Source organism: Pagrus major, chromosome 6 (assembly GCF_040436345.1).
Source record: "Pagrus major chromosome 6, Pma_NU_1.0".
Classification (NCBI taxonomy): domain Eukaryota; kingdom Metazoa; phylum Chordata; class Actinopteri; order Spariformes; family Sparidae; genus Pagrus; species Pagrus major.
Genome location: NC_133220.1, coordinates 3261125 through 3405303, shown reverse-complemented (window position 1 = coordinate 3405303; position 144179 = coordinate 3261125). Strand labels below are relative to the sequence as shown.

At 40.2% G+C, this 144179-nt stretch overlaps 3 protein-coding genes and 1 long non-coding RNA gene across 4 annotated transcripts in view; all 4 read left to right on the top strand.

Moving 5' to 3' along the window:
- LOC140997603 (recombining binding protein suppressor of hairless-like protein) overlaps positions 1-5479 on the top strand; it is an 8082-nt gene extending 2603 nt beyond the window's left edge. The window contains exon 5 of the mRNA XM_073467550.1: positions 2331-5479. Within this exon, the coding sequence (XP_073323651.1) occupies positions 2331-2631 (301 nt within the window). The 3' untranslated portion in view covers positions 2632-5479. The remainder of the gene's footprint in view (positions 1-2330) is intronic.
- A 27102-nt stretch (positions 5480-32581) lies between these two features.
- On the top strand, positions 32582-112156 carry LOC140997846 (hemicentin-1-like). Its single transcript, XM_073467900.1, has 15 exons — positions 32582-32663; positions 37325-37651; positions 58673-58948; positions 95411-95722; positions 96029-96067; positions 98142-98417; positions 99320-99337; positions 100986-101300; positions 104352-104627; positions 106841-107155; positions 107460-107483; positions 108861-109136; positions 110723-110740; positions 111092-111180; positions 111377-112156. The coding sequence occupies exons 1-14, from the start codon at positions 32594-32596 to the stop codon at positions 111145-111147; spliced, it is 2598 nt and encodes an 865-aa protein (XP_073324001.1). The 5' UTR covers positions 32582-32593; the 3' UTR covers positions 111148-111180; positions 111377-112156.
- A 7752-nt stretch (positions 112157-119908) lies between these two features.
- LOC140998679 (uncharacterized) lies at positions 119909-120627 on the top strand. The gene is made up of 2 exons (XR_012179452.1): positions 119909-120031; positions 120174-120627. It is a non-coding gene; the product is annotated as an uncharacterized lncRNA (long non-coding RNA).
- Positions 120628-122291: 1664 nt separating this feature from the next.
- Positions 122292-134490, top strand: LOC140997569 (V-set domain-containing T-cell activation inhibitor 1-like). Its single transcript, XM_073467514.1, has 7 exons — positions 122292-122324; positions 122455-122567; positions 125912-126183; positions 126487-126522; positions 129546-129821; positions 132076-132165; positions 132340-134490. Exons 1-7 carry the CDS (start codon positions 122292-122294, stop codon positions 132342-132344), a joined length of 825 nt encoding a protein of 274 aa, XP_073323615.1. The 3' UTR covers positions 132345-134490.
- Positions 134491-144179: the final 9689 nt, after the last annotated feature.

The window sequence follows — 144179 nt, the reverse complement described above, 5'->3', positions numbered from 1 at the left end:
ATCCTTTGTTTTGTTCACATTTCTGAAGAAACTGACCCAGAAACCTAAAAAGGAGGGAAGAAATATAAACATACAGTACAATATTACAGACACCAACAGTTGTCATTATACTTTTACTGGCCTGCTGCTCTGTTGTCTGGCTGCCTTTTAATAAGCTGGAAATACTTTCGTCATCCACATCTTCCTCCACATCTGACTCAAGGAGAGCTGCTTCATGATGAAAATATGTTTTTTAAATATTTTAATATGTTGATGAAGTGTTGAAACATTGCATGCAGTACACATTATTTCAGTTATTACAGTTGATCTCCTCTCACTTTATAGAGTCTGAACTTCAGTCCAGTGCTGTAGTTATGTGTCGCTTCTGTTTTTAGGTGGATTTTTGCTTTAACGATCAGTTCGGAGGCCCTATTTTTTATATTTATGACTGTTTCGTGCGGTTCGCTCTGATACTGCTTCACCACAGAGACACCAGGTGCAGACGAGCAGCAGGAAGAGAAAATTAAAGTTTTCGTCCTGTTTGAAATGAGACTGAGCCAGCTGCTCACAACAGTCTGTTTTATTGCACATTAAGTGGCACTTCCACACTAAATATTATGTAACCGAGCAGGTTTCACCCACATTATGATTCATTTGACCTAAAAAACTGAAAGCAGTTATTTTGCTGTTTGTTGAGGAATTTCAATAAAGCACAAGAGACTTTTAGAAAGTCTGTCCTGCTGAACGTTGTGGTAGGATTCAGGGAAAGAAGATTTTCAGTCGGCTTGGCTTGTCCAATAACTCTGATGCATAATGAACCTGCATGAAACAAAAAATACACAGAGCGAAAAAACACATCAACATACTAAATGTCGAGATATGTCGCAATACAGCGTGTTGACGTCTCAGTCTCACTCAAGCCAGCATAACAGCTTACATTACATATTTTATCACAAAATGAGTCACCTGATCCACTCACAAACCTACAAGGGTCTGGAAATTATTTTAATTTAAGTCTATAAAACAGTAAAAGAAAATGTCAGTTTCCAGAGTCCAGAGTGCCTGAAATGTTTTGTTCTGTCCGACCGACAGTTTAAACCCAGAGACAGATATTTAGTTTTCAATAATTTACACCAGAGAATGGCAAAGAATTCATCACGTTGAAGAAACTGTAAGAATTTTTTTTTTTTACATTAATTAATAATCAAAATAGCTTCTGATTAGTTTTCAGTAGACTGATTAACTGATTAATCGACTGATTGTTTCGGTGTTCGGTTTCGAAGAGTTTTGTTCGTTGAGGAGAAAGAATCTCTTCATTTTTCAGGACAAACTTCTGGACATCATTACAGAAATAAGACGAGCAGTTTTCCAACAAGTTTGACTTAAAATACTCTCGACAGTCGTGACATGAGATTAACTGAACCCTCCTTGTACCTGTATTCATCCGTTTTATGGGGTCGGAGCCAAGACTAGACCCGAGAAGCATAAAGGATCTCATATATTCAAGCATCACTCGGAGGAGCTCAGCTCGGCTTGCACTGAACCGTCGTCTCTCTAACTCTTGTGTGGGAGTCTATAAGTTACAGGAGGCCGCAGCAGAAACTTGACAGTCAGGCGTCTCCTCACAGAATCTCAGGTGACGCATCCCGAATCAAAACAACCTCTCTGACGTCAGAGTCCACCTCAGAGCCCACACCTAAAGTGCTGAGGCATCGTAAGTCAGGGTCTCTGAGCCGAGAGCGGCTCGCCACCGGCTTCTGCAAATATCCCTCCCATCAGCAGCAGCGTGGCAGCGCAGAGGAAAAGACATATTTATATAACAGTCACCCACAATGTGCTGTTTGTACGAGAAGCTGCAGCCAATTAGCAACATGACCCCTCACTGCCATGTGAGCCCGAGGTGTAGATCAGTTTAGATGAAATAACTTATAGAAGGGCATTCAGAGTCTCTGCTGCTCGCTGGTGTTTCATATCGACCGCAGAGTTATGTTTAGTCTGTGACATAATCATCTAATTATCTACTTCCATGGTTTATTTTTCAGCCTTCACGCTGTTGTTGCTTTTGTTGCTCATTAAGTTCAGAAGAGCCTCCTAGAAGAGCCTACTACTAAAAGTAGTTGCACCAGAGTTAGCTGGCAGCTAGTTTGTGTCTGTTGTCTCTGTACGCGAAGACAAAAACCACACAACAACAGATACGCAACATAAAAGAGCGTAAAGAAGAAGTAAGTCCAGTAACTCTATCCTCCCTAGCTCCTCCCTCTCATCCAAATATGGTCACTTCTGGTTCCGAAAAACCAAGATGGTGACGACTATAAAGCCAAATCATCGTTTGCTTGTTTTTTTCTCCTCAGGTCGCCCAAATCTCTGCTCTGTGTCGTTCCTGACGTCTCTGTCTTCACTGACAGTTGGCGCTGTCTGCGACGCATCATCACTGTCCCGCTGTCCCTCATCCGATTGGACGGCCTGATTTACCGGACGTCCTTCAGCTTCACGTTCACCCCCGAGCTCCAGCCTCCTCCGTCCGTCCGAGGAGCAGCAGGAGGAGGGAAGAGAGAAGGACGGATGGAGGGAGGACAGGAGGACGACTTCCTGTTAGAGACCATCCATCAGGAGTTCACCAGAGCCAACTTCCACCTCTTCATGCAGAGTTAGCTCACCTGCTCGACGGCGGTGGAGTCCTCAGGTGAATGTTTGGAGCAAAGACACACAGCAAGAAACTGAGCTTTGTTCTGGTTTCGTGTAAATGTTCTGACTCATTCTGGAACAAAATACTCTGCAACCTCTGTGTCCTCTTCATCTTTGAGATGTTTGTTGGAGCAGGTGTCCCACAGACACGATGGAAATCCTGTCAGCAAGATAATTAGATGTAATGTTAATAAAGTTATGAGAAAAATACAAAACACAAAATTCATTTCAGAACAGATCCTCCAAATTGTTCACATTGTTTAGGAAAAGCTGACATTCAGTATCCCTGAGTACTGAGTGCCTAAAGGTCCAACTTCAATCTCCTCCTGTTGATCTGAACGACACCTGCAGAGTTTCATGACTGCGTCTTACACAGTTGTGACGCAGAAATCTGTCCACAGACATCAAAACCTGGCAAAATACTCAAAGTGTCTTCTGTGGTAGTTCCTGCTACAATAGGTGTCACCAGAACACACACACACACACACACACACGCACACACACACACACACACACACACACACACACACACACACACACACACACACACGCACACACAGATGAAAACTAAACCAGCCAGCCTGTCGCGGCTGCTAACGAGCAAACACTCTGAGTGATGCTGTCCTGAGACGTTCATATGATGCGTTCAGTGTCACAGAGAGGTGATAAAACAGCCGGGAGTGGAAAATGAAAGAAGAAACAGAAAGTCACAGAGAGCTGTAGCGTGATCGACAGAGTGAAAGAAGTGAGGAGGAAGTTTTTTCAGGAGAACGGACACGCGAGCTGAGGGCAGAGTGTTGTGAGAGAAAGCAGCCGTGAAGCTTTCAGCTTCTCATCTGATCCTCTGAGACGACTTCAAACTCAATATTCTGTGTGTGTGTGTGTGTGTGTGTGTGTGTGTGTGTGTGTGTGTGTGTGTGAATGGCCCTTTGTTGCTCAACTGTAACTGTAATAATTCACGTGTGGGCGTCTCCGACAGGATCTGCGTAAACGTTTTCAGTTACTTTCCCATCAGAAGTTCGGTGAGTGATGTCAGAGACTCTGTTCAGTCTTAGATTGGTTCAGTTTTGGCAAAATGATAAAAAAAAACTTGTACAATATCAACAAAGAGTGATTATCGGCAGGTGAAGCCCGTGAGGCCTGATACACTTCAGGAGTTCAGGATGCCGAACAGATTTGTGTCACAGTCAAAGTTTCCAGTGTAAACTTTGTAACTAGCAGCTTTTTTTCAAAGAAGTTCATCTGACTCTTTTATTTCAGGAATAAGAGACTTCATTGTATTTTATTTTTTTCGTATTGTACCACACACTCGATAACAGACAGAAATCCTCTGGATCACGTCCGATAATCCACGCCGGCCTCACATTTTGTCCCTTTGTCCCTTAAATCTCTCATCCTTATTACGTTAATCCAATTAAAGTGTCTGGCCGGAGCCAAATTCAACAAACCAACAGAGGCGATATCAGCCGACTGTGTGCTGCACTTTGTTCCCACTGTATGTTTGATCTTTGGGAGTTAAGTTATGAGTAATTAAGTTTGTGCTGAAAAGAGCAACCAAGAAGCTCTTTTGTTCCAACCAAGTGAAGCAGGAGGAAATCACACCGGCGTGACGGGACCTCCCACGTGGCTCCATCGCTCCATAGTAAACCCAAATTTCATTCTCTTTTCATCCCGTGCATACTTCTCATTCTTAACACGGCTACTTCTGATCAGCTCCGACACAATGGGAGGAGGATCTTTCTTCATTTACAGAGAAGCTTCGATTCACAGAACAAACTCATCTCATCTGTTCGTGAGACACACAGACGAGATGATCGATATGACGCTGAGCGATCTGTCTGAGTGTTTACGTCAAGTTTTCTCTGTAACTTTGATCATATCGCACAGATGTTCCCTGAGCTCGCTGCACCTGCCGAGCAGCGGTCAGATATTAATTTAATGACCTGAGATGAACTCAACAACAATGTGTGTGAGTGTGTGTGAGAGAGAAGAACTGGACAGGATGAAGCGCCAATCTTTGAACACTGTATCCAGATCTGTTGATGAAGAATCAGATAAAGAAGAAATAACTAACTACAACAAACCCAGATTAATTTAAAAATGTGTAATTACATTATAGTTACATTGATTCCACTTTCACCAGGTGTGACAGCTGTGTGTGTGTTTGTGTCATGATGTGAATGTGTTCCTGGAGACTGAGACAGAAGCAGTTTTGAGTATTTTTACTTAACTTTTTTGTATTAAGTTTTTTTCAGCGCAGAAGCATCACAACTGTGCAAGATCCAGACATGACACTTTATAGGAATGTAGCTGAGATGGAGGATGGACGTGGACTGACCCATCAGTACTGAGTACTCACTTTCAGCAGTGACGGTAGACGAACAGCTACAGCGTACGTACTTTCCAACAGGTTGCTGCGGTGGAAAACAAATATCACTGAGCAACATTTGACTCGTACAACGGCTGCTTCTGTTACTGCTTTCTAACTCTTTGTGACGTATTCCTGAGAGTCAAGTTTTTCTTTTTTTTCTTCAACGCTGCAGCCGTCCCTTCAACCATCGCTGCTTAAAGTCTACTGAGTAGTCACGGATCAGACTGTGAACCGTGATCCCATCACAAGACAGTCTCTAGTTGATGTCTTTAAAATCTGGCAATTTTGATATTATGACACTATTTTCATGATAGCTGGAGCTCTGTTAGCTCACGAAAAGAGCAGAACTGTTTTGTTAAGAGTAATTTTGATTTTACCAACTGTAAATGTTGAATTTGTAAAATGCAGATTATTTGCATTGAAAATGCTTTGAGATGTTTAATGAAAAAAATATTTGAGCAACTAAATGACTGCATCCATTCTCTTTATTTGATTTGATGAAAAAGGTAATATTCAGATTAGATTACATGAAGTAATCTGACCCGCTCACGGACATCACAGTCATTTCAATGAAGACATTTTGAAAGTTTTTATTATTTTAAAGTTTTTAGTGTGTCTGAAAAAACTAATTAATGTGAATCACACACTGACAACAGTCTTCCCATGATTCATTGTGCAGGCTAACCTCACTGACGCTAAATCTCTGTGCGACACCTTTTCATAACCACAAACTAGTCGGCTAAATACGTATAATTAAAACATGTTGTCCAGCTTTCTGTATTATTATCTCAGGTGTACGGACATTCTTGTGAGTTGCGGTGGATTGTTTTGTGATTTATTGATCCAGAGACTCAGACGGACCCTCCACCTCAGAAACCAAAGCATAACTTGCAGAGGGAGAACATCACAGGCTGGAACGTCTTGCTTTTCATTTCAGCGTCCACGTTAACAGGTTAGAGCAGACACACTGACAAGACTTCTTCGTGCCAAGCGAGGCTGCAGCGGCACGTCATCTAGAGATTCAGAGTTTCGCCTATTTTTACCAAAGTAGACCTGTATGTCTGTATGTGTAGAATATATCACAGACATGAAGAGAATAATACACTCTCCCCCTTCTGCTTTCTCTCTTTCAACGATGGTAAAGGAAAATCACATTGATTATCATCAAACTCCATGAAATCAGTAACAGCAACGCAGCCGTCACGCACTTCACCAGGTCCAGTGTGGACAAAGCGCTGGCCGTGCTTCAACTGCTGCAGACTTGTTTATCCCTGCTCCATCTCTCCGTCAGTTAAAGGTGTCCTGAGATTCACCCTTTGAACTTCTGGCTCAGTGGTTTGAACAAACCTCAGTTGCCCAAAACTCTCAACGAATATGATCTTTAATTACTGTAGGATTATCTGCGAAGTCTCTCAAAACAAAAACCAGAACAAGGAGTACATTTCTGATGTCCAAGAGAAGAATTCCCATTTCCTTTGGACAGTTTTGAAGGTGCATGCAATTTTTAAATTCAGCCATGACGATTTTTCTGTGGTTTGGTTCTTGGCCCAACTGCTGTGAAACATACAGTAGCTTGACCCTCGTCCAGCCGACCCACCACCCACAGTTAGTGTAAGGAGGCCTTCAGCTTCCCTCCATACCTCCTCACGTGTCCGATATTCAGAGGGGAACTGAACGGCATGTGTCTCTCTTCCTGTACTCTCTCCTTCCTCTCCTCCTCCTCCTCCTCCTCTTCCTCATCATTAGCAAGACAAACATGTGTGAGAGAGGAGGAAGGAGACGGGCAGAAACACAAGACCGTGCGGCCTCTGGGCTCCTAATCTCTATCATGTGGGAGAAACTTCAAACTGAGAGATTCACGTGCCCAAAACACTGACGCCCGCCACGTTTTCCCTCCTGATGAATGAGAAGCTATATGAAAGGGTCCATTCTTCGGCTGTCATCTGTAGGAACACACCTTCATTCTTCATTCAGACCTCGTCCACCGTGGTACCTGAAGACCTGAGCTCACTGACTTTAAACCTTCTGGTGATTTTTGTTGTTTTGCTTCACACTGAATATATCTTCTGTTATCACAACGTTCACTCCCTCTTGTTTTATTGTTTTAAGTCAAATAATAAGCTGAGACTCTACGACATGATTTTTCTACTCTAAACTTTGGTGTGTTGCTGATGGAGATTAAAAATCTGTATATTTATGTTATTTAATGTGCTGCAGTTTATTATTTTTACTGCCAAAAAGAGAAAAAGTAAAAAGGAGCAGTTTAGTGAGCTTTTTAACGACTAATATGCAACTATTACTAATTTTAGTGACGTTATTGTGATGATGCAAAAACAAAGGAGGAAGGGTGAACGTTCAGGCCCAAACACTGAGCCGCCGTCTGTTTCCTGATGCTGTTGTTGCGACTTTAGTGGCTCATCAGAAACAATAAGCAGAAATCACGTTGAATCCCTTTGAGCTGAGGTGAACTGTCGAGGTGAAGGAGTTAAAGTCTGGATCAGGGTTCAGAATGAGATCAGAGTTAAGTGTTGCGTTCAAAGGTTAAACTGATTGATTGATTTTAGGATTCAGGATCGTAGAATTTGGATTAGAATAAAGTTTTGAATCTTCACAGAGAAAACACACGTGGACGTCTGTGTGCGTGTGTGTGTGTGTGTGTGTGTGTGTGTGTGTGTGTGTGTGTGTGTGTGTGTGTGTGTGTGTGTGTGCAGCAGTATTATACCGGGGCCTCGACCTTCCCCCTGCAGGACGACATTCAGCTCTCATATCCTTCACAGTGTGGTCGAGGGGCCCCCGTCTCTCTGGGTCCTCTTTGTGTATTACAGTGGGATAAAGGAACCTACTGTCCAGCTCTGCTCTGCTTTACCACAATCCTCTTCCTGTATATCATCACCTCAGCATCACTGTGATGGACAGGCAGCGGGGTGAAGAGAGAGAAAACATGAGAAAATGCAGAGAGGAAAAAAAAAGAGGAGAGGATAAGAAAAGAGAAGGAAAGAAAGGAGCGACTATAACAAGGACTGCAGTTCAGATGAAAAAGAGCCTCCACAAGAGCAGGAGAGATGAAAAAACATTTAATAGAAGATTTTGACAAGATGGCGGAAAAGACAAAGATACTGAATGTCAGAGAAAAGAGAAATAAAAGAGAGGTGGAGAACAGAAAGGCATGAAAATTAGTTGTTTAAGACAAAGAAAGGAGAACAAAAGTTACAACAAACAGAAAAGGAGCAGATAAAAGACGATCGGAGACATCAGAGGACAATAAGACGCTGTCAGCTCGTCCTCAGAGATGAGACAAGAGCTCGTCAGCTGTCTGGTCACCGGTGGTGATAGAAGCTGTCAGTGAGGAATCTTCCTGTCAGAGCAGCCGGAGAAATATGAGCAGAATGCTAATTGTCAGAAGCTAACAGAGCATGGGAAATATGGGAGGAATGCTAATGATGGTTAATGGAGATTATAGCCAGGTGGTAGTCGAAGAGACGTGCACTGGAAAACATGCAGGATTTCGAGGAAGACGATGGGAGAGGTGTGTTCACACTGAGAGGAAAACTACCTGCTTTCACCATGAAAAGACTCTGTGATTACCTGATTCAGTGAAAACTGTTTTAATATTAGTCGTGTTTCTTTTATCTTCTTTAAGCTCTGTTTTTGGTCTCCACCATCTCCTGAGCAGCATATTTAAGTCTAAGCCCCTGCTGCAGGAAACACACTGATGAGAGCGTTAAAAACAAACAGTCAGCTGAAAGATGCCACAATGCTCCGAGAGAGAGAGAGAGAGAGAGAGAGAGAGGGAGAGAGGGAGAGACCACTGCTCGAGACGACATTTCAACACTTGTAAGCGTGAAACCACTGAATATTTTTGAGGAGGCTTCAACACATTTTTTCACCATGTTAGTGGCAACAGCACCGGATATTTTTGATGAATATGCTCATATCCGAGATGATCTTACAAGCCAGAGACCACTGTTCAAGAGGGTGTTTCAAACCACCGGATAATTTTGAGACATCGGGACATCGAGATGTGAGAGACCACGGTTTGAGACAGCGTTTCAACAACTGTAAGCCTGACACTGCTGGATATTTTAAAGGAGACGTCATTTTTCAGGCATGTTAGTGGCAACGAACCGTATTTTCTTTCCCAGTATGTTCGAATCTGAGACAACTGAGACCTGCAGAACATTTAAAGTGTGCAGTGACAATTAAATGGCGGGTGAATCATTTTTACATACGATAATTTATATTTCTTTGGGGCCATAGCAACAGTAACCAGGAGGCCATGTTTACTTGTCTCCCATGAATTGAATCTCTCTTCCAGACAGTTTGTGTCCACCTGGGTCAGCCTGTACATCCCACATACAAACAAGCCTTCAGTCCGGTCCTGACAAGAACAAATACAGATGTACATTCCTCCTGTTCACTGCCACATGGGGAAATGTGTGTGTGTGTGGGTGTGTGTGTGAGAGAGAGAGAGAGAGCTGATGTTACCCCGGCGATTAAGGACATCGTTGTGTATGTGTGTGTTTGAGTGACTGCACATCAGAGGAAGTTACCCCAGATACCCACAAAGCTCAGGGTCATACATGGTGCGAGATGGTGAACAGGAAGAATTTACGAGCCTCTGCAGACATGAAGCGCCTCGTATCGTGGTGTGAAAAGTGTTTCACGAGCCAACAGCGAATATAATCCATCATCAAATAGTCGGACAAGTCTGAAAATCACCTGGCTGAGGAAATGCCGCCAAGGTGCGTTACCTAAGCGTACAACTTGGTCAACAGGTCGGATGGTGATGAGATGTGTTGTTGCCATCGTTGTGTAAGGTTTTTGAAGAAAAGCTTCAGGAGCTGCAGTTTCTTTTCAGCGCGCTGGATGACAGACGACATGATGCAGTTACTTTTATTAAACAGGATCTGTGAAGATTAAAGACTTTAACGACTGTTGAGTGTAAATCCGCTGCACACAGTCTTCTGGTTTTACTGCTCTCTTGTTGAAAAGTTCCAGTTCAGCTTTCCTCTCGGCAGGCAGAAGATGTCATCTGGCGAACAGATGTTTCAGAGGAGAAGGTTTCGTGACATTAATATGAAGCTTAGTGCGAGTTGACACCATTTGGTTGGTTGAATAAGTAAATCACTGGGATTTACCACATCGGCAGAGACAGCACCGTCTAAAGGGAGTTCAGTGTGAACGCTGGATGTTGAAAAGTTTCACTTCTAATGACTCCACCACCAGCTCCTCCACCACCAGCTCCTCCACCACCAGCTCCTCCACCACCAGCTCCTCCAACACCAGCTCCTCCACCACCAGCTCCTCCACCACCAGCTCCTCCAACACCAGCTCCTCCAACACCAGCTCCTCCAACACCAGCTCCTCCACCACCAGCTTCTCCTCCTCCTGTAACATGTGTGTTTTAATGACTGTTGACCTGCAGTGTCGCTTCCTGACCTTCACATCCTCCTGCCAACCTGTGAACTGAATGCCACAGCACCCCTGGGAGGACACACAAATCCACACACACACACACACACACACACACACACACACACACACATACACACACACATGCAAGCACGATCAAAGACACACATGCATCACCACATACGAACACAGACACCCACAAGTGGAGGAACAGCATGAACGTTAAAACAGATTTGTTTTACACCGAGACAGCAACTGTGAAAAAGGCTCAATCACAGACACACACACACACACGCACACACACACACACACACACACACACACACACACACACACAGAAGAACACAGTGTGTCCGGCTGGCCAGTTGGAAAATAACGATCCGGTGTCAGCTTGCAACAGTGGAAGTGAAACTATCCATCTCTCTCCTCAAACTGACCTGACTGATGGATCTGATGGAGGCGATGAAGGAAATGTGCTCAGATGACATTTTATTAGCTGCACTTCTCTAAAGCTGCCGTCACAGGAGGCCTTTGATAACGACCAAACAGCAAACCAAAGTTCGGTTCACACCACTGGATATCTTAAAGGACACCTGGAGACGTTTCCAGAGGTTTCTGTGGTCACCAAAATCGGCTGTTTTTCACAGGAAGTCAGACGTCTCCATCTGTGATCGTGGCAACCAAAACAGGCATTTTAATCCACACCATGATGTTTTTCCAAACCCTTACCAGGTGGTTTCTGTGCCGAAACCTAACCAGAGCGTGAACACAGCTCTGTGACGAGAGAGAAACAGAAAATTCAACCTCAACAAACGTTTAGTTTGAACTTGTCTGTCTGTGGTTTCTGTCAGAAACGTACTTTAACATTTATTCTGGAGGTTCAGTTTGTCCACACGGTGAATAAACTGACTTCAAAATGCAGGAAGTTCTTTAATCAGGATATCAGAGCGTTGAAGTCAAATGAACAGTGAGGATCAGCTGTTTATAACCTTCAGTGGCGGTGAGGAAATAATGAAGCGTGTGTGGTGTCTTGTTTTGTTTTTTTTACACTGAAAGCAAACCTGTTTCCTGGCAGGAAGCGTTTACCCACAGGAGTACAGCCCAGGACGGTTAGTCACACACACACACACACACACACACACACACACACACACACACACACACACACACACACACACACACACACACATCAGTGTCTGTCTCTTTTTCCCGTCTTTTATTGAGGCAGCACAGTTTCTCAGTTCCTCTCCTACTTGGCAGGCGGCTCGCAGCCACCTGCAGATGTGTGATCACAGTCGTGTTGTGTCAGTTCGCAGCACGGCTCTGCAGGTGTAACTCAGCCAGCGAGATGACCAGAGCAGAGAGGGCAGCCGCTCGGTTCATTAGCCTGCAGTACACCACGTTTCTGCACGATGTATGGCTGCTTTAACTGTTTATCTTAAACAGTTAAACGCTGAAGTTAGCATCGCCCTGGTTCCCTCCACAAGAAGCCTGTGAGATTTTTGAATTATCGCTGAAAATAATCTCTGTGACAAACACAAGTTTATGATACTTAAACATTTTGTTCATCAACATAATCTTCACAGATGAACTCCACTCATAAATTAAATCTCTAGCAGTAAAAAGCTAATGTTAGTGATGACATCACTCACACACGTCACCACCACTGAGCGTCTTACTACACAATTACTATCCAGGTTTTCTATAAACTGATCAATGTCCAAGTTGTAAAGTCAGAGTTAGAATAGTTTTTAACTAAAGTGGACCTGTAAAGACGGACTGGTGAGTAGATGAGTCTATTTAATGTCCCCGACAACCTCTGTAGTCTCATTTAGACGCTTGTTAGCAACCGCCGAGCTTTCTAATTAAACTGTGGGACATTTAATGATGTATTTTATATCAGAGAACAAAATGTGTAAATGTCTTCAGCCTGTGTTAACCACACACCTTAATTCAGACATTAAACCAAAAACCAATTAAAGAAACTCACAGACTTTGAGACGAGGGAAGCAGATGTGCAAAGATACTGATTTTTGAGTTTTTTCAAGTGTGTCACCTGGAATAGATGAAAAAAGAAAGATTAACGCTTTGTATTAAATTCTATTAACAAAGTGTTAATCTTCTTGTTTCATCTGCTCCAGGTGACACACCTGAATCCAGATTGTATAAAAGTGTTCAGCAGAAGTCAGAGGATCTGCTCTGTGGGGTTCATGTTGAAGGAGGAGAGGTTCACCAGTGACTGTGGGTTAGAGGTGAAGGAGGTGGAGGAGGTGGAGGAGGCTGACTGGTGCTGGACAGCAGGGAGGAGTTAAATTCAGGGTGGGCTGGTCTGAGCGGGAGAGGACGAGGTGGTGCTGAGGGGAGAGGGAGGGCTGAGGCCAGCAGAGGGCTCAGAGAGAGAGAGGCCTGCCAGGAGGTGCCTGTGTGGAGGGTACGACCTCGTACCACTTTACTGCTGTGGAGCCTCACTCAGTGTTCGCTCTCTGTGTGGGTGTATACATATATATATATATATATATATATATATATATATATACATACATATTTAATACTGCTGGACCGTGCTGTAGACGTCTACAAAGAAGAATCACCCTGCTGTTCCTCTCAGCTCGACTGTTTTAGCTTATTTTTAGCTTGTTTAATCAGTCTCAGGGGTCTGCGGCCGCTCAGGAGGACTTTTACTGCTCCATGTTCAGCCTTTGTGAAAAATAATGTGTTTATTTCATTATTTCGTAGCCGTATCACAAAAATAAAGTAGCTGTGACGTTCCTGGTGGACTACCTCTTCCAGGAGCGCTGGAATAGGCAGCCTTCCCTGAAGAGCAGTCACATCTCCAACACAACTGTGCACCCTGACCTCCTCCTTTTGTAGACTTTTTAATCACTACGGCCACTAGAGGTCACCGCCTGCTGTCACAGTCGACCTGCAGTATACGGTCATTTCCTGGCTGATTATTTGTCTTGAATATTGTATTATTATAAATTTGTTTGCTCCTGTACGAGCAGCTTCGATCCAGAGACGTCTCATCCTCTCACATCACGACGTCGTGTGAACGCTGGCTCTCTAACATCGCGGCTCATTTGTCGTAGGAGATCTCTGCTGTAGATTACACTGATGATTAACGCTCTGAGGCTGTTGAAGTACTGAGCAAATAAGACTGAGTGTGAGTCATTAAACTCAGACTTTTGAAAGAGGTCTTTGACGTCCTGGTCCTGGCTCTGATGGACAGTTTGAGGTGGTCTGTGGTGCGGCAGCGTCCAGGCAGAACCGGGCCGTGTTTGTGTTCGGCTGCAAATATTTAAACACTCTGAGGGAGGCTTGATTTATTAGAAAGCATCAGACATGTAGAAGTACTGAGAAGGAGTCACACCTCACTGCTGATTCATGATCTTGATCTAGAATAATGTAATTAGCTGACATGACAGAAGATAACGAGGTAAAACAATATAACATGTCTGTTCAGACAGTGTTCAGTTGTATTTTTCTGTTCAGTGAGGATAACAGGTGTCAAAATATTTCCTTTCTGGACATTTTGTGATTTATTTTGTTCATTTATTAAACTAAAAGCGAAGAGAGCTTGTTGACTTACTGGATTAAGCAGCGACTGCTCCTTTGCATACAGCCAGGGAGGCTATCAGACTATCTGGAGGGAAATTCCCTGATACCTTTACAGTAAACAAATCATTACCACTGCGGTTCAGACCCACTCCGTGTTTCCACTCGACGCTGCCAAAAGAGGTGTGAACGGTTGTGATCTGATGTGATTTTATGATGAGCATCACCTGCTTCACACGAACCTCCACCACCCACTCACATGAGGAGAGCACAAAGAAACCAACTGTGATTTTATCTGTCTGAGATGAGAAGTGATGCTGTGTGGTGAACCCTGACCCTGAACACACCTCGGACTCTGTCCTTTCCCACGACACACACACACACACAAGCTGGCTGTCTGTAGGAGATTTAGCTCACATGACCGCCCTGATGCTGCTCTATCTGACCGGATTGAAGGGCCAAATAAATGTATGTGACCGAGCTAAAGGGCCAACAGATCGGCCGTCTCATCGTGTGTCTGTGTGTGTGTGTGTGTGTGTGTGTCTGTGTGTGTGTGTCTGTGTGTGTGATCAGCTGCTGCTCGTCTTCACACATGTTGTGTTCTGCTGTAACACTTTCCATCTTTGACTCTTCTGCAGAATCGAACAGACGTCTGTGAAATCCGTGTTTGTTTCCTGTAACGGATCATTTCAACACGGAAACATCTGACTGACTTTGGTTCAAAGGATTTTAACTTTTCAGCTGAACACCAAATGTGCTTTTGCTACAATAAGTCTGGCTTGATATCAAATCAAGCATGATTCACCAGCTGCATCCCACTTTTTTCACCTCAAACACACCAAACAGCCACAACAGAGAGGTGAAGTGATTAACAGTGATCATCTCGTTACAGCGCAGTGGTCATCTGGGAAAATTCTGGTCCTGACAAAGACCTCAAGGCATCGACCAAATCAGAGTTCTGCTTCCTGCTGTGATATAATTTCTCCTCCACATTATCTCATTACACAATAACGTATGGTTCGGTGGTGCTCCACCTCCACCGCAGCCTCCAGCTGTGGTCAGGCCTGCGTGGCCTTTTTCCACAGCAGCAGTCAGAGAGTGGAGGAAGTGTTTCCACTCACGCAACAGCCAACGGCTCGATTAAAAGACGAGTTCAAAGACAGTACGAGCAGGTCAGCTTAGGATATGAGTACGTACAGGAGCAGCACTGTTTGTGCTGATTATCCCTGATGGCTCAAAGGTTAAAGGTTCAATTCCCAGAGCTTTCATCCCAATCTGTTTCTGACCTGAACACAGAATCAGCAAATCCTCAAAATATCAGCTTCAGGTGAGTCGAGTCGATATGTTAAACACCTCGAATGGAAAGAAATGATCCAGTGCGAGTGACTGCAGTGTGTACAGATGTGCATTTAATTAGAAATGTAACTCAACAATCAATCAAAAAAACAAATACATAAATAAACAGCTGGCTTGAACGGACGTCAACCAGTTTTACCAATAAAAACAATCCAACATGAAGAAATGTCAGATGTTTCATTATTTCCAACTGGGTGTGACTTGTTTTTGCAGACCCTCAAACTTGTGTGTGTGTATATATGTTGTGTATATGTTGCATTTAGGTGCTGGTGGAAAACTCAGACGTGGATTTTGTGGAGTTTTGGACGCTGTTTTGCTGTAAAGCTCCAGAAATGTTTTGTGGACGATGAAACACCTAACTTTCCATCAGGGAGGAGATATACTAGGTGAACTGATCCTTTAGGAATTAATTTGGATGAAAAATGTACATGTACATGTTTTTCAGTCCAACTCTTTATCCTATATCTGTAACGTTCTCCATAATCAGGGCGTCGGGAGTGAAACTTTAATCCGTGCTGACTCTGAGAACCTAAAGGAAATTAAATCCAAACGTTGGACGTCTGCAGACGGATGACATTTCGTCTAATGAGAGCACAGTGACAGACGTGAAGACAGACGGGCGGGGAGAGTTTTATCTGCTCTGTGATGCCTTTTAAAAATGACATTAAAGTCAGAAAACTGCAAGTATTTTTTGTTTAATCTGAAGCTGTTCTCAAAAATGACAATAAGCTTCAATCAGCACCTCTGAACAGTTTATTCTCTGTTTCTTTCCATATGAACAGAATCCATTATCATCCGTCACTGCAGGCACTCAACCCAGAGTTTAAACACATGTTTGGTGAAGCCGCTCTGCTCTGCTCTGCTGCCAGGTGAGTGAAAAGGTCAAACTCACCTGGTGAGAGATTTGAAAGATTAGAGAGCTGCAGGAGACGATGTCGAGGTGAGTGTGGAAGGAACAGGGGTCACCTTCTTGTTTCAGGCTGGTGTCCGTCAAAGCTGCACAGACAGATATTTTTAATTACAACGTATCAAATGAACACATGTTTGAAAGATGTATCACCTGATGCTAAGCTTCTCCTTCACGTCCATGTCCTCATCGTTTCTCTCTCATCAGTAATGTTTCCTGCAGCAGACAGAAAACACTGTGATGAATCCAGCGAACACGGCCTGCAGAGTAAGAGACAAGCTGTCGAACACAGTCGATTATAATGTCTTTCATCTCATTGTGATGCATTAAGTTTTGTTTTCAACTCATTTTGGATCTGCAGCCGTGAGGTGCATTAACACAGTGTTATTGTTGACTTCACCACCAGGGGGCACTGAAGTTAGACATTTTTAAATTCTACAGACGAGAAATAATTTCTAGAAGAAGTTACTCTCATTGTTTAAGACACTAATTTGTTTTAGACAATGAAAACACTTCATCACTTCATTTTAAAACTGTCACTGCAATATCAGATGATTTCAGTATATTAACCGATACTAAACGTACATTTCTGCAAACTACAGATAATCCACATTTCTATGGGTTCAGTTTCCTATTTTCTGTTGTGACAGTGCTGAAGTTGTGCTCTGGTTACGTTTAGACACTAAACTACATCGGAGAACATCACGTTTTGGCTTAAATGATCCAGTTCTGTCGCGTCTTGACGTCTGGTCAAAAACACCCAGTGGTCTTAAGCTTATAAATGTTGAACACAGTCTTGAACAGCGGTCTCTTACATGGTCGTCTACCAGCTCCTCTGAACGGGAAAGTCAGCTCACAAACATGTAATGTGAGCGTATTCGACTTGGTTTGCAGAAATATGAAACGCTGGTTGAAAAGGATCAGAATCGCCTTCGCTGGCCGGTTATGTTTGCAGTTTTAAGGAATTTGACTCCATATTTTCATCGCTCCTAAAAGCTCCAAGAATCAGCTGATGTTTGAGGTTTATTTGTAAATGTCAGGAATCCACTGCTGCTGATTTTCACACTCTTTTCCTTTTCTATAGAAACAAGTCATGTAGATCTCTGGTAGTAAAAAAAAAAAGGTTTATTACATCATGACTCTTGTAAATCTCCCACATAAAGACGTCAGGCTTTCTGAGCTACATATCAGGGTTAGTTATGAGCTGTGGAGCTGCTATAAACCATGTTCTCACCAGCAGCTGCCCCTCAACGAGCATAAATTACAGTTCACACATGATTTTGGAGTCATTTCTCTCAGTGTTTAAACAGCGAAGTCGACCAACACATCAAGATTTAGTGAATTCCTTTACGCGTGCAGCAGGAAGAGTGAAGCTTATAGAGCCGGAGGGTTAGCAGTGCTCGTGTCTCAGTAGCTGGAGTCAGGTCAACGTCTCTGGAGCTCCGGTTTGTTGTGTTTGGCTCTGCAGCGGCTCCCCCTGCAGATATGAGCAGAAACTGTGGGAGAGCGAGCTGCCGACAATGCTGCGAGTGTCCCCGACCGACCAACAGGGACCAGAGGAGGTTATGTAACACACTCAGGAGCTGCATACCGATACAATAACGCACAAAGCACAACATATACTGACTGAGCACGTTGGCCTTTAATTCAATCTGCTGCTGAGCTCGCCTGAAAGGCCAAAACCAACAGGTCGTATTTAATGTTCAGGGAGTCGTTTTATTATTCTAAAATCAGATTCAGGAATAAAACTGAAGTCAAGTGAAGAAGAAACATTTCACTTGTGTCAAAACTGAATATAAATGAAAATTCTGGCTGTTTTAGAGAGAAAGACTTAATCAAAAATATCAGTATATCAATACAGACTCTGAATATTTGAAACAGCTTCAACACTCATTTTTCACAGGAACAATACAGCGACTTTGTATTTCTTTATGTTAAATGTTGTCACATGTGGTCTGTGTTTCTGGTCTGGTCAGGCTCAGGAAAATAAAATGTTTTGCCTTAAAATACCCGGTTCTGTCGTTTCAAACGCAGTTTGAAATGTCCTGACGCCTCATTAAAAATGTCCGCCGGTTTCACGCTTACAAATACTGAAACACTGCCTCTTCCAGCGTCACTGGATCTGCAGTCATACAGCCGAGCCGTCAGATTTAGGCCTCGTCCACACGTACAAGCATTTATTTCCTCCTCCGGTTTCAAAGGAATTCCCTTCCACACCATTTAAAAAAATCTCTGTCCACATGAAAACACAAACGCAGGCTGTCCATCGCACGCCAAAGCAACAGGTGGCGATATAACCTCTGCTGTCATGAAGTCATGACCGGAAAAAGGCACAACAACAACAACAGCGCCTCGCAGAGGAGAATCATCTGTGTGGACTGACAGTGGAGTTACTGCTCAGTGTCACACTTGAATATAAAGTCAACAAAATCCAAGAAAATGTCGACTGGGAGTCTTTGTTAATCAAAGTACAGCGACATCCTGATCAGGATCAAGTTTCCTCATCACAAGGAGGATATAACAGGACCATCGTCACCACAAACACTCTGACGTCAAACAAAGGAAACAGATCTTCACCCTGGCTGGAGTTTTCCAAAAGCTCAGTTTTCAGTGACCTGAGACGCCGTTTACGAGTGTACAGAAGAGAAAAAGCTTTGTTTTAACAAACACCTGTGTACATGTGGACCAGTTATCAGCCTGGAAGTCACGGGCCTCCAGAGAACAACAGGCAGACAGTCAGTCCCTTGACGTCCTTCAGTCAACTGAGACAAAATGAAAAGTCACTATCACGATTTTGTTCGAGTGTCCGTCACACTGAAGATGCAGCTTGTGTCAGGAGTCTTGACTTCATGTCTCATAAACCAAAGAAACAAAGAATTACCACTGAGATTATTCAACATGTAGCAGAGAAACCTCTGTAAGGACCCTCGGGTGTCCCTGGACCTCAGCTTGGAAACTACACTTCCTGCCTCGCTGCGACCCAGAATGATTTTTTTTATTCATCAGCGTTGAATCAGATTAGGTTAGAAAATGTAAAAATCAAACTCAATCACATGTGAACGTTTCCTCCTCTGATCAAAGTCGGTGTCATTTGTAGAAGTGAGAGGTTTGTTTGAGGCTCTGTGCTCGATGACGTGGCGCCCCCTGCTGGCCCCAGACTGACACTGAAAGCTGAAATACTGATCACAGTTTGATGTTTCATATCTGGGTCTCCTGTGCACTCGGGAACATGGTGTCAGAGGTTTGTCATCACATGCATCATATTCAGAGGTGTTTTTAACAATCTGTCCAGTAAAACACGTCTTTGACTTCGACCTCACGTCAAAAACACACAACTGAATTTCCACATTTCTGATACTGTCAACAGAAACAATGTTATAAACTTCATGAAGTGGAAATAAGTTTGTCAGGCTTTTACTTAAGTGACCACATTTAAATAAAAACCAGAGAAAGTTAAGTTTCATTTCTTCTCACGTCTGCCAGCGAGACAAGAAAAGATAAAATAATTCAGCTTGATGAAGAAAATATTCTCATCCTAAATCATAATTATGAGATTAAAAAAATGAGTTTAAAATTGTTTTAATCCCATAATTATGATTTACCAGAGGAATATATATTAATCATCATCATGTTTTCCTTTTCCCCTTGTTTATTTGTACAATAATCCAATATCTGAAACAAATGAGCTGTTACTTCTGTTTCTGAGCTCTGTTCTCATGAAATGTGATTATTTCTACTTCAGCCACCTGATTTCACAACGTTAGCTGCTGATGTTCCTGATGAAGCTGTGACATGTCAGGACCTGCAACAAAGACGAGTCTCAGCTGGTGACAAAGTTTCGTTTCTGCTGAAAAGGTGAATGTTTGAGGAGCTGCAGTTTGTTTTTCTATATTTACTTTTATACTTTTTTTGATCAAAATTCACCTGCAGATATTTGTTATTAATGGAGTCAAATTCAAAAGTTGTCAGAATAATAAAAACCTCAGTGAAGTACAGTAACAAAGTATTTGTACTTCGTTACTTCCCTCCTCTCAGTGGCCAACACCCAGACAAAATGCGATGGCAGCTGCAGGCCTGGTGATGGCGCTTTTATTCTGAAGTATTAGTACCGGAAGTGCCGCAGCTTCAGGCTGAGGAGCAGAAACAGGTTGTGATGAACCAGTCAGGGTGTTGAGGAGTGTGTGAAGCTCCGTCATATAGAGACACCATCAGTGTGGTGAAGTCCTCAGAGGACATCACAACTATGGAGCTTCTTCCTCTCGTGTGTCTCTGTCTGCTGAGCTGCTCTGGAGAAACGTCTGCTGCTGGAGACGGTAAGAAAACTGATCATCACTCACTGACAGTTTTAACTTTATTTCATATATATTTACATTTACATTTAGGGCATTTGGCAGACGCTTTTGTCCAAAGTGACTTACAATAAGTACATTTGTCACAAGAAAGAAAACACAACATGTCACCGTTGATAAAGTAGAAAAGATAGAAACAATATTCAAGCCCTCTTCTGAGCAAAGTAGCTGCTATTTAACAAGGATACCTTTCATAAGTGCTACGATGTAAGTGCTAGAGTTAGGAACATACAAGTGCATATGATGATTTTTATTTATTTATTTATTTGTTTATTTGGGGGGGGGGGGGGGGGTGATGTCATGCTATGCGGGGTCGAGGTGAAGTCTGAACAAGTGAGTCTTGAGTCTTTTGCGAAAGCTTGAGAGTGACTCTGTCCTGACATTGACATCCTGACAATTTCATTTGAACAGCGGAACAATGTGGAAACATGCTGGATGTAATGTGTGTGTGTGTGTGTGTGTGTGTGTGTGTGTTCCTGTGAAATGAAACCTAATGGTAGCAGCCACACCTCTCTGACTCTGGGCTCTTATCTCTGACACACAGTCGGCTGAAGATAAAAATTGTGAATGTTTTAGTATTTGAGACAGTTTTTCATGATGATTAAAGGAGCGCTCCGTAGTTTTGATGAAGAAATGTTAATGAGAAGAGAAAGATCTTCATTTTTCTGTCTAAACAAACTAAATAAAGAAACTCTCTTTGTTTTCATGACTGAATAAACAAACTGACCTTAAAGGACAACACAGTTTATACTGTTTTACTTTGTTTATATGTGGCGGACCCTGCCACCTTTCTAGCTTCAAACAGTGTTCCCACTCCTGCCAGTTACTAAAAAAAAAAAAGATGATGAAAAATAAGTTTCATGTTAAGTTGGATGGTCGTCACCCCAAAGTGTCGTCGAGTTGGAAGATGTCACATAAACTTTTCTTACAAAAAGGATCTTTAGTATCTGTGCTGGAACACATCTGTCTTCCTGAGCATGTTAGCATTTAGCTCAAAGCAGTTAGCTTCTAAGTACAGCCTCTCAGAGCTGCTAGCGTGGCTGCAGAGTACAGCATTTAATTTATCACACCTTCTGCAGCTCTTCAACAGTGACTGGTTCAGACGTCCCTTCTCTGTTCAGACTGAACATTATTTTATCTCCGTTTCTCGGATGCTTATCGATGTTAATACTGCAGCTTACACTCAGGTAGTGGCTCTTTACTGACGTCATGTCCTGCTGAAAGGTGGTGAGGCCGGACTGATTAACTCTCGTGCTGATGACCACCTTCACTTAAAGGTGTAACACGTAAGATGTGGGCACCTGTCGAAGGCAGCTCCAATAGGAAATCACTAGAGTACTTGCTAACCGCTGCTCACTTTGGTCTTTGCTGTAGATATCTTCGGCTGTAGCGACTAGCTGCTGATAGCTTATTTGCCTAGTTAGCCATACAGCTTAGTGGCCCCATTAGCTGACAGTTTGCCTGGACCGCGGGCAGCTGGGCTCAGCAATCTCTGAGACCGACCGAGGCCAGTTTGAAGATCGGGGAGACGGTACAGAGGTGATTTACAGCGACTCTGACCAGGACTTTGACTCTAGAGACGAGTTTCACGACCAGTTAAAAGTTCCTCGTGGTGCTTTTAAAAAGCTCTTGTTAATATGTTCACAGGTGCACCTCCAAAACCAAACGTCAAAATACTTGATCAAAAAGAAGACAAGATGCTGCTGCAGTGTGAGGTTCAAGGTACTTTCCCAAAGCCTAAAGTAGTGTGGCAGACCCTGAGTGGAGACGTCCTCCCTGTTAAGACCACAGAGGTCACAGAAGGAGAAGGCAGCTACTCCATCGTCCTTGAAACTACTGTGAGCAAGAGCGGCCTCTACCACTGTGTAGCCAGACTGGAAGAAACTCGTCAACTGTCTGTTTCTGGGATCTTTGCATTTATAAGAAGTGAGTCTCTGTTTTTGTGATTTTCATGTGTGTTGTTTTCATATTAACTGTTCTCTGTGTTAACTCTGTGTTCAGTCTGCTGTACATGAGTGTTACATTCGCTTTTTCTGCATTTTGTTTCAGGTAACAAGCTGGAAACACTTGGAAAAGAAACTCGTTTTCAAGCCCTTGTAATTATACCTATAGTTGTTGGAGTAATTTTGGCAGTTACAGTGCTCATAGTGCTCCATTATATCTACATCAAAAGAAGAAACGAAGGTAAGTTTGAATATTTTTAATCAATATATCCATAATGTGCCGGCATCAATATAAAAGATACTGTGACTGTCATTTCCAGAGTCTACGACAGTGTTTGTCTTTGGTGTTTAGATTTATAGAAAATTCACTGACAATATATTTATATAAGAGGCTTCTGGGTCTAATAATGAATAAATAAAATGTAAATAAAGATGTGAATGTTAATTATGTTCCTGTAAAGAGAGCTCTGCAGTGGGCCTCAATTCCTCCTTTTCACTGAGTCGTTGATGAAAGTTTGTCGTTATCGCTGAATCTGTTTTTGTCAAACAAACAGGACGCACTCAGTCACAGATGTTAGGGACCAAAACCCTTCATGATGACTGATGACTCAACACGAAATCTTATTTGTAGTTCATTTGTGTGATAATAGATTCAAGATTGTCACTCTGGTTTTGCAAGAAGACTCGGCTCAAAGCGCATTAGGACCATTAATCCCATTAATCCCACCGCTCAGCAACTAAAGCACGAGTAACAGAAGTGGTGCATGCCCACAAAGCTGACGCTAGCGGTCACAGCATTTCGTGCTAACAATACAAACGATATGCCAGATAAAAGCTGAGACTGCAGATTTGAAAGTCGAACACTTCATCACATCTCCACTGAAATCTCTGTAACTTTGCCCTGCTGCACTTTATTAGCATCAGTCCTGTCAGAGGGATCGTTCAGATGTTGTGCTGTGGTTTTCTAAATGTTTTGAGCTGTGACTCTACAAATGCTGAAAGTTGTCAGGCAGAACTCAGATATTTTATTTATGCTGTGTTCCAGCTTCATTTTACTCCAACCCAGTGAGATCTGCACTGGTGCTTACAGCTCTGCACAAATCTCACAAGTGTTACCTTTATTTTGGTACCAAGACTTTTTCTTGAGACCTTGTACCTGCAGAAGCCCCGTTCACGCTGCTTTTCTAGGCAGGAATGAATGAATGAATGAATGAAAGTTACAGAGGTGTAGAGTGGGGACAGTTTCCTTCAGCCTCTGATTGGCCAGCGGAGGTGGTAACAGAGCCGCAACAGAGGCGAGAGGGCGTCTGTGTGAATGGAGAAGCCGGCAGAAGTGTGTCGGTATGATGCCGTTCAGTCTGACAACTAAACAGATCCTTCACTCATCAAATAAGAGAGAAATGACCCAGACTTCAACCCACAAAGCGACGTTACAAGACCAAACAATAGTAATGCAGTAGCAGGTCGTGTCTTCAGCATCTTATACGAGGAAAAAAATCAGTGTAAATGTTTAGATTGGAAACACGTTGAAAGAAAACACAGATTCTCATCATTATTTTGTGTTATTTGCTGCAGGTTCAACTCCGGAGCCAACAATGGCCCTGTGACAATAAGGAAACCAACAACAGCCCACGACGAAACAACGCCACATCTTCAACGCCACTCTGCAAAACTGAAATGAAGCTGATAGCGGGTCGTTGACCTGCATTAGAAGAGGAGAGGGGAGGTTAATCCTGTGCATCGCTGCAGAGATACTGTGACATTACTGTTTCCTTTATTGTGATGTTTTACACAAAGATCCTGTTTGAATAGCGGTTAAAGAATAAAATAATGGAAAGGTGATAAGTAGAAAAACAGACACCACGTGTCACAAAGTTAACATCTCTAATATACAAACTACTTTTCACCCTGTTTCACAATCGAATTTACTGTCAGGGAGGTTTTCACATACAAGAAACTTAGCTTTGTGTTTTGGTGCATAATGTTTCAGCGTAGTAAGAGAAAGTGCTGCAAGTTAAAAATCCTTAAATAGAAATTTACATTAAAAGATGTAAATTAAATCCTTTTGACCAAACAGCAGCTAAAGGTAACGAGATCGCACGTCACAGTCCGAACTAAACATTATTGCCTAAATCATTCCTTTGACAGATCACGTTTGTTTTAGGCTTTTTTGTTTTTAATAATAACAATAATAATAATAATAATAATAATAATAATAGCTTGAATTTATAATGCACCTTTCAGGAGACCCAAGGACGCTTCACACAGTAGGTATGTATGTATGTGAAGCTGTGACCCTGACGTGTTAACAGATCTTGTTTTTGTGTGTAATCTGAACTGTTGGTGCGACTCGTTGAACAGTGTTCCTGTTACAGACGTGTGTTTACAGCAGAGTGTGTCGGGACAATGTGATGTTATATTGTTATATTCAGACAAAACTACCAGACTTCATCTGAAGCGCGCCATGATGCTGTTACAAGTTTAAAAATAATTGATTAAGTTTTTTTACATTTTTATATTGTGTGCTATTAGAATTGTTTTCTCGTGAGACAATGTTTCTTATGTATTTTTAAAGAATAGTTTATGTTTTAGGAAATTTAGAAATGAGAAGATTGACATCACTGTCATGTCTGTGTGTTTAATATGAGACCAGGAGACAGTTAGCTTAGCTTAGCTTAGCATAAACACTGGAAAAACGTGGAAACGGCTCGCCTGGCTCCATCTGGAGGTCTGGTCATCGCTGCACGAGAGACTAAAAGGCGGCTGAGTTTTGCCAACGCTGATTTTTTTTTTTTAAACCTCTGGACAGAAGCAAGATAGTCCGTCACAGAGCACCCCATAATGTTGTCGTACACTTTGTGATTTTTACAGTGGACAGCGCCAGGCTAGCCGTTTCCCCCTGTTTCCAGTCTTTATGCTAAGCTAACCAGCTGAGGGCTGTAGCCTCATCTGTAAGGGCCAGATGTGAGCGTGGTATCAATCTGCTCATTTAACTCTCAACAGGAGACTTTTATAAAATGTCAAACTTTTCTTTCATGATGACCAGATAAAGTCTGAAGAGTTGTGAAATGGTTACACAAGTGTGACTTGTGTTCATGTTACACAACATTAACACTGTTTTTACTGTCTGCTCTGTGTTCTGCGTGTTCAGTTTGCATGAAGTGAATAAAAGTGATTTGACCCTGTTGGTCCGTTTCTAAGACGAGGCTCCTACGTGTCCTTGAAATGCTTTAAAGTTTGAGAATTTAAGGAAAATATCAAGGCATTGAAAGTTTTGAAAATAGACACAGGTTATTGAAAGTGCTGGAATTAATATATTTAATAGAAATTAAAGTTATTTTTATATTTTTGAAAGGTGCAATATGTGACAATTTTAGTTTTAATCATTCAAAAATCATCAAAATGTGGAGAAATAACAGGTTTGATTTTAAGAGTATATATATGTTTGAGTATACATTTTACAGGTGGCTGATTATTACACATTGAACATTTTACATACTTAAAGGGACAGTCCGCCCCAAAATTTAATATATACATATATATATATATGTGTATATATATATATATATATATATATATATATATATATATATATATATATATATATATATGTATGTATATATATATATATATATATGTATATATATATATATATGTATATATATATATATATATATGTATATATATATATATATATATATATATATATATATATATATATATATATATATATATATATATTGTCTTACTCTGATATTTATCCATCGAGATTTGTTTTGGTTTTGCAGAGATGTCTGCCTTCTCTCTAATATTATGAAACTAGATGACCAATCTGTACAGAAACACGACTCAGTAACTGAAGATGATCCACAGAGCTTGTTGTGAACAGTTTCATGTAGGAACTATTTTCTTTCTGTATCAATGTGCAGAAAGAAGTATGCATCTAAATCTAGGTAAGTATAGAAGATAATATTTAGCAATAAATGTACTTAAATATCAAAAGTACGAGTAAAAGTAAATCATGCATATTTTCACATTAAGTATAAGCTGTTCACTGTGGGTCGACCGATTATCAGCCGGGCCAATTATCTGAACTGATATTCAGCATTTCTCTGATTATTGGACTCATCATTTCTTTTTAAATGTACTTAGTTACCTTCCATCACTGCATTTCACAACAAAAGACAGTACATTATTTATCATCATGTCCGTGTTTCCAGGTGTTCCTCTGACTTTCTCTTCAGTCTTTGGACATCCTCCAGTTAACTAGATAACTAGGTTATTTGTAAATCCACCACTCATCATACATCATACATTGGACTGTATTCAGATCCAGACTCTGTTGGAGCCTCCTGAAGCATCGAGCCCAGCTGCTGTTCCTGCTCGGTCTGTCTGGGTTAGTTGGGATTCAAGTATTTAAACCACAAGTTAGAAACAAAAAGAGAAGTTTTTCCTCTTTACCTGAAATCTGAGGTGTTTATCTTAGCGTCCATTTTCAAGACTGTGGCGCCCTCTTCTGTCCTAAAACCAGCCTCGATGTGTGGCACAGAAAGGTCTGACGGTGCAGGTGTGTGTGTGTGTGTGTGTGTGTGTGTGTGTGTGTGTGTGTGTGTGCGTGCTGCACTCTACTACTAAACTTTGTTCTCCTGATATTTCCTGTTTGGCACAGATCTGTTTCTGTGTGTTTAAAATGATCAGATCTCACATGGAGCTTGTGTAAACGTGAATAAAACAGAATACAATCATTTGCATGTATTTTTTGTCCTGTATTTATTTAAATACTGTACAAAGACGAAATATTTCAGGTTCAAACTAATAAACTATGTTGATTTCTGTAAATATTTGCTTCCAGGTTTGGGATAGTGGCAACAAAAGACTCCGCAGGTGAACAGGTTCATTGGTAACAGGTGATAGTGTCACGTTGAAAGGCTCAGTCAGGTTGTTGTGAGGTTCAACTCTTCGTGAAACACGTGATTGTGTAAAGGATGTTTCTACATGGACTCAGGAACACTTCATAAAACTGTTGTCAGTAAACAGTTTGTTTGTAAATGACTGCACTCTGGTTTTATTCAGGTGTTACACACCTGACAACTCAGAGTTAGAGTCTTTGTAATTATATTGTTCCTGACAAAGTGGCTTTCAAGCTTCGTTTCATTCTCTGTTTGCTTCATTCTGGCAGCAAGACTGTGTGTGTGTGTGCGTGTGTGTGTGTGTGCGTGACAGGTGTGTGTGTGTGTGTGTGTGTGTGTGTGCGTGTGCGTGTGTGCGTGACAGGTGTGTGTGTGTGTGCGTGCGTGACAGGTGTGGTGAGTGTCACATCCTTTTAAGAAGGCTGCTATTTTCCGTTTCTTGTCAAACATCTTCTGTGGTTAACACATGGGCTTAAGAGATTTTTAAGTTTTGTTCCACGACATAAAATACATCAGTAAATAACATTTGGATTAAAAACCACTTATGTGTATTAAAAAGGAGCGAACACGAAACAGAGGTTGTCTGGGACATAAAACCAAATGTAGAAAGTTGACTGCAGTTTTCTCACTGATATATTTTCAATATTTAGCTGATTTTGTTCACGTTTGAGATATAAATTGTTAGAAATATGTTTATGTAAAAAAAAAAGTCACACGTTAAATCTCATGTTGCAGCTAAATGGGTGAACTTTAACATTGAGATTTAACACTTAACTTTTTTTGTTTACATATAAACATGTATTGCTCTATAGGTCAGGTGTGTGCGTCTCTGTCAACAGACAGTTACAACGTGAATAAAACAGAATACAATCATTTGCATGTATTTTTGTTCTATATTTAATTAAATACTGTACAAAGACGAGATATTTAAGTTTCAAACTAATAAACTATGTTGATTTCTGTAAATATTTGCTCCTTGTTAATCTGATGGCAGCAACACGCTTCAAACAAGTTTGGGATAGTGGCAACAAAAGACTCTGCAGGTGAACAGATTCATTGGTAACAGGTGATAGTGTCACGTTGAAAGGCTCAGTCAGGTTGTTGTGAGGTTCAACTCTTCGTGAAACACATGATTGTGTAAAGGATGTTTCTACATGGACTCAGGGGGTTGGGTGGGTGAGTTTAGGGGGGTCATATCCTCTTTTGAGAAGGCTGCTACTTTCTGAGAAACTCGTCTCCTGCAAACATTCTCTCATGGTTGCACTGTTAGAAGATATAGATGATAATGCGTGTGTGTGTGTGTGCGTGACAGGTGTGGTGAGTGTCACATCCTTTTAAGAAGGCTGCTATTCTCCAGTTCTTGTCAAACATCCTCTGTGGTTAACACATGGGCTTAAGAGATCTGTATGTTTTGTTCCACGACATAAAATACATCAGTAAATAACATTTGGATTAAAAAAACACTTATGTGTATTAAAAAGGAGCGAACACGAAACAGAGGTTGTCTGGGACATAAAACCAAATGTAGAAAGTTGACTGCAGTTTTCTCACTGATATATTTTCAATATTTAGCTCATTTTCTTCACATTTGAGATATAAATTGTTAGAAATATGTTTATGTAAAAAAAAAAGTCACACGTTAAATCTCATGTTGCAGCTAAATGGGTGAACTTTAACATTTAGATTTAACACTTAACTTTTAAATAAAAAACCTGATAAAACCTTTGTTTTCTTCTTAGTCTGACTTTTTAGTGGACTTTGTGTGGTGGTGGGTCGTTTGCTGGCTGTAGCAGAATCCATTACTACCCAAACACTAGTTTGGGTCCGCCGCGTTTGTTTACTTCCTGTATCCAAGTCGAAAGCCGGTCGAGGACGCGCATTCAGTGTCATCCGACGTCACGTCCGCAGGACTGCGCGGGAAATTTGCGCCCGAATTGCAGTACATTATGCAGCACACAGCCTGTTCAAGGCAATGGAGAGATACGTGGGTGGACTCATTCTTTTTGGTTTTGAACGCTTCATCACCCATTAGCATTAAAAATTTTAAAATGCATATTTATAATTTCACAGATCCTGCCACAAGTTCCTTTAACTTCGTCCAGACAATCAAGCAGAGGTTGCAATGCACCTTTGCTTTTGATTTTTAAGGGCATGTATATCTGAACATCATCAGCAAAGCAGTGGAACGAGACATTATGCTTTTCAAATATAGAACCTAGGGGCAACATATATAATGAAAATAGGGTGGGGCCCAGAACCGAACCCTGGGGGACGCCACATAGGAGCGGAGCATGTCCAGATGAATAATCTCCCAGGCAAACTGAAAAAGTCCTGTCCGTCAGGTAGGAGTTAAACCATTTTAGAGCAGTACCCCTGATCCCAACAGAGCTCTCCAAGCAGGACAGGAGGATATTGTGGTCGACTGTGTCGAAAGCAGCTGTTAAGTCGAGGAGAACAAGGACTGCCGAGTGACCGGAGTCGACTGCTAGGATCAAATCATTAAAAATCTTTAAAAGAGCTGTCTCAGTGCTATGAAGCTGTTTAAAACCAGATTGAAATTTTTCATGGATACCATGTTGATCTAAAAAATCTTGAAGCTGCGATGAAACAACTTTCTCCATGACTTTGGACAGAAAGGGCAATTTGGAAATGGGCCTAAAGTTGGAGAGTACAGTTGTCTGGGACATAAAACCAAATGTAAAAAGTTGACTGCAGTTTTCTCACTGATATATTTTAAATATCTAGCTCATTTTCTTCACATTTGAGATATACATTGTTAGAAATATGTTTATATGTAAAAAATAAAAATAAAAAGTCCGCTCTGACACGTTTGTCTGACGGTTGAACAACATCTGAACCCGACTAACTTCCTGAAACCAACAGACCAACGTTGACATCCACTTCAAGCAGTGACTGGCCAAAACAGGAAGTCTGCAGGGTTTGAAATTCTCTTTAATTCTTCACACAACTTCTTCTTTCACGTCTCGTGTACAACAGAGTACAACTGCCAGGAAAGATTGTATGAACGTAGTGGAAACACCTGACACATTTTCTTGGCATGACTGTCAGGAGAAATTTGTCGTATAGATAAGAAGAAAATGAAACAAAGGAAACAGACTTTGACTGGAGCTCTTTTAATTATAACGTTGTGTCTTCTGCTGCAGTTTGAAAGCATCTGACTGGAGAATTAACTGTTTATCTCCGTGAACCAACTCATTATATTCACATAATGTTGTCACTTTGCATTTTCTTTTGTTGTTTTTCCACAAATTCTGTTTAAACGTTAAAATCTTTTGTCTTCAGATTTGGTTCGACAAGACGTCGTACAAACTAGTTCGTCCAGAGCTGAGCTTAGTTTAGTCTCCTGATGTTAAATATGCATCAAACAAAGCTAAAACGTTTAACAGTAGTTCTGTAACACTAACAGCACATTCACCAGAGTTTATTTGATCTTTCCCACAAATCTGATCTAAAGGTTAACCATGCTGTACTTTCCTGGACAGATGTTGTTGCAATAATCATAAAATGTTCAAAACATCATAATTAAATATAATGTGTGATTTTGCAGAATGGTCTAATATAAATATAAATATTCAGTGTGGTTTTGAGGTCGTTGTGTGTCAGGAGTTGTTAAAGTAGTTTAATGTTATCAGACAGATTGGAGTTAACGAGGTGACAACAGAAGAGAGCAGGTGGCCTTTAATGCTGACAGAGCTGATTATTAATGAATCGTTCTGTTCAGTGAGAATTAAATGAAAAGTTTGTGTTGAATTCTGATATTTGGTGAGATTCAGTTCCACTCTTGTGAAGCTTTAAGAGAAAAAATGACCAAACAAACTTTGACTCTGTTATTAATGTTGTTGAGGACAAAGACGAGCTCTTTCACTCTGTTCTATGTTGCTTTTATTCTTTTATGTTTATATTCTGATTATCTGACGTGTCTCCAGCAGCTGGTCAGTTGTTATTGCAGTTTTCTCACTGATATATTTTCAATATTTAGCTCATTGTTAGATTTGTTAGTTAAATGTTACATCTAAATGGGTCACCTGTAATATTTAGATTCAACATGTTTGTATGTAAAAAACAAAACGTTAAATCTAAATCTGACATTTAGATTTGAAACTTAACTGTTTTTGTTTACATATAAACATTTTTATGAACAATTTGTCTCAGATGTGAAAACTGCAGTCAAAGGTTTTACATTGGACACTCGATATAAAACATCATCAAGCTGAACTCGGGGAGATAATGACTCCAGAAATTTGCTGACAAATCCTGAAAACAGACGCTTCTTACATGTGCAGAACTTGCCTCAGAAATTTCCTGTTTTTAAGTTTCCTTCAGTCTCAAAGTAATCCACTGATAGTTGTCTGTTCATCAACAGGTTCACTGCAAACAGGAACTACTAACAGCTAATTCGGCAAAGTTTTAATGGAGTTTTATTTCTGTTGCTTTTTCGTTTTAAACAAGTCTCCAGCTACTTCAGTTGTTGAGGAGAGTTTTACTGTGAAGCTCCAGAAATGTTTTGTGGACTATGAAACTTCACCTGACTTTACATCAGCATGAGGGAGGAGATGATGACTGAGTTTTTGTTTTGTTTGAGTGAACTGTTCCTTTAACTGTATTTCCAACAAACCACTGTGATGTTTGTGTTGCCTGAATATGAGGAGGGAAACTGGGAATTTCTTTAACATTAGTGTTTTGGTGTGAAATGTTTTGTGGACTGTGAAACTTGGGGCTGAGTTACACTCTTCATTACAGCCTGTTTCTTTCAACACGTCTGGAGCGGATCTTTTATTTGCTTGTGTTGGAGGAACTGCAGAGATGTTTCACTGCTGCTGATCAGGTCGCAACAAGTCAGGAAGAGAAGCAGCTTTGACACATTAACAGCTGAAGCTGAATTTGAGGCTATAAAGTTGGTTTTTTTATACACAGTTAGTGTGAAGACAAAGTGCAGTTCACGAGTCATAGTGAAATATGTGGTTTGTACCGGAAGTGTTGCAGCTGCAGGCTGAGGAGCAGAAACAGGTTGTGATGAACCAGTCAGGGTGTTGAGGAGTGTCTGAAGCTCCGTCATATAGAGACACCATCAGTGTGGTGAAGTCCTCAGAAGACAATCGACAACTATGGAGCTTCTTCCTCTCGTGTGTCTCTGTCTGCTGAGCTGCTCTGGAGAAACGTCTGCTGCTGGAGACGGTAAGAAAACTGATCATCACTCACTGACAGTTTTTAATTCTCACTTTATTTCATCTGAACAGCGGAACAATGTGGAAACATGCGGGATGTTACAGTTTTTTCCAATTGCTAAAACACAATTTTGCAAACTAGGCTGGTTTTATCAAAATACTTAACACAATTCACAGAACCACACACCCAAACTGCAAAATACCTCATACATCCTGCAAAATGAAGCACTGCAGCCAAACCTACATATAGCATCATCAAAATCAAACTTTTGCACCAAATGGCACACACTTCATTCATATTACCAGATTCTTGTCTAACCAACTACAGACTGTTGGGCATAATGAAACGCACTCTCATCTTTAGTATGCTTTGCCATAATACCAAAATAGTTCAAATTGTAGAGAATTCTTCAGATTGTTCACATGCACAGAAATATTTGCAGATGCACACACATGCTGTTGAAACATTTATTTTTCTATTTTTCACCAAACAAGTCATTGGAGTGAACAAAAATGTGCTCACAAAACAGTAAACTGAAAAAGAAAATTGCAGAAAAAAATGTGCGTATTTGTGTGTGTGTATTTTGTGTACGTGTAGTGTGTGCGTGTATTTTGTGTGTGTATTTTGTGTACGTGTAGTGTGTGTGTGTATTTTGTGTGTGTGCGTGTGTGTGTGTATTTTGTGTACATGTAGTGTGTGTGTGTGTGTGCATGTGTGTGTGTGTATTTTGTGTGTGTATTTTGTGTATGTGTAGTGTGTGTGTGTGTGTGTGCATGTGTGTGTTTGTTTGTGTATGTGTATTTTGTGTACGTGTAGTGTGTGTGTGTGTGTGTGTGTGCATGTGTGTGTGCGTTTGTGTGTGTATTTTGTGTACGTGTAGTGTGTGTGTATTTTGTGTGTGTATTTTGTGTACGTGTAGTGTGTGTGTGTGTATTTTGTGTACGTGTAGTGTGTTTGTGTATTTTGTGTGTGTATTTTGTGTACGTGTAGTGTGTGTGTGTGTATTTTGTGTGTGTGCGTGTGTGTGTGTATTTTGTGTACGTGTCGTGTGTGTGTGTATTTTGTGTGTGTATGTGTAGTGTGTATATTTTGTGTACGTGTAGTGTGTGCGTGTATGTGTAGTGTGTGTATTTTGTGTGTGCGTGTGTGTGTGTATTTTGTGTACGTGTAGTGTGTGTGTGTGTATTTTGTGTACGTGTAGTGTGTGTGGGTATTTAGTGTGTGTATGTGTAGTGTGTGTATTTTGTGTAAGTGTAGTGTGTGTGTGTGTGTGTGTGTGTACTTTGTGTGTGTGTGTGCGTCACCTCCTTCCTGCTGCAGACACTGGTGGTTTCTGATCATCTCTTGTTCTGAACTGAAACCTTCTGGATGTCTGTTGGAAAGAAACAGGAAATATTCACATTTCTGTCTGAACTCCAGTCGATTATAAAAATAATTGATGACTAATATAATAGTTATAGAAGTAATCGATGAAGGGTAGCAGCTCGAGTTTCTTCAGTTAGTGTGTGGTCGGGTGGATGTGGTGGATGTGGTGGGTGGAGCAGGGCTTTATGTCAGAGATATTGCAGTCGTAGACGGCAGCAGATTATCTGAGTGTGTCCTCTGCCCGAGTGTTTTTACAGCAGCAGCTCCGACATTTTGTGTCTGACGTCCTCGAGCGTCCTGTGAAATGAGCTCAGCTGCTCCTCCATCAACAGCAGCAGTCGAGTTCTGAATGTGTTCAACTGAACTCAGGTTCAACTGGATGTAATTTAACATTATTGATCATGTTTTGTGAAGATTAAATAAATAAATCTTCATGTGAGCCGAGACTCAGTGATCCTCAAACTGTTTGGACTTTTGTCACAAACCAACGATCACAGCAGGTGGAGGTCAGGTCTTATAATTGACTCAGGTCAGGTGTGAATTTGTCTCATTGTAGCTTCTAGTTTATTGATTATCAGCATCAGATTCATTTGTGATTGTGTGTTTATTTGGGGATGACAAGTTTAAAGTTGCCACATTTATATAAAAACCAGAGAAGTTTATTTGGTTGTAGTCCTCCTCTCTCTGACACTCACACTCATTTTTTTGACGATGTAGTAACACCTGTTTGTGTGGTTGTAGTCAGTACTGGTGAGGAGACATCGTCTGATAAATGATAAGAGCTGTCAAACCAACAGGTTCTTAAAATGTTTCCTGGTTTTTGTTTCCTTCATGATTACTGGAGAGCAGTGAACTCAGAGATCGAGCTGTCAGACTTCACACAAACAGAGAAGCAACTTTCAGCTCACGTTATTCACTTGAGTCTGATCGCAGGTTTATTCACCCAAACAGACAGAAAACTTAACTGTACATCAGCCTCAAGATTAACAACCTGCACCAAGTGTGTGTGTGTGTGTGTGTGTGTGTGTGTGTGTGTTCAGTTTAGCCTCTGACAAAAGTCAGCACTCACCAGATACTCTGGTTCTTTCTGTTTTCCTGCAGTATCGTCTCTTTTTTCCATCTCTATTCTACACGTTCATAAAGTAAAGAACATTTCCCTCATTCAGCAGCCAAAGAAGAGAGTTACAGTACAGAACAGTGGCAAGAGTGAAGATAAATCCACTTCTTTAATCTGAAAAGGTTATAAAACAAACTCTGTGCTGTCCTTGAGTCGGGGGGTTTATTCCTCCAGAGCTCCACAGCTCCAGCTGCTGTCTGCAGTCTGTCACTGATCTGAAACACCAGCATCTGTCCCTGCTCTCCTCTGGTCTGTTTGTGCAATTAACCGCTCAGCAAGCCAAATTATTTGTCTGATGTTTGCATTAAAAATGATCTGAACGACATCAACACCACAATCAGGCGGGAGGTGAAGATCAGTGACTGCAGTTAGCTGAGGTGCAGCTCGTGGGTACCTGTCACTCAAAGAGGCCACACCCCTGATTATGTGTAACTTTAAGCCTTAATATAATTTAAATGAGTGAGTTATATAAAGATTCTCCTCCACACAGTTGTCATGAAGGGATAAATTAAGTATAGAGACCAAAACTGTTTTTTTTACACGTTTATTTCTGCTGTAAAGTCGGACATTGTAACATGAGCTCTTATGGGGATTGACTCACTTTTGGAGCCTCGAGTGGTCATTTGAGGAACTGCAGCTTTGGTGCTTCACTTCTCAGCCCTGGAGGTTGGTGCTTGTTAGCAACATGTTAGCATGCTAACGCATGATTTGGCCATAAAATAATATTGCAGTATTTTCAGGATATATCTTGATATTTTTGACCGAATACCTCTATATAAATACTGTGACAATATTGTAGAGATGACTATTGATACTTTGACAATCAATCTTATCAATAATCATCAGTAAAGTGGATATAATGACTAAAGTATTAGAACAAACAGAAAAGTCTGGTAAGTTCAGAAAACTACATCACTGGACTGTAATACAGCCTTTAAAAGCTCTTATGACATATCATGATATAATGACATCATCATCTGATGATACAGTTTAGTCTCATATCACAATAACAATATAAAACTGAGATGTAGCCCGGCGCTAGTTAGCATGTTAGCCTCACAGAGCTGTTAGCTTAGCTGAAGACTTTCAGATTTCTCCAATAATAAATCAGAGAAACATCAGTGAACATAATTCTGTTTAAAAAACATAATTCCTCTGACATGTGAAGCTTTAATCTGATGTCCTTAGAAAGTACAGTGAAGATATTTGAATTAAAAAGTAAAAAACAACCTGTGTGTTGCAGCTGAGGAACAGGACATTTATTCCCTATTTTTCTCTTAAAGAAGTTTAATTTATTTCAGTATCTCACCGTTTGTTAGGCAACGTGGTCCTTTTTCCCTCAATAAGGATTCCAGTGATGACGGTCCGGGGCCTCAGCAGTCAGTCCTCTCGTCTCTTAAATTTTTTTTTTCGAGGTAGAGGCTGGAAGAAGTTTCCCCCAGGCTGGCCAGTCACCATCCGCTGCAGGCTCCAGATCCTGTCACACAAGGAATCCCACTTCTGACACCAAATTGTTGTGGAAATTTGTCTTATTTGTGAGATATCTGAAATAAGCTTCAGCAAATACCAATTGTCTTTTAAGGATTTTATTCTTTATAAAGAAGGTTCAACAATCAACAGAGTGGCATGCGGTCTGAAGAAAGAAGAACAAGATGAGACAGTTGAGAAACCTTTTTGTTAAAAGAAAGGAGTGCCCTGTGTCCTTCTCATGTCTGTGCCAGGTTCCGTTCCCATTACAAGAAGCACATATCTCTCTTTGTGCAGACAGTACAAATTCTAATTCAAGGAGAAGGGAAGAACATAGTGAGGACAATGTAAGACATAATAATGATATAAGAACAATATAGTAATACAATTTTCCATTACAGTGGTTAGTTGTGTCTTTGAATCCAGTCCAATAAATCCAGATCTGACATGAATAAAACTACAACTTCTCCTGGTGTTATAAAGCTGAAGAGTTTCCAGCTGAATACATTTTGTAACATTCAAACACAAGGCTCAATAACAAAAACCTAATAAACTATACTGTACAGCTTAAATATACTTAAAATATGTCACAACCAAAACTATTATGTTAGAGGAAACAGGTGTTGAGTTGTTGTTGTGGTGTGTAAAGTTGTTATCTGACTTTGTTTCCTGGTGACTCTGCATGTTAACATACTGAGTAATACATGTTTTTATCTTCCAGGTGTCAAAGTGGTCGTGGAAGAAGATGATGATGCTGTTTTACCCTGTTCGCTCAGCACCAAGGAGGACATCACAGGAAAGCTGTTTGACTGGAAGAAAGATGGTCAGAAGGAGGTGTTCATGTATGATTCAGGCCAACATCACAATAACGGCCTCTCAGGTCAAGATGAGCAGTTCACAGGTCGAGTCTCACATTTTCAAGATCAACTGAAGAACGGCAACGCCTCCATAAAGATCCATAAAACAAAGATGGCCGACAGTGGGACCTACAGCTGCGATTTTCCACGTCTTCAGCCGAGACAAACATTCAACATTGAGCTTGTTGTTGGTGAGTGCTTTCATTAAACAGTTAAAGATGTCGGCTCATTTACTGCTGCGACTGGTTCAAGAGTCCCAGATGGACTTTTGTTGTGGTCAGAATACACATCTGGCAGGGCCTCGAGCCCACAGAGCTGCAGCCACATCTGGAGAGATGACCTCTGTATCAAACATGCCTGATATCAGAGACACTGCAGATTATGTCTCTCTGTGCAATGAAATTTCAGCCGTCTATAGTAGATGAAATATGACTTTTACACAGTATTACCTGTCTGTTTCAAAACAATCTAACGTGTGTTTGTTTTTCCTTTCAGGTCAAGTCTTAACAGACAGAACAGGTGAAAACATCCCAGGTGAGTCCTGATTCTGATGACGTCACTCTCCACCTCTGCAGGTGTTTCTGTAAATGTCTTCTCAGGCCTGTCAGTCTAAACACTCACATCTGTGGGCCTGAACCTCTCTGTGTTGAACTGACTGGGATCACTCGTCACTTAAAGGTGGACACGTTTATTATATTATAGTTATACAACAACATCTTTTAATCCAAGAAGCCTGTGTGTTATTAAATCTAATACTTTTATTCAGATTGTCTAATTACATGAAGAAGTTATTGTGTTAGTTAAATAATTAATTACTGCATTTCCCAAAAAGCCTCCATATAAAGTCTTTTTACTGACGTGACAGAATAATGTAATCTACTTTATTAATGTAGTTTAGTCCCAGGTTCATTCTGGGTTCATGAATTTTAACTTCATGTTTAATGTTTATGTAACAATGTTTATATTTATTTATTGCATCACAGATATTTTAGTATCACAGGAAAGATGCAGGCTCATCTTGTGACAATTCAAAATAAATCAGAATCAATATGACTGTACATTATTGAGCTAAACAGCTTTTTCTGTCACTGGTGTGGAAACTCACATTTATCCCAATAATGGTAATTCACCATCATCAACTTATCAACTAGAGTTTTTATAGCAAACCACAATCAAAGTCTTCATCCTCCCGTCCCTTCACTGGACCAACCTTTAGGGAAGGAAAAGATCATTTAATTTAAAAACATTGAAGCGATGCACCAATCATACGTACGTAGAGTCAAATGTAAGTGCAGCTGGATTCTGTTAGAAACAGTTGTTTCTGTTGGAAAAGTTCACGTCACAGAGTCAAACAAACTTTGGAGCTTCAGTATCATCTGCTCATCTCTTGGTGCTTCTGAACTGTGTTGTTTGTGTAGATGCTGAGAAGAGTTTCTCATATTCAGTCTGTCCTCGTTGACATTAAACACTCTCATGTTTAAATAAATATAATTGTAAAAATAAATGAAACAACCCAGTTAAATCTTTCACAACCTTCTCTTGGCAGAAGTTCAACTAACTTTCTGGTTAATTTTTCTTTCAGGCAGCATAATTAAAGTAGTTCTCACTAACATGTGACACATCAGGTGTGTTTACCTTTGAACACTATGTTTTATATTTTATTACAATCTTTATAGTTCAGTTTAACAAGTTGACTGTATTTGTGTGTCTGCCTCAAACTGGAAACAGTTTAAAATGTTTGAAATATCGTCCCATAAAATGATGCTGGAGGCTTTTATTGTGTTTTTCTCTTCACACTGTAAACTGCATACAAGCAGAGTGTGGATGAACAAAATCCCAAAATTACGTTAATAATGCTGAAACTGTCTCTTTATAATCTATTGTTCATAATGTGTTCACAGGTGCAGCTCCAGAGCCAATTATCAGGAGACCTCATGATACACAGTACTGGTCTCTGCTGCAGTGTGAAGCTCGTGGTGTTCCACCTCTTACAGTAGAGTGGAAGGACAGTGCTAATAAAACTCTTCCTGCTGATGAGCCACAGATCTCAGAAAGAGGAGGTCGTTCATACATCACTGTCAACATCACTGTGGCCAAGTCCGACAAGTATCGCTGTGTAGCTACGCAGAAGAATATCAGCCATGAGATATTTGCTGAGACCTCTGTGTATATCCAAGGTGAGATTCTTCCTAGTTGTGATTTAATATGTAAATAATTTTGAATGTTTCAAACTGAGTGAAAAACGTCTTCATAGAAATGATGACGTTGGTTCATCAATCACCAGAGATTAAAGAGAGAATGAACGTTTATTAATTATTAACACTATATGTGCTGTATGTGATGCAGTTAGATTCCCAGTGTTACACTCACTCTCTTTACAGTAAATATGTTTCAGAGGAAACATCTGAGGACAGTTATGAAGCTCATTGAGAAGTTTTGTGCATCATGAATCTCATAGTATCAAACTGCAACACACACAAATCTTTATTTTACTTTATATTTCATCATAAAAGTGAAGTTTGAGTCAGGACAGTTGTGTTGGATTGCATCAGATCATTAATGTGGGCCTAATAAAGTGGCCACAGTGTGTTTGTTATTCTGTGTGTGATGATACATGACAACAATATGAGCACATACACTTGATTCATGTGTTCATTTAGTTAATTAATCAGAGAAACTGTTCACTGAGAGAGAAACTCTTAGTCCTGAAACACATTTGAGCTCTGTCTCCTCAAGTCACACTGGTGCTGCTTCTGGTTCTGATGCCACAGGATCTTCATCACTAAATCTTTGTCTCAGTGACATGAAAGAATGATGTTGGTACCAGCTCAGGTCCACTGAGGAGCTCAGACTGAAAGTGGTCATGATAAACAATATGTAACTCGATATTTTGAATTTTTCTCAAAAGCGCTTCATAAATGTGAGGACGGGGCCACAAAATCAAATATCTCAATATGTTTGACCGAACAGGTCCTACTGTGATAATATTGTAGGGATGACGATTGTTACTTTCACAAAACATTAACACGATGAGATTTCTGATCAATAATCATCATTAATGTGGATATAATGACTCAGTGGGTAAAGAAAGTATCAGAACAAGTCGAACAGTCTGGTGAGTTCAGAACATGACGTCACTTTACTGTAATGAGCCTTTAAAACCAGGAACAGACAACAGTTATGATATATCACCATGTGAGAATATCAAATATCTAAGACAATATATAGTCTCACATCATGACAACAGTATATATTGTATATGTTGCTCAGCCCTGCTTTAGATTGTACAGGTGTTCCTATTAAAGTGGCCACACCCGAGCCCTGTTAACAGAAGGGGACAAGCTTTTAATGACCCTGTGTTTCACATTTCATAACACATTTTCTTTATTACTTTAATGTAAATAGACAACAAAGTTCACATGACGTCCTTTAATGTTTTTTTAAGCACAACAAATGTGTAAAAGTTCAGGAGCTGCTGTAAAGTCTTCACTGTTGATGTGTTTCTGTCATGATGTGAGTCAGAAAAAGTGTTTTAGTTGATGAAAAAAGAGAAGTTAGAAAAGTTTTACTTGTCTTGTTCTATCTAACAATGTAACGAGGTGTAATTAAGGTTCCTGTTTCTCTGTTCTTCATGTTTCTCTCCTTCTTAAACACACTGTGATCCTCATGTACAAGCAGAGAAGTGATGAACAGGAAACATCACCACGTTTCATTTATAATCCTGTAATTGTTCTTTATAACTGATGTCTCACTACATGTCTTGTTATCTTCACAGGTGCAGCTCCAGATGTCACAGATCCAGCTCCAGAACCAGGTGAGATTCTGTTCTAGTCGTGTTGTTTCACAAACAGCTGGAGGAGTGAGTGCAGTCAGTAGTGTAGCAGTGGATGAGTGAAGATGTGCTGTGTGGATGTTGAGCTGTAAAAACAAACCAAAGGAAACCAAAAGCCCCGACACAAAGATGTGTGAGCAGATGTTCTGAAGGATTTCTATACATGGAGCACATCAGGCCCAGGTGTGTCCCCTGCTGCTGATGAAGCTCCCAACAGGTCTGCAGCCCTGGAGACAGAAAGCACAGCAACAGCAGAGTGAAGCCGTCAGAGAGGCGTCACTGTGAGCTCTGTTTAGATTAGAGAGAGACTTTATTAATCCCAATGGCAAACTGCAGCGTTACAGCAGCCGAGTTACACATGAATCACACAACAAACACCATGAAGACACTCAGACAGGAAGAGAAGAGTTTACTCACTGATGACTTTATTATTTTATTTCTCAACTACAAACTGAACTCAGACTGAAAACTAGGAGCAAACTTTAACTCTGAATATACACAATGATAGTTCCTGTAATAATATGAGATCATGGAGGCTTTGAACTGAGCTTTTACTGGACAGTTAACACTTGTCATTAGTACCATTGTATTCAGGCTGTAACTACAAGTCTCCAACATTAATTATCAGTTTATAATTGTAGTCATTGTGACTATTAAAGCAGCAGAAGCTGATCAGAGATCTCCTGAAGGGTTTGATGCTGAAGGATGAATTCAGATTCAGAAATCATGAGCAAACCTGATGTTTCACAGCAACATAAATGATCCAACTCTGCAACATGTTCCTGAAATAAAATATGGATCCTGCTGTGATCTTTAGTGAGCTTTTGTTGGCTGAGACAGAAGAATTGTTCTGATTATATTATTTAAGAATCTGTGTGGAGAGATGTGAAACTGTGTCTCAGTCTATATGTGTCTGTAAGAATCTCTAAATATTGATTCTGTTCTTTTATTAATGAGTTAAAGTATATTTATGTTTAATAGTCGGAGCTTCAACAGACTCACGCTTCATAAAACCTGTGACTGTGTTGATCTGCTCCCATCAGGCCCAATAACTGTGGAGCCGACCAGCACCAAGAAGCTCACAGTGATTTTAACCTTCATGTTTCTGGACAGTAGTCAGTGGTCCATTTATTTCTTCACTGCTGGGACCAGAACCAGAAGCAGCCTCTGAGCTGTGGAGCCCAGCAGGAGGAAACTGGACCTGAGATCAGAGCTCACATCACTGTTCCTGCTCACATTCATCCCAGTGGAGTTTTCATGTGAAACAAGTTCAGATTTCAGGAGCAGACTCACCTTTACCTGTTCTGTGTGAGCTGTGAGGTCCAGTCTGCTGTTTATCATCTGCACTGACGTTCTGACTGATGCACTCACTTTGTATCTGTTTCAGGGTCGTCTGCTGGATGGATTTTTGGTGGAGTTGTCTGCCTCGTTTTAGTTGTTGGTGGTGTTGGGCTTTGCATCAACAATCGTAAGAAAAGTAAGTTTAAATATTGTATCAACAGATTCATGATGAGCGACAACAGAATTCATTGTTTACATTTATCTCATGTTTAGAGTCTTGACAGTTGTTTTATTTTCTCAGACATTAATCATCTTGTTGGTATTTACATTTGTGATTTTCTTGAATAAAACTTTGTTTTCTTTCCTGCAGATTAGAAGATAAGACGACTGCAGTCTCAACCCAGTTCAGCAACACCACTGAATCCAACTGATCCAGAAAAGTAACCAGCTCTACATGTGCTGTGAAGTTTTCTGCTGTGTGTGTTTCCACCATGCTGGATGATGGTGAAGACATTTTGTTTGGTCTTCTCTTATTTCAGGCAGTTTGAGGATTAAAACTTGGTTTTAAAGTTAAAATTAATTTCAGGTTGAGGTTTAGGGTTCAGGTTGTGTTGAGGCAGATAGTTGAGATGGAAGCAAGATAAAAAAATGTTGGCATGTTTCTCATGAACACGACCTCAATCTGTCCCTGAACTAAACCAACTGTTTTTATACTCTGACCTCACAATCTGAACCTTATCAGAAGTATTGAGGAGAGTATTATAACAGCATGTCTGCTCGATGATCTACAGAGCAAACTCACAATTAATATACAAAATATACACATATACAGTCCTCGACTTTATCTCACAGCACTCAGTCACAAATAGTGTCCAGGTCAAGTGTAGGACCCAGAATCCTGTCATTAGGGACTTAATGAAACCAGAACAAGGCCGTCCAAGTTTTATATACGTGTTCAGAGCCGAGGGGCTCGGACCAAAAAAGTGCCGTCACACGTCGCTGGTTCGATCCCCGGCTCCTCCCGTCCACATGTCCAAGTGTCCTCGAGCAACAGGCTGAAGCCCAAACTGCTCCCGATGGTCAGACCAGCACCTTGCATGGTAGCTCACTGCCATCGGTGAGTGAGTGAGTGAGTGAGTGAGTGAGTGAGTGAGTGAGTGAGTGAGTGAGTGAGTGAGTGAGTGAATGGATGAATGAGGGCAGCAGTGCTGTATAAATGCCGTCTATTCACCAAATATTATCAGACTGCTTGATGTGCTTAAAGCTCCTGACTGAGCTCCACATGTGCTTCAAAACCAATAATATTTGTGTTGGTATTATTTGGGACTTATGGAAGCCCCCAAAATATTCCCATGTTAAATCATAATTATGAGATTAAAAAGTAAAGATTATTACATAAAACATCGAAATTATTGGATTAAAAAATGAAATTAGTCAATGAAAAGGTCAAAATTGTGAGAAAAAAGTCAAATATGAGATAAATTATAGATTAAAATCTGAATTATTAGGAAAAAGTCATAATTATTTGATAAAATCTTGAAATTATGAGGTTTAAAAGTCAATAGTAAACAAATTCATCATAGGAGATTCAAAAAATTGTGAGATTCAAAAAATCTAAATTATGAGTTAAAAAGTGAGAATTTTCAGATAAAAATTCATAAATATGAGAGAAAATTGAAAAAGGTCAAAATTACGCATTAAAAAATGTTAATTTTGAGATAAAAGAGTCGGACTGGTAAATAAAAATTCATAAATGATAGATAAAAATAAAGATAAATCCTAATTGTGAGATAAATTTGACTTTTTGTCTCATAGTAATCACTTAATCTCACAATTATGATTTCTCTCATAATTATGATTTACCATGGGAGTATTTTATTTTCTATGAAGGCTTATTTTATTTTCTATGAAGGCTTATTTTATTTTCTATGAAGACTTATTTTATTTTTTATGAAGGCTTATTTTATTTTTATATTTGTATGCTTCTTTGTATTTGTTAAGGTTCTGATCCAGAGTCTGTCAGGTCCAGTTACACACTGAACTCTACACTCAGTGTCCAGTTTATTAGGTACAGCGAGCTGAAGCTGATGCAGTCTGATACAACAGTCGTGCAGTAAATCCTCCTTCATGAAGGTTTAATGTTCAGTTTGTTGTTCAAAGATTTGACTTCATGATCAGTTTGCAGGCTGCAGTTTGTGCAGCTGTTGAACTGTTGTGTCTTATTCTGGCAGCTGTTTTTATTATTCTTATTTTAGTTTGAGCCGGGTGTCCCTAATAAACTGGACACTGAGTGTTTACTGTTGGTGTCTGATATCTGAATTGTGGCTCTCAGAGTTCATGTATGTTTCTGTTGTTCACTGATGATGCACTTGTAGTGTTTCATGTCACTTCAGGCAGCGCTTCATCATTTCTATACAAACGTTTGAATAAAACATGAAAAATTGTCAAAACTGTGTGTTGTGACTGTTTCTGATGTTTCTGTGTTCAAACTGTGATCAAAGAAATAAAAGTGATTTTAATTTATGGGTTTGATTCTGAGATGATCTGTGTTTTACAGCAGTTGTCAGGACACCAAAGAGACAACAGAGCAGATAAATCCTCTTTAAAACAAGGTTTCTAGAGACAGTTTATGATCAATAGAGAGCAGAAGCCACGTCCCTTCCGGTTTCCCTCATGGGACCTTATTTAATAAAACCTTTGTCTGTTAGTGATTGAAGAGAGACAAATAATTTATTGATCCTGTTTGAATTGTGTCATGAGTCACACACGATGTTTGTCAGTTTAAAAGATAATTTTCACTCAATAAAGTTTCAGTTTTTGAAAACTTCTGAATAAAAAGCATGAACGTTCACATTGAACTGATTTTGATGGCTCGTTTTTATATTCAGTGATTTATATTCGTTTGATCTGCTGTTCGCTGTCCAACAACACGGATCGGGATGGGAGTTGACTGCATAAGGAAGCGGCGGAGAGCAGAACCAGAACCGACACCGACCAGAACACGGAGCCAGAGACCCGAGGAGAACGGAACTGGGCAGTGTGGTCGGCTGGACGCGGTGCTGGAGCCAAGAGAAAGTTTCCTCTGGACCGAACCAGGAGAAGGAGGTAAAGCGCTGCCATAAAAAGTCCACGGCCATTAAAACTGTGTGCACAAAAGAACTAACGGGGAAATCCTGATGCACTGGTGTCTTAGTTCAAAGTAAGAGACAATTAACATGTAAAGGTTTACACAAGGAGAGTCAAGTTCATCAAACGGAGCAAATGGGAACTGATGCTGAGATTCAAGCTGCAGGTGCAGAAACAACAGTTTTACAAACATTTTCACATCAAGATGGAACAAAATCCTGTTTTGAGGAGCAAAGGCCAAAAGAATTAACTGTTGTCATCCCTGATACAAAGCTCGAAGAGTCCAGAACATCGAGGGGAAATAAAAACTGACCTGTCACAAAAGTAAAAAGGACTGAAAATGCTTCACCTGCAATTTATGATGTTTCTACACTACAAATTCTTCAAAGACAAAATGAAATACCTGAACTGCTGATACAACATCAAAGGGCAAGCCAACTTTTCACCAAGAGATACACCTGTTTTGGAAGGTGACCCTTTAAAAACTCAAAGTTTTCATGCAAGCCTGTAAACACTGTGGAGGAGAAAAGTGCAACTGAAGGGGACTGCATGTATTTTCTGGAAAGACACACCAGAGGGCGGCCACGAGACATGGTACAGAGTTGTTTACACATGAGTCCTGAGAGGCTTTGAAACAGCTGAAACCCTCCTACAAGAGCATTTTAGCAGTGAAACAAAGATCACAGCAGCTTACATGGAAAAGGTTCTCAGCTGGCCTGCTGTTAAGGCTGAAAATGTTTCTTGCTCCAGGATTACACTTTATTCCTGTGTGGATGGAACCGACTTTAACAACAACACTTGTGTCGTCTCAAGCCTTTAGAAGCCAAACAGCGGCAGGTAGTAATGGAAAACTCCCAGTTCTTCCAGTTCAGGTGAAAGCAAGAAAAGGCAACAAAGTGATTCACACTGATGCATTTTCAGACAATAGATCAACATCTACATTCTGCTCTGAAGGTCTGATGATATATGATATGTAACTCGGTATTTTGAAATTGTTACTTTCACAAAACATTAACACGATGAGATTTCTGATCAATAATCATCATTAATGTGGATATAATGACTCAGTGGGTAAAGAAAGTATCAGAACAGTCTGCTGTTAATCATCTGCACTGACATTCTGACTGATGCCTTCACTGTTCATCTGTTTCAGGGTGGTCTGCTGGATTGGTTACGTTGTGGTTCTTAGTGTTGCTGGTGCTGTTCTAGCTTTGCTGCTTTGGAAACTCAATTGTCGGACAGGTAAGTTTAAATTATGTATTTTATCAACATGTTCATAATTAACAGACACCACAACTCATTCTTTACATGGATCTCATGTTCAGAGTCTCGACACTGTTTTATTCTCTCTGACATTAATTATTCTGTGTATTGACACTGAGTAGGATCAGGTCAGGTGGGACTTTCTTCACTGTAAGTACGTTTTGTTTCCTGCAGACAAGAAGAAGAGCGGCGCCAGAACTGACCCAGATTCAACAACACCATTTACCAGAATTCATCTGATCCAGTAAAGTAATTTGCTCTACGTGTGCTGTGAAGTTTTCTACTGTGTGTGTTTCCACCATGCTGGATGATGGTGAGGACGTTTTGTCTGGTCTTCTCTTATTTCAGGCAGTTTGAGGATTAAAATTGGTTTTAAAGTTTAAATTAATTTCAGGTTTAGGGTTAAGGTTGTGTTGAGGCAAGTAATTGAGATGGAAGGCTGTTTGTCGATGTGCATGTTTCTCATTAACACGACCTCAATCTGTCCCTGAACTAAACCAACTGTTTTTATACTCTGACCTCATAATCTGAACCTTACCAGGATCATAGACAGTAAAATCACAGCATATCTGCTCCCTCAACTACAGAGCTAACTTACAATTAATATACAAAATATACACATATACAGTCCTCGCCTTTATCTTCCAGCACTCAATCACAAAAAGTGTCCAAGTCAAGTGTAGGACCCAGAATCCTGTCAAAGTAAAAAGGCATCAGTCCGACTCACTTCCTGAAACCGACAAACCAACTGTCACATCCACTTCAAGCAGTGATTGGCCAAAACAGGAAGTCTGCAGGGTTTGAACTTCTCTCTCAAGCTGTATTTTTAATCTTCTTTCACTTCTCGTGTACGACAGAGTGCAACTTCCAGGAAAGATTGTGTGAACGTGGTCGTTGATGAGGTCGTTGTGTGTCAGGAGTTGTTAAAGTAGTTTAATGTTATCAGACAGATTGGAGTTAACGAGGTGACAACAGAAGAGAGCAGGTGGCCTTTAATGCTGACAGAGCTGATTATTAATGAATCATTCTGTTCAGTGAGAATTAAATGAAAAGTTTGTGTTGAATTCTGATATTTGGTGAGATTCAGTTCCACTCTTGTGAAGCTTTAAGAGAAAAAATGACCAAACAAACTTTGACTCTGTTATTAATGTTGTTGAGGACAAAGACGAGCTCTTTCACTCTGTTCTATGTTGCTTTTATTCTTTTATTTTTATACTCTGATTATCTGATGCGTCTCATTTTTACTTGCTACATTTTAGTCATAATCAAACTGCCCATGGACTGTTGTTAAGGACCTGATACTGTAGCACCTGATGAATAAGATGGAGCCACGTAGTGTATCATGTCACTTCAGGCAGCACTTCATCATTTCTATACAAACGTTTGAATAAAACATGAAAAATGTCAAAACTGTGTGTTGTGACTGTTTCTGATGTTTCTGTGTTCAAACTGTGATCAAAGAAATAAAAGTGATTTTAATTTATGGGTGTGATTCTGAGATGATCTGTGTTTTACAGCAGCTGTCAGGACACCAAAGAGACAACAGAGCAGATAAATCCTCTTTAAAACAAGGTTTCTAGAGACAGTTTGCCTCACTGACAGCTTCATGAATGGAGATTACAGCTGAATGTAAAGAAATCCTCATGTCTGTGTAACGAGGCCTGAGTCTGTGAGGAGACAACATGATCCAGACCTGCTGACGGCTGTTTCTTCTCAGGACTTTGTCAGTAGGATTGAGAACAGGGACTTGATCTTCTGCTGCCGGAGGAAACAGCTGCTGATGAGGTCAAAGCATCTGAGAGAGAAACAGCTCCATGTTTTATTTACTATCATTTATTTATTCTCACAGCTGGAGCGTTAACTGTTCATGCACCTGCACCAGGTGTGTTGTTTCATCAAGCAGCCACAGGAAGTGAAATCTGTCAGAGACGTTAGCGCCACCTGCTGCTGTTTGACTGAAGTGTTTTGAGCTCCTTCTGTTTGTGTGTCAGGTTGAATGATGACATGAATCTCAGGAGGACAAACACACTCAGTGAGGCTGTTTTACACTTTTATGGAGAACTGGTTGTGATGTGTGTTGTTGTGGCATCATTGCTGCTGCAGATGTGTGTGTCTGAGTGTGTGTTTGGTGTTTGTGCCTCACACAGCTCTCTTCTGGAGAAGAAGGGTGATGTTAGCTGAAACACAGAACTGACTGAATAACTCTGGCTGATGAAATACTCTGACAAACAAAGGCTGCTTTCAGAAGACTTCAACAAATACATTTGACAAATAATTCATTGATCCTGTTTGAATTGTGTCATGAATCTCACATATGATGTTTTTCAGTTTAAAAGATAATTTTCCAAGTCAATAAAGTTTCAGTTTGTCATTAAACTAATTAAATATCAGACGTCATTATAAAGACTACACAGCCAACAGTGTCGTTAGTGGCGTCGTCTCGTAACTTAAACATGGTAGAGCTGCTCCTGTATATTAGCAGCTCACAGAACTGAACCAGAACCAACTCTCTCTTTCTTACGACCTTTTCTGGGCCCAGTTGGCTCCATGTTGGTGTTGGTGACGTGTGTTGAGTGAGACGATGTAGTTCACTGAGCGCTTCAACACAAAACTACAGAGATTTTACTTTATTAATAACAAACTGCGATTTTAATGACTTAAAATAACTATTTAATTGACAAATATCATATGTGTTGTTCATGACACAGTTCAAGATTAAAGGTGTATTTTACTCTTGCCATTGACCACAGAAGAAGAAGAAGAAGAAGGAGAAGAAGAAGAAGAAGGAAAATAATAAGAAGAGTAAAAACGGTACAAAAGGCCTCATATAAAACATTTAACTGAAACGTATCTTATATAATAGAATAATAATTACTTTTATGATAATTAATATAACGTCGTTGTCTAATATTCACAGGATAACGTCTTTATTAAGTCGTGTTGTGACACAGTCCGGTTTGTAGCCGCCAATACAACCAAAAGAGCAGAAGAAGAAAAATCAGCAGAAGAAGAAGAAGAAGAAGAAGAAGAAGAAGAAGAAGAAGAAGAAGAAGAAAGTAGCCTGAACAACAACAACACGATCATATTCACCTTCACCAGACTAAACACGTCTTCTGAGTGAGTTCATCAATAACAGAGAGAAGTTGAAAACTCCACATCTGCTGCGGACGCTCACACTGGAGGTCAGTGACGGAGCAGTTAGTGACGGAGCAGTTAGTGACGGAGCAGTTAGCTGCGTCACGTTAACGCTCCCGCCGCCATGTTGGACTGGACACAAACCAAAGTAAACGGGGGAGCTGCGTCTTTCTGGATAAAAAGTACTGTGACGTTTACATTCCTCAAACTACTCCAACGAGCTGGTTTCATACTGAAGGAGGTGAAATGTACGTGGAGTAGAGACAAGTGTCGTTTTACTATAATCTCGGTAGTAGACGAGAGGAGTGAACATGGTGGAAAGTCACTGTCAGAGGGAAATAGTGGAAACTGGTTTGTTTCTTCATGTCTTCTTCCTACTTGTTTTTAATTTATTTTACATGCAAATTTTAATGTCTTTCAATGTAATTTTATGCCCTTGTAAAGTCACAATTCTTTGTAATTAAAGTAAAATCTCATGTGGTTTTGTGTTAAAGTGCTCAGTGAACTACATCGTCTCATCAACACACGTCACCAACACCAACATGGAGCCAACTGGGCCCAGAAAAGGTCGTAAGAAAGATGAAAATCACAATAAATCTGCTCATATTGACTTATTCCAATATGGAACTTATTCATTCTCAAACATTATTAGTTATGTGATGATTGTTATAAAACTATTAAGTATTGTTTTAGGAAAGTTATGGGTGATTTGCATATTGTGTAAAACAAAAATATACTTTTCTTTAATACAAATTGCTCCTTTAATTCCAAGAACAATTCATATTAGTTCTTAAAAGGTCTTTCACATCCTTTGATTCTGGTGTAGTTTAGTTAAATTTAGCTTTCAGTCCATGTCATTTTTTATAATGCTTTAAATATTGTGATATTGAGTTTAGCAAACCTAAATTTTAAGTGTTCCAGATTATCAAACCAAATTCAGACACATTTTTTAGTTTTCTTTGCACAATGCTCACTGATAGATGAGGCAAATCTCCTCTGGGTATGATATCTACAATATTTCTTCTGGTGTGATCTTAAAACATGTTAAGGGTTTCAGAAATGTATCATGTGTGTTTAGTGTGTTAGATTGATATCACAAATGTTTCTACAGTCAAAAGTTCAAAAATAATGTCCCAGATTACCAAAATTCACCTGCAGATATTTGTTATTAATGGAGTAAAAGTCAAAAGTTGTCAGAAAAATAAAACGGACACCTGACAAATCTACTCAAGTACAGTAACAAAGTATTTGTACTTCGTTACTTCCCTCCTCTCAGTGGCCAACACCCAGACAAAATGCGATGGCAGCTGCAGGCCTGGTGATGGCGCTTTTATTCTGAAGTATTAGTACCGGAAGTGCCTTAGCTTCAGGCTGAGGAGCAGAAACAGGTTGTGATGAACCAGTCAGGGTGTTGAGGAGTGTGTGAAGCTCCGTCATATAGAGACACCATCAGTGTGGTGAAGTCCTCAGAGGACATCACAACTATGGAGCGTCTTCCTCTCGTTGATGCTCTATAATGATGTGGCCTCTTCACTATTGTGTCTATGTGTGTGTCTGTGTGTGTGTGTGTGCGTTGTCTCCTTCCTCCTTCAGAAGCTGGAATCAGAATTCTGACTTTCTGTCTGAACTCGAGTCGATTATAAAAATAATTGATGATTAATATAATAGTTATAGAAGTAATCGAATAATCGTAGCAGCTCTAGTTTCTTCAGTTGGGTTGTGGTGGGTGGAGCAGGGCTTCATGTTTGATGAGATATTACATACAGGGCTGAAGCTCCCATCGAGGTCACTGAGGTTGTGTCCTTTTCTGGGTCTTTGAAATCTTAATACATTTATTTATTTGGTAAAACTTTATCAAATCTATCACATCATTAAAATAAACAATTATATATAATTAAAAACGGCAAATACATAGTTAATTAAACTTTATTTAACAGTTATTTCACTGTTAACAAGCAATGAAATGCTTTATAAACGACTTATTGTAATTGATGTTAATAATAAATACTGTATGGTTCATTTATAAACATCATTTGGATGAATTGCAGCTGATGTTTCTAACCTTTACTTAATAAATGTTATATTACTACTACTGTTATATATTGCTAGTATTATAAATATGCAGCATGTAGCCTATTGTGGAAGTCAGTTGTCCATATTTAAAGTTAAATTAAATGAAACAAGCTGACAGTAGACAGTGACATGTAGTAACACTGGTCTGGTCCTTTAAACATTCAATTCAATTCAAAATACTTTATTTGTCCCTGGCGGGCAATTTAAGGCACGTGGAGTAGCTGTACACAGATACAAACCAGTCAGCACGGTAAGTACACAGCAGGTTAAGTACACAGCAGGTTAAGTACTCTGACAAGAAACAAGTAAGATAGAATAAGTAGACTAAACTAAAGGATATTTACAGTATTTACATGATGTGCAAGGCAGCATTGAGGTAGGTTGGGTTGTGCACGAGGAGGCAGCAGCAGTTAGTGCAAGTGTGAACAATGCAGCAGAGGGAGGGGAACTGGGAAATGCTGTGACCATCAACAGGTCACTTATTGTCTGTTTTGGTGTTGTCCAGTGTGTGTGTGTGTGTGTGTGTGGGGGGGGGGGGGGGGTGGGGGGGGCGGGGTGTATGGGAGTTTAGGAGCTGAACAGCCTCTGAACAAAGGTTGCTCTCCCCCTCTGTGTCCTGCAGGCCGGGCAGCGGAGCCGGCGTCCCGCGGGGAGCCACTCAAACACTGGTACCAGAGCCTGGGAGGGGTCCTGAAGGAGCCTGTCCTCAGTGTTTGCTGCTCACACACATGGAAACATGCTGACATTTATGTCTGTTACTGCACCAAGTGTGTGTATTTTTCATGTGGCAGCCTTTATGTACTGTGTATTTATACTGTGCACTGTGTATTTATACTGTGCACTGTGTATTTATACTGTGTACTGTGTATTTATACTGTGCACTGTGTATTTAATACTTTGTACTGTGTATTTATACTGTGCACTGTGTATTTATACTGTGCACTGTGTATTTATACTCTGTACTGTGTATTTATACTGTGCACTGTGTATTTATACTCTGTACTGTGTATTTATACTGTGCACTGTGTATTTATACTCTGTACTGTGTATTTATACTCTGTACTGTGTCCTGCTCAGAGGCACAGGATCCATTTCAATGCGCAGAATGAGTTTATATATTAATTCATTATTTCCTCTGTATCCACAAATAAGAGACATGGATGGACCCTATGTATCTGTGGCTATGCGGGTCTGTTGATGACGCCTTTATTCTGAAAGGTCTGTACCGGAAGCTTCGCTGCTTCGTCCTGTGAAACCGAAACTGTTTTGTGATGAACTACTAAGGGTGTTGTCCTTTGTGCGAAGTTCCGTTATTTTAGAGACACCATCAGTGTGGTGAAGTCCTCAGAGGACATCACAACTATGGAGCTTCTTCCTCTCGTGTGTCTCTGTCTGCTGAGCTGCTCTGGAGAAACGTCTGCTGCTGGAGACGGTAAGAAAACTGATCATCACTCACTGACAGTTTTTAATTCTCACTTTATTTCATCTGAACAGCGGAACAATGCGGAAACATGCTGGATGTTCATCAGCTGCTTCCAGCTTTAGTGCGTACAAGACACCTGCGCAGCGTGTGACGTCACACACGTACCCTGATAATCAGCACAGATCGATAGTATTGATTGGATCGATTACAGAATGCTTCGGATCAATTACAGCTGAATTATGCTGAGTTTTATCTCGAGAAAGTCTCTAACAATATGACGTCATCACTGCTGTGTGTGTGGGGGTGTGTGTGCGTGTGTGTGTGGGGGTGTGTGTGCGTGTGTGTGTGGGGGTGTGTGTGCGTGTCGTCTCCTTCCTGCTGCGACACTAAACGTTTCTCATAAACTCTTCTGATGAACTGAAATCTTCCGGATGTCGTGATATTGTTGGACTCTTTTCTCGGTGGTGAAATTAAACGTGTGTGTGTCAGAAGCCTCCTGAAGAAACTAAAGTGGTTCCAGTAACATTAAGTTTGTTGCTCCGGGGAGCGTTTTGAGTGTGACGCACATGTAACCGTGTAGTTAATAAAGTAACGAGTGTAACCATAGACATATATAAACATATATAGACACATATAGACACATATAGACATATATAGACACATATAGACACATATAGACATATATAGACACATATAGACACATATAGACATATATAGACACATATAGACATATATAGACACATATAGACACATATAGACATATATAGACATATATAGACACATATACACATAGAGGCCTCATTGAGCGGGTTGGCCCGCTGCTGCGATGCGTCGCCGCCATATTGGAGGAGGCAGCTCTGATACAAGTGAATGGAGTGAACTTTACAAAGCTCCTTCTGCAAAGTGCTGTAAGTTAATGTCTCTCATTTACACATTCACACACGAACGAATATATTCAGGAAACAGACAGGAACCAAAAACAACGTCTGTAACGTCCTCTGATGATTATAAACTTTAACTACTCCTCATATGTTCAGTTTACAGGTGGCACCAAACCACCAGATGTACTTTTATAATGTTTTTATGTGTTTACAGCTGCCAACGTCTGTAACGCTGCTACTGTGATGATACATGACGGTTAAATATTGAATCTGTGTCTATAATAACCAGATCCTGACATGTAAATGTGATGTCTGTTGGAATAAAAAGCACCTACGTCGTTTTTACACGGTGATTTCTGATCATCTAAGTAATAAAATTAACAATCATGGAGACAAATAATTAAAAAGTCCGCAAATCAAGATAAGAAACTGCGACTGGCAGTGAGCCTGCTTTCTTTTCTTTTAGCAGTGAAGTGATAAACTCCATGACAGAACACTATAAAATATGATATTGTATAAAATAACATTACATGGTTAAAAAAAAAGTAAAGTTGCAGTAGGCTACTTTTATAAATATGCACTATATATATAGTTTGTATTATTGTTATTATTTTCATTGTTATTGTTATTATTACTATTTTTCTGCATGTTCTTGACTTTGAATGGGAGCAGCTGTAACGCAAGCAATTTCCCGTCGGGGATTAATGAAGTATTTCTGATTCTGATTAATATATTATGCAGTCAGTTGTCCATATTTAAGTTGACAGTATGGTAGACAGATGTCACATTTACATGTCAGGATCTGGTTATTATAGACACAGATTCAATATTTAACCGTCATGTATCATCACAGTAGCAGCGTTACACACGTTGGCAGCTGTAAACACATAAAAACATTATAAAAGTACATCCGGTGGTTTGGTGCCACCTGTTTACTGAACATATGAGGAGTAGTTAACGTTTATAATCATCCGAGGACGTTACAGACGTTGTTTTTGGCTCCTGTCTGTTTCCTGAATATATTCGTTCGTGTGTGAATGTGTAAATGAGACATTAACTTACAGCACTTTGCAGAAGGAGCTTTGTAAAGTTCACTTGTGTTAGTTCACCGCGCAGATCTGCCTCCTCCAATATCAAGTACGTATATCCAAGTACGGTCCAGCGCTCAATGAGGCGTCTATGTCTATATGTCTATGCGTATATATATTATATGTCTATGCGTATATATATTATATGTCTATGAGTATATATATTATATGTCTATGAGTATATATATTATATATGTCTATGAGTATATATATTATATATGTCTATGAGTATATATATTATATATGTCTATGAGTATATATATTATATATGTCTATGAGTATATATATTATATATGTCTATGAGTATATATATTATATATGTCTATGAGTATATATATTATATATGTCTATGAGTATATATATTATATATGTCTATGAGTATATATATTATATATGTCTATGAGCTTTCACCGTCCGCTCTGTGGTTTAGTAACGGACACTGAACTGTCTTCTGTAGTTCTCTGTGTCATTCATGTTCCGGGGTGAAGAGCTGTGGACCCGGGAATCTGTATAGTGACGCTGAAGCTGCGTCTGATCCACAGCTTCTTATTGAAATATTCAGTAAGAAGCCTGCAGATGGCTCTGTTTAGTCATTTTCAAGCCAGTTCATTGACAAACGTGATAAATATGGAGGAAATGAAATGAGAATGAATTATACAATGACACGGTCTGTAATTGGTTCACAATCAAAGTTTTGATCATTTTCAACTCAAGCATTTTTTCCTAATTGTCCTTGCTCATGGTGAACTGATTTTCAGTCTTATTTCTATTCCTACCTATTTGCTGTGGTTCGACCTGCTCAGTATTAAAAAGCCAAAAAACAAACAAAACCAATACTCCAGTATGACAGGGGACATCACAGGGTTTGATTATCCTGACTTTGATTTATTTGTACTGTAGCATTTATCTCCTGTTCACCTAAAATATTCTATTTGTGGAAAAAAGGGCAATTTCACTGCTTTTTACACATCCAGACCACATTAGACCAGGTCCAGATCAAAAACCACTCTAGTTAAACTGGACTACAGTTTAATCCAATTACAGAACAGTGGCAAGAGTGAAGATAAATCCACTTCTTTAATCTGAAAAGTTTAAAAAACAAACTCAGTGCTGTCCTTGAGTCCGGGGGTTTATTCTTCCAGAAGCTCTGTGCTCTGCCCACAGCTGTCTCCTCCAGAGCTCCACAGCTCCAGCTGCTGTCTGCAGTCTGTCACTGATCTGAAACACCAGCATCTGTCCCTGCTCTCCTCTTGTCTGTTTGTGCAATTAACTGCACAGCAAGCCAAATTATTTGTCTGATGTTTGCATTAAAAATGATCTAAACGTCCCTTTGCCATCCATACTCCCTCTCTGCTCTCTTAGGGGCATCGATCCCGCTCCCAGTTTCAATCCCCAAACATAATGTAGTTGTGTGGCATTCTTTAAGAAGTCTGAAACAATTTAAACTTTCCTTTGGCCTGCAGAGCATCTCTCTCTTCTCCCCGCTCTCTTACAACCCCTTATTCCCCCCCTCTAGCATTCCTCTGTTTTTAAAACCTGGGATGCCAAGGGCATCCAAACACTGGAGCACTTGTACATTGATGGTGTCTTCGCCAATTTCACACAACTTAAAGAAAAAATTGATCTGCCACGGTCTCCTTTTTTTCAGTTCTTGCAGGTGAGGGATTTTATTAGGTTCCCAGATTTTTCCCTCTCTCCCACCTAAAACTCATCTTGATCATATTATTAACATGCTTTTACACTCTCAAAGGGGGAGGCTGGCCAAAGTTTATGAATACATCATTTCAATTAATATGCCCTCTTTAACTGTTATAAAACAGCACTGGGAAGAGGAGCTTGGCTTTGTCATCTTGGATGACATTTGGGATGCAGCCTTGGAATCGTGTACAGTCCTCATCCATATGTGCACATTACAGTCTTATCCAGTTCAAGGTTTTTCACCGTCACATTATTGTCAGACTGCCTTGACAGAAATGTACCCACACATTGACCCCCTCCGTGACAGATGCAAAATGCTTCCTGCGACTTTATATCATATGTTCTGGGGTTGCCAGTCTTTTTACTGACGTGACAGAATAATGTAATCTACTTTATTAATGTAGTTTAGTCCCAGGTTCATTCTGGGTTCATGAATTTTAACTTTATGTTTAATGTTTATGTAACAATGTTTATATTTATGTATTGCATCACAGATATTTTAGTATCACAGGAAAGATGCAGGCTCATCTTGTGACAATTCAAAATAAATCAGGAAATCAATATGACTGTTCGTTATTGAGCTAAACAGCTTTTTATGTCACTGGTGTGGAAACTCACATTTATCCCAATAATGGTAATTCACCATCATCAACTTATCAACTAGAGTTTTTATAGCAAACCACAATCAAAGTCTTCATCCTCCCGTCCCTTCACTGGACCAACCTTTAGGGAAGGAAAAGATCATTTAATTTAAAAACACTGAAGCGATGCACCAATCATACGTACGTAGAGTCAAATGTAAGTGCAGCTGGATTCTGTTAGAAACAGTTGTTTCTGTTGGAAAAGTTCACGTCACAGAGTCAAACAAGCTTTGGAGCTTCAGTATCATCTGCTCATCTCTTGGTGCTTCTGAACTGTGTTGTTTGTGTAGATGCTGAGAAGAGTTTCTCATATTCAGTCTGCCCTCGTTGACATTAAACACTCTTATGTTTAAATAAATATAATTGTAAAAATAAATGAAACAACCCAGTTAAATCTTTAACAACCTTCTCTTGGCAGAAGTTCAACTAACTTTATGGTTAATTTTTCTTTCAGGCAGCATAATTAAAGTAGTTCTCACTAACATGTGACACATCAGGTGTGTTTACCTTTGAACACCATGTTTTATATTTTATTACAATCTTTATAGTTCAGTTTAACAAGTTGACTGTATTTGTGTGTCTGCCTCAAACTGGAAACAGTTTAAAATGTTTGAAATATCGTCCCATAAAATGATGCTGGAGGCTTTTATTGTGTTTTTCTCTTCACACTAAACTGGATACAAGCAGAGTGTGGATGAACAAAATCCCAATATTACTTTAATAATGCTGAAACTGTCTCTTTATAATTTATTGTTTATAATGTGTTCACAGGTGCAGCTCCAAAGCCAAATATTGATATACTTCATGTCACAAAGGACGGGATCCTGCTGCAGTGTGAAGCTCACGGTGATCCACTTCCTACAGTAGAGTGGAAGGACAGTGCTGGTAAAACTCTTCCTGCTGATGAGCGACAGGTCTCAGAAAAAGGAGGTCATTCATACATCACTGTCAACATTACTGTGACCAAGACCGGCCGCTATCACTGTGTAGCTAAGCAGAAGGAAATCAACCATCAGATATCTGCTGAGACCTCTGTGTATATCCAAGGTGAGATTCTTCCTAGTTGTGATTTAATATGTAAATAATTTTGAATGTTTCAAACTGAATAAAAAATGTCTTCATAGAAATGATGACGTTGGTTCATCAGTCACCAGAGATTAGAGAGAGAATGAACGTTTATTAATTATTAACACTATATGTGCTGTATGTGATGCAGTTAGATCCCCAGTATTACACTCACTCTCTTTACAGTTAATATGTTTCAGAGGAAACATCTGAGGACAGTTATGAAGCTCATTGAGAAGTTTTGTGCATCATGAATCTCATAGTATCAAACTGCAACACACACAAATCTTTATTTTACTTCATATTTCATCATAAAAGTGAAGTTTGAGTCAGAACAGTTGTGTTGGATTGCATCAGATCATTAATGTGGGCCTAATAAAGTGGCCACAGTGTGTTTGTTATTCTGTGTGTGATGATACATGACTACAATATGAGCACATACACTTGATTCATGTGTTCATTTAGTTCATTAATCAGAGAAACTGTGTTTACTGAGAGAGAAACTCTTAGTCCTGAAACACATTTGAGCTCTGTCTCCTCAAGTCACACTGGTGCTGCTTCTGGTTCTGATGCCACAGGATCTTCATCACTAAATCTTTGTCTCAGTGACATGAAAGAATGATGTTGGTACCAGCTCAGGTCCACTGAGGAGCTCAGACTGAAAGTGGTCCTGAACTCTGAGCCTCCTTTTCTGTGAAGTTTGTGGCTCCTTTCCAGTTGAGAGACAGTTTCCACAAACCAGGCCTGTAGTGAAGCTGCACAGGCTGCCTCTTCTGCCTGCTGACTGTTTAAATCCTTTACACCGACTGTTTGTGAGTTCACACCTGGACAAGTTAAATGTACATACATGTGGTTATTGAACAAAGATTTCTGCATCGCCAGACTAAAATGAATCACAGCACACAAACTGAGTCTCACACACAGCTGAGCTTGTTGTTCACCACATAATAACTACGAGGTGTAACTGTTGAGTCACTGACTGAACCAGCTGACAGAACCGGTTCAGTACAGAACCACAGAATATGAGCTGCTGAGTGAGTAGAAGAGGAAACAGAAGATAATGTGACATGACACTGATCTGAAATGATGAGTTATGATGAGTGATAATAACAACATGACTCATTAAACATCATCACACATTTTAACTCACTCCGACTAAATATTCATGAAATGTTAAAGACAATAAATTACTTTTAATACTGTTGAGTTATGTTTTATAAGATTATATAATATACAGTTGTGTTGGATTGTTTTAGATTAGAGCTGCGAGGTACGGCCTTAAAATTATATCACAATATTTTTAGGCCTCATCCTGATATACGATATGTAACTCAATATTCAGAAATCTTCTCAAAAGTGCTTCATAAATGTTGGGACGGGGCCACAAAATCAAATATCTCAATATTTTTGACCAAATAGGCCCCACAGTGACATCAGTACTGTGATAATATTGTAGAGAGAACTATTGATACTTGGACAAAATATGAACATAATGAGATTTCTGATCAATAATCACCAGTAAAGTGGATATAATGACTAAAGTATTAGAACAAACAGAAAAGTCTGGTAAGTTCAGAAAACTACATCACTTTACTGTAATACAGCCTTTAAAAGCTCTTATGACATATCATGATATAATGACATCATCATTGATTTAGTCTCATATCACAATAACAATATAAAACTGAGATGTAGCCCGGTGCTAGTTAGCATGTTAGCCTCACAGAGCTGTTAGCTTAGCTGAAGACTTTCAGATTTCTCCAATAATAAATCAGAGAAACATCAGTGAACATAATTCTGTTTAAAAAACATAATTCCTCTGACATGTGAAGCTTTAATCTGATGTCCTTAGAAAGTACAGTGAACATATTTGAATTAAAAAGTAAAACAACCTGTGTGTTGCAGCTGAGGAACAGGATAGTTTGGTGGTTAGTTGTGTCGTTGAATCCAGTCCAATAAATCAAGATGAATGAATAAAACTACAACTTCTCCTGGTGTTATAAAGCTGAAGAGTTTCCAGCTGAATACATTTTGTAACATTCAAACACAAAGCTCAATAACAAAAACCTAATAAACTATACTGTAACAGGGCTCTACACTGACATTTTTCCCAACGAGCACATGTTCTCCTAAAGTAAAATATCTGGGAGCACAAAAAATATGTATTTATCGATGCTGAACAATTCACATTAAAATAGGCAGCACAAACAAAATTTTGATTTACAGTGTTTGATTTCATTTTTTTTTTTCATTTCAGGCAGCAAAACAATGGTTTTGGTAACTAAACAGGTCCATCACTCAACAAAATATAGAGAAATGTCCCACAAGCAACGTCACATGACCAAACAACTGTAACGTAGTAACTGGTCGTCTCTTTGGAAACTTATATGAGGAAAAGCCTCTGTCCTCCTGTCTGTCCGACGACTCTTCGTCACATTTCTGCCCGAAAAACAGCGTCTGTCCCCGTCAAAAAACTTTAACTCACGGTGAAAAAAATCACCACGACGGTCAGTCCTCCACCGAGACTTAGTGAACTTTCCCCCCAGAAAACAGCCTCCCTCCCCGCGAGTGAAAGAGTCAGACAGCGTCCTGTTGACTGATGGCGATTATGTCATTTAGAGAAAAACGTAACTTTGTCACTTTCCAGGATGTTTGGTGGGTCAGGATCTCAACCACAGCACATTATAACAGCATCCATATGATTATAAACAGTCAGCAGGTACATGTTTAGATTAACAGGAGGACACCGGGGAACACCTTGAAAAAAACACATACGTCATCACCATGACGTGTACCGTCACGCCTCTTCTGGACCCGCAGCACCGGCTTGCTGTGTGAATTACTCTGGTTCGTCTTTAAGCCGGAGCTGCTCAGCTCTGTGTGAACAACCAGCTCAACCAACTCTGTGTGAAAAGGGCTGGTAACTTGTGGTTGTGATGGTAACTTGTGGTTGTGCTGGTAACTTGTGGTTGTGATGGTAACTTGTGGTTGCGATGGTAACTTGTGACCTTCATTTTACCGGTTCGCACATACATTTTTTTAGGGGCAAATGCGAGTGAAGTGTAGCTTAAATATACTTAAAATATGTCAGAACAAGCACGACACAACCAAAACTATTATGTTAGAGGAAACAGGTGTTGAGTTATTGTTGTGGTGTGTAAAGTTGTTATCTGACTTTGTTTCCTGATGACTCTGCATGTTAACATACTGAGTAACACATGTTTTTATCTTCCAGGTGTCAGAGTGGACGTGAAAGAAGGCAGTGATGCTGTTTTACCCTGTTCCCCCAGCACCAAGGAGGACATCACAGGAAAGACCTTTGAATGGAGGAAAGATGGTCAGAAGGAGGTGTTCTATTATAATTCAGGCATCTTCACAAGTCAAGATCAGCAGTTCAGAGGTCGAGTCTCACATTTTCAAGATCAACTGAAGAACGGCAACGCCTCCATAAAGATCACAAAAACAAAGATGGCCGACAGTGGGACCTACAGCTGCGATTTTCCAAATCTTCAGCCGAGACAAACATTCATCATTGAGCTTGTTGTTGGTGAGTGCTTTCATTAAACAGTTAAAGATGTCCACTCATTTACTGCTGCGACTGGTTCAAGAGTCCCAGATGGACTTTTGTTGTGGTCAGAATACACATCTGGCAGGGCCTCGAGCCCACAGAGCTGCAGCCACATCTGGAGAGATGACCTCTGTATCAAACATGCCTGATATCAGAGACACGCTGCAGATTATGTCTCTGTTCAATGAAATTTCAGCCGTCTATAGTAGATGAAATATGACTTTTACACAGTATTACCTGTCTGTTTCAAAACAATCTAACGTGTGTTTGTTTTTCCTTTCAGGTCAAGTCTTAAGAGTCAGAAACATCCCAGGTGAGTCCTGATTCTGATGACGTCACTCTCCACCTCTGCAGGTGTTTCTGTAAATGTCTTCTCAGGCCTGTCAGTCTAAACACTAACATCTGTGGGCCTGAACCTCTCTGTGTTGAACTGACTGGGATCACTCGTCACTTAAAGGTGGACACGTTTATTATATTATAGTTATACAACAACATCTTTTAATCCAAGAAGCCTGTGTGTTATTAAATCTAATACTTTTATTCAGATTGTGTAATTACATGAAGAAGTTATTGTGTTAGTTAAATAATTAATTACTGCATTTCCCAAAAAGCCTCCATATAAAGTCTTTTTACTGGCGTGACAGAATAATGTAATCTACTTTATTAATGTAGTTTAGTCGCTGGTTCATTCTGGGTTCATGAATTTTAACTTTATGTTTAATATTTATGTCACAATCCTTCTGAGTCCCAACATCAGGCAGCATAATTAAAGTAGTTCTCACTAACATGTGACACATCAGGTGTGTTTACCTTTGAACACTATGTTTTATATTTTATTACAATCTTTATAGTTCAGTTTAACAAGTTCACTGTATTTGTGCTTCTGCCTCAAACTGGAAACAGTTTAAAATGTTTGAAATATCGTCCCATAAAATGATGCTGGAGGCTTTTATTGTGTTTTTCTCTTCACACTGTAAACTGGATACAAGCAGAGTGTGGATGAACAAAATCCCAATATTACATTGATAATGCTGAAACTGTCTCTTTATAATCTATTGTTTATAATGTGTTTACAGGTGCAGCTCGAAAGCCATATATCAAGACACTTAATCAAACAAAGGACTGGGCGCTGCTGCAGTGTGAAGCTCATGGTGATCCACCTCTTACAGTAGAGTGGAAGGACAGTGATAACAACACTCTTCATGCTGATTCGCCACAGGAATCAGAAAGAGGAGGTCGTTCAGACATCACTGTCAACATTCTTGTGACCAAGACCGACACCTACAGCTGTGTAGCTACGCAGAAGAATATCAGCCATGAGATATCTGCTGAGACCTATGTGTATATTCACGGTGAGATTCTTCCTAGTTGTGATTTAATATGTAAATAATTTTGAATGTTTCAAACTGAGTGAAAAATGTCTTCATAGAAATGATGACGTTGGTTCATCAGTCACCAGAGATTAGAGAGAGAATGAACGTTTATTAATTATTAACACTATATGTGCTGTATGTGATGCAGTTAGATTCCCAGTGTTACACTCACTCTCTTTACAGTAAATATGTTTCAGAGGAAACATCTGAGGACAGTTATGAAGCTCATTGAGAAGTTTTGTGCATCATGAATCTCATAGTATCAAACTGCAACATACACAAATCTTTATTTTACTTCATATTTTATCATAAAAGTGAAGTTTGAGTCAGGACAGTTGTGTTGGATTGCATCAGATCATTATTGTGGGCCTAATAAAGTGGCCACAGTGTGTTTGTTATTCTGTGTGTGATGATACATGACTACAATATGAGCACATACACTTGATTCATGTGTTCATTTAGTTCATTAATCAGAGAAACTGTGTTCACTGAGAGAGAAACTCTTAGTCCTGAAACACATCTGAGCTCTGTCTCCTCAAGTCACACTGGTGCTGCTTCTGGTTCTGATGCCACAGGATCTTCATCACTAAATCTTTGTCTCAGTGACATGAAAGAATGATGTTGGTACCAGCTCAGGTCCACTGAGGAGCTCAGACTGAAAGTGGTCGTGATATACAATATGTAACTCGATATTTTGAATTTTTCTCAAAAGTGCTTCATAAATGTTAGGACGGGGCCACAAAATCAAATATCTCAATATGTTTGACCAAACAGGCCCTACTGTGATAATATTGTAGGGATGACGATTGTTACTTTCACGAAACATTAACACGATGAGATTTCTGATAATAATCATCATTAATGTGGATATAATGACTCAGTGGGTAAAGAAAGTATCAGAACAAGTCGAACAGTCTGGTGAGTTCAGAACATGACGTCACTTTACTGTAATGAGCCTTTAAAACCAGGAACAGACAACAGTTATGATATATCACCATGTGAGAATATCAAATATCTAAGACAATATATAGTCTCACATCATGACAACAGTATATATTGTATATGTTGCTCAGCCCTGCTTTAGATTGTACAGGTGTTCCTATTAAAGTGGCCACACCCGAGCCCTGTTAACAGAAGGGGACAAGCTTTTAATGACCCTGTGTTTCACATTTCATAACACATTTTCTCTATTACTTTAATGTAAATGGACAACAAAGTTCACATGACGTCCTTTAATGTTTTTTTAAGCACAACAAATGTGTAAAAGTTCAGGAGCTGCTGTAAAGTCGTCACTGTTGATGTGTTTCTGTCATGATGTGAGTCAGAAAAAGTGTTTTAGTTGTAAATAGTTACGAACTCTTTGTAGAAGTGAAATGTGTCTGAAATATGATCCTCTGTTGAATAATGCTGGGAGCTGTAACTGAGCCTCATCATGGTCCTTTATAACTGATAAGTCACTCCTTGTTATCTTCACAGGTGCAGCTACACAGCCAGGTGAGATTCTTCCTCTTATATTGTTTTATTCAAGTTTTATTTGATTCCAAACAACATAATGTGTGTTCAGATCGAACATCGAGACATTTTATAACAATATCTTCATTAAACTTTTGGTGATTGAATAATATGCTGTGTAAAATTTCAACTGTTAATAAACCTTCAGCTCACTGGAACATCAGCGTCAGGTTACCATAGTGATGTATTGATGTTATATATTTCAGGAGCGGACTCACTTTTAGTTGTTCTGTGTGAGCTGTGACGTCCAGTCTGCTGTTTAACATCTGCACTGACATTCTGACTGATACCTTCACTGTTCATCTGTTTCAGGGTGGTCTGCTGGATTGGTTACGTTGTGGTTCTTGGTGTTGCTGTTGCTGTTCTAGCTTTACTGCTTTGGAAACTCAATTGTAGGACAAGTAAGTTTAAATTATGTATTTTATCAACATGTTCATAATTAACAGACAACACAACTCATTCTTTACATGGATCTCATGTGCAGAGTCTCGACAGTTGTTTTATTCTCTCTGACATTAATTATTCTGTGTATTGACACTGAGTAGGATCAGGTCAGGTGGGACTTTCTTCACTGTAAGTACGTTTTGTTTCCTGCAGACAAGAAGAAGAGCAGCGCCAGAACTGACCCAGATTCAACAACACCATTTACCAGAATTCATCTGATCATGAAAAGTAACTTAGCTCTACGTGTGCTGTGAAGTTTTCTACTGTGTGTGTTTCCACCATGTTGGATGATGGTGAGGACGTTTTGTCTGGTCTTCTCATATTTCAGGCAGTTTGAGGATTAAAACTTGGTTTTAAAGTTTAAATTAATTTCAGGTTTAGGGTTGAGGTTGTGTTGAGGCAAGTAGTTGAGATGGAAGGCTGTTTGTTGATGTGCATGTTTCTCATTAACACGACCTCAATCTGTCCCTGAACTAAACCAACTGTTTTTATAAGATGTCCTCATAATCTGAACCTTAACAGGATCATAGACAGTAAGATCACAGCATATCTGCTCCCTCAACTACAGAGCTAACTTACAATTAATACACTAAATATACACATATACAGTTATTAGAGCCATTATTGCCTATTTTCGTTTGATTAATGTTATCACTATTATTGATGAGCAAATGAATAGTTGTTTAGATGAAGATTATGTTTTTATTTAACTGTTTAAATTCATAACAGTGATAAGCCACCTCCCAGGAAATGAGGACAGATAATGGGAGGTGGGACAGGTGTCTCTGATGATGAGACAGGGGAGAGCCACAATGTTTTTAGACCGCTCTCTTTATTCGTTTGTATTTGGGCTTTTCTTTAAGTAGATATTCGTGACTTTTAAGTTGTGTGGACACTGCAAACCCGACAAATAAAACGCTGTTTAAGATTGAAGAGGCAGTGATTGTTTTTTATGGGAGTGCGTCACAACCACAGCGAACCCCTGAACAAAGGACGGCGGCTGGATGCCGGCTGCCGGTTAAAATGCCGCCACATTTTGTCTAAAAACACCGCAACCTGTGGATATGTGTGGATGATCCAACGCATCGGAACAGGCGCTGGACCTTTATGGACTTAGACACACATCGGCCTCAGCGGACTCGTGAGTAAAACTAAAGTTGCGCTGGAAGTTATGAAGGAATGAAATGTTACATTAATGGAAATCGCATCATCGGGCAATCAATTAAGTGTGCACACTGACAAACAAAACGAAATCCAATGATGTCTTGAAGCATAAAGTTTTGAATGGAAAATGAAAATAAATGTCTTGTGGAAAAGCTTCTCATGCTTTGGGGTTGAATGCTTGCGACTTGTGGTGAAATGAAATTGAATGAGTTCTACATTCTACATATTTCAAAATAAAAGCACGCATTTCAAAATAAATTCATTAGAACGGCTGCAATTACAGAATTGATTGGTATGAACCAAAAATGTCCACATTTGCGGATTTCCTTAAGGATGTGGAGAAGTGGAAAACTTCTCAAACAGATCCTCAGTCACTCATTGGACCCCAGGACAGCATTTCCAACGTTTCAAAGAGGTCACGAGTCTCAAAACGATCATCTGCTACTTCTTCTGTTGCCTCAGCTCTACTTAAAGTTGCCACAGAAAGAGCTGCTCTGTTAGCCCGGGCAGCAACTTTGGAAAAGAAACATGCCCTGGACATGGAGAAGGCTCAACTAAAAACCAAAATGGAACAAATGGAGCTGGAAATGAATCTGGCTGAATCTGAGGCAAAATTAAAAGTGCTGGAAAACTTTGAATCTCAAAATGAACAACACTTACCAACACAAGTACCACAAGCACGACAAGGGGATGGCATGAATGAATACTTGGAAACTTACCAAGAGAACACTGATGTAACAGTGAATCCAGAAACATCTCCAGTTGAATTTGCTGAACTTGGAGCAATTCCCAAAACACCCTTACAAAGGTATTTAAACCAACAAGCCAAATCAACAATAAGCTCTCCACCACAAACTAAGAGAATGACACGCATTACTCTACAACAGCATGGTCCTACTGTTCAGAGTTCTCCGCAAACAGCAACAGGTGCTGGGATTAACATGACAAACAATGAAGACAATTTCTTGACTGTAATGCAAAGACAAAATGATATTGCTGATTTATTGGTTTTACAGCATAAACAAGCATCACTTCCTGCACGAGAAATTCCAGTTTTTGATGGAAACCCTTCTGAATTCAAATCTTTATGAGGGCATTTCAGCATAACATTGAGGAGAAAAAAAATAACTGCCAAGACATGTTATATTACCTGGAGCAGTATACATCAGGACCCTGCCAGGAGTTGGTCCGTAGCTGTCTTCATATGGATTCTGTAGCAGGTTTTGTGGAGGCCAAGAGACTGTTAAAGGTGCATTTTGGAAATGAAATAAAGATTGCAAATGCTTATATGGCTAAAGCTCTGAACTGGAACAATATAAAGCCAGAGGATGGAAAGGCACTGCAAAGTTATGCACTTTTCTTAAGAGGCTGTTTTACTGCCATGAGAGGTTTGCAGGACATGGAGGAGCTTGACCTGCCGTCCAACTTAAAGCTCATCGTGTCGAAACTTCCTTATAAACTGAGGGAGAGGTGGAGAACTGAAGCTTGTGCCATTTTGGAACACAGTAACACACGTGCAAGATTGCAGGACCTTGTGGCATTCATTGAAAGGCAAGCTAAGATACTACAAGATCCTCTTTTTGGTGATATTCATGATCCTCTCACGCATATTAGGACTTTAAAGGCCAAAACTTTCACAGACACAAAACCAAACAGATTTAAAAGTAAAGGAAGCAGTTTTGCTACCACAGTGGTGATGGTACCTGACAGTAAAGAAGAGAAATGGACGCAAGAGAAATCACCCAGTAAAGTTAACTCGAACTCCAGCACTCATGACACCGCATGCTCCTTTTGTGCTGGTAAACACCTCTTGGCTGAATGTCGGAAAATAAATGTTCAGCCTCATGAAGCTAAAATTGAGTTTCTTAAAGATAATGGATTGTGCTTTGGATGTTTGAAAGTGGGGCATTTGAGTAAAAACTGCAAAAGAAGAATGAAATGTCAGAGTTGTCAAGCCAATCACCCCACTATTCTGCACATAAAGAGATCCCCCAAACCTGAGACATACACTCACAAGGCAGAGCTATATAGTATGGCAGCTAAACCTGAAGAAGCATCGATCAGCAGTGCTCTTGTGTCACTTGGAGAGGGTGAAGGTTCTGGGGCTGGTAGAGACTGGACCCCGGCAGCACTGACACATTTTGTACAGAGAACCTCATGAGGAAGCTTCAACGCTAGAGGCCGTAGAACTGAAGTTCTTCTGCAGACTATGGGAACAGAAAAGGCTGTTAAGAGCTATGAGCTAACTGGTCTAGAGGTCGGTCATATAGAAGATGGTACTTACCTGACACTGCCAAAGTTATATACTCAAGACAAAATTCCTGTGACAAAGAAAAACATTCTCACCCAGACGGATTTAAACAGGTGGCCTTACCTGCAGGAGATCAAGGTAAAGGAAATAGATGCTGATGTGGATCTTCTTATTGGACTGAATGCACCAAAGGCTATGGAACCATGGAGAATCATTAATAGCCAAAGAAACGGACCATATGCAGTTAGAACACTGTTAGGATGGATGGTTAATGGTCCACTCAATGTCTCTACTGCTATGGAAAAGGAACGCACCGTGGCATCCGTGAACCGAATCTCCATTATGCACATTGAAAGGCTCCTGGAAAGACAATATGCACACGACTTTCAGAGAAAGACTATGAGGAGAAAATGGAGATGTCAGCTGATGACCAACAGTTCATGCAGATTGCCTCAAGTTCTGTAATTCTCACAAATGGCCATTATTACTTACCTTTACCGCTTCGTGATAGGAGCATCTGTATGCCAAACAACTATCAGATGGCAGAACAACGAACATTACATCTCAAAAGGAAATTTCAAAAGGATCAAGTGTATGCGAGTGAGTACAGAGACTTCATGAATGACATCATCAGAAAAGGTTATGCTGAGAAGGTACCACTAGAGGATTTAAAACCGGAGAACGGCAGATTGTGGTACATACCTTACCATGGTGTGCATCATAAACGTAAAAAAACCCCTCTGTGTAGAGTCTTTGATTGTGCATCAACCTTCAAAGGAGCATCACTCAATAATGTACTCCTACAGGGCCCAGACTTAGCTAACTCTCTTATTGGTGTTTTACTCAGATTCCGGCACGAGCCAGTTGCAGTTATGGCAGATATTGAGAGCATGTTTCAGAGTGAGAGTTCATGAAGAGGACAGAAACTTGCTCAGATTCCTATGGTGGCCAGAGGGAGACACAAGCAAGGAATTGGAGGAATATAGGATGACGGTTCATCTATTCGGAGCTGTATCTTCTCCAACCTGTGCAAACTTTGCACTGCAAAAAACTGCAGAGGATAACAGTAACGCATTTGATGGAGAAGTGTCCGACACAGTCAAGTCTAATTTTTATGTTGATGATTGTCTCAGGTCAGTTCCAACAGAGAAGCAAGCAATATGCCTTGTTAGGAACCTCAGAGAAATGTGCTCCCTTGGAGGATTCAAACTAACCAAGTGGGTTAGTAATAGTCGTGCTGTGTTGGCATCCATCCCTGATGATGACAGAGCAAAACACATTAAGAACCTGGATCTGGACAGGGAGAAGCTGCCTAATGACAGAGCATTAGGACTGTACTGGGACATTGAAAATGATATATTCAGCTTTCGTGTCACTGTTAACAAGAAAAACCCCACCAGAAGAAACATACTTGCCATAGTGAGTTCTGTGTATGATCCTCTTGGTTTTCTTGCCCCTTTCATATTGAAAGCCAAGCAAATCCTTCAACAACTCTGTGAAGTGAAGTATGGATGGGATGAAGCGATTCCTGTGGAATTGTTAAAACCATGGCAACGGTGGCTTAAAGAGCTGGATGAGCTGGCCAGATTCCAAATTAACAGGTGTGTGAAACCGAAGAACTTTGGCCAAGTAAAAACTGCACAACCGCATAACTTTTGTGATGCAAGTGAACAAGGTTATGGAACTGCAAGTTATTTAAGGTTCACAAATGATTCTGAAGAGGTACATGTTGCATTTGTCATGGGAAAATCAAGAGTAACTCCACTCAATACAACAACTATCCCAAGACTGGAACTCACTGCTGCCACACTGGCTTCACGAATAGACAGAATGCTTCGCACAGAACTTAAAATTGAACTCCAAGAATCCACTTTCTGGACTGACAGCCAGTCTGTTCTGAAATATCTTCGAAATAAAACACGGAGATTTCGAACCTTTGTGGCTAATAGGATTGCAGTGATCCATAACTTGTCAAAGGTGAGTCAGTGGAGGTTTGTAGATTCCAAACACAACCCGGCTGATGATGCATCTCGAGGCCTGAGCATTGAATCCTTTCTCAGCTCCAAGAGATGGCTTCAAGGACCAGAGTTTCTGGCAAAATCAGAAACAGGATGGCCAGAAAATCCTGTAGAGCTCGGCTCCATCCTCCCAGATGATCCAGAGGTGAGGAAAGAGGCTATTGTACCACTGTCACCTCTACCTCAGAGAAAAATCCCGCAAGCAGGCTCATTGAGTATTATTCATCATGGGATGACTTAAAAGGAGCTGTAGCCTGGATAATGAAACTAAAGAATCTCCTTCTACAGATGAGCAGGAAAAGAAAAAAGGAAAGTACATTGATTGGTCAAGATAAAAGAAAACCACTAAAAGATCAGACGCTCTTTCTCAAGATGCCTGCTGTTACGACCATAAGCAAAGGGGGTATGAGGAAGTAACATAAGAACCAGATTTTAAGGTTTAACAACAAAGGATTTTTATTAAATGAAGCTTCAGGTCGTCTTAACTAAAGGAGGTGAGGTAAAAGGGAACAGAGGGCGCACGAGTGCTGTTCAAAATAACAAACAAATATAACAAAAGGAGAACTCTAAACAGAGCCTATAATCTTCTAACTGGAAAACCAAAACGGGAAAGAAAAACCTCACTAACTAATCTACTATAAACAACAAAATACACATCAAACAGCACCCCTAACTAGGGAATGTAACAAAGGAATATCTTCGTGATGAAAAAATCAGTGAACAGAATAAACAACTAAACCCTGCCCAGTCCCAATACATCCAGCTACCAACCTCCACCGTTTTCCACGATCTAATACACAAGAGTAGTTTTCACCGAGGCAAGCTCATCACCGATACACCACAACAAAAAAGCCGCCTCGATGCTCAGGCAGCTCCATTTAAATGCCCGAGCCACGGCAATTGTCTCCAGCTGATTGGTCGGCCCGAGCGAAGGTGCGGCACGGGTCGCACCAATCACTGTCCGGTTCCCAGGCTCCAGCGTCACCTGCAGCACGTCCCCAGCTGACAGCCACACCTAGTACAGGGGATAAACACAGACCCACCCGCGCCGGGACGTAACGGCGGGGGCCGTAACACCCCTCCCCTTAAGACAAAAAAAAAAATATACACCCTTTTTTTTTTTTTTAATCACAAAATTACCACTTTTTTCACAAAAACCCGCCAGTGTTCAAAATCTCGACAGTGTATCCGCTAACACGTTGTCCACCCCCTTTCGGTGTTGAATCTTAATATTGAAGTCCTGCATAATTAACGCCCACCTCATTAGCCGCTGATTGTGGTTGTACATGCTCGCCAGGAAGACAAGGGGGTTATGGTCAGTGAACACTAGCACTGGCAACGGGCTGGAGCCGACGTAGACCTCGAAATACTGGAGTGCCATTAACAACGCCAGGGTTTCCTTCTCAATGGTGGAATAACCGAGCTGATGCTTCAGGAACTTCCGAGAAAAATAGCACACCGGGTGATCCACCCCATCATTCCCTGTCTGTAGCAGAATCGCCCCCACACCCACCCCACTAGCATCTACCTCGAGCTTGAACGGTCGAGAGGAGTCGGGGGCAGCGAGCACCGGGGCATGACTCAGAAGAGCCTTCACACTCTCAAAGGCATGCTGACATTCAGGGGACCAGACAAAGTTCACCTTTGGGCTAATTAGCTTAGTTAAGGGATGAGCAACTGACGAGAAGTTCCTACAGAAGCTCCTGTAATATCCAGCCATGCCTAAAAATCTGCGAAGAGCTTTTCGCGAGGAAGGGGCTGGACAGTCCAGTATGGCTGAAACCTTGGCCTCTAGGGGCCTCACCTGTCCCTGACCCACTTCCCTTCCCAAGTAGGTGACGGAGGCTTTCCCAAATTCACACTTGGCTAAGTTTAAAGTAAGATTCGCTGAAGCCAGCCTGGTGAACACTTGTTCTAAAGTTTGTAAATGCTCTTCCCAGGTAACGGAGTACACGATTAGGTCATCTAGATATGCATTGCAATTTCCTACCCCAGCCAAAACGACATTTACTAACCTTTGAAAAGTGGCGGGGGCGTTGCACATGCCGAATGCCATCACTGTATACTGTAGAAAGCGATCGGGAGTTACAAAGGCAGAGATCTCCGACGCACGTTTGGTTAACGGCACCTGCCAATATCCCTTGAGCAGGTCTAACTTGCTCACAAATTTAGAGGGACCCAGATTGTCAATACAATCCTCCATCCGCGGGAGAGGATACGAGTCAGGGACAGTCACAGCATTGACTTTGCGGAAGTCTGTGATGAAACGTGGCGACCCATCAGATTTGGCCTCTAACAAACAGGGAGAGCTCCAAGGACTTACGCTAGGTTTGGCTAACCCGTGCTGCACTAAATACTCCGTCTCTTTCTTCATTAGCTCACGCTTAACCGGATTCGCACGATATGGATGTTGCTTTATCGGCCTGGCTTCTTTCACCTCTATATCGTGCTCTAACACAGTGGTTTGAGTGGGAACATCACCGAACAGACAAGAGAACCGGGTGATCAACTGAATTATGTCTCGCGGTTGTTCCCCTGACAAGTGAGCCAGATGCCCGGGCAGTGCTTTCAACATTTCGGAGTTGGCTAAACGGGCACTCTGGTGAGAAGGGGGACGCAGCTTTAACCCATCATCACCGTCCGAGTGGCCCGGAACTTCTCTCACAATCATAGCTGAACTGCCAGCCACAGTTTTGCAGGGACCCTCCGGAGTTGCAACCTCGGCTCTGCTAAAATATTGCTTCAGCATGTTCACATGGCACACGCGTGTTTTTCGCCGTCTCTCCGGAGTACTGACAACGTAATCCGTGTCGCTCAGTCGCTCCCGTATTTCATATGGCCCCGAAAATCTAGCGGACAAAGCAGAACCAGGAATGGGTAATGTAGGAGATACACTAATAATAAACACTCGTTAATGGGGCACCACCTCCGTTATTTTGTCTATTTGAATAATCCGGAGGTAATTAATCAAATTCGACTGGACAAGTTTAACTTGTATCAATTTTAATCAATTTCAGATCAATTTATTCATCTCATATATGAAGTAGTGAATTCTACACATATCCATCGGTTCTCCACATTAAAAACAAACCTGCACAGACAACGACATACGGTTAATATGTTTATTGACTAAATAATTCAGGTTAAATAAATGAAATGGCAATTTAAATGAATAACAACAGGTAACAGAAAATATGGAATAACTAAGTAATGGGTTATTAGTGGAATATGGGCTGATGGTGAGATTATGAGTTAGGTTGAAGCATTTAAAGATTACGAGAGTAATTTTTAATACTAACGAGACCCTAACCGAATTGCTTTTAAGCTAAAAGATCAGAATCAGAGCCATAGACACCATCTCATGTATCATGTGTGAATCCAGCTGTTGTGAGTGATGGAGAGCCTACTTTCACCGCAGAGGTGTTGAGTCCGCGGCGGCGGATTTCCTCAGGTGTTTTGCAGCTCTAGCAGTCAGTCAGTCCCGGTCCGATGGCCGGGGTCAGCTTGTCCGGTATCAGTCGGTTGGGCACCTCGGTCCGTTGTCTTAGGAAGAGGGCAGCTGGTCCCGTACCGATCCGGTGCGGATCTTGGCTCAATGCCCAGCGGGATGATACCGCTAGCGAGCGCTGGGGGCTTGTCACAGAGTCTGTCTTTCGTTGGAAACCGCTTGCACGGTCTCGGACACAGCAAGTTGCTGTGTCGTGATGATGATTGTGATAAAGATGTTCTTCTTCGTTTCTTCGAGTGGTTTTCAGGCTCTGACTTTGTAAACTAGATTTAACTTCTTGAATAAAATAACTGAGGAGGATACGTTGATCAGGCGTGTTTTCCGTTGTTAGTTAATGCAAGGTAATCTAAATTAAGTTTACTTCTTCAAAAGCGAGTTACGATACTTAACGGTATAAAACAAATTAAAACAGAACTTCGTTCTGGTACAAACTTAATAAAAGAAGCTAATCAATACTGCGAAAAATATAAAATGAGAAAAATCAACGCGTGAGCACTTCTGATGAGATCGCTGTCTTGGAGCGTGTTTCAAAGTAAAGTGAAGAGCTTCAAAATAAGTTACAAAAGAAAAACTTAAACAAAACTTTTAAAAACAAAACAAAAACTAAACTAAACCTAAACCTGTAAACAAAACTAAACAAAACTCTGACTCGAGAGACGTGATCTCTCCGTTTTATTACTTGCAAATCGAGGCGTGTCTAGGCGGGGCTTACCGGCTTTTATCTCCAAGATTTAGTGGAGGTGTGAAGATTCACAGAAACTCACTGAACTAAACCGTGCTTCACCTTCTCAGTTTCTCACCATGGCTCAATAGATGTACTTTGTCTATCATGACAAGGATTATGACGTGATTAAACATTAATTATACATATTCAGCTTAATACTTGTTAAAACAAAGACATATCAGAGTCATTTACTGGTTATAACCATGACCATATTAAACAGAATATTTCTCGTCCAACTGTATCAGGACTCACCATCAGGAGGTGCTGTGGTTCCACCGAACACAGTACAGATTAAACATTAAAATTTGATCTCAGTCAATCTTAATCGTAGAGAAACGGGAGAAAGACCAGTTTTATGAACTTCTCTTACTGTTTCTTAATGTGTTAGAAATAAGATTGTGAGATACTGACTTAATGGTTAATTAGAAATGGTCTGAAATCTGGAAGAATACAGAGACCATTTGGTTTGGAATGTGAGCAGATAAGGTACCAGGCATAAGTCGTAAATTAAAAAAGACAGAGTAACAGCATGGAAAAACACGTCAGAAGGTGTCCGATGTCCACTCTGTGGGTGTTTGTGGATCAGAAGTCGTAGAGACAGAGAGAGAAATAGGTAGAAAGTGATCAGGCGTGTTACTTAATCTGCAAATGTAAAGACATTGTATTAACACATTCTGAAGACATTCGTTCGTCCCTCCTGGTGAACTGTCACAGGTAACTTCATGACCTGTGTGAGGAGGTTCTGTTCAAAGGGGAAAGAGAGTTCAGAAATGGGAGTTTAGTTGTAAATTAATTAAAACTGTCCTCGTTTGAAGTCTTTATGGTCCAGAGAGGCACTGTCCTCTCTGCCAGGAGATAAGATGTGCCTGAAAGGCGCCTCCTTCATGTAAATCTTCTTCATCCAGATGAAAAGGGTTAACAAGAACAACAAAGCCTCAAGCTAATGCAGAGGCGATGGACAGAGGTTCCTACAGTAACAACGCCAAAACTTTATCGCCTACATGGAGCTGACGGGATACGGCGGACCGATCATACTGACGCTTCATCACAGACTGAGCAGCGGAGAGAGACTCCCTTGCAAGGGAATTAGCCCGGTGTAACCGGTCACGGAATTGGCTGACATAATCCAACACATTTTTTTCGCACGGGCCCTCGCGTGACATAAACTTTTCCTGCAACAATTTAAGCGGACCGCGGAGCGCGTGCCCAAAGACGAGCTCCGCCGGACTAAACCCCAAAGACTCCTGAGTGGCCTCCCTCGCAGCAAATAACACAAAAGGAATCCCCTCATCCCAATTGTTGTCAGTTTCAAGACAATATTTACGAAGCATGGATTTTAGTGTCTGGTGCCACCGCTCCAACGCGCCCTGACTCTCCGGGTGATACGCGCTAGAGACCGCATGTTTTACCTGCAGCGTCTGGAGCACCTGTCGGAACAGTTTGGACTGGAAATTCGTACCTTGATCGGACTGAATTACCCGTGGAAAACCAAACGTGGAAAAGAACTTTGTTAACGCCTTTACGACCGAAACTGCAGTTATTTTACGCAGGGGGATGGCCTCCGGAAAACGAGTGGCAGCGCACATTAGGGTAAGTAAATACTGATTTCCTCCTTTCGTTCTGGGTAAGGGACCGACGCAGTCTATTATTATTCGTTCAAAGGGGACACCTATGACAGGGATGGGATGTAGTGGCGCCGGAGGAATAGGCTGATTTGGCTTTCCCGTAACTTGGCATATGTGACAACTGCGGCAATATTTACTGACGTCAGTCTTCAAACCTGGCCAAAAGAAATATTTCAGAATGAGTGCATATGTTTTAGTGATCCCCAAATGTCCTGACCACCGACTCTCATGAGCTACCGACAATATGTGCGGGCGATAAGTAACAGGTACTACAATTTGAGACACACTATGCCACTCCGCATCGCTAGCGACAGGGGAGCACCATTTGCGCATGAGCACCCCGTTATCAATCACATAAGTCACATTGTCACTACTGGCCTCGGAGGCATTTACCACCTTTGAGAAACACGTCTTGAGCGTCAGATCAGCTCTCTGTGCAGCACTCAGACGCTCTCGCGTAAAGGGAAGCGGCTGGCTCTCCGGAGCCGGTTCGACCGGACCGGCAGAGCGCACCTGTTTAGTGCTACGTTCTGGGGGAGACGGAGCTGTTATCTCAGTCTCCCTTTTCCCACCATCTTCCTCCGAAAAGGCGGACATAAGAAAACTGTCTGATAATGTAACCTCCGGATTTTTACGCGCCTGCGCTCGCGTAACTACACAGACCGGGAACAAATCACAATCCGTGGATACTGATTGCACCTCACCTGCCGCAGGGCTATTAAGAGAATCCAGCACCTCCAACGCAGGCATTACTTTCCCCCCCGCTATGTCATTTCCCAGCAAAAACTCAACGCCTTCAATGGGTAATTCTGTACACACCGCTACAGGAAAAAAACCCGTGACCAACTCAGATTTCAGGTGCACTCGGTGCACCGGTCGGGGCGCGTAACCCATTTCAATTCCCCGCAGCACGATACCATATCCGCACGCCGATCTACTTGTAAACGGGAGAGCCGAGGCGAGGATTACTGACTGGGAACCACCTGTATCTCTCAGTATACGGACCGGGTGCTGATCCGCCGACTCGCCACTTAACGAAACCAAACCTTCAAATATAAATGGCTTGAAACAGCCATCATAGCTCTTTTCTCCGGACACTACACTTGTCCTCCCTTCCTGTTGAATTAAACCCACCCCTTTTGGCTGAGTGTTACTCTTAGGACCCTGCTGTTGTTCTTTTCTTTTCAACATTACACAATTCGCTATTATATGGCCCGGCTTATGGCAATAGAAACACTCTCTCTCTTCGTTTTTGGCACCTGGCCCATCAGATACACTATTCGGCCTGGGCCGGGTACCGCGCGACGCCTCCACGGGAGCCGCCGAGTATAAGGTTTTGTGAGTCAGCACAAACTCATCAGCTAATACAGCAGCGGAGGACAATGACACGACTTTTTGTTCATTCAAATAAGTAACGATACGCTCAGGCAGACACTTCTTGAACTCTTCTAAAAGCACCAACTCACGCAGAGAGACGAAAGCGTTAGCTTTGCATGCTGCAGTCCACTTATCAAATAGTGTGCTTTTCTCACGAGCAAACTCCACAAATGTGTGCTGACTAGATTTTTTATGGTTTCTAAACCGTTGGCGGTAGGCTTCAGGGACCAATTCATAGGCTCTTAATATGGCAGACTTTATAGATTCATAATTTAAACTCTCCTCTAAGGAGAGCGCAGATATAACCTCCTGCGCCTTGCCGTGAACTTTACACTGAAGCAGCAGTGGCCAAACCTCAACGGGCCACTGCAGCGCAGAGGCTATGCGCTCAAAAGCACCGAAATAGTTGTCCACTTCGGCCTCCCGAAAAAGAGGCACTAAAGCAATATGCTTACTGATGTCAAATTGCTTATCTGAACTGGTGGAGGGTGGGAACGTACCTGGACTAGCACCGGCAGAGTCACGCAGCGCGTGCGCCTCCAGCTCCAGCTGGCGCAGCCTCACGGCTTTGTCAGCCTCTATCTCCAGCTTTCGCACTTCAAGCTGGTATTGTAGCTGTGCCTTCCTCTCTTGGGCCTCTAATTGGAGACGAGCAATACGGACTTTCACCCTTGCCTCGTCTCTAGACCCCGAGCTAACTGAGGAGAGAGGATCATAGCGAGGCAGGGTGAACGGCGTCTTCAGCCGCTCACCTGCCCCCGTCTCTCCTCCTCCAGCAGCCACAGCACCCTGAGGCTCCACCTCAGGCTTCGGGTCACCCTCGCTTTCGCTCAGGGCACCTTCCTCAGACAAGGCCCGGCCAACTGAACCGGGTGCCACCAGGACACCAAACTCCACCAATTTCCCAACTAACAGAGCCTTCAGCTCCTTCTTAACTAAGTGCCTCGCAGACGAGATACCGAAGTGGAGCGCTATCTGTGTCAACTCATTCTTCTTACATTTATCAATCTGCTCGAGCGAGGGGTTGGTCAGAAAAGCCTCCACGTCAAACGCCGCCATCTTTTATTTATTTATTTTTTTTACCAACATGACAAACACAAAACGATCTGAAAGTTTAAATAATATTTTCCTTTGTTTTCTCGGGTAGTTAAATGGATCCCGGACGAGCCCCCATTTATGTTACGACCATAAGCAAAGGGGGTATGAGGAAGTAACATAAGAACCAGATTTTAAGGTTTAACAACAAAGGATTTTTATTAAATGAAGCTTCAGGTCGTCTTAACTAAAGGAGGTGAGGTAAAAGGGAACAGAGGGCGCACGAGTGCTGTTCAAAATAACAAACAAATATAACAAAAGGAGAACTCTAAACAGAGCCTATAATCTTCTAACTGGAAAACCAAAACGGGAAAGAAAAACCTCACTAACTAATCTACTATAAACAACAAAATACACATCAAACAGCACCCCTAACTAGTGAATGTAACAAAGGAATATCTTCGTGATGAAAAAATCAGTGAACAGAATAAACAACTAAACCCTGCCCAGTCCCAATACATCCAGCTACCAACCTCCACCGTTTTCCACGATCTAATACACAAGAGTAGTTTTCACCGAGGCAAGCTCATCACCGATACACCACAACAAAAAAGCCGCCTCGATGCTCAGGCAGCTCCATTTAAATGCCCGAGCCACGGCAATTGTCTCCAGCTGATTGGTCGGCCCGAGCGAAGGTGCGGCACGGGTCGCACCAATCACTGTCCGGTTCCCAGGCTCCAGCGTCACCTGCAGCACGTCCCCAGCTGACAGCCACACCTAGTACAGGGGATAAACACAGACTCACCCGCGCCGGGACGTAACGGCGGGGGCCGTAACACCTGCAGTCACAGGTCTTTCAGTGGAGGACATTGAAAATGCAGAAAATGCCATTATTTGCTATGAGCAAAGACAGTATTACAAGGAGGAAATCGCCACTCTGAAGCAAGGAAAACTCTGCAAAAGAGGAAGCTCCCTGTAGGCTATAAGTTGGACCCTGTCATTGATTCTGATATCCTGAGAGTGGGGGGAAGGACGAGGAAGATGGCTATGCCCACAGAGATCAAGCACCCCAAGATCCTACCTAAACATTCTCATGTGTCAAAGTTAATACTGAGTCACATTCACAGACAGGTTGGTCACTCTGGGCGAGGTCACATGCTCTCCAAACTTCACCAACGATATTGGCTGTCTGGTGCCAACTCTTCAGCAAGAAAAATGATCAAATGTTGTGTGTTTTGCAGACGGCAACAAGCTAAAGCAGGTGAGCAGAAGATGGCTGATCTCCCTCTAGACAGAGTTACGCCAGATCTTCCACCCTTCACTCATGTCGGTGTAGATTATTTTGGACCCATTGAGGTGAAACGTGGCCGTGCTCTGGTTAAGAGATGGGGAGTGATATTCACATGCCTTGTAAGCCGTGCTGTTCACTTGGAGGTTGCCAGTCAACTGGATACAGATGCATGCATAAATGCTATTAGTCGATTCATCTGCCGTCGAGGCTCGGTGAAAACCATCAGATCTGATCAAGGCACCAACTTCATAGGTGCACAAAGGGAATTGGGGGAATCTGTGAAACAGCTGGATGATGACAGAATCCAAAGATCACTTCTCAAAAGAGGAATTGACTGGACATTCAACCCCCCCTCTGGAGCACATCACGGTGGTGTCTGGGAAAGGCTAATTAGACTGGTCAAAAAGATCCTCTACTCTGTCTTAAAGCAACAAACTCTGGATGATGATGGTCTACATACAGCTCTGTGTGAAGTGGAAGCGATTATGAATGACAGACCAATTGCAACAGTAACCAGTGACTCAAATGACCTCGAACCACTAACTCCAAATCATCTGCTTCTCTTAAAAACAAATCCCATCATACCCCCCGGACTTTTCCAAAAAGGGGACATCTATTCAAGGAAAAGATGGCGACAGGTGCAGTATATTGCTGACTTGTTCTGGAAAAGATGGGCCAGAGAATACATCCCACTTGTGCAGGAGCGACACAAGTGGAATAATATTAAAAGGAATTTCACTCCCGGAGATCTCGTTGTCATTGTCGATGACAATGCCCCAAGAAACACCTGGCTCCTAGGACGAGTGGTCAAGGCTCTTCCAGGATCCAAGGGCCTTGTTCGGAGTGTTTTAGTAAAAACCAGAACTAATACAATTCAGAGACCGATCACCAAGCTCTGTCTGCTTCTGCAGGCAGCTGACTGAGTTTATTAGTCTCTTTCTCTTTCAGTGACTTTGAAGAGCAAAATGGACTGACATGGACTATTGATAAGAACTTTTTTCTTTGTTGAACTTTAACATGAACTAATGTCTTGCATTATTATAATGGCTCTATTAATGTATTATTTTGGTAATTGTTATGTAATAAGCAATTAGGGGCTGGTATATTAGAGCCATTATTGCCTATTTTCGTTTGATTAATGTTATCACTATTATTGATGAGCAAATGAATAGTTGTTTAGATGAAGATTATGTTTTTATTTAACTGTTTAAATTCATAGCAGTGATAAGCCACCTCCCAGGAAATGAGGACAGATAATGGGAGGTGGGACAGGTGTCTCTGATGATGAGACAGGGGAGAGCCACAATGTTTTTAGACCGCTCTCTTTATTCGTTTGTATTTGGGCTTTTCTTTAAGTAGATATTCGTGACTTTTAAGTTGTGTGGACACTGCAAACCCGACAAATAAAACGCTGTTTAAGATTGAAGAGGCAGTGATTGTTTTTTATGGGAGCGCGTCACAACCACAGCGAACCCCTGAACAAAGGACGGCGGCTGGAAGCCGGCTGCCGGTTAAAATGCCGCCACAACAGTCCTCGCCTTTATCTCACAGCACTCAATCACAAAAAGTGTCCAAGTCAAGTGTAGGACCCAGAATCCTGTCAAAGTAAAAAGGCATCAGCCCGACTCACTTCCTGAAACCAACAAACCAACATTCACATCCACTTCAAGCAGTGATTGGCCAAAACAGGAAGTCTGCAGGGTTTGAACTTCTCTCTCAAGCTGTATTTTAATACTTTCACTTCTCGTGTACGACAGAGTGCAACTTCCAGGAAAGATTGTATGAACGTAGTCGTTGACGAGGTTGTTGTGTGTCAGGAGTTGTTAAAGTAGTTCAATGTTATCAGACAGATTGGAGTTAACGGGGTGACAACAGGAGAGAGCAGGTGGCCTTTAATGCTGACAGAGCTGATTATTAATGAATCATTCTGTTCAGTGAGAATTAAATGAAAAGTTTGTGTTGAATTCTGATATTTGGTGAGATTCAGTTCCACTCTTGTGAAGCTTTAAGAGAAAAAATGACCAAACAAACTTTGACTCTGTTATTAATGTTGTTGAGGACAAAGACGAGCTCTTTCACTCTGTTCTATGTTGCTTTTATTCTTTTATTTTTATATTCTGATTATCTGATGCGTCTCATTTTTACTCTGTCGTCAGCGTAGATTCATTTAATTCCAGGTAGCATCATGTGGAGTCATAATCAAACTGCCCACTGGACTGTTGTTGAGGACCTGATACTGTAGCAGCTGATGAATAAGATGGAGCCACATAGAAACAGATAAATAATGAGACATCAACACAGGATCATAGAACAAGGGGTGGAAATACAATAATCAAAGTGACACACAGCAGAATTCAAATGGACCAAGTTAAAAAGGGACTTAATGAAACCAGAACAAGGCCGTCCAAGTTTTATATACGTGTTCAGAGCCGAGGAGCTCGGACCAAAAAAGTGCCTTAACACGTCGGTGGTTCGATCCCCGGCTCCTCCCGTCCACATGTCCAAGTGTCCTCCAGCAACAGGCTGAAGCCCAAACTGCTCCCGATGGTCAGACCAGCACCTTGTATGGTAGCTCACTGCCATCAGTGAGTGAGTGAGTGAGTGAGTGAGTGAATGAGGGCAGCAGTGCTGTATAAATGCCATCTATTGACCAAATATTATCAGACTGCTTGATGTGCTTAAAGCTCCTGACTGAGCTCCACATGTGCTTCAAAACCAATAAACCAATAATATTTGTGTTGTTGGTATTATTTAGGACTTATGGAAGCCACCAAAAATATTCCCATGTTAAATCACAATTATGAGATTAAAAAGTAAAGATTATTACATAAAACATCGAAATTATTGAATTGAATTAGGAGAAAAAAGTCAGAATTATTTGATAAAATCTTGAAATTATGAGGTTTAAAAGTCAATAGTAAACAAATTCATTATATGAGATTCAAAAAATTGTGAGATTCAAAAAATCTAAATTATGAGTTAAAAAGTGATAATTTTCAGATAAAAATTCATAAATATGAGAGAAAATTGAAAAAGGTCAAAATTACGCATTAAAAAATTATAATTTGAGATAAAAGAGTCGGACTGGTAAATAAAAATTCATAAATGATGGATAAAAATAAAGATAAATCCTAATTGTGAGATAAATTTGACTTTTTGTCTCATAGTAATGACTTAATCTCACAATTATGATTTATCTCATAATCATGATTTACCATGGGAATATTTATATCTTTGTATTTGCTAAGGTTCTGATCCAGAGTCTGTCAGGTCCAGTTACACACTGAACTCTACACTCAGTGTCCAGTTTATTAGGTACAGCGAGCTGAAGCTGATGCAGTCTGATACAACAGTCGTGCAGTAAATCCTCCTTCATGAAGGTTTAATGTTCAGTTTGTTGTTCAAAGATTCGACTTCATGATCAGTTTGCAGGCTGCAGTTTGTGCAGCTGTTGAACTGTTGTGTCTTATTCTGGAAGCTGTTTTTATTATTCTTATTTTAGTTTGAGCCGGGTGTCCCTAATAAACTGGACACTGAGTGTTTACTGTTGGTGTCTGATATCTGAATTGTGGCTCTCAGAGTTCATGTATGTTTCTGTTGTTCACTGATGATGCACTTGTAGTGTTTCATGTCACTTCAGGCAGCGCTTCATCATTTCTATACAAACGTTTGAATAAAACATGAAAAATGTCAAAACTGTGTGTTGTGACTGTTTCTGATGTTTCTGTGTTCAAACTGTGATCAAAGAAATAAAAGTGATTTTAATTTATGGGTCTGATTCTGAGATCATCTGTGTTTTACAGCAGCTGTCAGGACACCAAAGAGACAACAGAGCAGATAAATCCTCTTTAAAACAAGGTTTCTAGAGACAGTTTACCTCACTGACAGCTTCATGAATGGAGATTACAGCTGAATGTAAAGAAATCCTCATGTCTGTGTAACGAGGCCTGAGTCTGTGAGGAGACAACATGATCCAGACCTGCTGACGGCTGTTTCTTCTCAGGACTTTGTCAGCAGGATTGAGAACAGGGACTTGATCTTCTGCTGCCGGAGGAAACAGCTGCTGATGAGGTCAAAGCATCTGAGAGAGAAACAGCTCCATGTTTTATTTAATATCATTTATTTATTCTCACAGCTGGAGCGTTAACTGTTCATGCACCTGCACCAGGTGTGTTGTTTCATCGAGCAGCCACAGGAAGTGAAATCTGTCAGAGACGTTAGCGCCACCTGCTGCTGTTTGACTGAAATGTTTTGAGCTCCTTCTGTTTGTGTGTCAGGTTGAATGATGACATGAATCTCAGGAGGACAAACACACTCAGTGAGGCTGTTTTACACTTTTATGGAGAACTGGTTGTGATGTGTGTTGTTGTGGCATCATTGCTGCTGCAGATGTGTGTGTCTGAGTGTGTGTTTGGTGTTTGTGCCTCACACAGCTCTCTTCTGGAGAAGAAGGGTGATGTTAGCTGAAACACAGAACTGACTGAATAACTCTGGCTGATGAAATACTCTGACAAACAAAGGCTGCTTTCAGAAGACTTCAACAGATAAATTTGACAAATAATTCATTGATCCTGTTTGAATTGTGTCATGAATCTCACATATGATGTTTTTCAGTTTAAAAGATAATTTTCCAAGTCAATAAAGTTTCAGTTTGTCATTAAACTAATTAAATATCAGACGTCATTATAAAGACTACACAGCCAACAGTGTCGTTAGTGGCATCGTCTCGTAACTTAAACATGGTAGAGCTGCTCCTGTATATTAGCAGCTCACAGAACTGAACCAGAACCAACTCTCTCTTTCTTACGACCTTTTCTGGGCCCAGTTGGCTCCATGTTGGTGTTGGTGACGTGTGTTGAGTGAGACGATGTAGTTCACTGAGCGCTTTAACACAAAACTACATGAGATTTTACTTTATTAATAACAAACTGCGATTTTAATGACTATATATATATAAAATATCTTTTTAATTGACAAATATCATCTGTGTGGTTCATGACACAGTTCAAGATTAAAGGTGTATTTTACTCTTGCTATTGACCACAGAAGAAGAAGAAGAAGAAGAAGAGTAAAAACGGTACAAACGGCCTCATATAAAACATTTAACTGAAACGTATCTAATATAATATAATATAATATAATAATAATTACTTTTATGATAATTAATATAACGTCGCTGTCTAATATTCACAGGATAACGTCTTTATTAAGTCGTGTTGTGACACACTCCGGTTTGTAGCCGCCAATACAACCAAAAGAGCAGAAGAAGAAGAATCACCAGAAGAAGAAGAAGAAGAAGAAGAAGAATCAGCAGAAGAAGAAGAAGAAAGTAGCCTGAACAACAACAACACGATCATATTCACCTTCACCAGACTAAACACGTCTTCTGAGTGAGTTCATCAATAACAGAGAGAAGTTGAAAACTCCACATCTGCTGCGGACGCTCACACTGGAGGTCAGTGACGGAGCAGTTAGTGACGGAGCAGTTAGTGACGGAGCAGTTAGCTGCGTCACGGTAACGCTCCCGCCGCCATGTTGGACTGGACACAAATCAAAGTAAACGGGGGAGCTGCGTCTTTCTGGATAAAAAGTACTGTGACGTTTACATTCCTCAAACTACTCCAACGAGCTGGTTTCATACTGAAGGAGGTGAAATGTACGTGGAGTAGAGACAAGTGTTGTTTTACTATAATCTCGGTAGTAGACGAGAGGAGTGAACATGGTGGAAAGTCACTGTCAGAGGGAAATAGTGGAAACTGTTGTGTTTCTTCATGTCTTCTTCCTACTTGTTTTTAATGTCTTTAAAATGCAAATTTTAATGTATTTTAGTGTAATGTTATGCCCCTGTAAAGCACTTTGCCTTGTGTCTCTCTTGTGAAGTCATGAAAGTCACAATTCTTTGTAATTAAAGTAAAATCTCACGTGGTTTTGTGGTGAAGCGCTCAGTGAACTACATCGTCTCATCAACACACGTCACCAACACCAACATGGAGCCAACTGGGCCCAGAAAAGGTCGTAAAAAAGATGAAAATCACAATAAATCTGCTCATATTGACTTATTCCAATATGGAACTTATTCATTCTCAAACATTATTAGTTATGTGATGATTGTTATAAAACTATTAAGTATTGTTTTAGGAAAGTTACGGGTGATTTGCATATTGTGTAAAACAAAAATATACTTTTCTTTAATACAAATTGCTCCTTTAATTCCAAGAACAATTCACATTAGTTCTTAAAAGGTCTTTAACATCCTTTGATTCTGGTGTAGTTTAGTTAAATTTAGCTTTCAGTCCATGTCATTTTTTATAATGCTTTAAATATTGTGATATTGAGTTTAGCAAACCTAAATTTTAAGTGTTCCAGATTATCAAACCAAATTCAGACACATTTTTTAGTTTTCTTTGCACAATGCTCACTGATAGATGAGGCAAATCTCCTCTGGGTTTGATATCTACATTATTTCTTCTGGTGTGATCTTAAAACATGTTAAGGGTTTCAGAAAGGTATCGTGTGTGTTTAGTGTGTTAGATTGATATCACAATATGTCCCTAGAGTCAGAAGTTCAAAAATAATGTCCCAGATTACCAAAATTCATCTGCAGATATTTGTTATTAATGGAGTAAAAGTCAAAAGTTGTCAGAAAAATAAAACGGACACCTGAAAATATACTCAAGTACAGTAACAAAGTACTTGTACTTCGTTACTTCCCTCCTCTCAGTGGCCAACACCCAGACAAAATACGATGGCAGCTGCAGGCCTGGTGATGATGCTTTTATTCTGAAATGTTAGTACCGGAAGTGCCGCAGCTTCAGGCTGAGGAGCAGAAACAGGTTGTGATGAACCAGTCAGGGTGTTGAGGAGTGTGTGAAGCTCCGTCATATAGAGACACCATCAGTGCGGTGAAGTCCTCAGAGGACATCACAACTATGGAGCTTCTTCCTCTCGTTGATGCTCTATAATGATGTGGCCTCTTCACTATTGTGTCTGTGTGCGTGCGTGTGTCTGTGTGTGTGTGTTGTCTCCTTCCTCCTTCAGAAGCTGGAATCAGAATTCTGACTTTCTGTCTGAACTCGAGTCGATTATAAAAATAATTGATGATTAATATAATAGTTATAGAAGTAATCGAATAATCGTAGCAGCTCTAGTTTCTTCAGTTGTGTTGTGGTGGGTGGAGCAGGGCTTCATGTTTGATGAGATATTACATACAGGGCTGAAGCTCCCATCGAGGTCACTGAGGTCGTGTCCTTTTCTGGGTCTTTGAAATCTTAATACATTTATTTATTTGGTAAAACTTTATAAAATCTATCACATCATTAAAATAAACAATTATATATAATTAAAAACGGCAAATACATAGTTAATTAAACTTTATTTAACTGTTATTTCACTGTTAACGAGCAATGAAATGCTTTATAAACGACTTATTGTAATTGATGTTAATAATAAATACTGTATGGTTCATTTATAAACATCATTTGGATGAATTGCAGCTGATGTTTCTAACCTTTACTTAATAAATGTTATATTACTACTACTGTTATATATTGCTAGTATTATAAATATGCAGCATGTAGCCTATTGTGGAAGTCAGTTGTCCATATTTAAAGTTAAATTAAATGAAACAAGCTGACAGTAGACAGTGACATGTAGTAACACTGGTCTGGTCCTTTAAACATTCAATTCAATTCAAAATACTTTATTTGTCCCTGGCGGGCAATTCAAGGCACCTGGAGTAGCTGTACACAGATACAAACCAGTCAGCACGGTAAGTACACAGCAGGTTAAGTACACAGCAGGTTAAGTACTCTGACAAGAAACAAGTAAGATAGAATAAGTAGACTAAACTAAAGGATATTTACAGTATTTACATGATGTGCAAGGCAGCATTGAGGTAGGTTGGGTTGTGCACGAGGAGGCAGCAGCAGTTAGTGCAAGTGTGAACAATGCAGCAGAGGGAGGGGAACTGGGAAATGCTGTGACCATCAACAAGTCACTTATTGTCTGTTTTGGTGTGTCCAGTGTGTGTGTGGGGGGGGGGGGGGGGGGGGGGTGTATGGGAGTTTAGGAGCTGAACAGCCTCTGAACAAAGGTTGCTCTCCCCCTCTGTGTCCTGCAGGCCGGGCAGCGGAGCCGGCGTCCCGCGGGGAGCCACTCAAACACTGGTACCAGAGCCTGGGAGGGGTCCTGAAGGAGCCTGTCCTCAGTGTTTGCTGCTCACACACATGGAAACATGCTGACATTTATGTCTGTTACTGCACCAAGTGTGTGTATTTTTCATGTGGCAGCCTTTATGTACTGTGTATTTAATACTTTGTACTGTGTATTTATACTCTGTACTGTGTATATATATTCTGTACTGTGTCCTGCTCAGAGGCACAGGATCCATTTCAATGCGCAGAATGAGTTTATATATTAATTCATTATTTCCTCTGTATCCACAAATAAGAGACATGGATGGACCCTATGTATCTGTGGCTATACGGGTCCGTTGATGACGCCTTTATTCTGAAAGGTCTGTACCGGAAGCTTCGCTGCTTCGTCCTGTGAAACCGAAACTGTTTTGTGATGAACCACTAAGGGTGTTGTCCTTTGTGTGAAGTTCCGTTATTTAGAGACACCATCAGTGTGGTGAAGTCCTCAGACGACATCACAACTATGGAGCTTCTTCCTCTCGTGTGTCTCTGTCTGCTGAGCTGCTCTGGAGAAACGTCTGCTGCTGGAGACGGTAAGAAAACTGATCATCACTCACTGACAGTTTTTAATTCTCACTTTATTTCATCTGAGCAGCGGAACAATGTGGAAACATGCGGGATGTTCATCAGCTGCTTCCAGCTTTAGTGCGTACAAGACACCTGCGCAGCGTGTGACGTCACACATGTACCCTGATAATCAGCACAGATCGATAGTATTGATTGGATCGATTACAGAATGCTTCGGATCAATTACAGCTGAATTATGCTGAGTTTTATCTCGAGAAAGTCTCTAACAATATGACGTCATCACTGCTGTGTGTGTGGGTGTGTGTGCGCGTGTGCGTGTGGGGGTGTGTGTGTCTCGTCTCCTTCCTGCTGCGACACTAAACGTTTCTCATAAACTCTTCTGATGAACTGAAAACTTCCGGATGTCGTGATATTGTTGGACTCTTTTCTCGGTGGTGAAACTAAAGTGGTTCCTGTAACATTAAGATTGTTGCTCCGGGGAGCGTTTTGAGTGCGACGCACATGTAACCGTGTAGTTAATAAAGTAACGAGTGTAACCATAGACATATATAGACACATATAGACACATATAGACACATATAGACATATATAGACACATATAGACATATATAGACACATATAGACACATATAGACATATATAGACACATATAGACATATATAGACACATATAGACACATACAGACATATATAGACACATATAGACACATATAGACATATATAGACACATATAGACATATATAGACACATATAGACACATATAGACATATATAGACACATATAGACATATATAGACACATATAGACACATACAGACATATATAGACACATATAGACACATATAGACATATATAGACACATATAGACACATATACACATAGAGGCCTCATTGAGCGGGTTGGCCCGCTGCTGCGATGCGTCGCCGCCATATTGGAGGAGGCAGCTCTGCCCTGTGAACTGATACAAGTGAATGGAGTGAACTTTACAAAGCTCCTTCTGCAAAGTGCTGTAAGTTAATGTCTCATTTACACATTCACACACGAACGAGTATATTCAGGAAACAGACAGGAACCAAAAACAACGTCTGTAACGTCCTCTGATGATTATAAACGTTAACTACTCCTCATATGTTCAGTTTACAGGTGGCACCAAACCACCAGATGTACTTTTATAATGTTTTTATGTGTTTACAGCTGCCAACGTATGTAACGCTGCTACTGTGATGATACATGACGGTTAAATATTGAATCTGTGTCTATAATAACCAGATCCTGACATGTAAATGTGATGTCTGTTGGAATAAAAAGCACCAACGTCGTTTTTACACGGTGATTTCTGATCATCTAAGTAATAAAATTAACAATCATGGAGACAAATAATTAAAAAGTCCGCAAATCAAGATAAGAAACTGCAACTGGCAGTGAGCCTGCTTTCTTTTCTTTTAGCAGTGAAGTGATAAACTCCATGACAGAACATTATGAAATATGATATTGTATAAAATAACATTACATGGTAAAAAAAAAAAAGTAAAGTTGCAGTGGGCTACTTTTATAAATATGCACTATATATATAGTTTGTATTATTATTATTATCATCATTATTATTATTATTGTTATTACTATTTTTCTGCATATTCTTGACTTTGAATGGGAGCAGCTGTAACGCAAGCAATTTCCCGTCGGGGATTAATGAAGTGTTTCTGATTCTGATTAATATATTATGCAGTCAGTTGTCCATATTTAAGTTGACAGTATGGTAGACAGATGTCACATTTACATGTCAGGATCTGGTTATTATAGACACAGATTCAATATTTAACCGTCATGTATCATCACAGTAGCAGCGTTACATACGTTGGCAGCTGTAAACACATAAAAACATTATAAAAGTATCCGGTGGTTTGGTGCCCACCTGTTTACTGAACATATGAGGAGTAGTTAACGTTTATAATCATCAGAGGACGTTACAGACGTTGTTTCTGGCTCCTGTCTGTTTCCTGAATATATTCGTTCGTGTGTGAATGTGTAAATGAGAGACATTAACTTACAGCACTTTGCAGAAGGAGCTTTGTAAAGTTCACTTGTATTAGTTCACGGGGCAGATCTGCCTCCTCCAATATCAAGTACGTATATCCAAGTACGGTCCAGCGCTCAATGAGGCGTCTATGTATATATGTCTATGAGTTTATATATTATATATGTCTATGTGTATATATATATATTATATATGTTTATGTGTATATATATATTATATATGTCTATGTGTATATATATATATTATATATGTTTATGTGTATATATATATTATATATGTCTATGAGTATATATATTATATATGTCTATGAGTATATGTATTATATATGTCTATGAGTATATGTATTATATATGTCTATGAGTATATGTATTATATATGTCTATGAGTATATATATTATATGTCTGTGTGTATATATATATATATTATATATGCCTATGAGTATATATATATTATATGTCTGTGTGTATATATATATATATTATATATGCCTATGAGTATATATATATTATATATGTCTATGCGTATATATATTATATATGTCTATGTATATATATATTATATATGCCTATGAGTATATATATATTATATATGTCTATGTATATATATATTATATATGTCTATGAGTATATATATATTATATATGTCTATGCGTATATATATTATATATGTCTATGTATATATATATTATATATGCCTATGAGTATATATATATTATATATGTCTATGTATATATATTATATATGTCTATGTATATATATATTATATATGTCTATGAGTATATATATTATATGTCTATGTGTATATATATATATTATATATGTCTATGAGTATATATATATTATATATGTCTATGCATATATATATTATATATGCCTATGAGTATATATATTATATATGTCTATGAGTATATATATTATATGTCTGTGTGTATATATATATATTATATATGTCTATGAGTATATATATTATATGTCTGTGTGTATATATATATATTATATATGTCTATGAGTATATATATTATATATGTCTATGAGCATATATATATTATGCCTATGAGCTTTCACCGTCCGCTCTGTGGTTTAGTAACAGACACTGGACTGTCTTCTGTAGTTCTGTGTCATTCATGTTCCGGGGTGAAGAGCTGTGGACCCGGGAATCTGTATAGTGACGCTGAAGCTGCGTCTGATCCACAGCTTCTTATTGAAATATTCAGTAAGAAGCCTGCAGATGGCTCTGTTTAGTCATTTTCAAGCCAGTTCATGGACAAACGTGATAAATATGGAGGAGATGAAGTGATAATGAATTATACAATGACACGGTCTGTAATTGGTTCACAATCAAAGTTTTGATCATCTTCAACTCTAGCATTGTTTCCTAATTGTCCTTGCTCATGGTGAACTGATTTTCAGTCTTATTTCTATTCCTACTTATTTGCTGTGGTTCGACCTGCTCAGTATTAAAAAGCCAAAAAAAACAAAACAATACTTCAATATGACAGGGGACATCACAGGGTTTGATTATCCTGACTTTTATTTATTTGTACTGTAGCATTTATCTCCTCTTCAACTAAAAATATTCTATTTGTGGAAAAAAATGGCAATTTCACTGCTTTTTACACATCCAGACCACATTAGACCAGGTCCAGATCAAAACCCACTCAGTTAGACTCATCAGATCTGGACTACAGTTTAATCCTGCAGTATCGTCTCTTTTTTCCATCTCTATTCTACATAGTCATAAAGTAAAGTACATTTCCTTCATTCAGCAGTCAAAGAAGAGAGTTACAGTACAGAACAGTGGCAAGAGTGAAGATAAATCCACTTCTTTAATCTGAAAAGGTTATAAAACAAACTCTGTGCTCTCCTTGAGTCCGGGGGTTTATTCTTCCAGAAGCTCTGTGCTCTGCCCACAGCTGTCTCCTCCAGAGCTCCACAGCTCCAGCTGCTGTCTGCAGTCTGTCACTGATCTGAAACACCAGCATCTGTCCCTGCTCTCCTCTGGTCTGTTTGTGCAGTTAACTGCACAGCAAGCCAAATTATTTGTCTGATGTTTGCATTAAAAATGATCTAAACGTCCCTTTGCCATCCATACTCCCTCTCTGCTCTCTTAGGGGCATCGCTCCCACTCCCAGTTTCAATCCCCAAACATAATGTAGTTGTGTGGCATTCATTAAGAAGTCTGAAACAATTTAAACTTTCCTTTGGCCTGCAGAGCATCTCTCTCTTCTCCCCGCTCTCTTACAACTCCTTATTCCCCCCTCTAGCCATTCCTCTGTTTTTAAAACCTGGGATGCCAAGGGCATCCAAACACTGGAGCACTTGTACATAGATGGTGTCTTCGCCAATTTCACACAACTTAAAGAAAAACTTGATCTGCCACGGTCTCCTTTTTTTCAGTTCTTGCAGGTGAGGGATTTTATTAGGAAGAAGTTCCCAGATTTTTCCCTCTCTCCCACCTAAAACTCATCTTGATCATATTATTAACATGCTTTTACACTCTCAAAGGGGGAGGCTGGCCAAAGTGTATGAATACATCATTTCAATTAATATGCCTTCTGTAACTGTTATAAAACAGCACTGGGAAGAGGAGCTTGGCTTTGTCATCTTGGATGACATTTGGGATGCAGCCTTGGATCGTGTACAGTCCTCATCCATATGTGCACATCACAGTCTTGTCCAGTTCAAGGTTTTGCACCGTCACATTATTGTCAGACTGCCTTGACAAAAATGTACCCACACATTGACCCCCTCCGTGACAGATGCAAAATGCTTCCTGCGACTTTATATCATATGTTCTGGGGTTGCCCTGAATTAGATCGATTCTGGTCCTCTTTCTTTGATTTATTCTCTAAAAAGCAAGCATGCTAACATACTGAATTGATACAAATGACAAGGTGAAAACTTATGACAATATTGTAGAGATGACTATTGATCACGACGGTCAGTCCTCCACCGAGGCTTAGTGAACTTTCCCCCAGAAAACAGCCTCCCTCCCCGCGAGTGAAGAGTCAGACAGCGTCCTGTTGACTGATGGCGATTATGTAATTTAGAGAAAAACGTAACTTTGTCACTTTCCAGGATGTTTGGTGGGTCAGGATCTCAACCACAGCACATTATAACAGCATCCATATGATTATAAACAGTCAGCAGGTACATGTTTAGATTAACAGGAGGACACCGGGGAACACCTTGAAAAAAACACATACGTCATCACCATGACTGTACCGTCACGCCTCTTTTGGACCCGCAGCGCCGGCTTGCTGTGTGAATTACTCTGGTTCGTCTTTAAGCCGGAGCTGCTCGGCTCTGTGTGAACAACCAACGGAGGAGAACTGGCGAACCGCTGCTGCGGCGATAATGCGGCAACTCTGTGTGAAAAGGGCTGGTGACTTGTGGTTGTGATGGTAACTTGTGGTTGTGATGGTGACTTGTGGTTGTGATGGTAACTTGTGCTTGTGATGGTAACTTGTGCTTGTGATGGTAACTTGTGCTTGTGATGGTAACTTGTGCTTGTGATGGTAACTTGTGCTTGTGATGGTAACTTGTGACCTTTGCTCGCACACTGTGCGCCAAAATCATTTTACCGGGTCGCACATACATTTTTTTAGGGGCAAATGCGAGTGAAGTGTAGCTTAAATATACTTAAAATATGTCAGTACAAGCACGACACAACCAAAACTATTATGTTAGAGGAAACAGGTGTTGAGTTATTGTTGTGGTGTGTAAAGTTGTTATCTGACTTTGTTTCCTGGTGACTCTGCATGTTAACATACTGAGTAACACATGTTTTTATCTTCCAGGTGTCAGAGTGGTCGTGGAAGAAGACAGTGATGCTGTTTTACCCTGTTCCCTCAGCACCAAGGAGGACATCACAGCAAAGACCTTTGAATGGAGGAAAGATGGTCAGAAGGAGGTGTTCTTTTATATTTCAGGCATCTTCACAAGTCAAGATGAGCAGTTCACGGGTCGAGTCTCACATTTTCAAGATCAACTGAAGAACAGCAACGCCTCCATAAAAATCACAAAAACAAAGAAGGAAGACAGCGGGAACTACAGCTGCATTTTTCCAAATCTTCAGCCGAGACAAACATTCTACATTGAGCTTGTTGTTGGTGAGTGCTTTCATTAAACAGTTAAAGATGTCCGCTCATTTACTGCTGCGACTGGTTCAAGAATCCCAGATGGACTTTTGTTGTGGTCAGAATACACATCTGGCAGGGCCTCGAGCCCACAGAGCTGCAGCCACATCTGGAGAGATGACCTCTGTATCAAACATGCCTGATATCAGAGACACGCTGCAGATTAAGTCTCTCTGTACAATGAAATTTCTGCCGTCTATAGTAGATGAAACATGACTTTTACACAGTATTACCTGTCTGTTTCAAAACAATCTAACCTGTGTTTGTTTTTCCTTTCAGGTCAAGTCTTAAGAGACAGAACAGGTGAATACATCCCAGGTGAGTCCTGATTCTGATGACGTCACTCTCCACCTCTGCAGGTGTTTCTGTAAATGTCTTCTCAGGCCTGTCAGTCTAAACACTAACATCTGTGGGCCTGAACCTCTCTGTGTTGAACTGACTGGGATCACTCGTCACTTAAAGGTGGACACGTTTATTATATTATAGTTATACAACAACATCTTTTAATCCAAGAAGCCTGCGTGTTATTAAATCTAATACTTTCATTCAGATTGTCTAATTACATGAAGAAGTTATTGTGCAATAAACTACAGTCAAATAATTAATTACTGCATTTCCCAAAAAGTCTCCATATAAAGTCTTTTTACTGACGTGACAGAATAATGTAATCTACTTTATTAATGTAGTTTAGTCCCAGGTTCATTCTGGGTTCATGAATTTTAACTTTATGTTTAATGTTTATGTAACAATGTTTATATTTATGTATTGCATCACAGATATTTTAGTGTTACGGCCCCGCCGTTACGTCCCGGCGCGGGTGGGTCTGTGTTTATCCCCTGTACCTCTAGGTGTGGCTGCCAGCTGGGGACGTGCGGCCGGTGACGCTGGAGCCTGGGAACCGGACTGTGATTGGTGCGACCCGTGCCGCACCCTCGCTCGGGCTGACCAATCAGCGGGAGACAATTGCCGTGGCTCGGGCATTTAAATGACAGCTGCCTGAGCATCGAGGCGGCTTTTGTTGTGGTATCTCGGTGATGAGCTTGCCTCGGTTAAAACTATACTCGTGTGTTAGATCGTGGAAAACGGTGGAGGTTGGTAGTTTGATGTATTGGGACTGGGCAGGGTTTAGTTGTTTATTCTGTTCACTGATTTTCATCACGAAGATATTCCTTTGTTACATTCACTAGTTAGGGGTGCTGTTTGATGTGTATTTTGTTGTTTAATAGTAGATTAGTTAGTGAGGTTTTTCTTTCCCGTTTTGGTTTTCCAGTTAGAAGATTATAGGCTCTGTTTAGAGTTCTCTTTTTGTTATATTTGTTTGTTATTTTGAACAGCACTCGTGCGCCCTCAGTTCCCTTTTACCTCACCTCCTTTAGTTAAGACGATCTGAAGCTTCATTTAATAAAAAATCCTTTGTTGTTAAACCTTGAAATCTGGTTCTTATGTTACTTCCTCATACCCCTTTGCTTATGGTCGTAACATTTAGTATCACAGGAAAGATGCAGGCTCATCTTGTGACAATTCAAAATAAATCAGAATCAATATGACTGTACGTTATTGAGCTAGACAGCTTTTTATGTCACTGGTGTGGAAACTCACATTTATCCCAATAATGGTAATTCACCATCATCAACTTATCAACAAGTGTTTTTATAGCAAACCACAATCAAAGTCTTCATCCTCCCGTCCCTTCACTGGACCAACCTTTAGGGAAGGAAAAGATCATTTAATTTAAAAACACTGAAGCGATGCACCAATCATACGTACGTAGAGTCAAATGTAAGTGCAGCTGGATTCTGTTAGAAACAGTTGTTTCTGTTGGAAAAGTTCACGTCACAGAGTCAAACAAGCTTTGGAGCTTCAGTATCATCTGCTCATCTCTTGGTGCTTCTGAACTGTGTTGTTTGTGTAGATGCTGAGAAGAGTTTCTAATATTCAGTCTGCCCTCATTGACATTAAACACTCATGTTTAAAATATATAATTGTAAAAATAAATGAAACAACCCAGTTAAATCTTTCACAACCTTCTCTTGGCAGAATTTCAACTAACTTTATGGTTAATTTTTCTTTCAGGCAGCATAATTAAAGTAGTTCTCACTAACATGTGACACATCAGGTGTGTTTACCTTTGAACACTATGTTTTATATTTTATTACAATCTTTATAGTTCAGTTTAACAAGTTGACTGTATTTGTGTGTCTGCCTCAAACTGGAAACAGTTTAAAATGTTTGAAATATCGTCCCATAAAATGATGCTGGAGGCTTTTATTGTGTTTTTCTCTTCACACTGTAAACTGGATACAAGCAGAGTGTGGATGAATAAAATCCCAATATTACATTAATAATGCTGAAACTGTCTCTTTATAATCTGTTGTTCATAATGTGTTCACAGGTGCAGCTCCAAAGCCAATTATCAATATACTTGATGATACAAAGGACGGGATCCTGCTGCAGTGTGAAGCTCACGGTGATCCACCTCTTACAGTAGAGTGGAAGGACAGAGCTGATAACACTCTTCCTGCTGATGAGCGACAGGTCTCAGAAAGAGGAGGTCATTCATACATCACTGTCAACATTACTGTGACCAAGACCGGCCGCTATCGCTGTGTAGCTACGCAGAAGAATATCAGCCATGAGATATCTGCTGAGACCTTTGTGTATTTCCAAGGTGAGATTCTTCCTAGTTGTGATTTTATATGTAAATAATTTTAAATGTTTTAAACTGAGTGAAAAATGTCTTCATGGAAATGATGACGTTGGTTCATCAGTCACCAGAGATTGAAGAGAGAATTAACTTTTATTAATTATTAACACTATATGTGCTGTATGTGATGCAGTTAGATTCCCAGTGTTACACTCACTCTCTTTACAGTAAATATGTTTCAGAGGAAACATCTGAGGACAGTTATGAAGCTCATTGAGAAGTTTTGTGCACCATGAATCTCATAGTATCAAACTGCAACACACACAAATCTTTATTTTACCATAAAGAACAAATTGTGAAAGGTCAGCACTTATCCAAGTCCTTTTTTATACTCAGCCTAGTTATATGTATGTACAGGATGTAGTCTCACACACAGTTGAGCTTGTTGTTCACCACATAATACATGTGTTTGTATCGACACAATTGAACTCTGATAACACAAGAGGTGCACATGTTCATTATTTTATAACACGTTTTTATGTTAGTTCAGTGTAACAGAAAATATTGTTTAGTCATCAGACACCAAATTTCATGTGACGTCATTTCAAGATCATTTTTTCAGCGTAAACATTGGAGGGTTGTCCAGACGATCATATGTGCTGCTGGCATGATTGTGTTTGCAGGTGTAAATGTTACCAAACTTTTGGAAGATTTTAAAAATGTTTGATGTGTCATGTTTTATCTAACGAGGTGTAATTTAGGCTTCTGTTTCTCTGTTCTTCATGTTTCTGTCCTTCTTAAACACACTGTAATCCTCATGTACAAGCAGAGAAGTGATGAACAGGAAACATCACCACGTTTCATTTATAATCCTGTAATTGTTCTTTATAACTGATGTCTCACTACATGTCTTGTTATCTTCACAGATCCACCTCCAGAACCAGGTGAGATTCTGTTCTAGTCGTGTTGTTTCACAAACAGCTGGAGGAGTGAGTGCAGTCAGTAGTGTAGCAGTGGATGAGTGAAGATGTGCTGTGTGGATGTTGATTTTAAAAATGTTTGATGTGTCATGTTTTATCTAACGAGGTGTAATTAAGGCTTCTGTTTCTCTGTTCTTCATGTTTCTCTCCTTCTTACAAAGAAAGAATGAACAAAGAAAATGGCCAATCTTGCTCCTACACAAAGTAAAAAACAACCTGTGTGTTGCAGCTGAGGAACAGGATAGTTTGGTGGTTGTGTCTTTGAATCCAGTCCAATAAATCAAGATCTGACATGAATAAAACTACAACTTCTCCTGGTGTTATAAAGCTGAAGAGTTTCCAGCTGAGTATATTTTTGTAACATTCAAACACAAGGCTCAATAACAAAAACCTAATAAACTATACTGTAACAGGGCTCTACGCTGACATTTTTCCCAACGAGCACATGTGCTCCTAAAGTAAAATATCTGGGAGCACAAAAAATATGTATTTATCGATGCTGAACAATTCATATTTAAATAGGCAGCACAAACAAAATTTTGATTTACAGTGTTTGATTTCATTTTTTTTTTCATTTCAGGCAGAAAAACAGTGGTTTTGGTGTTCACTGTCTGATAACTAAACAGGTCCATCACTCAACAAAATATAGAGAAATGTCCCACAAGCAACGTCACATGACCAAACAACTGTAACGTAGTAACTGGTCGTCTCTTTGGAAACTTATATGAGGAAAAGCCTCTGTCCTCCTGTCTGTCCGACGACTCTTCGTCACATTTCTGCCCGAAAAACAGCGTCTGTCCCCGTCAAAAAACTTTAACTCACGGTGAAAAAAATCACCACGACGGTCAGTCCTCCACCGAGACTTAGTGAACTTTCCCCCCAGAAAACAGCCTCCCTCCCCGCGAGTGAAAGAGTCAGACAGTCTCCTGTTGACTGATGGCGATTATGTAATTTAGAGAAAAACGTAACTTTGTCACTTTCCAGGATGTTTGGTGGGTCAGGATCTGAACCACAGCACATTATAACAGCATCCATATGATTATAAACAGTCAGCAGGTACATGTTTAGATTAACAGGAGGACACCGGGGAACACCTTGAAAAAAACACATACGTCATCACCATGACGTGTACCGTCACGCCTCTTCTGGACCCGCAGCGCCGGCTTGCTGTGTGAATTACTCTGGTTCGTCTTTAAGCCGGAGCTGCTCGGCTCTGTGTGAACAACCAGCGGCGGAGAATTGGCGAACTGCTGCTGCGGCAATAATGCGGCAACTCTGTGTGAAAAGGGCTGGTAACTTGTGGTTGTGATGGTAACTTGTGCTTGTGATGGTAACTTGTGCTTGTGATGGTAACTTGTGACCTTTGCTCGCACACTGTGCGCCGAAATCATTTTACCGGTTCGCACATACATTTTTTTAGGGGCAAATGCGAGTGAAGTGTAGCTTAAATATACTTAAAATATGTCAGTACAAGCACGACACAACCAAAACTATTATGTTAGAGGAAACAGGTGTTGAGTTATTGTTGTGGTGTGTAAAGTTGTTATCTGACTTTGTTTCCTGATGACTCTGCATGTTAACATACTGAGTAACACATGTTTTTATCTTCCAGGTGTCAGAGTGAAAGTGGAAGAAGACGATGATGCTGTTTTACCCTGTTCCCTCAGCACCAAGGAGGACATCACAGCAAAGACCTTTGAATGGAAGAAAGATGAAAGACGGCATAAGGTGTTCTTTTATAATTCAGGAATCTTCACAAGTCAAGATCAGCAGTTCACAGGTCGAGTCTCACATTTTCAAGATCAACTGAAGAACGGCAACGCCTCCATAAAGATCACAAAAACAACGAAGGCAGACAGCGGGACCTACAGCTGCATTTTTCCAAATCTTCAGCCGAGACAAACATTCATCATTGAGCTTGTTGTTGGTGAGTGCTTTCATTAAACAGTTAAAGATGTCCGCTCATTTACTGCTGCGACTGGTTCAAGAGTCCCAGATGGACTTTTGTTGTGGTCAGAACACATCTGGCAGGGCCTCGAGCCCACAGAGCTGCAGCCACATCTGGAGAGATGACCTCTGTATCAAACATGCCTGATATCAGAGACACGCTGCAGATTATGTCTCTGTGCAATGAAATTTCAGCCGTCTATAGTAGATGAAATATGACTTTTACACAGTATTACCTGTCTGTTTCAAAACAATCTAACATGTTTGTTTTGCCTTTCAGGTCCAGACTTAACCTCTTGGGGTTCATTTTGATTTTGTGCGTCTCTGCCTCTTAATATTTACTCATTTTAAACAGTATAATACAAAGACCATGAGGAGCTGATACATGTCCACTACATCACTGTAAAGCAAACACTCTGAGGTTTATCAGCTGTGTTGATCTTATTTAAAGCTCAGAGACAGTTGAACTGGTAAATGATTAAACAGAGAAAAAGTAAAAGTTTTATTTTGTTTGTTTGTTTCATTTGATTTTTTAAATTAAATGAATAAGCTATAATCTGGGCCATCAGGCTGAAATTCACAGGATCTCTCCCTCAACTTGTCTAAAATGTCTGAACCAAATTTTAGGCTGACAGACAGAAGAGGCTCTGAGATATTTTAGAAAGTGCAGTACAGATTATCTCCAGCAGATGTCCACAGAGCTCTCTAAAACTTCTCCAAAGTTACCAAATGATGATAATAAATCCCTTTAAGATGCTGAAAAATGTCCCTCAGTGTTAAAGTTGACGATAAAAAGATGTTGTGAGTGTTTAAATAAAGATTTACATATTTATTATCATTGAATCATGTCTCCTTAAACAGATCAATAAAGTTTCTCTGTTATGTGGGTGTCCCGCGACCACAGGAAGTCCGACAACAGTCACTTCCATATATGGTCACACAGGTAATTTAATTGGCTGCTGACTCAGAGTGTTTTCACGGTGCTGACTTACCATTGGATGAGAGCAGCTGTCAATAACACACATGTGGCGCTCACGTACAGATGCTGTCCTGTGATTGGCTGATGCAGTTAAAAGCCCGTTAGGTTCGTCCCTTTAGGTCGTAGAAAGATGCTGATTGGTTGGTTTTGTTCCGGGGCGTTTACTGATTTCAGAGATACTGAACATCATTGGTCAAATCTTTTGTCGATACTTTAAATTGATTAAAATGAAGTTGTTTGGAAAGTTTGACGAGCGCCGCTAAAAATAAACGAGGCACACAATCGACTTTTATTGTGGTGGTTTTAACTTCCGCTTCCGTTTAAACGCGCTGGATTTAACGGGTGGACTTTTGTCTTTAAAACGAGCCGCTGTTCGTCTATAAATGTCTGTTTTTACACCTATAAACACATTTTAACTGCGGCTACACAGGCTAGCTAGTAAGCAGCTAACTGTTTACTGCCGTAAAGTGAGACGCTGCTGTTGTGATGTCGTAAATCTTTATTTTAGGTTCCTAAATGTGTTGATAAAGACGAACATGTCAGCTTTCAGATGAGGTGTAATATGTGTGTGTTGACTTCTGTCGTCAACATGAAAATATGTTTTATGTTTATTTAGTAATTTTACACGTAAATATCGGGTCGCATGCATCCTCCGCACCTTATAACATTAAGAGACATCCCAGGTGAGTCCTGATTCTGATGACGTCACTCTCCACCTCTGCAGGTGTTTCTGTAAATGTCTTCTCAGGCCTGTCAGTCTAAACACTAACATCTGTGGGCCTGAACCTCTCTGTGTTGAACTGACTGGGATCACTCGTCACTTAAAGGTGGACACGTTTATTATATTATAGTTATACAACAACATCTTTTAATCCAAGAAGCCTGTTTGTTATTAAATCTAATACTTTTATTCAGATTGTCTAATTACATGAAGAAGTTATTGTGCAATATGCTGCAGTAAAATAATTAATTGCTGCATTTCCCAAAAAGTCTCCATATAAAGTCTTTTTACTGACGTGACAGAATAATGTAATCTACTTTATTAATGTAGTTTAGTCCCAGGTTCATTCTGGGTTCATGAATTTTAACTTTATGTTTAAGTAACAATGTTTATATTTATGTATTGCATCACAGATATTTTAGTATCACAGGAAAGATGCAGGCTCATCTTGTGACAATTCAAAATAAATCAGAATCAATATGACTGTACGTTATTGAGCTAGACAGCTTTTAATGTCACTGGTGTGGAAACTCACATTTATCCCAATAATGGTAATTCACCATCATCAACTTATCAACTAGTGTTTTTATAGCAAACCACAATCAAAGTCTTCATCCTCCCGTCCCTTCACTGGACCAACCTTTAGGGAAGGAAAAGATCATTTAATTTAAAAACATTGAAGCGATGCACCAATCATACGTACGTAGAGTCAAATGTAAGTGCAGCTGGATTCTGTTAGAAACAGTTGTTTCTGTTGGAAAAGTTCACGTCACAGAGTCAAACAAGCTTTGGAGCTTCAGTATCATCTGCTCATCTCTTGGTGCTTCTGAACTGTGTTGTTTGTGTAGATGCTGAGAAGAGTTTCTAATATTCAGTCTGCCCTCGCTGACATTAAACACTCTCATGTTTAAAAATATATAATTGTAAAAATAAATGAAACAACCCAGTTAAATCTTTCACAACCTTCTCTTGGCAGAATTTCAACTAACTTCATGGTTAATTTTTCCTTCAGGCAGCATAATTAAAGTAGTTCTCACTAACATGTGACACATCAGGTGTGTTTACCTTTGAACACTATGTTTTATATTTTATTACAATCTTTATAGTTCAGTTTAACAAGTTGACTGTATTTGTGTGTCTGCCTCAAACTGGAAACAGTTTAAAATGTTTGAAATATCGTCCCATAAAATGATGCTGGAGGCTTTTATTGTGTTTTTCTCTTCACACTGTAAACTGGATACAAGCAGAGTGTGGATGAACAAAATCCCAATGTTACATTAATAATGCTGAATCTGTCTCTTTATAATCTATTGTTTATAATGTGTTTACAGGTGCAGCTCCAAAGCCAATTATCAATATACTTGATGATACAAAGGACGGGATCCTGCTGCAGTGTGAAGCTCGTGGTGTTCCACCTCTTACAGTAGAGTGGAAGGACAGAGCTGGTAAAACTCTTCATGCTGATGAGCGACAGGAATCAGAAAGAGGAGGTCGTTCATACATCACTGTCAACATCACTGTGACCAAGACCGACACCTACCGCTGTGTAGCTACGCAGAAGAATATCAGCCATGAGATATCTGCTGAGACCTATGTGTATATCCAAGGTGAGATTCTTCCTAGTTGTGATTTTATATGTAAATAATTTTAAATGTTTTAAACTGAGTGAAAAATTCCTTTATAGAAATGATGACGTTGGTTCATCAGTCACCAGAGATTGAAGAGAGAATTAACTTTCATTAATTATTAACACTATATGTGCTGAATGTGATGCAGTTAGATTCCCAGTGTTACACTCACTCTCTTTACAGTAAATATGTTTCAGAGGAAACATCTGAGGACAGTTATGAAGCTCATTGAGAAGTTTTGTGCACCATGAATCTCATAGTATCAAACTGCAACACACACAAATCTTTATTTTACCATAAAGAACAAATTGTGAAAGGTCAGCACTTATCCAAGTCCTTTTTTATACTCAGCCTAGTTATATGTATGTACAGGATGTAGTCTCACACACAGTTGAGCTTGTTGTTCACCACATAATACATGTGTTTGTATCGACACAATTGAACTCTGATAACACAAGAGGTGCACATGTTCATTATTTTATAACACGTTTTTATGTTAGTTCAGTGTAACAGAAAATATTGTTTAGTCATCAGACACCAAATTTCATGTGACGTCATTTCAAGATCATTTTTTCAGCGTAAACATTGGAGGGTTGTCCAGACGATCATATGTGCTGCTGGCATGATTGTGTTTGCAGGTGTAAATGTTACCAAACTTTTGGAAGATTTTAAAAATGTTTGATGTGTCATGTTTTATCTAACGAGGTGTAATTTAGGCTTCTGTTTCTCTGTTCTTCATGTTTCTCTCCTTCTTACAAAGAAAGAATGAACAAAGAAAATGACCAATCTTGCTCCTACACAAAGTAAAAAACAACCTGTGTGTTGCAGCTGAGGAACAGGATAGTTTGGTGGTTGTGTCTTTGAATCCAGTCCAATAAATCAAGATCTGACATGAATAAAACTACAACTTCTCCTGGTGTTATAAAGCTGAAGAGTTTCCAGCTGAGTATATTTTTGTAACATTCAAACACAAAGCTCAATAACAAAAACCTAATAAACTATACTGTAACAGGGCTCTACGCTGACATTTTTCCCAACGAGCACATGTGCTCCTAAAGTAAAATATCTGGGAGCACAAAAAATATGTATTTATCGATGCTGAACAATTCATATTTAAATAGGCAGCACAAACAAAATTTTGATTTACAGTGTTTGATTTCATTTTTTTTTTCATTTCAGGCAGAAAAACAGTGGTTTTGGTGTTCACTGTCTGATAACTAAACAGGTCCATCACTCAACAAAATATAGAGAAATGTCCCACAAGCAACGTCACATGACCAAACAACTGTAACGTAGTAACTGGTCGTCTCTTTGGAAACTTATATGAGGAAAAGCCTCTGTCCTCCTGTCTGTCCGACGACTCTTCGTCACATTTCTGCCCGAAAAACAGCGTCTGTCCCCGTCAAAAAACTTTAACTCACGGTGAAAAAAATCACCACGACGGTCAGTCCTCCACCGAGACTTAGTGAACTTTCCCCCCAGAAAACAGCCTCCCTCCCCGCGAGTGAAAGAGTCAGACAGAGTCCTGTTGACTGATGGCGATTATGTAATTTAGAGAAAAACGTAACTTTGTCACTTTCCAGGATGTTTGGTGGGTCAGGATCTGAACCACAGCACATTATAACAGCATCCATATGATTATAAACAGTCAGCAGGTACATGTTTAGATTAACAGGAGGACACCGGGGAACACCTTGAAAAAAACACATACGTCATCACCATGACGTGTACCGTCACGCCTCTTCTGGACCCGCAGCGCCGGCTTGCTGTGTGAATTACTCTGGTTCGTCTTTAAGCCGGAGCTGCTCGGCTCTGTGTGAACAACCAGCGGCGGAGAATTGGCGAACTGCTGCTGCGGCAATAATGCGGCAACTCTGTGTGAAAAGGGCTGGTAACTTGTGCTTGTGATGGTAACTTGTGCTTGTGATGGTAACTTGTGACCTTTGCTCGCACACTGTGCGCCGAAATCATTTTACCGGTTCGCACATACATTTTTTTAGGGGCAAATGCGAGTGAAGTGTAGCTTAAATATACTTAAAATATGTCAGTACAAGCACGACACAACCAAAACTATTATGTTAGAGGAAACAGGTGTTGAGTTATTGTTGTGGTGTGTAAAGTTGTTATCTGACTTTGTTTCCTGATGACTCTGCATGTTAACATACTGAGTAACACATGTTTTTATCTTCCAGGTGTCAGAGTGAAAGTGGAAGAAGACGATGATGCTGTTTTACCCTGTTCCCTCAGCACCAAGGAGGACATCACAGCAAAGACCTTTGAATGGAAGAAAGATGAAAGACGGCATAAGGTGTTCTTTTATAATTCAGGAATCTTCACAAGTCAAGATCAGCAGTTCAAAGGTCGAGTCTCACATTTTCAAGATCAACTGAAGAACGGCAACGCCTCCATAAAGATCACAAAAACAGAGATGGCCGACAGTGGGACCTACAGCTGCATTTTTCCAAATCTTCAGCTGAGACAAACATTCATCATTGAGCTTGTTGTTGGTGAGTGCTTTCATTAAACAGTTAAAGATGTCCGCTCATTTACTGCTGCGACTGGTTCAAGAGTCCCAGATGGACTTTTGTTGTGGTCAGAATACACATCTGGCAGGGCCTCGAGCCCACAGAGCTGCAGCCACATCTGGAGAGATGACCTCTGTATCAAACATGCCTGATATCAGAGACACGCTGCAGATTATGTCTCTCTGTGCAATGAAATTTCAGCCGTCTATAGTAGATGAAACATGACTTTTACACAGTATTACCTGTCTGTTTCAAAACAATCTAACATGTTTGTTTTGCCTTTCAGGTCAAGTCTTAAGAGACATCCCAGGTGAGTCCTGATTCTGATGACGTCACTCTCCACCTCTGCAGGTGTTTCTGTAAATGTCTTCTCAGGCCTGTCAGTCTAAACACTAACATCTGTGGGCCTGAACCTCTCTGTGTTGAACTGACTGGGATCACTCGTCACTTAAAGGTGGACACGTTTATTATATTATAGTTATACAACAACATCTTTTAATCCAAGAAGCCTGTGTGTTATTAAATCTAATACTTTTATTCAGATTGTCTAATTACATGAAGAAGTTATTGTGCAATATGCTGCAGTAAAATAATTAATTACTGCATTTCCCAAAAAAGTCTCCATATAAAGTCTTTTTACTGACGTGACAGAATAATGTAATCTACTTTATTAATGTAGTTTAGTCCCAGGTTCATTCTGGGTTCATGAATTTTAACTTTATGTTTAATGTTTATGTAAGAATGTTTATATTTATGTATTGCATCACAGATATTTTAGTATCACAGGAAAGATGCAGGCTCATCTTGTGACAATTCAAAATAAATCAGGAAATCAATATGACTGTACGTTATTGAGCTAGACAGCTTTTTATGTCACTGGTGTGGAAACTCACATTTGTCCCAATAATGGTAATTCACCATCATCAACTTATCAACTAGTGTTTTTATAGTAAACCACAACCAAAGTCTTCATCCTCCCGTCCCTTCACTGGACCAACCTTTAGGGAAGGAAAAGATCATTTAATTTAAAAACATTAAAGCGATGCACCAATCATACGTACGTAGAGTCAAATGTAAGTGCAGCTGGATTCTGTTAGAAACAGTTGTTTCTGTTGGAAAAGTTCACGTCACAGAGTCAAACAAGCTTTGGAGCTTCAGCATCATCTGCTCATCTCTTGGTGCTTCTGAACTGTGTTGTTTGTGTAGATGCTGAGAAGAGTTTCTAATATTCAGTCTGCCCTCGCTGACATTAAACACTCTTATGTTTAAATAAATATAATTGTAAAAATAAATGAAACAACCCAGTTAAATCTTTCACAACCTTCTCTTGGCAGAATTTCAACTAACTTTCTGGTTAATTTTTCTTTCAGGCAGCATAATTAAAGTAGTTCTCACTAACATGTGACACATCAGGTGTGTTTACCTTTGAACACTGTTTTATATTTTATTACAATCTTTATAGTTCAGTTTAACAAGTTCCCTGTATTTGTGCTTCTGCCTCAAACTGGAAACAGTTTAAAATGTTTGAAATATCGTCCCATAAAATGATGCTGGAGGCTTTTATTGTGTTTTTCTCTTCACACTGTAAACTGGATACAAGCAGAGTGTGGATGAACAAAATCCAAATATTACATTAATAATGCTGAAACTGTCTCTTTATAATCTATTGTTTATAATGTGTTCACAGGTTTAGCTCCAAGGCCATATATCGATATACTTGATGATACAAAGGACGGGATCCTGCTGCAGTGTGAAGCTCGTGGTGTTCCACCTCTTACAGTAGAGTGGAAGGACAGAGCTGGTAACACTCTTCATGCTGATGAGCGACGGGAATCAGAAAGAGGAGGTCATTCTTACATCGCTGTCAACATTACTGTGACCAAGACCGGCCGCTATCGCTGTGTAGCTGTGCAGAAGGAAATCAGCCATGAGATATCTGCTGAGACCTTTGTGTATATCCAAGGTGAGATTCTTCCTAGTTGTGATTTAATATGTAAATAATTTTAAATGTTTTACATCACACACACACACACACACGTGCTGATGGTTGGTTCACTGGGTGTTTGTGTTGAATAAACACGTTTTCAGGATTAAAAAGAGACAGAAAATAACTTTGTGTTCAGTCTGAATTCACCTTTTAGGAGCATGAACATCATTAATTATTGTCTTTGTGACGATGTACAACGTTTATTAATTATTAACACTATATGTGCTGTATGTGATGCAGTTAGATTCCCAGTATTACACTCACTCTCTTTACAGTAAATATGTTTCAGAGGAAACATCTGAGGACAGTTATGAAGCTCATTGAGAAGTTTTGTGCATCATGAATCTCATAGTATCAAACTGCAACACACACAAATCTTTATTTTACTTCATATTTCATCATAAAAGTGAAGTTTGAGTCAGAACAGTTGTGTTGGATTGCATCAGATCATTAATGTGGGTCTAATAAAGTGGCCACAGTGTGTTTGTTATTCTGTGTGTGATGATACATGACTACAATATGAGCACATACACTTGATTCATGTGTTTATTTAGTTAATTAATCAGAGAAACTGTGTGAGAGAAACTCTTAGTCCTGAAACACATTTGAGCTCTGTCTCCTCAAGTCACACTGGTGCTGCTTCTGGTTCTGATGCCACAGGATCTTCATCACTAAATCTTTGTCTCAGTGACATGAAAGAATGATGTTGGTACCAGCTCAGGTCCACTGAGGAGCTCAGACTGAAAGTGGTCCTGATATACAATATGTAACTCAATATTTTGAATTTTTCTCAAAAGCACTTCATAAATGTTAGGACGGGGCCACAAAATCAAATATCTCAATATGTTTGACCAAACAGGCCCTACTGTGATAATATTGTAGGGATGACGATTGTTACTTTCGCGAAACATTAACACGATGAGATTTCTGATCAATAATCATCATTAATGTGGATATAATGACTCAGTGGGTAAAGAAAGTATCAGAACAAGTCGAACAGTCTGGTGAGTTCAGAACATGACGTCACTTTACTGTAATGAGCCTTTAAAACCAGGAACAGACAACAGTTATGATATATCACCATGTGAGAATATCAAATATCTAAGACAATATATAGTCTCACATCATGACAACAGTATATATTGTATATGTTGCTCAGCCCTGCTTTAGATTGTACAGGTGTTCCTATTAAAGTGGCCACACCCGAGCCCTGTTAACAGAAGGGGACAAGCTCTTAATGACCCTGTGTTTCACATTTCATAACACATTTTCTTTATTACTTTAATGTAAACAGACAACAAAGTTCACATGACGTCCTTTAATGTTTTTTTAAGCACAACAAATGTGTAAAAGTTCAGGAGCTGCTGTAAAGTCTTCACTGTTGATGTGTTTCTGTCATGATGTGAGTCAGAAAAAGTGTTTTAGTTGTAAATAGTTACAAACTCTTTGTAGAAGTGAAATGTGTCTGAAATATGATCCTCTGTTGAATAATGCTGGGAGCTGTAACTGAGCCTCATGATGGTCCTTTATAACTGATAAGTCACTCCTTGTTATCTTCACAGGTGCAGCTACACAGCCAGGTGAGATTCTTCCTCTTATATTGTTTTATTCAAGTTTTATTTGATTCCAAACAACATAATGTGTGTTCAGATCGAACATCGAGACATTTTATAACAATATCTTCATCGTTCTTTTAGTGTTTGAATAATATGCTGTGTAAAATTTCAACTGTTAATAAACCTTCAGCTCACAGGAAAAATGTTTGGCTTTTTTTCAGCATCAGGTTACCATAGTGACCTATTCATATATATGTTATATGTTTCAGGAGCAGACTCACTTTTAGTTGTTCTGTGTGAGCTGTGACGTCCAGTCTGCTGTTTATCATCTGCACTGACGCTCTGACTGATGCCTTCACTGTTCATCTGTTTCAGGGTCGTCTGCTGGATGGGTTACGTTGTGGTTCTTAGTGTTTCTGTTGCTGTTCTAGCTTTGCTGCTTTGGAAACTCAATTGTAGGACAGGTAAGTTTAAATTATGTATTTTATCAACATGTTCATAATTAACAGACAACACAACTCATTCTTTACATGGATCTCATGTGCAGAGTCTCGACAGTTGTTTTATTCTCTCTGACATTAATTATTCTGTGTATTGACACTGAGTAGGATCAGGTCAGGTGGGATTTTCTTCACTGTAAGTACGTTTTGTTTCCTGCAGACAAGAAGAAGAGCGGCACCAGAACTGACCCAGATTCAACAACACCATTTACCAGAATTCATCTGATCATGAAAAGTAACTTAGCTCTACATGTGCTGTGAAGTTTTCTGCTGTGTGTGTTTCCACCATGCTGGATGATGGTGAGGACGTTTTGTCTGGTCTTCTCTTATTTCAGGCAGTTTGAGGATTAAAACTTGGTTTTAAAGTTTAAATTAATTTCAGGTTTAGGGTTAAGGTTGTGTTGAGGCAAGTAGTTGAGATGGAAGGCTGTTTGTTGATGTGCATGTTTCTCATTAACACGACCTCAATCTGTCCCTGAACTAAACCAACTGTTTTTATAAGATGTCCTCATAATCTGAACCTTACCAGGATCATAGACAGTAAGATCACAGCATATCTGCTCCCTCAACTACAGAGCTAACTTACCATTAATACACTAAATATACACATACACAGTTATTAGAGCCATTATTGCCTATTTTCGTTTGATTAATGTTATCACTATTATTGATGAGCAAATGAATAGTTGTTTAGATGAAGATTATGTTTTTATTTAACTGTTTAAATTCATAACAGTGATAAGCCACCTCCCAGGAAATGAGGACAGATAATGGGAGGTGGGACAGGTGTCTCTGATGATGAGACAGGGGAGAGCCACAATGTTTTTAGACCGCTCTCTTTATTCGTTTGTATTTGGGCTTTTCTTTAAGTAGATATTCGTGACTTTTAAGTTGTGTGGACACTGCAAACCCGACAAATAAAACGCTGTTTAAGATTGAAGAGGCAGTGATTGTTTTTTATGGGAGCGCGTCACAACCACAGCGAACCCCTGAACAAAGGACGGCGGCTGGATGCCGGCTGCCGGTTAAAATGCCGCCACATTTTGTCTAAAAACACCGCAACCTGTGGATATGTGTGGATGATCCAACGCATCGGAACAGGCGCTGGACCTTTATGGACTTAGACACACATCGGCCTCAGCGGACTCGTGAGTAAAACTAAAGTTGCGCTGGAAGTTATGAAGGAATGAAATGTTACATTAATGGAAATCGCATCATCGGGCAATCAATTAAGTGTGCACACTGACAAACAAAACGAAATCCAATGATGTCTTGAAGCATAAAGTTTTGAATGGAAAATGAAAATAAATGTCTTGTGGAAAAGCTTCTCATGCTTTGGGGTTGAATGCTTGCGACTTGTGGTGAAATGAAATTGAATGAGTTCTACATTCTACATATTTCAAAATAAAAGCACGCATTTCAAAATAAATTCATAGAACGGCTGCAATTACAGAATTGATTGGTATGAACCAAAAATGTCCACATTTGCGGATTTCCTTAAGGATGTGGAGAAGTGGAAAACTTCTCAAACAGATCCTCAGTCACTCATTGGACCCCAGGACAGCATTTCCAACGTTTCAAAGAGGTCACGAGTCTCAAAACGATCATCTGCTACTTCTTCTGTTGCCTCAGCACTACTTAAAGTTGCCACAGAAAGAGCTGCTCTGTTAGCCCGGGCAGCAACTTTGGAAAAGAAACATGCCCTGGACATGGAGAAGGCTCAACTAAAAACCAAAATGGAACAAATGGAGCTGGAAATGAATCTGGCTGAATCTGAGGCAAAATTAAAAGTGCTGGAAAACTTTGAATCTCAAAATGAACAACACTTACCAACACAAGTACCACAAGCACGACAAGGGGATGGCATGAATGAATACTTGGAAACTTACCAAGAGAACACTGATGTAACAGTGAATCCAGAAACATCCAGTTGAATTTGCTGAACTTGGAGCAATTCCCAAAACACCCTTACAAAGGTATTTAAACCAACAAGCCAAATCAACAATAAGCTCTCCACCACAAAATAAGAGAATGACACGCATTACTCTACAACAGCATGGTCCTACTGTTCAGAGTTCTCCGCAAACAGCAACAGGTGCTGGGATTAACATGACAAACAATGAAGACAATTTATTGACTGTAATGCAAAGACAAAATGATATTGCTGATTTATTGGTTTTACAGCATAAACAAGCATCACTTCCTGCACGAGAAATTCCAGTTTTTGATGGAAACCCTTCTGAATTCAAATCTTTATGAGGGCATTTCAGCATAACATTGAGGAGAAAACAAATAACTGCCAAGACATGTTATATTACCTGGAGCAGTATACATCAGGACCCTGCCAGGAGTTGGTCCGTAGCTGTCTTCATATGGATTCTGTAGCAGGTTTTGTGGAGGCCAAGAGACTGTTAAAGGTGCATTTTGGAAATGAAATAAAGATTGCAAATGCTTATATGGCTAAAGCTCTGAACTGGAACAATATAAAGCCAGAGGATGGAAAGGCACTGCAAAGTTATGCACTTTTCTTAAGAGGCTGTTTTACTGCCATGAGAGGTTTGCAGGACATGGAGGAGCTTGACCTGCCGTCCAACTTAAAGCTCATCGTGTCGAAACTTCCTTATAAACTGAGGGAGAGGTGGAGAACTGAAGCTTGTGCCATTTTGGAACACAGTAACACACGTGCAAGATTGCAGGACCTTGTGGCATTCATTGAAAGGCAAGCTAAGATACTACAAGATCCTCTTTTTGGTGATATTCATGATCCTCTCACGCATATTAGGACTTTAAAGGCCAAAACTTTCACAGACACAAAACCAAACAGATTTAAAAGTAAAGGAAGCAGTTTTGCTACCACAGTGGTGATGGTGCCTGACAGTAAAGAAGAGAAATGGACGCAAGAGAAATCACCCATTAAAGTTAACTCGAACTCCAGCACTCATGACACCACATGCTCCTTTTGTGCTGGTAAACACCTCGTGGCTGAATGTCAGAAAATAAATGTTCAGCCTCATGAAGCTAAAATTGAGTTTCTTAAAGAAAATGGATTGTGCTTTGGATGTTTGAAAGTGGGGCATTTGAGTAAAAACTGCAAAAGAAGAATGAAATGTCAGAGTTGTCAAGCGAATCATCCCACTATTCTGCACATAAAGAGATCCCCCAAACCTGAGACATACACTCACAAGGCAGAGCTATATAGTATGGCAGCTAAACCTGAAGAAGCATCGATCAGCAGTGCTCTTGTGTCACTTGGAGAGGGTGAAGGAACTGGGGCTGGTAGAGACTGGACCCCGGCAGCACTGACACATTTTGTACAGAGAACCTCATGAGGAAGCTCAACGCTAGAGGCCGTAGAACTGAAGTTCTTCTGCAGACTATGGGAACAGAAAAGGCTGTTAAGAGCTATGAGCTAACTGGTCTAGAGGTCGGTCATATAGAAGATGGTACTTACCTGACACTGCCAAAGTTATATACTCAAGACAAAATTCCTGTGACAAAGAAAAACATTCTCACCCAGACGGATTTAAACAGGTGGCCTTACCTGCAGGAGATCAAGGTAAAGGAAATAGATGCTGATGTGGATCTTCTTATTGGACTGAATGCACCAAAGGCTATGGAACCATGGAGAATCATTAATAGCCAAAGAAACGGACCATATGCAGTTAGAACACTGTTAGGATGGATGGTTAATGGTCCACTCAATGTCTCTACTGCTATGGAAAAGGAACGCACCGTGGCATCCGTGAACCGAATCTCCATTATGCACATTGAAAGGCTCCTGGAAAGACAATATGCACACGACTTTCAGAGAAAGACTATGAGGAGAAAATGGAGATGTCAGCTGATGACCAACAGTTCATGCAGATTGCCTCAAGTTCTGTAATTCTCACAAATGGCCATTATTACTTACCTTTACCGCTTCGTGATAGGAGCATCTGTATGCCAAACAACTATCAGATGGCAGAACAACGAACATTACATCTCAAAAGGAAATTTCAAAAGGATCAAGTGTATGCGAGTGAGTACAGAGACTTCATGAATGACATCATCAGAAAAGGTTATGCTGAGAAGGTACCACTAGAGGATTTAAAACCGGAGAACGGCAGATTGTGGTACATACCTTACCATGGTGTGCATCATAAACGTAAAAAAACCCCTCCGTGTAGTCTTTGATTGTGCATCAACCTTCAAAGGAGCATCACTCAATAATGTACTCCTACAGGGCCCAGACTTAGCTAACTCTCTTATTGGTGTTTTACTCAGATTCCGGCACGAGCCAGTTGCAGTTATGGCAGATATTGAGAGCATGTTTCAGAGTGAGAGTTCATGAAGAGGACAGAAACTTGCTCAGATTCCTATGGTGGCCAGAGGGAGACACAAGCAAGGAATTGGAGGAATATAGGATGACGGTTCATCTATTCGGAGCTGTATCTTCTCCAACCTGTGCAAACTTTGCACTGCAAAAAACTGCAGAGGATAACAGTAACGCATTTGATGGAGAAGTGTCCGACACAGTCAAGTCTAATTTTTATGTTGATGATTGTCTCAGGTCAGTTCCAACAGAGAAGCAAGCAATATGCCTTGTTAGGAACCTCAGAGAAATGTGCTCCCTTGGAGGATTCAAACTAACCAAGTGGGTTAGTAATAGTCGTGCTGTGTTGGCATCCATCCCTGATGATGACAGAGCAAAACACATTAAGAACCTGGATCTGGACAGGGAGAAGCTGCCTAATGACAGAGCATTAGGACTGTACTGGGACATTGAAAATGATATATTCAGCTTTCGTGTCACTGTTAACAAGAAAAACCCCACCAGAAGAAACATACTTGCCATAGTGAGTTCTGTGTATGATCCTCTTGGGTTTCTTGCCCCTTTCATATTGAAAGCCAAGCAAATCCTTCAACAACTCTGTGAAGCGAAGTATGGATGGGATGAAGCGATTCCTGTGGAATTGTTAAAACCATGGCAACGGTGGCTTAAAGAGCTGGATGAGCTGGCCAGATTCCAAATTAACAGGTGTGTGAAACCGAAGAACTTTGGCCAAGTAAAAACTGCACAACCGCATAACTTTTGTGATGCAAGTGAACAAGGTTATGGAACTGCAAGTTATTTAAGGTTCACAAATGATTCTGAAGAGGTACATGTTGCATTTGTCATGGGAAAATCAAGAGTAACTCCACTCAATACAACAACTATCCCAAGACTGGAACTCACTGCTGCCACACTGGCTTCACGAATAGACAGAATGCTTCGCACAGAACTTAAAATTGAACTCCAAGAATCCACTTTCTGGACTGACAGCCAGTCTGTTCTGAAATATCTTCGAAATAAAACACGGAGATTTCGAACCTTTGTGGCTAATAGGATTGCAGTGATCCATAACTTGTCAAAGGTGAGTCAGTGGAGGTTTGTAGATTCCAAACACAACCCGGCTGATGATGCATCTCGAGGCCTGAGCATTGAATCCTTTCTCAGCTCCAAGAGATGGCTTCAAGGACCAGAGTTTCTGGCAAAATCAGAAACAGGATGGCCAGAAAATCCTGTAGAGCTCGGCTCCATCCTCCCAGATGATCCAGAGGTGAGGAAAGAGGCTATTGTAAGTACCACTGTCACCTCTACCTCAGAGAAAAATCCCGCAAGCAGGCTCATTGAGTATTATTCATCATGGGATGACTTAAAAGGAGCTGTAGCCTGGATAATGAAACTAAAGAATCTCCTTCTACAGATGAGCAGGAAAAGAAAAAAGGAAAGTACATTGATTGGTCAAGATAAAAGAAAACCACTAAAAGATCAGACGCTCTTTCTCAAGATGCCTGCAGTCACAGGTCTTTCAGTGGAGGACATTGAAAATGCAGAAAATGCCATTATTTGCTATGAGCAAAGACAGTATTACAAGGAGGAAATCGCCACTCTGAAGCAAGGAAAACTCTGCAAAAGAGGAAGCTCCCTGTATAAGTTGGACCCTGTCATTGATTCTGATATCCTGAGAGTGGGGGGAAGGACGAGGAAGATGGCTATGCCCACAGAGATCAAGCACCCCAAGATCCTACCTAAACATTCTCATGTGTCAAAGTTAATACTGAGTCACATTCACAGACAGGTTGGTCACTCTGGGCGAGGTCACATGCTCTCCAAACTTCACCAACGATATTGGCTGTCTGGTGCCAACTCTTCAGCAAGAAAAATGATCAAATGTTGTGTGTTTTGCAGACGGCAACAAGCTAAAGCAGGTGAGCAGAAGATGGCTGATCTCCCTCTAGACAGAGTTACGCCAGATCTTCCACCCTTCACTCATGTCGGTGTAGATTATTTTGGACCCATTGAGGTGAAACGTGGCCGTGCTCTGGTTAAGAGATGGGGAGTGATATTCACATGCCTTGTAAGCCGTGCTGTTCACTTGGAGGTTGCCAGTCAACTGGATACAGATGCATGCATAAATGCTATTAGTCGATTCATCTGCCGTCGAGGCTCGGTGAAAACCATCAGATCTGATCAAGGCACCAACTTCATAGGTGCACAAAGGGAATTGGGGGAATCTGTGAAACAGCTGGATGATGACAGAATCCAAAGATCACTTCTCAAAAGAGGAATTGACTGGACATTCAACCCCCCCTCTGGAGCACATCACGGTGGTGTCTGGGAAAGGCTAATTAGACTGGTCAAAAAGATCCTCTACTCTGTCTTAAAGGAACAGACTCTGGATGATGATGGTCTACATACAGCTCTGTGTGAAGTGGAAGTGATTATGAATGACAGACCAATTGCAACAGTAACCAGTGACTCAAATGACCTCGAACCACTAACTCCAAATCATCTGCTTCTCTTAAAAACAAATCCCATCATACCCCCCAGACTTTTCCAAAAAGGGGACATCTATTCAAGGAAAAGATGGCGACAGGTGCAGTATATTGCTGACTTGTTCTGGAAAAGATGGGCCAGAGAATACATCCCACTTGTGCAGGAGCGACACAAGTGGAATAACATTAAAAGGAATTTCACTCCCGGAGATCTCGTTGTCATTGTCGATGACAATGCCCCAAGAAACACCTGGCTCCTAGGACGAGTGGTCAAGGCTCAACAGTCCTCGCCTTTATCTCACAGCACTCAATCACAAAAAGTGTCCAAGTCAAGTGTAGGACCCAGAATCCTGTCAAAGTAAAAAGGCATCAGCCCGACTCACTTCCTGAAACCGACAAACCAACTGTCACATCCACTTCAAGCAGTGATTGGCCAAAACAGGAAGTCTGCAGGGTTTGAACTTCTCTCTCAAACTGTATTTTAATTCTTTCACTTCTCGTGTACGACAGAGTGCAACTTCCAGGAAAGATTGTGTGAACGTGGTCGTTGATGAGGTTGTTGTATGTCAGGAGTTGTTAAAGTAGTTTAATGTTATCAGACAGATTGGAGTTAACGAGGTGACAACAGAAGAGAGCAGGTGGCCTTTAATGCTGACAGAGCTGATTATTAATGAATCGTTCTGTTCAGTGAGAATTAAATGAAAAGTTTGTGTTGAATTCTGATATTTGGTGAGATTCAGTTCCACTCTTGTGAAGCTTTAAGAGAAAAAATGACCAAACAAACTTTGACTCTGTTATTAATGTTGTTGAGGACAAAGACGAGCTCTTTCACTCTGTTCTATGTTGCTTTTATTCTTTTATTTTTATATTCTGATTATCTGATGCGTCTCATTTTTACTCTGTCGTCAGCGTAGATTCATTTAATTCCAGGTAGCATCATGTGGAGTCATAATCAAACTGCCCACTGGACTGTTGTTGAGGACCTGATACTGTAGCAGCTGATGAATAAGATGGAGCCACATAGAAACAGATAAATAATGAGACATCAACACAGGATCATAGAACAAGGGGTGGAAATACAATAATCAAAGTGACACACAGCAGAATTCAAATGGACCAAGTTAAAAAGGGACCTAATGAAACCAGAACAAGACCGTCCAAGTTTTATATACGTGTTCAGAGCCGAGGGGCTCGGACCAAAAAAGTGCCGTCACACGTCGGTGGTTCGATCCCCGGCTCCTCCCGTCCACATGTCCAAGTGTCCTTGAGCAACAGGCTGAAGCCCAAACTGCTCCCGATGGTCAGACCAGCACCTTGTATGGTAGCTCACTGCCATCGGTGAGTGAGTGAGTGAGTGAGTGAGTGAGTGAGTGAGTGAGTGAATGGATGAATGAGGGCAGCAGTGCTGTATAAATGCCGTCTATTGACCAAATATTATCAGACTGCTTGATGTGCTTAAAGCTCCTGACTGAGCTCCACATGTGCTTCAAAACCAATAAACCAATAATATTTGTGTTGGTATTATTTGGGACTTATGGAAGCCACCAAAAATATTCCCATGTTAAATCACAATTATGAGATTAAAAAGTAAAGATTATTACATAAAACATCGAAATTATTGAATTGAATTAGGAGAAAAAAGTCAGAATTATTTGATAAAATCTTGAAATTATGAGGTTTAAAAGTCAATAGTAAACAAATTCATTATATGAGATTCCAAAAATTGTGAGATTCAAAAAATCTAAATTATGAGTTAAAAAGTGAGAATTTTCAGATAAAAATTCATAAATATGAGAGAAAATTGAAAAAGGTCAAAATTACGCATTAAAAAATTATAATTTGAGATTAAAAGAGTCGGACTGGTAAATAAAAATTCATAAATGATAGATAAAAATAAAGATTAATCCTAATTGTGAGATAAATTTGACTTTTTGTCTCATAGTAATGACTTAATCTCACAATTATGATTTATCTCATAATTATGATTTACCATGGGAATATTTATATCTTTGTATTTGTTAATAATAATAATAATAAATACATTTTATTTGTACAGCGCTTTTAAAAACTCTCAAAGACACTTTACAAGAATGGAATACATACAAGAATACATAAAATCAAGTGCATGGTGCATAAACTCAAGTGCATAGTGCGATAAGGTTAAGGTTCTGATCCAGAGTCTGTCAGGTCCAGTTACACACTGAACTCTACACTCAGTGTCCAGTTTATTAGGTACAGCGAGCTGAAGCTGATGCAGTCTGATACAACAGTCGTGCAGTAAATCCTCCTTCATGAAGGTTTAATGTTCAGTTTGTTGTTCAAAGACTCGACTTCATGATCAGTTTGCAGGCTGCAGTTTGTGCAGCTGTTGAACTGTTGTGTCTTATTCTGGCAGCTGTTTTTATTATTCTTATTTTAGTTTGAGCCGGGTGTCCCTAATAAACTGGACACTGAGTGTTTACTGTTGGTGTCTGATATCTGAATTGTGGCTCTCAGAGTTCATGTATGTTTCTGTTGTTCACTGATGATGCACTTGTAGTGTTTCATGTCACTTCAGGCAGCGCTTCATCATTTCTATACAAACGTTTGAATAAAACATGAAAAATGTCAAAACTGTGTGTTGTGACTGTTTCTGATGTTTCTGTCTTCAAACTGTGATCAAAGAAATAAAAGTGATTTTAATTTATGGGTGTGATTCTGCAAACCAACCATAACTGTTCATGCACCTGCACCAGGTGTGTTGTTTCATCGAGCAGCCACAGGAAGTGAAATCTGTCAGAGACGTTAGCGCCACCTGCTGCTGTTTGACTGAAGTGTTTTGAGCTCCTTCTGTTTGTGTGTCAGGTTGAATGATGACATGAATCTCAGGAGGACAAACACTCAGTGAGGCTGTTTTACACTTTTATGGAGAACTGGCTGTGATGTGTGTTGTCGTGGCATCATTGCTGCTGCAGATGTGTGTGTCTGAGTGTGTGTTTGGTGTTTGTGCCTCACACAGCTCTCTCCTGGAGAAGAAGGGTGATGTTAGCTGAAACACAGAACTGACTGAATAACTCTGGCTGATGAAATACTCTGACAAACAAAGGCTGCTTTCAGAAGACTTCAACAGATAAATTTGACAAATAATTCACTGATCCTGTTTGAATTGTGTCATGAATGTCACATATGTTTTTCAGTTTAAAAGATAATTTTCCAAGTCAATAAAGTTTCAGTTTGTCATTAAACTAATTAAATATCAGACGTCATTATAAAGACTACACAGCCAACAGTGTCGTTAGTGGCGTCGTCTCGTAACTTAAACATCGTAGAGCTGCTCCTGTATATTAGCAGCTCACAGAACTGAACCAGAACCAACTCTCTCTTTCTTACGACCTTTTCTGAGCCCAGTTGGCTCCATGTTGGTGTTGGTGACGTGTGTTGAGTGAGACGATGTAGTTCACTGAGCGCTTTAACACAAAACCACATGAGATTTTACTTTATTAATAACAAAACTGCGATTTTAATGACTTGAAATATATTTTTAATTGACAAATATATGTGTTGTTCATGACACAGTTCAAGATTAAAGGTGTATTTTACTCTTGCCATTGACCGAAGAAGAAGAAGAAGAAGAAGAAGAAGAAGAAGAAGAAGAAGAAGAAGAAGAAGAAGAAGAAAGTAGCCTGAACAACAACAACACGATCATATTCACCTTCACCAGACTAAACACGTCTTCTGAGTGAGTTCATCAATAACAGAGAGAAGCTGAAAACTCCACATCTGCTGCGGACGCTCACACTGGAGGTCAGTGACGGAGCAGTTAGTGACGGAGCAGTTAGTGGCGGAGCAGTTAGCTGCGTCACGTTAACGCTCCCGCCGCCATGTTGGACTGGACACAAATCAAAGTAAACGGGGGAGCTGCGTCTTTCTGGATAAAAAGTACTGTGTATTTATACTGTGCACTGTGTATTTATACTGTGTACTGTGTATTTATACTGTGCACTGTGTATTTAATACTGTGCACTGTGTATTTATACTGTGCACTGTGTATTTATACTGTGTACTGTGTATTTATACTGTGTACTGTGTATTTATACTGTGTACTGTGTATTTATACTGTGTACTGTGTATTTATACTGTGCACTGTGTATTTAATACTGTGTACTGTGTATTTATACTGTGTACTGTGTATTTATACTCTGTACTGTGCCCTGCTCAGAGGCACAGGATCCATTTCAATGCGCAGAATGAGTTTATATATTAATTCATTATTTCCTCTGTATCCACAAATAAGAGACATGGATGGACCCTATGTATCTGTGGCTATGCGGGTCTGTTGATGACGCCTTTATTCTGAAAGGTCTGTACCGGAAGTGTCGCTGCTTCATCCTGTGAAACCGAAACTGTTTTGTGATGAACTACTAAGGGTGTTGTCCTTTGTGTGAAGTTCCGTTATTTTAGAGACACCATCAGTGTGGTGAAGTCCTCAGAGGACATCACAACTATGGAGCTTCTTCCTCTCGTGTGTCTCTGTCTGCTGAGCTGCTCTGGAGAAACGTCTGCTGCTGGAGACGGTAAGAAAACTGATCATCACTCACTGACAGTCTTTAATTCTCACTTTATTTCATCTGAACAGCGGAAACAATGCGGAAACATGCGGGATGTTCATCAGCTGCTTCCTGCTTTAGTGCGTACAAGACACCTGCTCAGCGCGCTGTGACGTCACACACGTACCCTGATCATCAGCACACATCGATAGTATTGATTGGATCGATTACAGCTGAATTATGCTGAGTTTTATCTCGAGAAAGTCTCTAACAATATGACGTCATCACTGCTGTGTGTGTGTGTGCGTGCGTGTGTGTGTGCGTGTGTGTGTGCGTGTGTGTCTCGTCTCCTTCCTGCTGCGACACTAAACGTTTCTCATAAACTCTTCTGATGAACTGAAATCTTCCGGATGTCGTGATATTGTTGGACTCTTTTCTCGGTGGTGAAATTAAACGTGTGTGTGTCTGAAGCCTCCTGAAGAAACTAAAGTAGTTCCTGTAACATTAAGTTTGTTGCTCCGGGGAGCGTTTTGAGTGTGACGCACATGTAACCGTGTAGTTAATAAAGTAACGAGTGTAACCAGAGACACATATAGACATATATAGACATATATAGACACATATAGACATATATAGACACATATAGACATATACAGACATATATAGACATATATAGACACAGATGCCTCACTGCGTCGGTCCGCTGCTGCGATGCGTCGCCGCCATATTGGAGGAGGCAGCTCTGCCCCGTGAACTGACATGATCCAGATCCTGACATGTAAATGTGATGTCTGTTGGAATAAAAAGCACCAACGTAGTTTTTACACAGTGATTTCTGATCATCTAAGTAATAAAATTAACAATCATGGAGACAAATAATTAAAAAAGTAAAGTTGCAGTAGGCTACTTTTATAAATATGCACTATATATATAGTTTGTATTATTATTATTATTATTATTATTATTGTTATTGTTGTTATTACTATTTTTCTGCATATTCTTGACTTTGAATGGGAGCAGCTGTAACGCAAGCAATTTTCCGTCGGGGATTATATATTATATATGTCTATGAGTACATATATATTATATATGTCTGAGTATATATATTATATATGTCTATGTGTATGTATATATATATATATATTATATATGCCTATGTGTATATATATATATATTATATATGTCTATGAGTACATATATATTATATATGTCTATGAGTATATATATTATATATGTCTATGAGCTTTCACCGTCCGCTCTGTGGTTTAGTAACGGACACTGAACTGTCTTCTGTAGTTCTCTGTGTCATTCATGTCAAATATTCAGTAAGAAGCCTGCAGATGGCGCCGTTCAGTCATTTTCAAGCCAGTTCATTGACAAACGTGATAAATATGGAGGAGATGAAGTGAGAATGAATTATACAATGACACGGTCTGTAATTGGTTCACAATCAAAGTTTTGATCATTTTCAACTCTAGCATTTTTTCCTAATTGTCCTTGCTCATGGTGAACTGATTTTCAGTCTTATTTCTATTCCCACCTATTTGCTGTGGTTCGACCTGCTTAGTATTAAAATCAATTAGCTCGATTCTGGTCCTCTTTCTTTGATTTATTCTCTAAAACATTTTAAAAACCTGTTACACCCTGACCCCTTATGGCCATTGTTGGTGTAACCTAAGAAAACATATCTATGACCTCCTGTCAGCGCAAGGCTTCGGCATTCTCCTCCTTACTAGTGCGGCGGTTGACACACACATCTCATCAAGAGTATCATGTGTAATCTCAAATTAGAAAAGATCAGGTATCCTGTTAACGGTGCCCTTCAGAACTTTCATAAGACATGGGATTATTTTATTGAATTTGTAAAGCAATTAGATGGGCTTCAATTAGAGTGATAAACTTCTGGCTGACCCACTATAACTGTACCCTGGCTGAGGACGATTAATGAAATGCACAACTGGACTTTCAGATTTCTCCAATAATAAATCAGAGAAACATCAGTGAACATAATTCTGTTTAAAAAACATAATTCCTCTGACATGTGAAGCTTTAATTTGATGTCCTTAGAAAGTACAGTGAACATATTTGAATTACAAAGTATAGTGGCCATTTGTCACTGTCTGCGCATGCTGGTGGTTTAAAGGGCTTGTACGCATGCCAGTGTAGGTGTAGGCGCATTCCGGTGTAAGTGCATAACACAGCAAATGTCCAAGCATTACTTCTCTTTTGTTGCAGATTTATTAGGCTACACACAGCCGGCTCAAGAAATATAATACTCACTGTCACAATAACACACAATATTCTGACCTGCGGCGTTACATGCCATGGCACGGTCAAAAACCGCATGGATTCCCCAGCGTGTGCACCTGCGCTGATTAACCCACCTGCCTATAAAGAAACAAAAGCAATGGCCTAAAGAGATACTGCCACCTACTGGCACAAATGTGTACATCACTCATGAACAAAGAAATGACCAATCTGCCTCCTACACAAAGTAAAAAACAACCTGTGTGTTGCAGCTGAGGAACAGGATATACTGATCTGATGATATACAGTTTAGTCTCATATCACAATAACAATATAAAACTGAGATGAAAAAAATCACCACGACGGTCAGTCTCCACCGAGACTTACTGAACTTTCCCCCCAGAAAACAGCCTCCCTCCCCGCGAGTGAAAGAGTCAGACAGCGTCCTGTTGACTGATGGCGATTCTGTAATTTAGAGAAAAACGTAACTTTGTCACTTTCCAGGATGTTTGGTGGGTCAGGATCTCAACCACAACACATTATAACAGCATCTATATGATTATAAACAGTCAGCAGGTACATGTTTAGATTAACAGGAGGACACCGGGGAACACCTTGAAAAAACACACATGTCATCATCATGACGTGTACCGTCACGCCTCTTCTGGACCCGCAGCGCCGGCTTGCTGTGTGAATTACTCTGGTTCGTCTTTAAGCCGGAGCTGCTCGGCTCTGTGTGAACAACCAACGGCGGAGAACTGGCGAACCGCTGCTGCGGCGATAATGCGGCAACTCTGTGTGAAAAGGGCTGGTGACTTGTGGTTGTGATGGTAACTTGTGACCTTCATTTTACCGGTTCGCACATACATTTTTTTAGGGGCAAATGCGAGTGAAGTGTAGCTTAAATATACTTAAAATATGTCAGTACAAGCACGACACAACCAAAACTATTATGTTAGAGGAAACAGGTGTTGAGTTATTGTTGTGGTGTGTAAAGTTGTTATCTGACTTTGTTTCCTGATGACTCTGCATGTTAACATACTGAGTAACACATGTTTTTATCTTCCAGGTGTCAGAGTGGACGTGAAAGAAGATGATGATGCTGTTTTATCCTGTTCCCCCAGCACCAAGGAGGACATCACAGGAAAGACCTTTGACTGGAAGAAAGATGAAAGACGGCATGTGTTCATGTATAATTCAGGCATTCATTCTATTAACAGCAACACAGGTCAAGATCAACAGTTCATAGATCGAGTCTCACATTTTCAAGATCAACTGAAGAACGGCAACGCCTCCATAAAGATCACAAAAACAGAGATGGCCGACAGTGGGACCTACAGCTGCGATTTTCCACGTCTTCAGCCGAGACAAACATTCAACATTGAGCTTGTTGTTGGTGAGTGCTTTCATTAAACAGTTAAAGATGTCCGCTCATTTACTGCTGCGACTGGTTCAAGAGTCCCAGATGGACTTTTGTTGTGGTCAGAATACACATCTGGCAGGGCCTCGAGCCCACAGAGCTGCAGCCACATCTGGAGAGATGACCTCTGTATCAAACATGCAGATATCAGAGACACGCTGCAGATTATGTCTCTGTGCAATGAAATTTCAGCCGTCTATAGTAGATGAAATATGACTTTTACACAGTATTACCTGTCTGTTTCAAAACAATCTAACATGTGTTTGTTTTGCCTTTCAGATCAAGTCTTAAGAGACAGAACAGGTGAAAAATCAGGTGAGTCGTGATTCTGATGACGTCACTCTCCACCTCTGCAGGTGTTTCTGTAAATGTCTTCTCAGGCCTGTCAGTCTAAACACTAACATCTGTGGGCCTGAACCTCTCTGTGTTGAACTGACTGGGATCACTCGTCACTTAAAGGTGGACACGTTTATTATATTATAGTTATACAACAACATCTTTTAATCCAAGAAGCCTGCGTGTTATTAAATCTAATACTTTTATTCAGATTGTCTAATTACATGAAGAAGTAAAATAATTAATTACTGCATTTCCCAAAAAGTCTCCATATAAAGTCTTTTTACTGACGTGACAGAATAATGTAATCTACTTTATTAATGTAGTTTAGTCCCAGGTTCATTCTGGGTTCATGAATTTTAACTTCATGTTTAATATTTATGTCACAATCCTTCTGAGTCCCAACATCACAATATTCCTTTTATTCTTTTTTATCTCAGTAATGATCAAATAGTTTCGCTGTAGCTGAAAGAAGCTCTTTCTGAAGCAGCAGTGACATTTGAAGCCTCTGACATCATCAATATACTCGTCATCATCAAACTTCACCTGATATTCTTCACCTGACACAAGCTCTGACACAGCGGCAGCCATCATATGGTCTTTTTGAGGTTCCTAACTCAGGACAACAACTCCTGCACACTGTTGACCTCAATCAGGAATTTATTTAATAATGTTTTGGTACAAAGACCTTCATCAGGTTCCATCAGGAAAATGCTGAATGCTTCAATGTTGCTTTTTGTTTCCTCCTTTAGTGTAAAGATACACTGAACTAGGTTTGTCAGTATTATCCAGAAAATAATTGAAATCCATAATATTATTCTGATAATCATTAAAATATGCTGAAAACTCTTAAAATGTCTCTAAAACAGACTGGAATAATTTTTCATATTTTTGTTAAAAAAATATTTTTATTGCATCACAGATATTTTAGTATCACAAGAAAGATGCAGGCTCATCTTGTGACAATTCAGAATGAAGCAGGAAATCAATATGACTGTACGTTATTGAGCTAGACATCTTCAAATAAATACATTTTATTCATATAACCCAAAATCACAGTCACATCGCCTCAGTGGGCTTTACAATCTGTACAGTGAACAACATCCTCTGTCCTCAGACCCTCGATTCAAGTGAGGAAAAACTTCACATATTGAGAAAAAAAACCCTTTAAACAAGATGTTAGAAACCTCAGGAGGAGCCACAGAGGAGGATCCTCTCTCAGGACAGACAGACATGTAATAGATGTTGCATGTACGGAAACAACAACAAAATCACAGTTTACAAGTTGCACTGACAGAATATCTGATACAAATTATACATGTAAAGTGTGTGGATCCAGGAGACGACTGAGCAGGACGAAGCATCGAGCCACACGACCTCCTCTCCACCGTGGTGACCTGGAAGAGGACACACAAGATAATTAGCAGTAAAACAGAGAAGATCAGAGTGAAGAGGCATCCAATTTTACAGAAATACAGATAAAAGGAGAAGAGAGCAATGATCCAGCAGAGCCCAGGGTGTGACGATCCAGATCCATCAATATGTGAGGCAGCAGGAGCCAGGAGAGGTAGATGGTCCCAGGGGCCCGAGGTCCATCAGAAGGGAGCCTGAGTGAAAAGAGAGGAGGAGGAAGAGGAGGAGGAAGCTACAGAGAGTGAGAGAGCAACACAGCTTGCAGCTTGTGGGAACAGAAAACAAAAACAAAAGTTAGAGAAATGCGATGTTAATCGAGATAAACAGATTGTTTCTCATCGGCAGGACAATGTGAATTCTAATACTAAAGGTGACTCATGGAGACTGAGACCGACCCACCGAAGAAGCGAGCAATGGAAGTCAATGACTAATTAAAGGTTAAGTCAAAGAAGTGAGTTTGAGTTTAGATTTAAAGGCGTCAATGGAGCCAGATTGTCTGATGTCAGCTGGGAGGTTATTCCAGAGGAAGGGGGCACGATAGGAAAAAGCCCTGCAGCCAGCTGACTTCTTAACCCTGGGAACCACCAGGAGCCCTGAGCACCTGTTCAGACTCTAACTGCAGCACTCTGAACCATCCGAAGACTTTCAGTGCTCTCACACTGCAGACCCTAAAATAAGGCATTGTAATTATCCAGCCTAGATGAAACAAAGGCATGAATCAGGATCTCTGCGTCAGCTGTGGACAAGAAAGACCTAATTTTACTCCTAAAATAAAAAAAAAAAAAATGTATATTCACATTTATCCCAATAATGGTAATTCACCATCATCAACTTATCAACTAGAGTTTTTATAGCAAACCACAATCAAAGTCTTCATCCTCCCGTCCCTTCACTGGACCAACCTTTAGGGAAGGAAAAGATCATTTAATTTAAAAACATTGAAGCGATGCACCAATCATACGTACGTAGAGTCAAATGTAAGTGCAGCTGGATTCTGTTAGAAACAGTTGTTTCTGTTGGAAAAGTTCACGTTACAGAGTCAAACAAGCTTTGGAGCTTCAGCATCATCTGCTCATCTCTTGGTGCTTCTGAACTGTGTTGTTTGTGTAGATGCTGAGAAGAGTTTCTAATATTCAGTCTGCCCTCGTTGACATTAAACACTCATGTTTAAAAATATATAATTGTAAAAATAAATAAAACAACCCAGTTAAATCTTTCACAACCTTCTCTTGGCAGAAGTTCAACTAACTTTATGGTTAATTTTTCTTTCAGGCAGCATGAGTAAAGTAGTTCTCACTAACATGTGACACATCAGGTGTGTTTACCTTTGAACACTATGTTTTATATTTTATTACAATCTTTATAGTTCAGTTTAACAAGTTGACTGTATTTGTGCTTCTGCCTCAAACTGGAAACAGTTTAAAATGTTTGAAATATCGTCCCATAAAATGATGCTGGAGGCTTTTTTTGTTTTTCTCTTCACACTGTAAACTGGATACAAGCAGAGTGTGGATGAACAAAATCCCAATGTTACTTTAATAATGCTGAAACTGTCTCTTTATAATCTGTTGTTTATAATGTGTTCACAGGTGCAGCTCCAAAGCCATATATCGATATACTTTATGTTACAAAGGACAGGGCGCTGCTGCAGTGTGAAGCTCGTGGTGTTCCACTTCCTACAGTAGAGTGGAAGGACAGTGATAATAAAACTCTTCATGCTGAGAAGCCACAGATCTCAGAAAGAGGAGGTCGTTCATACATCACTGTCAAGATTACTGTGACCAAGAACGACACCTACCGCTGTGTAGCTACGCAGAAGGAAATCAGCCATCAGATATCTGCTGTGATCCCTGTGCATATCCCAGGTGAGATTCTTCCTAGTTGTGATTTAATATGTAAATAATTCCTTTATAGAAATGATGACGTTGGTTCATCAGTCACCAGAGATTAGAGAGAGAAAGTGAACGTTTATTAATTATTAACACTATATGTGCTGTATGTGATGCAGTTAGATCCCCAGTATTACACTCACTCTCTTTACAGTAAATATATTTCAGAGGAAACATCTGAGGACAGTTATGAAGCTCATTGAGAAGTTTTGTGCATCATGAATCTCATAGTATCAAACTGCAACACACACAAATCTTTATTTTACCGTAAAGAACAAATTCTGAAAGGTCAGCACTTATCCAAGTCCTTTTTTATACTCAGCCTAGTTATATGTATGTACAGGATGTAGTCTCACACACAGCTGAGCTTGTTGAGCACATAATACATGTGTTTGTATCGACACAATTGAACTCTGATAACACAAGAGGAGCACATGTTCATTATTTTATAACACGTTTTTATGTTAGTTCAGTGTAACAGAAAATATTGTTTAGTCATCAGACACCAAATTTCATGTGACGTCATTTCAAGATCATTTTTTCAGCGTAAACATTGGAGGGTTGTCCAGACGATCATATGTGCTGCTGGCATGATTGTGTTTGCAGGTGTAAATGTTACCAAACTTTTGGAAGATTTTAAAAATGTTTGATGTGTCATGTTTTATCTAACGAGGTGTAATTAAGTTCTTCATGTTTCTCTCCTTCTTAAACACACTGTAATCCTCATGTACAAGCAGAGAAGTGATGAACAGGAAACATCATGTTTCATTTATAATCCTGTAATTGTTCTTTATAACTGATGTGTCAGAACCAGGTGAGATTCTGTTCTAGTCGTGTTGTTTCACAAACAGCTGGAGGAGTGAGTGCAGTCAGTAGTGTAGCAGTGGATGAGTGAAGATGTGCTGTGTGGATGTTGAGCTGTAAAAACAAACCAAAGGAAACCAAAAGCCCCGACACAAAGATGTGTGAGCAGATGTTCTGAAGGATTTCTGTACATGGAGCACATCAGGCCCAGGTGTGTCCCCTGCTGCTGATGAAGCTCCCAACAGGTCTGCAGCCCTGGAGACAGAAAGCACAGCAACAGCAGAGTGAAGCCGTCAGAGAGGCGTCACTGTGAGCTCTGTTTAGATTAGAGAGATTAGAGAGAGACTTTATTAATCCCAATGACAAACTGCAGCGTCACAGCAGCCGAGTTACACATGAATCACACAACAAACACCATGAAGACACTCAGACAGGAAGAGAAGAGTTTACTCACTGATGACTTTATTATTTTATTTCTCAACTACAAACTGAACTCAGACTGAAAACTAGGAGCAAACTTTAACTCTGAATATACACAATGATAGTTCCTGTAATAATATGAGATCATGGAGGCTTTGAACTGAGTTTTTACTGGACAGTTAACACTTGTCATTAGTACCATTGTATTCAGGCTGTAACTACAAGTCTCCAACATTAATTATCAGTTTATAATTGTAGTCATTGTGACTATTAAAGCAGCAGAAGCTGATCAGAGATCTCCTGAAGGATTTGATGCTGAAGGATGAATTCAGATTCAGAAATCACGAGCAAACCTGAAGTTTCACAGCAACATAAATGATCCAACTCTGCAACATGTTCCTGAAATAAAATATGGATCCTGCTGTGATCTTTAGTGAGCTTTTGTTAACTGAGACAGAAGAATTGTTCTGATTATATTATTTAAGAATCTGTGTGGAGAGATGTGAAACTGAGTCTCAGTCTATATGTGTCTGTAAGAATCTCTAAATATTGATTCTGTTCTTTTATTAATGAGTTAAAGTATATTTATGTTTAATAGTCGGAGCTTCAACAGACTCACGCTTCATAAAACCTGTGACTGTGTGTTGATCTGCTCCCATCAGGCCCAATAACTGTGGAGCCGACCAGCACCAACAAGCTCACAGTGATTTTAACCTTCATGTTTCTGGACAGTAGTCAGTGGTCCATTTATTTCTTCACTGCTGGGACCAGAACCAGAAGCAGCCTCTGAGCTGTGGAGCCCAGCAGGAGGAAACTGGACCTGAGATCAGAGCTCACATCACTGTTCCTGCTCACATTCATCCCAGTGGAGTTTTCATGTGAAACAAGTTCAGATTTCAGGAGCAGACTCACCTTTACCTGTTCTGTGTGAGCTGTGAGGTCCAGTCTGCTGTTTATCATCTGCACTGACGTTCTGACTGATGCACTCACTTTGTATCTGTTTCAGGGTCGTCTGCTGGATGGATTTTTGGTGGAGTTGTCTGCCTCGTTTTAGTTGTTGGTGGTGTTGGGCTTTGCATCAACAATCGTAAGAAAAGTAAGTTTAAATATTGTATCAACAGATTCATGATGAGCAACAACACACCTCATTATTTACATTAATCTCATGTTTAGAGTGTTGACAGTTTTCTTATTTTCTCAGACATTAATCATCTTGTTGGTATTTACATTTGTGATTTTCTTGAATAAAACTTTGTTTTCTTTCCTGCAGATTAGAAGATAAGACGACTGCAGTCTCAACCCAGTTCAGCAACACCACTGAATCCAACTGATCCAGAAAAGTAACCAGCTCTACATGTGCTGTGAAGTTTTCTGCTGTGTGTGTTTCCACCATGCTGGATGATGGTGAAGACATTTTGTTTGGTCTTCTCTTATTTCAGGCAGTTTGAGGATTAAAACTTGGTTTTAAAGTTAAAATTAATTTCAGGTTGAGGTTTAGGGTTCAGGTTGTGTTGAGGCAGATAGTTGAGATGGAAGCAAGATAAAAAAATGTTGGCATGTTTCTCATGAACACGACCTCAATCTGTCCCTGAACTAAACCAACTGTTTTTATACTCTGACCTCACAATCTGAACCTTATCAGAAGTATTGAGGAGAGTATTATAACAGCATGTCTGCTCGATGATCTACAGAGCAAACTCACAATTAATATACAAAATATACACATATACAGTCCTCGACTTTATCTCACAGCACTCAGTCACAAATAGTGTCCAGGTCAAGTGTAGGACCCAGAATCCTGTCATTAGGGACTTAATGAAACCAGAACAAGGCTGTCCAAGTTTTATATACGTGTTCAGAGCCGAGGGGCTCGGACCAAAAAAGTGCCGTCACGCGTCGGTGGTTCGATCCCCGGCTCCTCCCGTCCACATGTCCAAGTGTCCTCGAGCAACAGGCTGAAGCCCAAACTGCTCCCGATGGTCAGACCAGCACCTTGCATGGTAGCTCACTGCCATCGGTGAGTGAGTGAGTGAGTGAGTGAGTGAGTGAGTGAGTGAGTGAGTGAGTGAGTGAGTGAATGGATGAATGAGGGCAGCAGTGCTGTATAAATGCCGTCTATTGAGCAAATATTATCAGACTGCTTGATGTGCTTAAAGCTCCTGACTGAGCTCCACATGTGCTTCAAAACCAATAATATTTGTGTTGGTATTATTTGGGACTTACGGAAGCCCCCCAAAATATTCCCATGTTAAATCATAATTATGAGATTAAAAAGTAAAGATTATTACATAAAACATCGAAATTATTGGATTAAAAAATGAAATTAGTCAATGAAAAGGTCAAAATTGTGAGAAAAAAGTCAAATATGAGATAAAAATTATCGAAATTATAGATTAAAATCTGAATTATGAGGAAAAAGTCAGAATTATTTGATAAAATCTTGAAATTATGAGGTTTAAAAGTCAATAGTAAACAAATTCATTATATGAGATTCAAAAAATTGTGAGATTCAAAAAATCTAAATTATGAGTTAAAAAGTGATAATTTTCAGATAAAAATTCATAAATATGAGAGAAAATTGAAAAAGGTCAAAATTACGCATTAAAAATGATAATTTTGAGATAAAAGAGTCGGACTGGTAAATAAAAATTCATAAATGATAGATAAAAATAAAGATAAATCCTAATTGTGAGATAAATTTGACTTTTTGTCTCATAGTAATCACTTAATCTCACAATTATGATTTATCTCATAATTATGATTTACCATGGGAGTATTTTATTTTTTATGAAGGCTTATTTTATTTTCTATGAAGGCTTATTTTATTTTCTATGAAGGCTTATTTTATTTTTTATGAAGGCTTATTTTATTTTTATATTTGTATGCTTCTTTGTATTTGTTGCGGTTCTGATCCAGAGTCTGTCAGGTCCAGTTACACACTGAACTCTACACTCAGTGTCCAGTTTATTAGGTACAGCGAGCTGAAGCTGATGCAGTCTGATACAACAGTCGTGCAGTAAATCCTCCTTCATGAAGGTTTAATGTTCAGTTTGTTGTTCAAAGATTCGACTTCATGATCAGTTTGCAGGCTGCAGTTTGTGCAGCTGTTGAACTGTTGTGTCTTATTCTGGCGGCTGTTTTTATTATTCTTATTTTTGAGCCGGGTGTCCCTAATAAACTGGACACTGAGTGTTTACTGTTGGTGTCTGATATCTGAATTGTGGCTCTCAGAGTTCATGTATGTTTCTGTTGTTGACTGATGATGCACTTGTAGTGTTTCATGTCACTTCAGGCAGCGCTTCATCATTTCTATACAAACGTTTAAATAAAACATGAAAAATGTCAAAACTGTGTGTTGTGACTGTTTCTGATGTTTCTGTGTTCAAACTGTGATCAAAGAAATAAAAGTGATTTTAAATTATGGGTGTGATTCTGAGATGATCTGTGTTTTACAGCAGCTGTCAGGATACCAAAGAGACAACAGAGCAGATAAATCCTCTTTAAAACAAGGTTTCTAGAGACAGTTTATGATCAATAGAGAGCAGAAGCCACGCCCCTTCCGGTTTCCCTCATGGGACCTTATTTAATAAAACCTTTGTCTGTTAGTGATTGAAGAGAGACAGATAATTTATTGATCCTGTTTGAATTGTGTCATGAGTCACACACGATGTTTGTCAGTTTAAAAGATAATTTTCACTCAATAAAGTTTCAGTTTTTGAAAACTTCTGAATAAAAAGCATGAACGTTCACATTGAACTGATTTTGATGGCTCGTTTTTATATTCAGTGATTTATATTCGTTTGATCTGCTGTTCGCTGTCCAACAACACGGATCGGGATGGGAGTTGACTGCATAAGGAAGCGGCGGAGAGCAGAACCAGAACCGACACCGACCAGAACACGGAGCCAGAGACCCGAGGAGAACGGAACTGGGCAGTGTGGTCGGCTGGACGCGGTGCTGGAGCCAAGAGAAAGTTTCCTCTGGACCGAACCAGGAGAAGGAGGTAAAGCGCTGCCATAAAAAGTCCACGGCCATTAAAACTGTGTGCACAAAAGAACTAACGGGGAAATCCTGATGCACTGGTGTCTTAGTTCAAAGTAAGAGATAATAACATGTAAAGGTTTACACAAGGAGAGTCAAGTTCATCAAACGGAGCAAATGGGAACTGATGCTGAAATTGAAGCTGCAGGTGCAGAAACAACAGTTTTACAAACATTTTCACATCAAGATGGAACAAAATCCTGTTTTGAGGAGCAAAGGCCAAAAGAAATAACTGTTGTCATCCCTGATGCAAAGCTCGAAGAGTCCAGAACATCGAGGGGAAATAAAAACTGACCTGTCACAAAAGTAAAAAGGACTGAAAATGCTTCACCTGCAATTTATGATGTTTCTACACTAAAAATTCTTCAAAGACAAAATGAAATACCTGAACTGCTGATACAACAACAAAGGACAAGCCAACTTTTCACCAAGAGATACACCTGTTTTGGAAGGTGACCCTTTAAAAACTCAAAGTTTTCATGCAAGCCTGTAAACACTGTGGAGGAGAAAAGTGCAACTGAAGGGGACTGCATGTATTTTCTGGAAAGACACACCAGAGGGCGGCCACGAGACATGGTACAGAGTTGTTTACACATGAGTCCTGAGAGGCTTTGAAACAGCTGAAACCCTCCTACAAGAGCATTTTAGCAGTGAAACAAAGATCACAGCAGCTTACATGGAAAAGGTTCTCAGCTGGCCTGCTGTTAAGGCTGAAAATGTTTCTTGCTCCAGGATTACACTTTATTCCTGTGTGGATGGAACCGACTTTAACAACAACACTTGTGTCGTCTCAAGCCTTTAGAAGCCAAACAGCGGCAGGTAGTAATGGAAAACTCCCAGTTCTTCCAGTTCAGGTGAAAGCAAGAAAAGGCAACAAAGTGATTCACACTGATGCATTTTCAGACAGTAGATCAACATCTACATTCTGCTCTGAAGGTCTGATGATATATGATATGTAACTCGGTATTTCGAAATTGTTACTTTCACAAAACATTAACACGATGAGATTTCTGATCAATAATCATCATTAATGTGGATATAATGACTCAGTGGGTAAAGAAAGTATCAGAACAGTCTGCTGTTAATCATCTGCACTGACATTCTGACTGATGCCTTCACTGTTCATCTGTTTCAGGGTCGTCTGCTGGATTGGTTACGTTGTGGTTCTTAGTGTTTCTGTTGCTGTTCTAGCTTTGCTGCTTTGGAAACTCAATTGTAGGACAGGTAAGTTTAAATTATGTATTTTATCAACATGTTCATAATTAACAGACACCACAACTCATTCTTTACATGGATCTCATGTTCAGAGTCTCGACACTGTTTTATTCTCTCTGACATTAATTATTCTGTGTATTGACACTGAGTAGGATCAGGTCAGGTGGGACTTTCTTCACTGTAAGTACGTTTTGTTTCCTGCAGACAAGAAGAACAGCGGCGCCAGAACTGACCCAGATTCAACAACACCATTTACCAGAGTTCACCTGATCCAGAAAAGTAATTTGCTCTACGTGTGCTGTGAAGTTTTCTACTGTGTGTGTTTCCACCATGCTGGATGATGGTGAGGACATTTTGTCTGGTCTTCTCTTATTTCAGGCAGTTTGAGGATTAAAATTGGTTTTAAAGTTTAAATTAATTTCAGGTTTAGGGTTAAGGTTGTGTTGAGGCAAGTAATTGAGATGGAAGGCTGTTTGTCGATGTGCATGTTTCTCATTAACACGACCTCAATCTGTCCCTGAACTAAACCAACTGTTTTTATAAGATGTCCTCATAATCTGAACCTTAACAGGATCATAGACAGTAAGATCACAGCATATCTGCTCCCTCAACTACAGAGCTAACTTACAATTAATATACAAAATATACACATATACAGTCCTCGCCTTTATCTTCCAGCACTCAATCACAAAAAGTGTCCAAGTCAAGTGTAGGACCCAGAATCCTGTCAAAGTAAAAAGGCATCAGTCCGACTCACTTCCTGAAACCGACAAACCAACTGTCACATCCACTTCAAGCAGTGATTGGCCAAAACAGGAAGTCTGCAGGGTTTGAACTTCTCTCTCAAGCTGTATTTTTAATCTTCTTTCACTTCTCGTGTACGACAGAGTGCAACTTCCAGGAAAGATTGTGTGAACGTGGTCGTTGATGAGGTCGTTGTGTGTCAGGAGTTGTTAAAGTAGTTTAATGTTATCAGACAGATTGGAGTTAACGAGGTGACAACAGAAGAGAGCAGGTGGCCTTTAATGCTGACAGAGCTGATTATTAATGAATCATTCTGTTCAGTGAGAATTAAATGAAAAGTTTGTGTTGAATTCTGATATTTGGTGAGATTCAGTTCCACTCTTGTGAAGCTTTAAGAGAAAAAATGACCAAACAAACTTTGACTCTGTTATTAATGTTGAGGACAAAGACGAGCTCTTTCACTCTGTTCTATGTTGCTTTTATTCTTTTATTTTTATACTCTGATTATCTGATGCGTCTCATTTTTACTTGCTACATTTTAGTCATAATCAAACTGCCCACTGGACTGTTGTTAAGGACCTGATACTGTAGCACCTGATGAATAAGATGGAGCCACATAGAAACAGATGCTTGTAGCGCTTAAAGCTCCTGACTGACCTCTACATGTGCTTTAAAACCATCAGACTTCACTGAACTAAAGCTGCTGTTAACACTGTCAGTCAGTGTGAACACTTTGTAGCTACAAGTAAATATAATGTGACTTTTATATTTGTTGGCATTATTTGGGACGAGCCTGTATTGGTTCTTTATTATGTTTCCAGGTGCTCAGGCAGTCTGTCAGGTCCAGTTACACACTGATGTTTCTGTTGTTGACTGATGATGCACTTGTAGTGTTTCATGTCACTTCAGGCAGCGCTTCATCATTTCTATACAAACGTTTGAATAAAACATGAAAAATGTCAAAACTGTGTGTTGTGACTGTTTCTGATGTTTCTGTGTTCAAACTGTGATCAAAGAAATGAAAGTGATTTTAATTTATGGGTGTTGTGCTCACATCACACGAGGCACCATAATGTAGTGCTTCATGCAACAGTAATAGGGAGTTTTGGGTTAAATTTGGCTATCAATAATAATTAATGATTATCAGGGATAATTATTAATTATGATTAATAATAAGATCCAATTTACATTAGATCACCTCGGGGCACCACCCTTGAAGAAGGGAAAAGAGCCAATTCACCAAATCAGTCTCAGAAAAGGTACCAAACTGTTTGTAACTCTGATTAATAATTAACTTAATAACTACAACCAATATCACCACAACAGCTGTAATGGTCGAAGGATTTTGGAGTTCTTGACATAGCCGAGGTCGGCATTCACTCTTGTACAATATTAAATAGGCAGCTTGAAGGTTCAAAGTCTTTTATTTACACAAAGATGAAAACACACTAACTAACATGTACTATATACAGGTGTGTGTGTGTGTGTCTGTAAATGTCTGATTAATTGCATTGCAATATTCTCCTACACAGTATTGTTTTTGTGTGTTAACAAGTCATTGTAGTCCTACAGTGTCACCTTGTGGTCTGTTCCGCTTTTATTTTGAAGGGCACCGTTTTCTTCTTCTTCTGTTTTTGCGATGCTAAACTTCCTGCTAGTCTCTCGTCACAATGTTGTGCTTCCACATCGTCAGAGGAACGGTAAAAACTTGTAAACGTACTAGTTATGTATCATTTTCATCTGTTTGATCCTGTAAGGAAAAAGTTTACATTGTGATTTACCACATTATTTTTGTATTGTTCGTACCTGTTATTTCTAAGAGCTCCGAACTGTGAGGTGTGTGTCGAGCTAGCTGAAACTGGCAGAAACTCTTAAATTAGCGCCCTTGGAGAGCGGAATGAGGTATGAAAAGATGTGGAATATTATATTATATAATATTATTATCAGATGGTGTTTTGTTTAAGAAAAGAGAGAATGTCATTACTTCATTTGTTTATGAGTTAATTGCACATGTCAGCAGGATAAAAGCAATATATTCTTTCTGTGAACAATTACTCCTTAATTTCCCAGCTTGGGATCAATAAAGTATATCTATTCTATTCTATTCAATATATTGTATTTCATTTAAGAGAAGCATGTGATACACTTGTCGTAATAGCTTAAAAACATATTTCATATTTCATCGCTATGAGTTGGTTAAAATGATTTGTTTCGGGTGTAAACATGATTTACATGTGAATTATTTGTGAAACTACAAAGAAGCATTTTGTATTTCTTCTGTTTTATTCTGTAGTTTTCACGGTGCTTATGGTGCATCGTGCTCGTTGAGAGAAAGAAATAAATCGACACCCGTTTGAAACTCTCTGCGTCTTGATCAATAAATCCAAGGGGCCGCTACACTGGCAGAACAAAGAAACAATGGTGGTCACTGATATCACATGTGGGTGTGATATGCTCAGGGGTGGACTGGGACAAAGATTCAGCCCTGGCATTTTCTGTCCACACCAGCCCACTACATTATCAGCGACACCACGTAGAAGTCCACAAATCTCGCGGCGTTTTCTCTCACACATACTACAAAGAAGAGTCATATTCCTTGATAGCAGTTAACAAATAAAGCAAGTAGCTATGAACTCAAGTACTAAAATTGACAGCTATAGCAATCAACCAATCAATCTTTGTTCATTATAGTGTCAAATCACAACAGAAGTTATGTCATGACCAGGGGTCGGACGAGACTAACGGGAAGAACCCAAAACCAGACTCGGGGTGGGCGCTACCTCGACCAGTTGGGTGGAGGGGGGAGAAAGAGTGAGAGAGACAAAGAGACAGAGACAGAGAGATAAGGACAAACAGGGACAATAATAACAAAATATCCTGACAAATAATCTAAATATTACAGACAGTAGCAGCTTTAGAGCTGGAACTCATTTGTATTAACGGTGACTCAGTCATTATGAAACCATAAATAGAGAATTGAAAAAAAAAAAAATCTATAGCTGTGTGAAAAAGTCTAAGAATTACAGGTCTGAATTAGGGGTGGGCGATATATATCGTTTGCAATAATATCGTCATTGTTGTTTTAACGATGTGCAAATTTCCATTATCGAGTATTTAAATTACTTCGCCAAAAATATTGAAACGCACGCGGAAACTCCTCACATCCACTTAATACACAGTGCAGCAGCGCTCTCTACAGCATGGCACCCCTCCACCTCTGAACCCAGGGGCGGAGTGGTAATCGGGACGATCGGGAGTTTTCCCGGTCGGCCGGCCTATGAATTTGCGTGAACCGGCCCACAGATCATTCTGAACGGCCGTGATACGACCGCGGCCGGCCCTTGGATTTGTTGAAATTACTGACGTTATTGAAATGCTCCGCGAAAATCTCTAAGGTCTACTACATTAGGCTAAATTAAAAGTCCAGCCAATATTTTTACCGCTTGCTCACTCTCTATATCTCAGTCATGGTTACCCTGCACACTCATCTCTGATCTCTCCCATCGATCTACTGATGTTTGTGTAGCCTATCTTAATTTCATTCTTCTTATTCAGGCGTTACAGAACTTTCATGGTCACAAATAAAAAAACGACCTGCAATTTAATTTGTTTCTTTGTTCTTAAAATAACGTAGATTGGAGCAAAGCCTTCTGGGAATGGGGGGGCCTATCACTGCGTTTATCCAAAGAACCGATTGCAGTCACGCAACACCTAGCTTAACTAGCGAGTTGTGATTGATAGCCGACATTGAAAATGGCAACAGGTGGAGATGATGTTGTTGCGGATTTATTGTTAGTGCCCTTTTCAAGGCGACCGTTAATGAAAAGATTTCGTCTTTAAGTGACGTCACTGATGAGTGGAACTGATGTGTTATTGCTGGTTTTGCTGCAGTGGTGCATCTTGTTGAACTGGTTGCATTTTGTTTCCACACACTTGTTAAATGATTGTTCATAAAGTGACTGTCTACCTGACGTCCGATAGTGTGTGTGTGTGTGTGTGTGTGTGTGGTTGTGTGGGTGTGGCTGTGTTACACAGCTGTGTTACACAGCCACACGCACACAGCCACACACACGTACACAGCCTGTGTACGTGTGTGTGGCTGTGTGCATGTGGCTGTGAACTTGTGTGTGGCTGTGTACGTGTGTGTGGCTGTGTGCATAACTAGAACAACACAATTTTGAAGATGGAGCAGTAAAACTATATTTTGCCTAAAGCTTAAAAATGGCCAGGGACGCCATGTATTTTTCGTTAGTGATTTTTTTCACTGTGTACAGAAGGCCTAGTTCTGATAGGCACGGTTCGCCACTGATTTACAGAAATGTAGGGGGTGGGCCGGTGCGGTCAGAATTTTCCCGGTGGATTTTGGTGCCCCACTCCGCCCCTGTCTGAACCCCTCACAACAACAACAACAACAACAACAATGGCGGACCACATGCTTGTGTTCGTGTTTCTTGCAACTTACTCGCCTTGTAGTCGAGTGTGAGTCGCAGCAGCAGTTCGGCCTCATTATCGGTCCACAGAAACGGTTCTGGTTTCCTTGCACTGGCCATTTTCACCTTCTTCTTGTTGTGTTCAGTTTCTCCGTCTACTGTCTGTTTGTTTACAGCGCGCAAACTTTTTGTGCTCGCTCCGTCTTTTCTTCTCCGTTTTTGGTGAATTTGAAGCGCCACCTATAGGCCTGGAATATGAACTACAGCGTTTTCAGTCGTTTTCAGTGGATCGGTCCGGACGCAAATATTCTTGAAACGATGCCGAGGAAGACGGAGGAAAAAAAGTTAGTTCTCATCCGTGTGGGGCCTCAGTCACACGACTAGTGGGCCTACGAGATAACATGACGCGATCACATGACCTCTCGCTAGCAGCCTCCTTTAAACAGTTTAGCAATCACATTTTAAAGGATATCGACCAGTAGGCGATTTGAGGGGGGATGAGGGGGCTGAGGGGGGGGATGCCGTCCCCCTTGTTAGCAACATTACCAAAAAGCATCCCCCTTGTTAACCTGCCCTCACTCTCCATCCCCTAGTAGCAGAAAGTGGGATACAAATCACAAGCGGCCACGATCGACAGCGCACAGTGGAGCCGTGCACGGCCGCTTTGTTCCGGCTGCCTGGTCCATTTTTGACGGAAGCCGCAACAAGCTGCACAGAGCAGATCGCGCCGGCAGGAAGTCAGAGACACAGGAACCATAGAACATCCGGTCAATTTTCAAAATAAAACACTGTGTGCAGACTCCTGATTGTATAAAAACGAAAAATGACCAGATCAACAAAATCTGAGCAAGTCAACAATATCGGGCAGACAAAAGGCTCGGTTCTGAAACGTTCCCGCTGGGTTCTCTTAGCTTCCGGTGGATCCCCAGCGTCTCTCTGTAGAGGAGGAGCAACAAGTGTGCTTGTTCTGAAACTAAAATGTGACTTTCTGTAAGTGTTTTTAGTGTCTGTTCAGAACATGGAGGCGTATGTTCTGTTGGTAATTGTCATTTTTATCATGACTATGATATAGTGAATATCAATAATCACTAAGGCTGTGTCCGAAATCACCCCCTACTCACTATATAGTGCACTACATCGTGACTACGCCATTTTGTAGTGGTGTCCGAATGTTTAGTGATTATTGATATTCACTATATAGTGCACTGTAGTAGTGAAATGTAGTGAACATCCGATGGTCACTAACCGAAGTAAGATATCCCATCATGCATTGCCAGAAATTCTCTGGCATTGCGCTGATGGGAAAATGACGGACGGACGGGACGAAAGATGACATTAATGTGGTACGTTTTAATTGTGCGACAGCGATGACGTAATTAATGGCGCCAAGAGTAGTGTCCGAAAGTGTCCGAACGATTTTCAGTTGAGCTCACTATATAGTCCACTACATTTATCTCCCCATGTAGGGAGTACTGAATGAGTGAGTGATTTCGGACACAGCCTAAACATTCGGACACCACTACAAAATGGCGTAGTCACTATATAGTGAGTAGGGGGTGATTTCGGACACAGTCTCTGACTTCCTTCCGGCGCGATCTGCTCTGTGCAGCTTGTTGCGGCTTCCGTCAAAAATGGACCAGGCAGCCGGAACAAAGCGGCCGTGCACGGCTCCACTGTGCGCTGTCGATTGTGGCCGCTTGTGATTTGTAACACACTTTCTGCTACTAGGGGATGGAGAGTGAGGGCAGGTTAACAAGGGGGATGCTTTTTGGTAATGTTGCTAACAAGGGGGACAGCATCCCCCCTCATCCCCCCTCAAATCGCCTACTGCATAAAACCAAATGTAGAAAGTTGACTGCAGTTTTCTCACTGATATATTTTCAATATTTAGCTCATTTTCTTCACATTTGAGATGTAAATTGTTAGAAATATGTTTATATGTAAAAAAAAAATAAAATTAAAAAGTTACACGTTAAATCTCATGTTGCAGCTAAATGGGTGAACTTTAACATTTAGATTTAACGCTTACCTTTTTTGTTTACATATAAACATGTATTGCTCTATAGGTCAGGTGTGTGCGCCTCTGTCAACAGACAGTTACAACGTGAATAAAACAGAATACAATCATTTACATGTATTTTTGTTCTATATTTAATCAAATACTGTACAAAGACGAGATATTTAAGTTTCAAACTAATAAACTATGTTGATTTCTGTAAATATTTGCTTCTTGTGAATCTGATGGCAGCAACACGCTTCAAACGCATGTGTGTGTGTGTGTGTATGTGTGTGTGTGTCTGTGACAGGTGTGATAAGTGACACATCCTATTTTGAGAAGGCTGCTATTTTCCGTTTCTCGTCAAACATCTTCTGTGGTCAACACGTGAGCATAAGAGATTTGTATGTTTTGTTCCACGACATAAAATACATCAGTAAATAACATTTAGATTTAACGCTTAACATATCATATCCTCTTTTGAGAAGGCTGCTACTTTTCGAGAAACTCGTCCCCTGCAAACATTGTCTCGTGGTTTCACTGTTAGAAGATGAAGAGTTACAGTGAGACGTCTGTGAGAAACAAAAAATTATCTATTTTATTGTAATTATTCTCATGAATGCTGCTCAGTGGTTCCAACATGCTCGTGCCCGTCCACTGTGGGAAGGTGTGTGTTTACTGAGG

What these genes read in the sequence shown, in the direction of transcription:
- LOC140997569 (XM_073467514.1), top strand. Translation starts at nt 122,292, where the DNA reads ATGGATGGACCCTATGTATCTGTGGCTATGCGG. An exon ending in CAACATTGAGCTTGTTGTTG is followed by an intron (nt 126,184 to 126,486) that starts GTGAGTGCTTTC and finishes TTTGCCTTTCAG; the next exon opens with ATCAAGTCTTAAGAGACAGA. An exon ending in CAGAACAGGTGAAAAATCAG is followed by an intron (nt 126,523 to 129,545) that starts GTGAGTCGTGAT and finishes ATGTGTTCACAG; the next exon opens with GTGCAGCTCCAAAGCCATAT.
- LOC140997846 (XM_073467900.1), top strand. Translation starts at nt 32,594, where the DNA reads ATGGAGCTTCTTCCTCTCGTGTGTCTCTGTCTGCTGAGCTGCTCTGGA. An exon ending in AACGTCTGCTGCTGGAGACG is followed by an intron (nt 32,664 to 37,324) that starts GTAAGAAAACTG and finishes TTTATCTTCCAG; the next exon opens with GTGTCAAAGTGGTCGTGGAA. An exon ending in AACAGGTGAATACATCCCAG is followed by an intron (nt 96,068 to 98,141) that starts GTGAGTCCTGAT and finishes ATGTGTTCACAG; the next exon opens with GTGCAGCTCCAAAGCCAATT.